The sequence below is a fragment of the Barbus barbus genome (genome assembly GCF_936440315.1).
Source record: "Barbus barbus genome assembly, chromosome: 3".
Taxonomy (NCBI): Eukaryota; Metazoa; Chordata; class Actinopteri; order Cypriniformes; family Cyprinidae; genus Barbus; species Barbus barbus.
The window spans coordinates 29,223,015-29,367,193 of NC_136731.1; the positions used below are offsets into that span (position 1 = coordinate 29,223,015).

Here is a 144,179-nt window from a genome sequence, read left to right on the forward strand (position 1 = left end):
TCGCACAATGTCTCCACATGTGTCCTTTATTGTTTTACTCTCATTAGAGGTGTTTGCTAAGGCAAGCGTAACTTTTACTGTCACTTATAATTAGTGTTTGGGATCTGAACAACTCCTGTGTTAAATTTCAGCACATAAATTTCATCCCTAGCGGTTTGCGTATAAAAAAAAAATAATGCAACTTGTACGTGTTTACTGTCACAAAATAAACAAATTAAAAAGATAACTGCAACTTTTAATCTCACAATTCTGACATTTGTCTCAGATTTGTGTAAGAGTTTATATTTTACAGTTGCAAGTTCTAAACTAAAAACTGTGAACTTACATCTTGCGGTTCTGACGTTTTGTCTCTCAGAATTCTGAGTTTACAGCTTGCAATTCTGGCTTTTTTCTCTCAAAATTTAGCATCTTGTGCTTCTGACATTTTTTAGAATTCTGAGGTCACATCTCATTTTTTCCCACCACAGAATAAAACAATAAAAAAAAATAACTGCAATTTTTTCTCTTAAAGTTCTGACTTTTCCTCAATATTTTTAGTTTAATTCTTACATTTGATTTTCTTCTTAGAACTGCGAGTTTATAACTTGCAATTCTGACTTTTTATTTTTTCAATTCTTAGTTTATATCTCACAATTCTGAAGGGAAAAAAAAGTCGTAATTGCAAGGAAAAAAGTTTCAGAAAATATTAACATAGAATATCAAGAAAAATATGTTATCCCATGGCAGAAGTAAGTTTCAATATTGCTGCTATTAGTTTCTTCAGTAAATTTTAAAATCTTACACTATAATTGTGTAAAAGTTAAAGCATCCATGTTTTTGGTTTGTCATTAAGGATATTTAAATGGACTACAATATATCTGGCTAAAGCCTTATAAAATGCAGAAGAGCATAGGGGTGTCAGTGGTGAGGAAGAGACAAGCTGTACGTGAACCTAATCTGTGCCACAGCGTAATGGGTTTACAGAGGAATACACAGCCTTACAGCTTAGAGGCATGTGAGGAGCAATCAGACGGAGAGTTGTCGGTAGGTGTGGACAGAAGTGATGAACGTCCATCTCAGATAAGACATTTAAAAAATGTGTCTGATGTTTTTAACATTCACTGTTTCCCACTTGAGTGCACAAATAAAGCTGCATACAAAGACCACGCCAACTTCGCCCAAACCGGATGACAAGCAGAGAGCATCAAAGCCCACAGTTATGTCTGATCTCTCTCCTCAGGAAATACCAAGGAAACATTGGTCTTGCCGTGGGAGGTGATTGTACTCTTTAGAGCTGCATTTAGATCCACGGGGTCCCAGTGCAGCATTCACTGCTCCCTGCACACCGAGCAGAAGACTTCACTCCAGCATTTGTTGTTTGCCTTGCATGTTATGAAACACCATATTGAAAAGTCATCCAGATAATGTGTTTTGACTGGGATGTATATAAATATAAATGTAATATGCACTACTATTCAAACGTTTTGGGTCAGTATGTTTTTTAAGAAGTTAATACTTTTATTCAGCACGGATGCATTAAATTGATCAGTAAAATACTGAAAAATAACCATTTCTGAAGGACTGGAGTAATGGCTGATAAAAAATGCAGCTTTGCCATCACATGAATAAGTTACATTTTAAAATATAGTGAAATAGAAAACAGTTAATTTATATTGTAATAATATTACTGTTTTACTGCATTTTTGCTCAAATAAATGCCTTGGTGAGCTTCATTAGAGTCTTCATTATAGAGTCTTACTGATCCCAAACTCTATTAAAGATATTCAATTCTATTTTACTTAAAAACTTGGGATTTTTATCTTGTTTTAAACTAAATGTAATGATATGTATGGCTAAAATAAGAAATTTAAGATACATTCTATGACATTGTATGCACTGTTGTTGTACATTTTCAGGCCCAACTAATGTCAAAAGATTTACACTAAGAACAGGCCAGACATATCCAAAGCCTTTCACACTCATTTACAGCAGATTTTCATAAGAGAAGGTTTTTCTTTTACTTTCTATTCAAAGAAATTTGAAATAAATATAAATATCAATAGTAAATAGTAAATGAATAGTTTACAGCAGCAAAAGCTTTCAACATTGATAATAATAATACATGTTTATGATCATCAAATCAGCATATTATAATGATTTCTGAAGGATCATGAGACACTGAAGACTGAAGTAAGGATGCTGAAAATGCAGCTTTATCATCACAGGAATAAACTATATTTAAGAATATATTTAAACAGAAAACAGTCATTTACATTAAAATAATACTTCACAATGTCGCTGTTCTTTTTTTGATCAAATAAATACAGCCTTTGTGAGCATTAAAGACTTTCAAAAACATAAAAAATCGACCCCACTCTTGAATGGTAGTATATCTAGGGACTAGAATATTATAGAGATCCTAGAAATCACCATAAACCAGGTTAGCAACTGCATATCAACCCACTTGGCAACCATCTACAACACTCTATAGCATCATGGGCAGCAAGTCATGAGAAAGAAACAGTTAAACTTTCATCAGAAAATGTATAAACCGAAAAAACAGGTTTGTTGTCCATTCAGATTCTGCAAACAGACCTTCATTTCTTACTTCCCTGACTCATGTAAAGATAAAGCTTTAGTCCATGCATTTAGCTATTCACACCCAGCATCTAAGATCAGATAAAAACATGTCCTTTTAAGGCAAAGTAAAATGTAGAAAACCTGTAAACATATGAGTCAGTTTCCAATAAATGAACTTATGCCCAATGACAAATTATTAGCAGAAGAAGGCAACTTCCAGTTAAAACCATGAAAAATGTGGGTCAGTTCATGGACATTAGAAAAACTAAACATTTTTTTCTTTTTTGCAAGTCTCTCGTAAGTAAACTTTAAAATATATAACCTTCTTATTCGACGCTTTTTAAAACAAAAAGGTCTTGTTAATCATCTTCCTCTCCACATAATGCCGTACTGTAATCATGAATGATTCTCATCTCTCATCCCATCATACATGCTGCAGGCCGTGTCCCACCAGCACATATTCATTGAGGATTAAAGATAAAATACTAATTCTTTAATACCTCACCGGCAGCTCGAATGAAACTACGTAGGGTCGTGTCTTTACTTACTTTGGATAAATGTGAATGCAGAAAAGGCGGCCAGGATTACCACCCATGTGATTTGCAAATCACTATTATAAAAATCCACATCAAAAAAGTATTGAACCAAATTCAGGTCGCATTAAAAGAGATTAGGCCAATAGTTCGGAGGAAACGTGGGGGGCATGTCTATAATATTTCTGGTGCACGAAGGTCTGAAATAGAAGGTACAGGCCTGTAAGTACTGCAAACAAATGTAGGCATGTCTCTACACCTCTATGTTTCTTAAGTGGAAAAGGATTACACAGCTATGCTTCATTCTTTATCTGTATTCCTAACATCGCAAATACTGCTGCTACTGTGATGGCAAACAGGGGAGGACCCAGAAGTCAACGTGGTTTTGAGAAAAGGATAAAGCGGTCACCATTAGCGGACACGGAAGCAGTTAACAGTGGTCATCGCATAACCACAACACTCAGCCCGCAGGGTAATCTCTTCCCAGAGGCTCCACAGAGCTGCTGACTCAAAGGATGGTCTATCTCCCAAGAGGGTTATCCATATGACTCAAAGAAAGCAATAACATGCACTGATCCTGTAGATTTCACCTTAATATGCAGTTTCATATCTTGTTATTTAGTTCTTTTAAATTTATATTCTTTTAAATTCTTAAATTTAAAACTGATGGGTTACAACTCTATATGAGGTAATTGTCAGTGTACAGTATTCATAAATATACTGATCCTTAAGTAAATGCAATAAGTTCATATTCTAAAAAATAAAGTAGTTGTGCTCCAAGAACAAAAGGGTAATTACAGGCTGTAATAAAACGTCTCTCTGACGCTCTGTGGGTCAGGATTTCAAAATGTGGGTCATAAACAGGGATGTACTTAGAGTGGGTTTCACGTCTCATAAGCTTTAAGCTTCTTTGCAAACTAGTCACATTATGAGAAAGACTTACTATGAAAAGTTCAGGAAAGCAGAACTGTAAAAGACTTCCCTCCAGTTCCCTTGAAAATGAGGTGAAACAGGAAACAGATCTACCATATAGGATAATGAACACACAAATTAATGACTAACGGTCTCAAATGCTGATTAAAGCATGCATTGGGGGCCTTTGCCAAAGACTAAAACTTGCATTTTTTGTTTGCATTTATCCTCATTTTGTCGGATGGGAGGCTCTGTTGTTGTATGTGGAACTATATTGTGTTTGTTATATTTAGTTGCCGTGCTTGTTTTGTGTATATCAATAGATTATTTGCAAAAACAGATAACTTTATAAAAAAAATAAAAATAAAAAACAAAATCATGTTTTTTTATTGTTATGTTTTTATTGTGTTGGTTAGCAATATTTTTTGTTATTTTTTAACCTAATCAAAATAACCCAGCTGCAGTTTGATTGAGATTAATTGGAATGCACAATAAAAAAAATAAAAATAAAAAAAACATTATTTTTGAAAATGGTTAAAAACAGAGTTATCCGTTTTTGCAAATGAACGTATTTTAGTGTTATAAGCTGTAAAGCGACTACAGCACTAGCCTATAAAGTAAAGTTGGGCTGCATCCAAATAAAGGCACTTCCAAACTTTATAGCAAGTGAATAACAGTGAAACGAGTATGTCGAATTCATATTATTCATAAAACAGCAAAAGATACCTACTTCCGGTAAGATTATGAGGTGCACATCTGATGGACACTTTACTATCCCATGAGGCCACCAGAGAGGATTGTGAATGGCAGAGAAGAGTCGCAAATGATGCTGACAGGTCACATGACCGTGACAACATGATGAAGTGATTGAATTTGCACACAAAACTAAAACTTTTCTAACAATCATAAAGCAAGTACTTATTCAAAACAAGTACCTACTCAGAAAGTATGCGATTTTGGATCCAGCCATCAGTAACAGATTTCACTAGAGCAATACTCCATGTAGAATAAAACCGTTTCTTTTGAGTCTATTTCGTACAAGTGCTTTTCAATTTCTATATTTCTATAGTTTGCAAAAAAACTACAGAATGCGCCTTTACAAATCAGCTAAGCCCATAGGCTAAGCAATATTCTGAATATTAGTGAAACTATACTAAATCATTTAATATCATATGCATCATATTGAAGTTTGTTTGCTAGCACATTATACGTCTCTTTTTTCTCATAAAGTTGTTTTCTTGAGGCTTTTCTACCAAACAAAAAAGCAACCTGAGTTTATTGTCTATGAAAGTCAATCAGCTGCAAGTAGGTTAGTTTCCTCATCCAGGCTACCGGTGTAAAATGGACTAAATAATGCTACGGGATCCATAATCCTCTGACCTGGAGACTCAAAGCTGCTTTTGTGTTTTTGAACGCGATAGTGAGTGAGTGTGCTGTTGCAAGTTGCTGTACGTCAGCCCTCCCTCCTCCACATTTGTCCAATGACTGACAATTTAAGTGAAATTACGAACGCTACTATGGCTGGGGCTAAGCTTATGAATATTAAGTAGGTCCCGCTCACGTGGCTTGGTAACCAAAGGCTTGGCTCATGCATATTAATTACCCTACGTCTGCCTAATGCATATTAATCAGGTACCCGCGCCTTTGCCGTGTTACCGTCCAATAGCGGACGTTTGCGTTATGAATATTAAAAGCTAAGGTTTACCGTAGTAGGATTCAAAATGTTGCAGTCGGGCCTCTTGAAGAGGGCTGTGGGGGAGGGTCACGTGACGTGTGTACACACTGTAGAGTTCAGCACCACTCAATTCGTAGTAAGATCATCAGCGTCCTCCCCATTCCAGAACAAGCTTTGACGGACCAGAGACGAATATACCATATGCAACTGTGTTTACGCCACATATCGGCGCCTTGATCGATCGCATATTTACTTAATTCATTTCACACGAGGTCCTGGTAGTCTACCTGCCGATTTGGGAGCTTTTGTCAAAGTATCCGAGGAGAAATGTCAATGGAAATACAGCAGAACCCGATGCCTCCGTAGAGCTGTCTCAGTGCCAAGAACTGGTCCTGTGGTGAGTAGGTTAGCCACCTCCCTATATTGAGTTTAAAGTTCTTTTTAAAGTGGTATTAACCCGCTGTGTTTCGTCAGGTGTGATGGGAGAGCTCGCAAAATCAGTCCGATTCATGTTTGACACTTTTTAACAGTTTACCGCTCGAAGTGTGGCGTATTTGTGCTTTATTTGTAAAACTGCAACATCAGACAGGTTAAACTCAAATGTGCGTGTAATGCCCGGGTGAAAAACAAACCAATGATATTCACTGCTCAGTCAAACGCATCTTTTTTAGTAGATTTTTCCTCCGTCGTTTGTTTACAAAATATATATTTTTTCCCTGCGATTACAGGACACACGGTGTGTAGTGTGTGTGTGTGCGATATATATATATATATATATATATATGTATGTATGTATGTATGTATGTGTGTTTATACATTTTGTGTAATTTTCAGTGTTATAAGAGTGCCTGAATGTGTTGTTAACATCCTGTAAGAGTGTGTGAAGAACACAGTGCATCTTTACTTTTAAACACTGTAGCTTGTCTGTTTTAACGTTTATATTTATATTAAAAATAAAAACAAACCAAGGTAGTGAGTCAGTTAAGTAATGAACTAACAAATGAAAAATGGTAAATTGATTTTAAATTTGAGAGAGCTGATATGAAAGTTGCATAGTTTTATTGACTTATTAATGACAATGACCTTTGAGAAGAAAACCACTGTATTGTAGTATAATATTTACTAAATTTATTCAAAAACGTCTTTATTTGCATTTTAACCTCATTTGTGTTGTATTTGTTTAGACAGAGCAGAATATTTTGAGGTTTTCAAAGAGTAATCTCATTCATTTTGTGTCAAGGACCAAAATAACACATGGAAAAGCATGACCATATTATTTTTATTTGTCTGAAGTTTAGTCTCATACTATGACACATTGGCTTATTTTGCAATATACTTATGCATAAATGATGTTGCTGGGAAGTGACATCCGACTTCCTTTTTATTGCCCAAACAACCAAAAACACCAGGGAAGCTACGTTACCGTTGGATCAGGTCCATGTAGGACTTGAGAGGATGGCAATGTGCCTGTGCTTTCTGTTGAAGATCGGAGACGTCATACGAGACAGCTGAGAAAAGCATGCCTCTTTGCCTAAAGACACTAGCGAGCGCTTTACTCTGGATTGCCCAGCTGGACATGAGAGGATTACATAACCTGTTATCCAATTTTCTCATACAGTTGTCAACTTTGATCTCTCATGTTCTCTTCAGTCCTGATATTTCATTCTACATATGTGTAATATTATCAGTTGGATGTAAAATCACTGGAGGTATTTTTATAAAAAAAAAAAATATATATATCGATCTGACCCCAATAACCCAATAGCACTATTCAGCATTATCAAGACTTGATGTACACCCCAGAATATAATGTTCACCAGCAAAGTGATGCATAACCAAATTCTGCTATGCAAACCATGCATGAATAATTTGTGTAACCAGGAGAATTTGTTTGTCTCTGTTCAAGACTGCCTAGTGATAATCTATGCACGTGGTACGCAAACACCCAGAGTGATCTCTCCTGCTGATGACTTTACAAAGAAGCTCTGAGAGAACATGCCGTCCCAGGGGTCAGGCCAGCTGAGGTGCTGTCAGGAAGACTAATACAGAGAGGCCTATGTGCCGGAGGTTTAATTGAGACATTGTTTGTTGGTGTTTCGCAACTTCAGGAAAGGATTGCAGGTCATCGTTTGCCCCGTTGTTTGTAGGTGGTGAAAAGCGGGTAAGAATAAATGCTGCTGCTGTGAGGGAATGAGAGACTGAATCGGGTCAAGGCAGTGTTGAATAAATTGCTTGTCGATATAGAGGTCCTTCTGCAACACCCACACTTTCAAGCCAGACAAACTTTAATTACGCACTCACACGGTTGAGTATCCATTTATTAATTTGAACTTTTCTGTGGAATAATAAATATTTTGATTTGAATATTTAATAAGGGACGCTTTGAACTTTGTACCAGGATGGCCATTACTATTTCTGTCTGTTGTAATTGGCAGAAAAAAGGCTGCTGAGTAAAAACATTGCACGTTGTTGGAAGGCACAAGCATTTACTCACCTTCATGTCATTTCACAGTGTAAAAAATATTCTGTTAAAATTTAACTGTTAAAATTACAGTAAAAAAAACTAGCAGTTGTTGCCAGAATTTTTTTTTGATGACATTCTGGTAACAATTAACACACAAAAAAATTAAGAAAAAGTATAAAACAAAACACCTAATGTACATACTGAAAAATTAAAACCTTGTATATTAATAATTATAATATTAATTATATTTCTAAACTAAAATTAAGTAAGCTATAAAATAAACTAAAGTAAAGGTAAATTAAATATAATTGTATGCGATGTTTAGCACAGGGACATAATATAAATTATATATTTATATTAATATAAATTATATATTTATATATCTATATATATATATATATATATATATATATATCTATATATATATCCCAAACTTTGACAGTATTTTACAGTAAATATAATGCAATGTTAAATCATTTACAGTTATTTGCTGTTTTAGTCTTTTTTTAATACATGCAGTGAATCATTTTCAACTTTTTAAATGTCTCACTGAAAAAAAAATCACTTGTATGTTTTTACATGCAGTACTAGATGATTTTAGATTTTAATTAATAATAGAATATTTCTGTTTTTATTATTGTCATTTTTATGCATCATTTCTCCTTAAAAATGCAGAACCTTACATTTTTGACTGTGAATACTTGTTCTTCCTCTAAGTCTGCTTTCTATTTTCTAAATCCCTGCAACTGAAATGCTGAAGTGAAAAATCTATTGTAGCACAACATGATTTGACTGCTGAGTGCTCACTCCTCATCTTCATTTACTACTCATTACCTAAACCCTCGCAGCACGCACACACACACACAAAGCTCAGAAAATGCAATCATGTGACATCACTCAGCCGATTCTGAGAATTTGCTGTACATTCCAGAGGGGATATGAAGGGTGTGGAGCAGCCCTCTTTTCATCTGGTGGGCGGTGAGTGGGTTGACTGCTCTGAAATTGTCAAGTGCATTTGGTTGTACTCCCACAACACTCTTCATCCAGATGCATGGTCAGCCAAGATGTCTTGTTGATTGTTTGTGTGAGGGAGGTAGAATTAATAACAGGGGTCACTGAGAGGTACACTGTGCGGTGGAGTGGATGGACACTTACCTTTACATGTGTGCTTGCTCATGTACAGTCAGGTCCATAAATATTGCGACATCGACACAATTCTAACATTTTTGGCTCTATACACCACCACAATGGATTTCAAATGAAACGAACAAGATGTGCTTTAACTGCAGACTGTCAGCTTTAATTTGAGGGTATTTACATCCAAATCAGGTGAACGGTGTAGGAAATACAACAGTTTGTATATGTGCCTCCCACTTGTTAAGGGACCAAAAGTAATGGGACAGAATAATAATCATATCAAACTTTCACTTTTTAATACTTGGTTGCAAATCCTTTGCAGTCAATTACAGCCTGAAGTCTGGAACGCATAGACATCACCAGACGCTGGGTTTCATCCCTGGTGATGCTCTGCCAGGCCTCTACTGCAACCGTCTTCAGTTCCTGCTTGTTCTTGGGGCATTTTCCCTTCAGTTTTGTCTTCAGCAAGTGAAATGCTCAATCGGATTCAGGTCAGGTGAATTACTTGGCCATTGCATAACAGTCCACTTCTTTCCCTTCAAAAACTCTTTGGTTGCTTTTGCAGTATGCTTTGGGTCATTGTCCATCTGCACTGTGAATCCCCGTCCAGTGAGTTCTGAAGCATTTGGCTGAATATGAGCAGATAATATTGCCCGAAACACTTCAGAATTCATGCTGCTGCTTTTGTCAGCAGTCACATCATCAATAAATACAAGAGAACCAGTTCCACTGGCAGCCATACATGCCCACGCCATGACACTACCACCACCATGCTTCACTGATGAGGTGGTAATGAGCAGTTCCTTTCCTTCTCCATAATCTTCTCTTCCCATCACTCTGGTACAAGTTGATCTTGGTCTCATCTGTCCATAGGATGTTGTTCCAGAACTGTGAAGGCTTTTTTAATGTCGTTTGGCAAACTCTAATCTGGCCTTCCTGTTTTTGAGGCTCACCAATGTTTACATCTTGTGGTGAACCCTCTGTATTCACTCTGGTGAAGTCTTCTTCTCCTGGAGAGTGTTCTTGATCTGGCCAACTGTTGTGAAGGGTGTTTTCTTCACCAGGGAAAGAATTCTTCGGTCATCCACCACAGTTGTTTTCCATGGCCTTCCGGGTCTTTTGGTGTTGCTGAGCTCACCGGTGCGTTCCTTCTTTTTAAGAACGTTCCAAACAGTTGTTTTGGCCATGCCTAATGTTTTTGCTATCTCTCTGATGGGTTTGTTTTGTTTTTTCAGTCTAATGATGGCTTGCTTCACTGATAGTGACAGCTATTTGGATCTCATCTTGACAGTTGACAGCAACAGATTCCAAATGCAAATAGCACACTTGAAATGAACTCTGGACCTTTTATCTGCTCATTGTAATTGGGATAATGAGGGAATAACACACACCTGGCCATGGAACAGCTGAGAAGCCAATTGTCCCATTACTTTTAGTCCCTTAACAAGTGGGAGGCACATATGCAAACTGTTGTATTTCCTACCCCGTTCACCTGATTTGGATGTAAATACCCTCAAATTAAAGCTGACAGTCTGCAGTTAAAGCACATCTTGTTCATTTAATTTGAAATGTGTAAAGGTGTATAGAGCCAAAAATGTTAGAATTGTGTCGATGTCCCAATATTTATGGACCTGACTGTATGTGAGCCGTGAGCTGCAGGTGTTAGAACGCCTCCCTAAATGACGTGCTTTAAAGCAAGCTGTGATGTCAGCTACCTTTTGCACCCCTTCAGGAATGCTTCGGTGTGCCAGCCTAGACAGTGTTTGGTCATGGTCTCTTGAATGAGACAAGATGCTGGATCTACAGTAAAGATGGGCAGGATAGTTGACTATATCAGCTAGCTAGATAATCACTATGATTTAGTTTACTATGATATATATATATATATATATATATATATATATATATATATGTATGTATGTATGTATATGTGACCCTGAACCACAAAATCAGTCATAAAAATTGAGAGCATATGAAAGCTGAATAAATAATCTTTCCATTAATGTATGGTTTGTTAGGACAGGACAATATTTGGCCGAGATACAACTATTTGAAAATCTGTAATCTGAGTGTAAAAAAATCTAAATATTGAGAAAATTGCATTTAAAGTTGTCCAAATGAAGTTCTTAGCAATCCAAATATCTTCATGGAACATGATCTTTACTTCATGTCCTAATGATTTTTGGCATAAAAGAAAAATCAATAAATTTGACCCATATAGTGTATTTTTGGCTATTGCTACAAATATACCCCAGTATACAAATATACCTACAATATACCAGACTTAAGACTGGTTTTGTGGTCCAGGGTCACATATATATATATATATATATATATATATATATATATATATATATATATATATATATATATATATATATATATATCTATCAAATGAGGGGACAGGGTTTGGAGTCGGTAACTTTTATTCAGCAAGAGAAAAAAAGAAAATAAATCCAGCAAAGATGCATTAAAGTGATCAAAGGTAAAAACAAACCATTTCTATTTCAAATAAATGTTGTTCTTTTAAACAGTCTATTCATCAAAGAATCCTGAAAAACTGTATTCTGGTTTCCAACATTGATGATAATAATAATACACGTTTCTTGAGCAGCAAATCAGCATATTAGAATGAACTGAAAGATTATATGCCACTGAAGACTGGCGTAGTGATGCTGAAAATTCAGTTTTGGATAACAGAAATAAATAATATTTTTAAATAATAAAACAGAAATCAGCTTTAAAAAATCTTAGACCACAAAATTTTGAATGGAGTAAATATACATTTTTTATATATATTTTATATATGTGTGTATATATAAGAGTCTAGAAAGATTTTCTTTTCTGTTTTGGATTTTTGTGTCAGATGAGTTTTTCAGCATCTCACACCATAAATACTTTTCTTTTGATTTTTCTGTCATCAAGTAGAACGGTTTCTACAAAAATGAAAATGATTCAGTGAAAGAGTAAATACAGAGGCTTTTAACAGTTTGCAGCTGAAACTCAGCTGTACTGCCCTTTAGTGTTGTCAAAAATATCGATATTTCGATAAATATCGATACTGAAATATCTGAACGGTACCAATATTAATTTCCCGAAGTATCGATACACCGATACTAGCCGAGCTGTCACTTTCACTTCTCTCCAAAGGCGCGTGGACAAGCACCACACGTGACCGCAGTCGTCTCCTTTGCTGTGGTTAAATGGCAAAAGTGAATAGAAAGATGACTGCTCTGGTTGTTAAAGAACACAGCAGGAGCGCTATCTGTAGGGATCTATGATCTACGCGATGCAGAGAACGCGCACGGAATCCAGTCATAAAAACCGGAATTTACAGTTTAACGCGGAATGTCACGAAATTTGTCAAAGTTTGGATGAATTAATCAAAAGTAGGTCATTACACTTAAATCAAATCGCGATATGGACTAGTATCTGTAAATATTAAGCTGCAAAAGTGGATTTAAATATGAATCCTGCATGTTCTGCGCGTCTCTGTGTGAATGTGCTGCACGTGCGGTTGTGTTTACTAATGTGGCGCTCACGGTGATTTCAGCGTCTACCGTCTCAATGAGGACATAAATACATCAACAATATCTCCAGAACTGATCTGAAAGGCACTTTACGAGCATTTTACCATTTAATTTGAGTAGAACTAGCGTCATATCATACACACACAGAAGTTTAAAAGTATTCACGGCAACCCGTCAAAATAAAAGTTCGGTTTAACTTAGCCTATTAAAGACCGTGTGCCAGAAATAGGCTATATTACTATTATTTAGTAGAATGTACATAATACTACTACTTACTACTACTGTTAATTTTTTAAAAAGAAATAATCACAAAATATTTTAATTTTAATAGTAAATCCCCTTCATTTGCCAAAAATGTAAATGTTTAATTTTCATTAATTCAAATATAAATTAATTCAAATAGTTTTATGCCTTCATCTGATATCCAGTAAAATTTAAATACACAACACAGAATTTCTGAGGGGGAAAACACATTTCATAAGGCTACTGTAAGAATAAATAAAAATTGTATGCATTCAAATAGCCTAATAGACATGCTAAAACACAGAATTTGGTAACAATAAAACAGGTGAGAAAAAAATAAAACATTTCATACGGCCCTAAACGTGTCCTTTTTGTTACACTTTTAATAAATTAAATGTTAAATTGTATAATTTTCATGATTTTAATGAATTAGACATGCTTTTAGATTAATAGCATTTAATTTGACCATTAAAAAAAAAAAAGAGTCCAGAAAAATTCAAACGGAAAAAAACGGAATCCAGAAAAATAAAAAATTGAATGTAGAAAAAAATAAAATGGAATTTGGGGAATAATAAAACTGATTTCATAGGGCCCTATATCTGGAAATATTTTGGTTATGAAGCAAATGAGAATATCAACAAATAGAACTTTGGATTTTAATTAGTACATGTATTAGTAAACGTTAGTTTCAATTAACATTTAACTAAGATTAATAAAAGATTAATAAATAAATCAACAAATGCAATACCTCAAGACATTTTTTTGTTCATGTAAAATATACCGCATGTTCTCGACTTGTTACATTTATCTTTAAATTAAAAAAATGCCCCCTTAATATTGTGGCAGTTTTTTTCACCGTGGTATCGAAAATGGTATCGAATATCGATATTTTTCAAGGTATCGTATCGAAGTTAGAAATTTCAGTATCGTGACAACACTACTGCCCTTATTTGCTCTCTTGATTGCTATGGTCACAGAAAGTGGAGGAAGGGAACAGGATGATTACTGTTTTTTAAGTTAGAGATAGGGACACAGCTAGTAGCTATTCTTGGCTGTTCTATTGTGGTATCTAGAGTAGCAGTGAAGTCCTTTTGCAAAATATTGTGTTTCTTTGAAAGTAATTCATGTGGAAAAGCCGACATGGCCTTGGAAGCATTATGGACTCAGACTTTTACACCTGCCCTTTAGAAACCATGTCATCACGTCTTGTTTTCCCACAGTAGTCCTTTTCTCTTGTTCTCAACCTGTGGCCAACAAAACTGCATCTCTTGCCAATGAGAAAAACACTTTAGCATTTACAAGTTTTACCTCAAGATGAGGTTTTAAGTGTACACCTGAGGATATATACTGGTAGTTATATGCCAGTTAGACCACAACATAAAGTGCAGCGTTTACATACAGAGCTGCAAAAACATGCTGGTTCATTATAGGTGTATGACTACAAGGTGAAAAGGGTAAATGTGTGTCTCCACCCTCTAGCGAGAGCCATAGAGAGGAGCAATCCGTGGCTGCGTGTCTCCAGGCCAAAACAGCCGTTCTGTGACTGTTACGTAAGCAGACAGAGAAACACTCACTCAACGATCATTATATCTGCTCAGATGTGCGCAGCATTGTCTGGGAAAACATCTCGGGTTACGTATGTAACCCTGGTTACCTGAAGGGAACGAGACGCTGCGTCGAAAGCGCTAGGGGAACGCCCTCAGCGTGACCGCGCTCTGAACCAGAGTGTAATCTGTCCAATGGAAGGGCGAGACGTCATAGGCGGGTGACGTCACTGACCGGAAAGCATAAAAGCACGTGCGGTGGAGCCGGCGATTGCTTCCAGGAATGAAGCAACCGCTCGCAGGGATACAGGAAGTATGGCCTCGAGATGCAGCGTCTCGTTCCCTTCAGGTAACCAGGGTTACATACGTAACCCGAGATGTTCCCTTCCAGGAACTCGAGCTGCGTCGAAAGCGCTAGGGAAACGAGATGCCAGCTTGTACAAGGGGCGCAAACGCAGACCTCCCTGGTGGTTGATGTAAGAGACCACCACTGTGCTGTCGGTGCGCACCAACACATGGTGATCTCTTAGGTCTGGGAGAAAGTGCTTGAGTGCACGAAACACGGCCAACATTTCCAAACAATTGATATGCCACGTTAGATGGCGACTGCTCCACAGACCGCGGGCAGTTTGGCCACTCATGACTGCTCCCCATCCGGTGAGGGATGCGTCCGTCGCTAGCATTACGCAGCGACAAGAAGCTCCCAGCACCGGGCCCTGAAACAAGAATCAAGCTTGGCTCCACATGTCTAAGGCACGTAGGCATCGCCGCGTGACTTTGATCATGCGAAGCGGGTTTCCCCTCGGGGAGAACCCCTTGGTCTTGAGCCACCACTGTAGGGGTCTCATGTACAGCAGGCCAAAAGTTATCACGTTGGACGCAGCTGCCATGAGCCCCAGCAGTTTCTGAAACTGCTTGACAGTGAGTGACTGGCCCTCTTTCACTCTCTTGACTGAGGTGAGGATCGACTCGATCCGAGCAGGAGACATACGTGCCTGCATCATGGTCGAATCCCACACCACGCAAAGATAAGTGGTTCTCTATACTGGAGAAAGCACACTTTCTTGGCGTTCAGTCTCAACCCCTTCATGTGCGCGAGAACGACATCTCGATGCCGAATCGCCATCTTCTCTGATCGAGCTAGAATCAACCAATCGTTGATGTAAAAGTGCGGGGTAAGAGTGCAAGGCCAATGGGAAGAACCCGATATTGGTAAGCTTTGCCCCCAAAAGCAAACCTCAGGGACTTCCCGTGAGAGGGAAGGATGGAGACGTGAAATATGCGTCCTTAGATCCATTGTGACAAACCACTCCTCGGACTTGGCCTGAGACACGACTGATGAGTGTAAGCACCCTGAACTTCAGTCACATGACTGAGCGGTTCAACTGACGCAGATCTACCATCCTTCTTTGGAACAATGAAGTACCGACTGTAGAACCCGGACTCTCTTCCGTGAGGAGGGACCACCTCGATGGCTTCCTTCCTCAAGAGAGTGTCTACTTCCTGTTCCATGATCAGAGCCTGCTGGGGGCCCACGCACGTGGGAACCACCCCATTGAAAGGCGGTGGCGGAGCGCCGAACTGAATACAAAAGGCCTTTCTCTACAGTACGCAGGACCCAATGAGATACATTTGGCAGTAGTTTCCACGCTGCCTAAATGGTCTACTAAGGGAACCAGTCTCTCGAGACTGGCCTCTGATGTACCCAGAGCTGCTGGCTCGGTGCCCTGAAGCGGAGGACCGGCAGGAGACGGCCGAACCAGGAGCTCTAGAGACCCCCGCAGGGGTGGCGAGCTTCTCAGTTCCACTACACTTTGGGGCGGAAGAAACTGAGAGCATCGCTCGCTGGAGCCAGCTGCGCCCTGGAACACTGGCAGGGTTGGCAGACTGCTCTCCCGAGGGCACTGGGGGAGACGGACACCCGATCTGCCCCAGAGGGGTCTGCCCTCGTAAGTCCTGGCCATAGCACCAGGACTACCTCAGCCGAAGCCTCCTATTGAACGACGGTCCTCAGACCCGCGTCATTCCTAGGAAGATCAGGCTGATAGAACCAGACCCTGCAAGGCAGGACCCAAAGAGACACATTGGCAGTAGTTTCCACGCTGCCAGATGGTCTCCTAAGGGAACCAGTCTCTCGAGACTGGCCTCTGGCGTACCTAGAGCTGCTGGCTCGGTGCCCTGAAGCGGAGGACCGGCAGGAGATGGCCGAACCAGGAGCTCTAGAGACCCCCGCAGGGGTGGCGAGCCTCTCAGCTCCGCTACGCTCTCTGGAGCCAGCTCCGCCCTGGAACACTGGCAGGGTTGGCAGACTGATCACCCGAGGGCACTGGGGGGAGACGGACACACGATCTGCCCCAGAGGGGTCTGCCCTCGTAAGCCCTGGGCCACGCCCGTAGGCTTCTTGTCCGAGAACCCCTTAGACTTAAGAACGGTCCGCAGAGCCGGCTTAGCCTTCGAGGTCCCTGATCCAGAGCGTTTGATGCCACGGCCCCACCTCGGTGGGGTGCGATTAGCCACACTCTGTTTTGTGCCTCTCTGAAGAGGGGCTGGCACGCGGCGAGGGCTGCTCCCACCCAGCAGCCCCCTGAGCTAGAGATAGGCGAGGGAGAAACTGCTGAAACGCCGCCGCTTGTCTACAAGCCTCCTGGTACCTGTTGACGACGTAATTGACGGAGTCGCCGAACAGGCCAGAAGGCGCAAGAGGAGCGTCCATGAGGAAGACCCTATCTTCTCCATGTCAGATAGGGTCAACCACAGATAGCGTTTCTAGGGAGCTCAGAGATCAGCTTATATTTCAATCAAATTGATCCCCTATACCTCATCCAGCTCTCTAAGCAGGTACGTCAGCTTGGGCGTCTGTAACACTTTTTTTCTTCAGTTTTTTTTTTTTTTTTCTTCCATTCTTCTCTTTTTTTTTTTTTGGTGTGCAGACACACACCAGCCTGACCTGCAGCCGCGAACCTTCAGAGACAACGCCACGCAAGGGAACAGATAGCTCGCGAGCGTCTGTTCCACTCGGGCATCGCTTCTGATATGAATGAGAAATGCACGCATCGCCTCGGCAATGTGCGCTGCAACAGTGAGCTCTCACTCAAAGGGGGAAGAACCGCACACGCAGGCTTCCCCGAGCGAGAGCGCTAGATCTGGGGAATGCAGGAGGAGATAGGGCGAACCCGTCTCCAACCCGTTCGCCAGATCCATGTTGCAATCCCCACAATCTCACTCGCCGCCGTGCCTCAGCAGCGGCGGGAATGCAAGATGTACAGCGGGGAGAAGCACAATCAGCCACTTCTTCTTTTTTTTTCTTTCTTTTTTTTTTGCACACACTGTTTCATAGACGCATCCACCTCCTCGGAGGAAGACAGGTCTTAGGGAAGGGAAGAAGATAGGGGCTCGCCCGTCTTCATTCCAACTAGAGAAAGCTCACTTCAGAGAGCAAGCACAAAACGGGCAGTCAGCTCCCTCAGGAGCTAAATCTGAGTGCTCTGCTCTCAAGCAGACCACACACAGACTGCGTGTATCCCCAGCAGTGATATAACGCGTGTAGGGAGGAACACACAGCCCGTAATGCGATCTGCTATCACCCAAGTGCTTGCACATATTGCTGGAGCCAAATTCAAGTGATTGTGCTAGGACAAACAACACTAAATAAGACTCGCAACACAAATTGACAGACAGAGTAGCGGTTGCTGAATGACAAAAAGCAATCGCCGGCTCCACAGCACGTGCTTTTATGCTTTCCGGTCAGTGACGTCACCCGCCTATGACGTCTCGCCCTTCCATTGGACAGATTACACTCTGGTTCAGAGCGCGGTCACGCTGAGGGCGTTCCCCTAGCGCTTTCGATGCAGCTCGAGTTCCTGTAAGGGAACTCCAGGTCCACTACAAAATACATGCTGACATGCACACGAAAGCCAGAGGCCTTGTCAGAAAGTCTGAGCTGCAAAACGTTCCGAAGACTGTTGTTCTAAAAAAAATATATATATTTATTTGTTTAATAGCTGTGTGATTTCCAGAGATTTTAACACACTCAAAAAGCATGTTTGTCTTTTTTTTTTTTGGCAGACAATTGTCATGCAAATATTTGCAATAAATAATTTAATTCAATTGTTGTTAAGGAATATATTCTGTAATAATTTTAGATTGAAGTAGGTGTGAATGGAATGTGTACCATGATTGGTAATAGCCCAAATAAACATAGTAAGGATAAATAATTTTGACTAGCACACATGCTTATCACATATAAAAAGAGCTGTTGCTCAAGGGAGCTGAGGTTCAAATTTGTCTCTTTCTTCAGCTTTCCTCTCTTTGCTGTCTTTTTAAATAAAGTTCATAAAGCCAGTTAAATTAAATAAAACCATAATGTAGCCTGTGTGTCATCATATGCCAATACAAAAGTGAGGCTAGTGTTCCCATTGTGTTCAGGGAGAGTGTTATGTCATTATGTTTTAATGAGTGGACTGCAGAGCAGCTCTCTGCGTGTGCCCGCGCTGTGACCTCACCCTGAACTCAAACCTCACACTGTGCATCCACTACACCCTTGACACGTCACATCTCATGGCATAAATCTGCACGCCTCACAGCGTCAGAGCTGAATTATGCCATCCTTTGGTCACAGTACATGTATCGTCACCGCCCAACGAACCAAGGTGCTGAGCTGTAGAGGTGGAACCTGTTGTTATGGAAATAAATGTCTGATGACATATAATGCTGCTCCTTTTTTTTTTGGTACAACGTGAACCTCAATGGCACGTGGTAACTGGGATAATTCCCTGGGTTTAAGTCCAGTGCTATCCAGTGCAGCATATTGTGCTGAGTTTTATTCAGTCTCTAAGATGCAATGAAGTGGAAATAATGGTGTTTCTTCAAATCTAATGGTCATGCAATGCCTGTGCTTTTTATGCATGGTTTCAGTTTTCTTCTCTGTGTGATGGTGTAAAACAGGGGTGGCCAACGTCAGTCCTGGAGAGCCACAGTTCTGCAGGCTTCAGATCCAACCCAATCAAACACACCTGAACAAGCTAATCAAGGTCTAAGTGTTACTAGAAAGGTACAGACAGATTACTTTTATTTTAATCAAAGTTGGTGCAAAACTCTGCAGGACTGTGGCTTTCCAGGACCAACGTTGGCCATATCGGAATAAAAAAACATCAAGGTTTTGGCAAAGCCACCAATCAATAAATGCCTATAAAGGATATAAAATGTTACTATTTAACATTACAGGGGTACTGTGTCATTATAGGAGTCTGTATATATCAACGGCTTATAAAGAGCTGTTACTCTGTATAAGGAATGGCCACCATGCTGAGATCTCGTGATTAGCTGTGTCTTTGAGAAATTTGAGAAAGTTAGCACAAACCTGTGAACGTTCCTTAAATTTTGCAGTATTCCAGAGTATATAAATTTGTTATGTTGCAAATTGCAACTCAGTCTGCTTTTAATAACTGCTGTGGTAGCTTCAGAGCTTGTGGGGGCAGTAGAGAGCCTAATGCTATCGCATCAGTTGCTTAGAAAGACAAGCCATGTAATTATTTAGTACACCTTTAAAATACAATTTTAGGGTTTATTCACAACTGTCTTGTTTGGTTCAATTGAATCGTACCCAAGTTCATTTCTCCCTTTGTTGCTGATCTTTTGGGCAGGTGGAAATACAGCAATCGCACGAGGGTGCGCACCAAATAACCGGTCCGGTTCCAAACAAATTCTGGTACGGTTGAATGGATGAACCAATGAATGGATGAGCTTAGCACATGTATTGTTTTGTTTACAATTTTTGGTTCACTTGCAAAACGAGCAGTGTGAATGCAAACCGCACCAAACAAACAAATAAAAAAATCAACATTGTATTTGGTCCGGACCAAAGCAAGTGAACCAGCTGACTTTCCTGGTGTAAATACAGTTGTCAACATTTGAAGTGGATCAAAACGTTTCATCAAATTTGACCTAAAACCAAAATGCTTTCTTGTTTTGGGACAACTTTGATTTTTTTTTTTTGATCCACTTCAAATGTTGATTACTGTACACCCATAATTAACAGTTCATCACAGGAGAGTATTGTTTGTGAACTATTCATCATCTTGGTGTCTAGGGGTGTCGCCAAAGGTATGCAGTCCTGCTCCTGGAGATACACCTTCCAGCAGAGTTTAGCTCTATGCCTAAGTATTCACACCTGAACCAGATAATCAAGCTCTTTAGAATCACTAGAAGCTCCCAGGCAAGTGAGTTGGAGCTAAACTCTGAAGGAAAGTGGCCCTTCTGGAGCAGAATTGTACACCCCTGGTCTTGTCGGTTAATACATGTCTTTTTTTTTTATTCAAAACTAAACCAATCCATTAATCCATTGCTCATATCCTTTCTTTTTTTTCTTTTTCTCTTTTTACAGCTGATTCAGAGAGAAGGATCGGACACCTTTGGAAATATAGAAATGTGGAGCTGCATGGTTTACAATGAGACGAATGACAGCGTGGACCTCCGGCTCTGCCAGGACTTTGGACTCATTCTGTCCGTCTTCTCTCTGGTGTACCTCATCATCTGCTTTCCAGTGGGGCTTTGCTACAATGCCCTGCTGGTGGTGGTCAACCTTTCCAACAAGGTAACCATGACCATGCCTGATGTCTACTTTGTGAACATAGCCATTGCTGGCCTGGTGCTGAACTTGGTGGCTCCAGTAGAGCTGCTGGGGCCCAGTTTTACACGCTGGCCCATGTGGGAGTACAACAACGAGCTTTACATTACCCTTCTCATTCTCTTCAACATCTCCTCTCTGGTCATCATGTACTCCACGACCTTGCTCAGTCTGGACTATTACATCGAGCGGGCTCTCCCACGCACCTACATGTCTAGCGTCTACAACACCAAGCACGTTTGTGGCTTCATCTGGGGCGGTGCCGTTCTCACCAGCTTCTCTTCTCTGCTCTTCTATGTATGCAACCACGTCTCCACTAAGATCATCGAATGCTCCAAGATGCAGAACAAAGAGGCAGCTGATGCCATCATGATGTTTATTGGGTACGTGGTGCCAGCGGTAGCTGTGCTTTACGCGTTCGTGCTGATCCTCCGCATCAGGAAGGAGTCCACCCCTTTGGACCAGGACTCTGGGAGGCTCGATCCATCCATCCACAGGTTGCTCCTGGCCTCTGTGTGCGTGCAGTTTCTTCTATGGACTCCATACTACATGACCTTACTGGTGCACACAGTGACTGGAGCTCCTGGGAGCCATTCCAACAAGCAGCACCTCACCACATACTTCTTCCTGAGATGTTTATCCGAGCTGCTAGCCTTCTGCAGTAGCTTCGCCATTCCCCTCATGTACAGGCAAATGAACAAGAACTTTTCCCATAAACTCCAGCGGCTTCTAAAGAGGCTGCATTGCAGGGACCAGTCGTGTCCTCACGAACGCTCGACAGTACAGCAGGTGGTCACATGAGGGATCGTGTCCAGTCAGACCTGCTTCTCCCTCACTGGCACTTACTACAAATCCACAGAAGTTGAGCCAGCACATGAACCTGGATATATATTGTGTGCTGAAAGGAAGTATTTTGCTCACCACAAGGAGTGGTATGTGTCTCTGTGAAATTGTGGAACCTCCATAACGCTTAACAACTTAACTTAATTGTCCATCTCTGTGGTGAATGGGCGACCAAGAAGAAACCACTAAGTGCTGTTTTTGTGTAAGCTATGTCTATTCTTTGGGTTCTTGGGCCTGGGGAAAATCTCAGCCCATCTGATGGTCCTTTCGGTGGAGGGGGTAAATGTTGAACGTTTGTAATCTGTTACAGCATATGTGGCATAGCCTTCTAATGTGATGCTTTTAGACCAACCTATTCCCTTTTTGCTCAATGCTACATTTCGCACCAGGCTCTCTGTGTTGTGATCCACAACAGCATAAGCTCTTCAGTCTGTATTGAGTTTTCTGGTTACACTTTCCATAAAATCCTCTCTGGTAGACGCTAGTAAACGCAATATAATTACCTCAATTTCACACACCAACGGGCATTACATTGGAACGGTCTAACCAACTTTTACAGAACTCAGAAATAACTCAATGAGACTGATATCAGGGAGCGGGAAAGATTGTGTGTATGTGGTTGCGTGCTGGTGGTTTTGAGTGTGTGTTCTCGAGTGCTTGCTGCTAAGGTGATGTGCATCATGACTGCACAGCTGCTCAGCCATATTAAATCCAATCAAATGTGTATAGCTTATCAAGATGAAGCTATAGAATAATCTACTAGACAATGGATCACAGTTTTAAGGTCAACTAGTTAGAGATTTAATCTTTATTCAATAGCTTTTCAATCATTAGTCTGTTACTACTGTAATTATTATCCATGCACCATGAGGATGTGGTTAACAATTCATGTTTTGAGATGTGAATCCAAGTCGCACAAGTCCTTTTGATGCAATCAAACAAATCGAAATAAAACAAATATGGTTTTATTTAACAGCTCTATGCAGTAGATTATTTGGTAAAACTGCTCAAATGTGTACTGGAGCATACAGTTGATTTCTGAAAGTATCGATCGGACTTCAGTGCTTCTAAGCAATGAACCACATTGGGATAACATTTCCTTTCTAATGTGCATATCCAAAAGAGATAGCTTTTATTGAGATTAGTTGCATGATTTTATTGTATGCATATATAGAGAGATATGCATCAATGCTCTCAGTCTGAGAGAAAATTGTAGACATTTCCAGAAAATAATACTCAGAGGCAGGATGAGAAATAGTACAGTTTAAGCTACTAAATGGTTTGTTGTTATCAAAAATGTCTTTTACTCTTGTTTTTCTCGAGTCAGTGGATGCAAAATTAGTATGTTTTGGAGAGAAAGCACTTATGTGAATGAAAAGCGAAGAAGTGTCTTTTGAATCCACTTATGTATGCAAGGGAAAGAATGTATTTAAAGTCATGAAGGGGATTAAAATCTGTTAACCCTCAATCATAAACAATGAAACGGCAACAAATTGCAATGTTATGGCTGTTGTTAGTGTGCTAATGCCAGTATGTATCATATTAAGACTGTGTGTATATTGTACTGCAGAGATTTACTGGAAAAAAAAAACAGACATGCCATTTTAGATTACAGTATTATTTTCTCAGAGATTTATTTAGATACTAAAGTGTCAGTCATCCTCTGTCCCATACCGAGTCAAAGACTTGTTCAATAAACTAACATGAATATAATCCTGCTTGGCTCTTCATTGATTCCCCACATCACAGCTTTCAAAATGACAAATGATGAAGTTGTTTTGGTTTGCATCAACAAAACAGGTATGGATGACTACTCACTCATTCATACCAAAGAAAATAAAACAAATATAGTTTATGCCACAGATGCCAAAACATTTTTTTTCTTGCTTGGTGTAGGCCTCAGAATAGTGCCAGGCCCCAGGAGCACAAACCACACTGAAATGTTCTTTGGCAGAAACAGCTTGTTTAGTTGCCCATCTGCAGAGCAGCAACAACCACATACATTAGTACTTTGAAAGAAATATTATGCTTGTTCTTCAACTGACAATTTCTGAAAAACACATTTTGTAGCATAATGAACTTTTTCAATAAGAGGGTGAGTATGGCTGAGTTTAAATAACTTGTTAAAGATAATGGAAAATGCATTGCAAAAATAATGACTGTTACCTTACAGGTTTCCCAAATATTCTTCAGCCGCCATTGGTTAAAAAAAAGCATACTTGCGCCATTTATTGAGTCAATGTTTCTGCTGTTGGGCTGGTCAGGATCTTAAACAAAAAGTGCATTTTTATATATATATATATATATATATATACATACATTATAAACGCCACACTTTTTTTTTTGACATCTTGTAGTTGACTGGGATAGAAGAAAGCATTTTAATATCATAAAAGGAAGGTACAAAAGTCAAACATTTTTGTTTGCAGTTTAAACAGGAATACACACTTCCAACCCACGTAAATGTTTGTAGAGTAAATTGTAAAGAGAATCTATCCAATGTTGACTATTTCAAATAACCTTTAGAGAACCAGCTTAGTTTAGCTGACTTAAGATGCTGCAGTTTTGACGCTCGCAGAATAAGAACTCACCTGGGATTTGTTAAATACTGACTCACAGTGGGGGCACCTCCAATCAACAGAATCAGTGGTATGTGCGTGATGGTGTGTGTGTGTACGTTTGGAGTCAAGCGAGCTCGGTCAGAGGGGGAGTAGACCGAGGGGCCCCGTTCAGGCCGCAGCACTGTGTGCAGTCTCTACAAAGTGCCTGTGGCGTCCCCAAACCAAGCCACAAAACCCCTGTGAAAAAAGAACATTCTAGACATTTTGAGAATTGTTTTGGCTTCTGAACACCCCCAGCACAACATATTCGCCTGTCACAACACAAGAGCAACATTGTCCGATATGGAACAATGGATCCAGGGTGAGTATCGGAATGTTAGACAAGGAACCAACCAGGAAACATTAACAATTCCATGTTGTTTTATTTTCTTTTAATTATATGAAAGTCACATACTTGGAAGGCTCATTGTGCTTGAAAATATTTTACCATTCCTTCATTATTTTATTTTATTTTATTTATTTTATTTTAATCCATGTCCCATTTATTTATTTATTATAAACTTCAGAATTTTAGACTTCACATATATATTTCATGCACAATTATATTTAACATAATAAAATATAATAAGTACTTTCACTAAATAAATGTTGAATGAGAATTACATTTAAAAACTATGGTAATCTAAACAAAGGGTGAAATAATTATTTAAATATTTATTTTGTGAATTGCATAATTTCCAATCAAGCTGTAGTTTTGTCAAGTAGTGCAAAAATAATGTTTAATGAGATTTAATTGTGTATTTAGGATACATGACATGCTATGTATACAATTTGATTTAGCAAGATGGAGTTCCCCATTTTATTAAAAAAATGTTTCAAATATAATTTCCACTACCATCATTTACAACAGTGCTGACACAATATATATCATTTGTAGACTAGTGAATCATCATTTTTGTTGAAATTGTCCACTGCTGGAGAAATTAAATAACTATGTCTGAAAGTCATAGTTGTCACTAATGTCACTAAGAGTCCACAGGGTCAAAATTTCCATAAGCTTTACAGACATATATTTTGTGTTTTTAGTCATTTTTATTTTCAATACATCCACCAGTCAAACTTTTTTTGACTGGCCACATTTGTAATTACTTTAGAGGGGATGAAATTTGATCTTAACCAAATGGAGGCACCATTGCATTAAAAGGACAACCCTTTAATCTACTTTGAAGAGGAACCTTCATAATCATGTTACCTCTTGTTTTTGTCAAAGCATGCAGAAATTGTTTTGTACACGCAATCTAAACAAAATACAGATTTGCTTGGTCTGCTAAATCCAGAACTGTCAAAGCATAGATCTGCTCAGCTATTCTTCGTTTTTACATCTGTGTAGAATAAACTACATATGGGCTGAATAAAGTAATGGATGCCACGGATGCCTTCCTCCATTAATAATTCAAGAAGGGCAAATCAGAACCGTTTACCTTACAAGCACAAGCCATAATCAATACGCTTTCTCTTTTTGCAGCAATGATGCCTACTTGGATATTTACCTCACCTCACACATCTCTCTGGAATACTTGATTCTGATTGCCAATCAGCAGTCAGATATTTCCTAATATTAACATCCATAGCAATAATACTTTCACTAAATTAACATCTCTCGTATCTTACCACTAACTCGCACTTTCATGTTTCGTACAAATGTAATCTTGTCTCATTTATTGATTGTAGTCATGATTTCAGTGCTTATATATTGCTGTAGCTAATATTGTTTCAGCAGTTGTCTTGTGTCTAGACCATTTGTTTTGTAAACTGTAATTGACAATTGAAATTGTATTTTTTTTCTTTGCTGAGGTTTTAATATATTTCACAGGTTAGAGTATAAAATCGTGTCAAATTAAATATTTAATTTATTTATTTTATGAGTAGCCATCAGAGCTGGGTAGATTACTTACAAATTGTAATACGTTACTGATTCCAGATTACATGACAAAAATTGTAGTCAGTAACGTAATCTGTTACATTACACAATTTAGGTAATATTATCAGATTACTTTTGGATTACTTTTAGATTACTTTTGATTTAACACGTTTATCACATTGATTTAAATAGCATTATCTTGTACCGTAATGATGTAAAAAATGCAAAGAGTAAGAAAACTTGTTCCATTCATTGTAATTTACAACATGAAGTGCATGAAACATTATATTACATATACAAGGGTTGGTAAAGTAACTGCAGGGGGGTTGAGAGTTTAATGAAAAGCTGATAATTAATTAAATCATGAAAAAATTTAAATGAAAATAAATCATTTTAAAACAAACTCCCTTTCGTGGAAAGTGTCTTCACTTGGTGGCCATATTTGTAACACCTCCGGGCAGCTCGTACAAGACCTGTCTTACTGAATGGGGGAATCCTGAAATCTCAAAAACTGCTCGCTGAACTCACAATTAAATTACATATGTCTAATCAGCAACAAAAATCTGATATTAATTGCCCAATGAATGTTGTTTCTTATGTTCAAATAGTGTTTAAAAAGCTTATTTTCAGGCTAGACCAGCCAATGCGCATGCGGAGTCATAACATGCTTATACAGCGCATATGCATTGGTTAGTCTAGTCAGGTTTCTATGGGAAATTTGGCTCTTTCATTTAGAAGGTGGGACTATTCCTCCATATTGCGCGCTGCAGTTTCTCCCATTCATAAGTATAGGAGTGAACCGTCTTTGTATTTCTATAGTCTTTGTTTTAAATAAAACACTTACTAAAAAAGATTAAATATTTTTATTTACCTGCATGCCATGTGATCATTAATCAACATCAAAGAAACCGTGAACATGCAAATGTGATACTTAATTATTGAAATATTTATTTTAAAATCTCAGGGGTACTTAAAGCAAATATATTTGGTGAATAAGGTTTAGATGACAAAAAGTTTTGGAATGCATGCATTACATGTAACTAAGAAATAACGTGAATATGTGCATTTTAATTATAATTAATAATACATGGTTAAAAAAACCTACAGAGTATTAATTCAAATAAAAATGAATTTGTTCATCAGTAGTTGATGCAACGTTGAAACTCTTCTTAAACCAGAAATTATTTTTGGTCAAATCCTGTCGCCACCTGACTAATGACTGATCTTTGTGTGTATTTGGGTGTACGTATATAATATGTATATAATCGGTAGTCTATTTTAGAAAGGAACATTTAAAAGATGAGAAAAGAGAAATTGAAAAGAGAAATTCATGAGAATCAATGAATTATGAATAATGTATTGCTATTACAATATGTGAATAATATGTAATCATGTAATCCATAAAAAAGTAACTGTAGTCTGATTATGAGTATGTTAAAATGTAACTTCCTCTAATTACAAGTACTTAATTTTTGGAAACTGATTATGTAATCCAGATTACATGTAATTAGTTACTACCCAGCTCTGGTAGCCATGTTATAAAGACAATTGCAGTTTCTTTCTCAACTTTAATTCCTGGCTAACTGTTCATTATTTTGTATATATTTTGTATGCTTTATCTAATAAAGTTAAAAACTCTTTCTAATTACTCAACAGGATGTGCCTTCTAGAAACAGGTGGATGAGGCGACCTCCCCCACTAATTTACTGAAACTTTACCCAGAAATCCACACCTGCATTAACGTTCATGCCCAAAGAGACGGCAAGCAACCACGACAGCTTTGCTTTTTTCTGTGATGCTGAAACACCCCGTGTTTATTCTCTTGATGGAACCTCTCATCATTCCAATGGCCTCAAAAAAACTTGACTTGACAGTTTCCTTAATCTGAAAGACTTTAAATAATTAGCTCGAAATCCATCGGCAAAGAGGCAAGAGGTTTGCACAACAGGTTTTAAATCCCCCGTATTGGATAACACATCCCGAATAATGTTCTAACTCCGGACATGAGCTCAATTTACCCCTAAGAAGCCAGGGTCTCTAATGTTCTCTGGTCTTCTTTCAAAGTAAACTTGGGTTGAGCTTAAAAAGTAATTGTTTTGCAGACCCCAGCTTAAATCGGGCCACACTAGACCACCAAGGTTGCACATTTGGTTTGTCTTTTAAAGTTTTTGTTGTTTGACTTGGCTTTCGGCCAGATCTCTTACAAAAATTAGGACAATTCCTTTTAGAAGTTCAGGGTCACACCAGGCAATCCAACTCATTTAGTTGATCCACAATAAAAACATTAGAGTAAAAGAACATATATATATATATATATATATATATATATATATATATATATACACAATCACAGCCTGACTTGAACTGAAGGTTTATGGATTGACCTGATTTAAAACCGTCAAAAGGCTGAAGTTTGACCCCTTTTCTATCTGTGTGTCATTATAAAAATGAGTCAGGAGCTTTGTATTTACATGTCTGGTTTACCCAACCCACCTCTTTTCTAACCCCGATAAGCGTGGGGAAATGGGATGGGGCAATTCAGCCATGGGACCCAGATTTACCACTCTTTAAATAATATAATCTTTCCACCAGAAATATCTATGATTGGCACATCGAATGCCTTAGGCGATTACACGCTCCCTTCCTCCTTTTGCACCACCGCAATGAACTGGCATGAACTGAATGCTTTGATAAATCAGACCCAATGTGGAAAGACAGTCCAGCCTTGCTGGAGAGGCCCAGACTACAGCAGATGGCTGAAACCCAATCCTCTACGCTTCTGCCAGACCGGCTCGGTATTTTTCCTCTTTGCAAATGTACCAGAGATTTGGAAATACAACAACAATGAAATCCTGGTGTCAGCAGAACATCTGAGAATTGGACCATGGGAACCACACAGAGGAGAGTGCCCAGGTTGGCCGTGTTTGACGCTGCGGTTGTGTGGGTTGGAAGGCAGGGAGAGCGTGTCTTTTTAAGTGAGAATGTCCCTTGTGACTTTCTTCTCACTGAGACAAGTGTGTCTCCACCAGACCACAGGCATGGAGCTCTACAAGACATCACCTTGACACGCTTTCTTTCTGTTAAGCGTTGTCCCAAAAACACTTATTAATACACTACACATATTAAAGATATTTAATGATTGCTCTCGCAGCTCAATTTATGGGTCAATAAATCTTGACCTAAATGTTTACATGTTTCAAAATAATTTTCCAGTCATCAAACCATAAAACTAGCCTCACAGTCATTTGACATGCATCTCTAGTAATGCTCTCGTATTAGGTGAACTACTTTCTCCTTTATGAGCATCAATGAAATATCCAGTGCGGTCCAATTCAAAATCTAATTTAAACCTTAACAAATAAATAAATAAATACATATAAATGCAATTTTGTACAGATGGCCATATGCTCTTCTTCCACCACAACTCAGGAAGCTGTTTGGATCATCTCAAATCATGATGGACAACATGATCATTGGGTTTTATACAAATGTGTGGAGTTCAAGCAGCTTGAGTGCTTGCTATGAAAGCAAAAAGTGCTAAATCAAATACTAGGACATTCTGACATTCATATTCATTTTTAAGCTTTCACTGAAATTGTTAGAATAGAATAGAATACTTTATTATAAACTTCAGAATTGTAAGCCTTATATATTTTATACACAGTTTAATAAAATAAAATACAACATATACATATAATAAGATCTTTCACTAGTGGTCAGAATTTTAGATGCCACTACACTTAAAAAAAAAAAAAAAGTTGAGCCAACTTAACCCTCTCAGGCAGTCTCTAGCGGTTGAGGTTGCGAATTTGCAACCAACGGCTCAGTCCCCCGCTCACCCCTCCCTTTAAGCCGGGCTCACACTACAAGAGTTTTAAACTCCTAACCGATTATGAAATCTGGCTGCAGCACACACATAAGGAGATTTTCTTCCCTCAAATCTTAAATATACACACACTACAACATTTGAATATCGTGGCGCATCACACACTACAAGATATTATTTACATATGTTAGTTAGCTTGCTAGCAGCTTTCTGCACTCACCCGGTACATTCAAAAACAAGGCAATTTCTAAATTTCTAAAGATTATTTTACCAGATTTTCCTGTGGTGTGAGTTGTGTTAAGAGAGACTGAATCTGCTCGGAAGAACATCGGAGACGCCCCGATTTACGATCAGAAATCCTGAGGACAAACCGCCTATGATCTGCAGATTATCACATGACACGAAACAATTTCCTATCAGAAAGCGAGCTGACAGAAGACTGAAGCATAACAAACACAGTCCAAAATCCAAAAGGATTTGGACCTGGTCACTATGTATAAAAGTGGGATTGTAAACACTGGAAATTTCTTTCAACATGGAGCAGGATAGACAGCAAGGACACTATCATCGCGGGAGGGTGGGATTTTGGTTTCTTTCTTTTTTTTTTTTTTTTTCTCTTCTCAAATTTAATTTATTGTAATGTATATATTTCCTCTGGCTTAATGTTTTGTTTTTTGGTTATTTTTCAGGATCTTTGTATATTGTTTATAAGCTATATCTAGTTTTGTTGTAATCTGTTTTGAGCTGTAACTGTTTATTTTTTGTTAAAAAAAAAAAAAGACACTATCATCGCAATTTCTTCCTGGCATTACCAAAGACTGGGACTTTGTCATTACTTTAAAGTCTTAAAACTATTATTTGAATAATAAATATAATTTTCTTATTGATTTTCCTTTTTTTTTTTTTCCTTTTTATTGTGTTTTTGTTTGTTTGTTCATTACTGTATTTAATGTCATTTATATGTTATTGCCCTTGTATGATCTTTGTTCTAAAATTGTAATTAAAAAAAAAATTAAAATCTTGTTTATTCTCAAGTCTCCAGATATTTTGTGAGATTTGTCGTGTTCACAGTCAGGACTCTGGTTGAAAATCTGTTGGTGTGTGGTGTGCTATCTTTGTCACATCGCGGCACACCACACAGGAGCAAAATGGTTTTTCTCTCACATTTTGAAGATTTTAAAACTTTTAGTGTGTACCCAGCATAAATATCAAACATGTTCAATATGATTGGGGTGGCCCCGATTTGTGTGCGAGCAGATCGGGAGGTGCAAGGTTTGATCTTTGAAAGCCTCACATTACCAGATACATCGGGACCGATCGACGTACTCGAAAAGATTTTTCCTCTGATTCTTGGGAGGGAGCAATCGGGGCTAAATCGGGCTAAAAATACTGTAGTGTGAGCCAGGCTTTAGAGAAGCTACGGTGGCCGATACAGGGCTAAGATGCCATCGTCTGAAACTGCAGAGAGCAATGAGGTTTCTTTACAAAGGTAAATTAAGGAATTATATTTACTTAATTATTCAATAAACCGATGTCATTGTGAATATTACTGTTACTTCCTTGTGTCAGTGTTTTTTCGCAAGAACAACAAAACGAAACACGAGTGGCGAAACGCGCTCTGTAGAGCAGTTTGTCCATTTAGGGCTACTGTAGAAACATGGTGGCGACTTCCATGTAAGGAACCCGCGGTATATGTAGATAGAAATTGCTCAATCTAAGGTAATAAAAACATAATGATTCATTAAGTATGGTCTTTATACTCCTCTGAAAACATAGTTATGTATATCGCATTTCTGTCTATAGATCATCCTAACTATTACACAGTGCACCTTTAAAAGTTTAAGGCAACCAGCTTCATCAGATTTCTGAGTTTTCTCAACTTATTTTTTAGGAAATTTCTCAACTTTTTGTTGTATAAACTTAAAACAAGAAGTTGATAAAACTCAAAAATTTGCTGAAGCTGGTTGCCTTAAAATTTTAAGGTGGCTCAACTTTTTTTTTTACAGTGTATATATATATATATATAGAGAGAGAGAGAGAGAGAGAGAGAGAGAGAGAGAGAGAGAGAGAGAGAGAGAGAGAGAGAGGGAGAGAGAGAGAGAGAGAGAGAGAGAGAGAGAGAGAGAGAGAGAGTTTGTATACAGCTTTTGACCCGTTTTATCACTTATTCCATATGGAATATCTACAACCTGTGTGTATTAGTGAAACATGTAAACATCATATCACTCATTCCACTGTCCATTTTGTTGGACAGTGAGTCACTAATTTTTACAATAAAGATTTCAAAATGAAAGGCTGATGGTATTATGTTCCCAAAAGTAAAAGGCCCAAATTAAAATAAAGAAGAAGAAATGTGTCAGCATAAAACACAGCTTTCAAATGAACAAAGTGGAAGAGGTCACAAAAGAGGTGTTTACTTGTCACCCATATCCCAGGGGCGTTGCGGTCGGGTGAGGCAGCAGGGTGTCAGGCAGAGTGTTTTGCTGCTTGTTATTGAGGAGACAGCTGGAGCATAATGCTGTTCTCACCCCTCGGCTCGGTTCCCACAGGTGCAGGAATCTGTCACAACAGTCTCTACACTGACTCGCTCAAGGCCACTGACCTCTAACATGCCTGCCTTTGACAAAGCTGCTTGGTCTTGACCACTGAAAACAGCATCTGACCAAACCATTCAACAAAGCATTTGAACACCTGAGGGTATAATGTTACATATCTCTGCATTTCCAGGGAATTTCATTCAATTCACCTACATAAAGAATTTGCTATTATTTAAAAAAGAGGAAGAAAAGGCTGTTTTTAGATCAATTATTTCCATAATTTACACTTTGACTCCACCCTGTGTTCAAAACAAATAGTGCAGCAGGATGAACTTTCTGTTAAATAGACATTCAAAAATGCTTCTTTTTATCCACAGCAGAATCACAAATATGGAAGGGACACATTGAGCATTAAATCTCTGAGCACTTCCCATGTGCCAACATTTTTAAAAGGATTACAAAAGACATATGCTTATTCTGGATCTAGTCAATGTCATCCTGTAGCTGAAGCTGCCTTATACTAGACAGAGCTTTGTAGGCTTTATGTTAGCCATTTCCTGTGTTGTGAATTCATTTAGTTCCAGGGCTGGATACCATCACACTGTCCATGCTGCACTCAAAATCTATCGTGTCAGTGTATGCTGCTTGTACGAATGTTAGGAAGATTACATAAAAAAATATTCCATGATCTTTTATTTTCTAGATTTGAGCTAACAGAATGACACGTTTCTAGATTATAGTCTGAAGTCTAATGAAGAGCTATAGGCTCGAAAATTCACCTGTGGTGATAACATAAATAAATATTTTCTACTTTTGGAGCTGTGGTGTGCAAACTTTGTTTTTGTTTTTGTTTTTTTCTTGTTTGAAATAGTTTTTGTGGTTGAGCACCCACACTGAGCTTTTTGCCTAATTGATGTGCGCACTTTGATTGCAATCTTTCTAGATTTAATTAATCACAATTTCATGAATAAACTGGTCATTAGTTTTGATGCATTATTAGAGACATTTTATTTAGTGACTCCTTCTGTGAGTTACATTTTAGACCAGTAGGTGGCAACAAGTGTCTTCATGAGTAAGTCATTAAATGATTTACAGTTTGGTTCTCAGAGGATTCAATCAGGAAACATATCAACTATTTGTTCACTCAGAGACAGTGGTTAATTTTGCTTTGACTTTGTTTGGAGCTCTCATTATTTATATAGGCTACTTAGTCAATGTTGTGTAAAATTATTCAATATTTATTCTAAAATTATTTGATATTAATTTCTTGTTTTGGATAAAAGTAAAATCACCCCACTGTAAAAAATCCAACTTTTAAAAAGTTCTACTAACAAATGTAAAAAAGTAGCCTAAACAAAGAATTTTAACTCAGTTCGATTTTTTGTGTGAACCGAATTGTGCGAAAAGTTGTTGTTTTTGTGCCTTATACTCAAGTATTTGTTCACAACATATCGAAATTCTCCCAGCTTTTCAAATTGAGTCATCTGAACAAACTATTTTACATACAATATTGCACAAGTTCCCAGCATGCATTGCAACTTGAAAACATTTTGTCACTGTCAACTTGAAAACTGCTGTTGTCACTGTCAGTTAGCTGTCATGTGGATCAGAGTTCATATTTTTACTGATTTAGCATTTGTTGATCCTCACCATGGTTGAGAATCACGTGCTGTTGTATATGTGCATCTCATTGCAAATTCTAGATTTAATTCATTTGTCTATCTGCATAAAAGTCTGCCTTTAGTTTTAAGTCAACTACTACCCATGTTATACAGTGGGTTTGAACACAAACATGAATCTAAAAGAAAGAGGATTGTTAAAAGAGGGTTGTTTACCATTGCTAAATGCTGAAAAATATGAGGTTTATCTGACAGATCTTTTAAACAGACTTTTATTCATTAGATGAACTAAATATTTTAAGTCGTCTTATTAAAAGTGTGTTATCATTTACCTGCAAGAACATTGCATTTTTTTTAAGGTGCTCTCATTGTAGGAAATACAGAATTGGCTTGTTTAGTCTGTGTAGATTGTGTCTGTCTGCCTGCCTGCCTGCCTGCATAGCCTACTCTACCTATCTAGCATCCATCTATTTTAATCAACCCAGGCTCTTACCATATCATTTTAATGTATTGTCTTAATTATGAACGCACTGGTTTGTAGTGCAAACTGTTTTACTATTTACTGCACTTCTATTCCTCTCCCAGATAGCACACTTACATCTGCAAGATGTCTGTTAAAGATTGCTTCATCTGGAAAGCCTGTGTACAAACATCTGTAAGATGTCATTTTTACATACATTCTAAATCATAAACATCTTAAAGACATTTTCTAAACATCTATTAGATATCTGTTGGGAAACGTCCAATAGACATATTGAAGATGATCAAACACACTAAAAAATATGGTTGGTTATGTAAATGTGAAGATGTAATAATGTACAAATCATGCACTATGGCAAAATTATTTTGAGGTTGTATTCCGAAAGGATCTGTCTGAAAATACGTTTTAACTGATAATCTCCCCATGTAATCATCACTTTGTGTGAACACGGATAAAGGCTATGTTTTTCTGCCACTGGCATTCATTTCAGCTGGGAACTGAAGTGAATTGTATGTATAGGTACATTTTTGGAGTTGTATGCAGAGGTACGTTTGAGCTTGGGTTGGTTTCAGCTCTCCAATCGAAATGTGAAAAATGCCATGCACACAGTAAAATAGCTCTTATTTTTTTCCAGTCTTGAATCCATTGTCCCTTAACTTACCTTTGCTGTGTTGCTATGGTGATTCTTATAATTAAGACAGATCGTTTCAGTCCTAGAATTGTAGTGCTCTTCTGGTTTGTCAGTCAGTGGCTCACTTCTGTGAGAAAACAACCCTTGTGAATAGATGTGCAGTAATAGGGTCCTTTCAATTATCAAAGTTCATTGTGTTAGATCAAACATCTCCTTTCAGTCAATTGTGAGCCGTACAGAGCTATTGTTCAGTGACTCAGAACAAGTGAACCAAATGACAAGATTCATTTATTTAGTGCTCTGTCTCTAAAATGTGGAGTGTATCAACTAATTTTATGGATCTTCAGAGCTCACAGTAGGACAGTGTTTTTAGAGTGAGCACAGTTCCTAGAAAAACACTCCACACCATTAACATGTAACTGTGTGAGGGAAGATCGTGACACTCAGTTTGCATTTAACACTAATACACACAGGTTGTATAGAACAAAGCTTCCACCACATGTTGCCACCCAACAAATGTAATTACCTCCCTGCAGAGGGACACGGTCAGGCATGTAAAGTGAGAAAAGCAGTCTCATACTGTCTGTAACTCATCAGTTGTTCCCGGCATCATAATTAATCAGTTCCCTCCAGATTGTTCTATGAGTCCCTGTGAAAATTGCATTGATAGAGAGTTTAATAGAGGGAGACAAACAACAGGCTCCCCATTTAAGAGCAACTCCTCTGGGAAAATGTTACTTGAAAGCAGGTGGAGACTGTGGGACTGTAAAGTACACACATAACAAAAATGTTTGATTCTTCAGGACTGCATCCCTTATTCTATGAGGACTATTAAATCTGTTAAAATTTTATTTGACCTAAAATTAGCAACATAAAAGTAGCAAATTTGAAACTCATCAAATATCTGTAAATATCACTCTTGTTCTTGATTTTTTTAAAATGGCAATTAAAATAGATGAAAAACCTAAACATAAATGAAAATTAAATATGTTGCCTTGGAAAACAACTAAAACAATAGTTTAATTTCAAGTACTTAGATTATTAAAACTGAAATGAAAATAAATTTAATTAAATCTATATACTATCAAAAAAGAAAACTAATAAAAATTATAAATGCACATAACAACATTGCCAAAGCTTAAACTAAAATTATATATATATATATATACATATATATATATATATATATATAAAATGCTAATCCAAAATATGAATAAATACTGTAATGATAATAATAATCATAATAATAATAATAATAATAATAAAAACACTGGTAACACTGGTAACTGGATTTCTACTTTTTATGATCTGTTTATGTAATTAATTTAATTTTAAGAAAAAAATGATTTTTATTTAACGTATTTTAATGACCAGAAATCCAGTATTTTGCATGCAAGTTGACACAAACCTATTATGTTTAAAAAAAAATGTGACTCCAAAGAAGTAACATCATTTTGACAAAAAGCACGTAAGTAATTCTCAAATTTTACACAAATTATAGTGTATTTATTAAGCCAAATCATTTAACCCATTGCCAAAGTTATTTAAAAACAAATAAATAAACAAACAAACAAATAAACAGACATACAATTCACACGTACAGGTGCATTTAGCTGACCTTTTGTGAAAACATGCCTTAATAGAGGGGCATGTTGTCACATTATCAATGGATCATGTTTACAGCTAATTTTAACTGTAAAACAAATAATTTTGAAGCAAAGTCATTCATGAAACAGCAAAATTATATATATATATATATATATATATATATATATATGTGTGTCGGGTAACTTGAAGCTGTTATTTTTTTTCACAACAATATATGCTATTAATTATTATGTGCCAGCTAAATATCAGGTAACGTTATAAAAATGGCTGTTTAAACTCAGTGTTTTGTTGTTTAGAAATACAGTTAGAGCCCAGAGGCCAGTTGTGCTTTAACCTCACAGCTTTGCCCTCATGCTGGCTTTAAGCAATGGGTTTGTTTTACTGGTTTTCTCAGGAAGCTCTGCAGGTGGAATGCAGCACTTAAAAGGGTTACAACATTATACATGTTCCCTTAAGCATAAATGATGACTTTCACAAAGATAATGCAGTCTAATATAATGCAAGGTGATCACATTTGTTTCTCCTCTGCATGGCAGCGATGTAATACTGACAGCAGCTAACAGTAGCAGATAACATCAATATGCTAAAAAAATCAACAACAACTTCACAGACAGTAAAGACACTCAGACCCTGTGGCAAGCCATTCAGACCAGACTGACTACAAGCCCCCGCCACAGGCCAGTGACGATGACACATCCTTACCAGATGCACTCAACCACTTCTACTCCCGATTTGAGATACAGAACGACACGCCTGCACAGAAACTACTCACATCTCCAAATGACCAGGTACTCTGTCTCTCTCCAGCCGACGTAAGGAAGACCCTGTCCCGGGTTAACTCACGAAACCCTGCGGGCCCTGACAACATACCTGGACGTGTACTGAGAGACTGTGCTGCACAGCTGACGGATGTCCTAACAGACATCTTCAACAACTCACTGAGCCAGGCAGTCGTCCCCACGTGTCTCAAATCCAACTCCATAATTCCAGTACCAAAGAAGTCACCCGTGTCCTGTCTGAATGACTATCGTCCCATAGCACTGACCCCAATCATGATGAAGTGCTTTGAGAGGTTAGTCATGCATCACATCAAGTCCAGTCTCCCAAACACACTGGACCCATTCCAGTTTGCATACCGACCAAACCGTTCCACAGACGATACAATATCCACCACTCTCCACCTAGCTCTTACTCACCTGGAACAGAAAGACCCCTCTGTAAGAATGCTGTTCATTGACTTCAGCTCAGCATTCAACACTATAATCCCACAACAGCTCATCCACAAAGTAAACTTCCTGGGCTTTAACACCTCCCTCTGTAATTGGATCCTGGACTTTTTAACTGCAAGACCTCAGTCAGTCCGTGTCGGCTGCAACTCCTCCAGCACTACCACACTGAGCACAGGTGCCCCACAAGGCTATGTGCTCAGCCCGCTGCTCTTCATGCTGCTGACTCACGACTGCACTGCCAAGTCCAGCTCCAACCACATCATCAAGTTTGCTGATGACACAACTGTGGTAGGCCTCATCAGCAACAACGATGAAACGCTCTACAGAGAGGAAGTGGCACAGCTGGCGAAATGGTGTGGTGCTAAAAACCTGTCCCTCAATGTGAGTAAGACAAAAGAGGTTGTGATGGACTTCAGGAGAAACTCTGTTGACCATCGACGGCTCACCCGTGGAGAGAGTTGGCAGCACTAAAATCCTGGGGGTGCACATCACAGAGGATCTCACCTGGACCACCACCGTCACGTCACTCAACAAGAAGGGACAACAGTGCCTCCACTTTCTCCGCCGGCTGAAAAGGGCAAGTCTCCCGCCACCCATCCTCACCACTTTCTACAGGGGCACCATTGAGAGTGTGCTGACCACCTGCATCACTGTCTGGTATGGGAACTGCAGTGCTGCTGACCGCAAGACCCTACAACGGACAGTGAACACTGCCGCAAAGATAATCGGTGCCCCTCTCCCCTCAATCCTGGACATTTCCTTGCACGATGCTCCAGCAAGGCCTCCAGCATTGTGAAAGACCCCACACACCCCTCCCACAACCTCTTCCAGCTCCTACCATCAGGTAGAAGATACCGGAGTATCAAAGCTCGCTCTGTCAGATTGCTCAACAGCTTTTTTCCCCAGGCTGTGAGAGCTCTTAACTCCAATCTCCCTGTCCCCCTCTGACCCCCCCAAACTCATTAATACTGTTGATAACTTTTCCTAAGTGCAATTCTGAGTGTGCTACACACAGGTGAGTGGGCTATACAAACCACCTGTAGTAACGCACTCATCCCACTATATGCACACTAGACACTTTCTATAAACACTCCCTGCTACAAAGACTCAATAAGAAAATGTTTACTTGAGCATTGCACTACAAATCTTTTTTCACTATGCGCTGCTTCCCACAAAATCTCTCTTTAATCTGCACAACAATTTAATGTACAAAATATATATATTTTGTTCTCACAATATCATGTACAGTCTCAGTTTGTGTATGTCTAGGCAACTAGGTATAGTAGTTATAGTATTTATAGTATATGTATAGTCAGATGGTCTATTTTTGTCTATAGTCAGATGCTCTATTGCTTTTTGATTTTTTTATTTTTTTTTTATTTTTATACTTGCACTGTTGTATTATCTTATGTTTAACTAGTATGTAGCACCGTGGTCCTGCGAGACACTACATTTCGTTCCACTATATGTCCACACATGTAGCAGAATGACAATAAAGCTCAACTTGACTTGAACTTCTTTCATCCTTCCAGCCCATGGGACCAGTTCACCAGAGGGTTTCTCTAAAACTACTACAAATGTGAAATTGAGCCAGATAGATAGGTATTTGGGCATCATCTTATTTGGGCACCTCACAATAGTTTTATAAGTTTCTATAGTTCTATATTTGTTGATGTTCTAGTCTGAAATGTTCTTTCTGTGATAACACAGGGGATTCATTACAAACAGCCTGACAGGGATTCTCACCATTGACTTCAAGATGTCCTACACAAACCTCTTTGAAGACGTAGTTGACGGCACATAAAAGAGCCCTCAAGCTTTCTGTAAACCTATCTTGACACAGAGAGGCTGATAAGGTGAACAGAATCCATCCCTGTTCAGAAAATCGAATTACAAGCATAATAGTTTGTGACTCAGTAATCTCACGGCCGACAAAAGCTTTGCTGCCCCTCATTCTCCAAACAAAGGGTCGTATCGATTCACCATCTAACACTGTACTGCACAACCAAATGATTAACTTATAGAAAGTAAAAAGTAAAGAGTGTAAAGACCATCAACTCTACCGTGCGACTCCATCGGGCAAGGGATAGAAGTATCGCTTTTTATTTTAGTTTTTTCATTTATATGTTTATTATTGAAATGTTATATGCATCTGTCAATTTTATTTAATTTCTTTATTTTCTTAAATATGTGGGTATATAGTATTTATAGAGTTGTAACTTTTAGTTTTAGTTACTTTTTCTTATTTGTAAGTCGCTTTGGACAAAAGCGTCTGCTAAATGACAAAAGTAAGTAAAGTAAAGTAACTTCTCACATACAATCTTATTATGCCTATTTTCCATTCCCTAATTGATGTTTTAACAGAAATGACACAGCTGTGAAACCATCTCTTAAGATTTGGCACTAAACAGTACAGATTACTCCTTCTGTATTCAGAAAACAGGACTTTCACGACAGGAGCGTATGTTTATTTAGCATGACAGTTATTTGAACACTCCATAAAGTTAGTACTATTTATTTGCATCTTCCTCGAATACGAGCACGTTACGTCATCTTTAATAGTTCAAACCTGACCAGGTGTATTAAATGCACTCAATTATTCATCATCAGAGCCGTTGCATCAGGGACGTCTCATCCCAGGTTTGGAGCATTTAAAACAGCCTGCCCTTGTGAAATCTTCGTCATTCTTTGAACTGCAATTAGACTAATGAGCACGAGTGTCATGGATGTCTCAGCGGTTGAAACAGAGATGAAATGAGTCGCGACAGCAGCCATATGTCCTGTGCTAAGTAACTGTCGTTGGTGGGTCTCCTGCTATTGATGCTGGCCACATGCGTGTGGCCGTGCTGAGGAAAGTCAGAGCAGAGAGGAGAGAGAGAGAGAGAGAGAGGAGGAGGAGGTAGAGGGGTGGCTAGTGAACTAGTGGCCACAAAGAAAGGAAGCTGTAGTGATATTCTTGTCTGGACCTTCTCCCTGACAGCAGTGAGTTGTCTTATAACAGTAGGTGGTGCAGAAAGTGGATCTTGTCCTGGTAAAGAATTGCAAATCTGCGGCAACTCTACACTGACTGCATCACAAGCCCTTGTGAATAAAGTGAGTGACTTTTGACTTATTTTCTATTCGTGGATTTTATTCATTAATAATACTTTGGAGAAAAGTAAATGAGTTGCATAATAGCTTAGTTAGAGATTAAGTTAACCACAACAATTAGAATATTTTGTGTCGATATATACTTGCTCACAATGCTCTATGTGAAAAACTTAAAATAGTAATTTTACAATGTTGCTGTTTCCTTCAGAAAAAGACAATAAAACAAATCAAAGTAAAATTGTAGGAATTTACTGCTCATGTGTGTTAGGGTTGTTATTGTTATCTAAAACTATTTGAATTAAAAAAAGTAAAATATACTCATTATGTGAGAAAAATTAAATAAAAAAACCCATCAAATTAAAATTAGAAATGTTGCTTGTTGAAATGTTGTTGAAGTTGAATAACTAAAATGTATAGAACTGAAATAAAATAAAGCTAAATATAAATATTAAAAATAGTGAGAATGACAAAAGCACATAACAAAATTACTAGGTATATCTAAAAAAAAATTAAGTAAAAGAAAACTGAAAATATGACAATAATACATAAACAAAAATAATACATATGTAAACAACATAAATAATACTAAAATAATATTGCTGCCATAGCATATCATGTGACAAGTCATTGCATTTGTTGTTTTTTTTGTTTTTTATTGTAGTTGCCAATAAAAACTCATGAAATATCAACCTGAGACTTGAATGCTAAGCATGTTTTTGAGCTATTGAAATATGGCCATGCAGTCTCTCAGAACCCAAAGAGAATATGACAGTTAACTGCCTTAATCAATAAGACTATTTTAGTCAACTAGCTTCGCTAGAAAGACTGCTGGTTGAGCAGCTTCACCTGCGCAAGACCAGCACCAAAGCACCATGAACCAGAATAAACCAGCCTGGAACATCATGCAAATTCATGCTAGTGTAAGATGGTCTTTCAACAGTGGGAGGGGGAAAAAAATCTAAAGTCTTCTACGCCACCATAATTTTACACATGCACTGCAGAGATTTCAAATAGTTGAGAACGCTTGACAAAGTAGGAGTGATTCTCCTGGATGAGACACATCATAATGTGCAGTCTCTCTCTCTCTCTTGCTTTCCAAATTATCTGTGTGTGTGTGTGTGTGTGTGTGTGTGTGTGTGTGTGTGTGTGTGTGCTTGTCTTCTGTTGATGTGACTACTCCATCACTAATATACTGATAAATTGCTCGTGTCATCTTGCGTCTGTGAGTAAATGTGCAGATTCCCTTTTGGGAAAGAATTATATTGTCCTACTGGGTCTTTTGAAGGAGATGTAATTTTAGGCAGTAACAAATGTTCCTTTATCTATTATGCAGTGATGAAATCTGAATGGGTCTGCAGTTGAGAATGAATTACAGCTACAGGATCAAACTCTCACAGTTCTGTTTATGGTATTTCTAAAGCAAACGAAGCCTTACATAATGCTGTTAGTTTATAGTTGTTTAGTTTAATGGCCACTTGATATGCCAAACAAATATTATGTTCATATATAACATTTTTAACAGAAACTTTAAAGTGACATTTTTATAGATATTGTTCCTACATTTTAATTGAGAGATAAATATTGTAAACTGTCAATCAAAGTGAAGATTGTATTTGATTTGCATGATTGTCAAAATTATTTACAGTGTCCAAATATCCCAACCTTTATGCTCCTAATAAGCCATCTGCAAAACGCTGAAAATAAGTGGTCTAATTTTGGAAAGCTGGCTGCAGTTCTTAGAATTTTCTGCTGCATGCCGACCAGTTTCACTGGGAATTTAATTCAGGCTGATTCTTTTAAAGGTTAAAGTATTTTGAGTCCAGTAAGGTCACATAGTCCCCATTAAAATCACTGAGTTTCTTTCTCATTACAAAATTGATATAGTGTTCATTGTGAATAAAATTTGGCACATTTAAATTTGGCTCTGGTGAATTCTATTTGAGAAAGGCGTAGTTCATCTATCTAGGAAGTGAAAAGTCAGATATGCCCTGATCGCTCACGGACCGATACATTATTTTCTGCCATACTTAATTTTAATACTCATTAAGATAATTCTTGCATTTGTTTACCAAATTAATTTGGATTAATACAAATCCTATATCTAAATATTACATATGTGACCCTGGAGCACAAAACCAGTCTTAAGTCACTGGGGTATATTTGTAGCAATAGCCAAAAATACATTGTATGGGTCAAAATTATTGATTTTTCTTTTATGCCAAAAATCATTAGGTTATTAAGTAAAGATCATGTTCCATGAAGATATTTTGTAAATTTCCTACTGTATATTTATCAAAACTTAATTTTTATTAGTAATATGCATTGCTAAGAACTTAATTTGGACAACTTTAAAGGGCGATTTTCTCAATATTTAGATTTTTTAGAATAGTTGCATCTTAGCCAAATATTGTCAGATCCTAACAAACCATAAATAAATGGAAAGCTTATTTATTCAGCTTTCAGATGATGTATAAATCTCAATTTAAGAAAATTGACACTTATGACTGGTTTTGTAGTCCAGGGTCACATATTCTTTCCAAATGGTAATTGTTGCATAATGAGTGTTTTAATTAACATGGAGGCAGTAGATTTAATTCATTACGCATCATTATTCATGATATACATGATACTGTGGCATATTAATCTGAAATTAGTAATATAATGAGATTCTATTTTCTTTTGACATCCATTAACTCTGTGTAAGTGAAAAATCATTACAGTGCACTATATATCTCTCCAAAATCAAAACACATTAGTGCAGTGAAAATCAGTTAAGAACATAAATGTTATGTAAAGTTATCCTATGTTCCTGTGAGGAAAATCAAATATCGTATCTATCCCTATGAAGCAGTTCTACAGTGCGTCTTTTTACTGTTTAATAGTTGTGAGTTTAGCACATGGGTCTGACAGCTCAGGGTGCTTCAATGCATCTGTTTAAGACTTTGCTTTGCATTTTAATAAGCTTGTAGATACTCTGTCCTTAAGGTGAATCAATTAAAAACTATTATGACTGCTGCCATCAAGTGCAAATGCAGATATTCAACATAATATATTAAAGTGATGTTTCACCTCAAAATTCAAATTCTGTCAGCATTTACTCATCCTCATGTAATTCCAAACCTGTATGACTTTCTTTCTGTTATTTTGAAAAATGTCTCAGTGCTTTTTTGTCCATTCAGTGAAAGTAGATTGGGTCTGTTTGCAGTTCCGGACCCCACTGACTTTCATTACATGGGCAAAAACATATATATAGTCATCATCAGTGGCAAGTTACTTTTAAAATAATGCATTACAATATTGCATTACTCCCTTAAAAAGTAACTAATTGCATTACTTTTTATAAAAAGTAATGTTTTATGTTAACATTTACATTTAGTCTTTTAGCAAACGCTTTTATCCAAAGCGACTTGAGGAAAATACAAGCAATAAAAACCAACAATAATATCCAAGTGCTTTGACAAGTCTCGGTTAGCCTAAACAAGTAGATAAAATTGAAAAAAAGAGAGAAAGCTAGTGTTAGAAGCCCCTTTTTTTTAAAGAAAATAATCATTTAGAAAATGAATAGAGACTTGCAAGTGTTAGAGGATCAAGTGTTTTTTTTTTTTTATTTAAATAAAAAAAGGAAACAAATAGATAAAATAGAATAAGAATAGAGAGTGCTAGCGTTAGAGGGTCAAATGAAGATGGAAGAGAAGTGCTTTTAGCCATTTCTTGAAAATGGCTAGGGACTCAGCTGCTCGGATTGAGTTGGGCAGAGCATTTCACCAGGAGGTTTTTCACTCTTTTTATTAATTTTGTGGAATAGATGAGTAAATGCATGTTCACAATTTTTTGGTCTAAAACTACAGTAGCCATCATGTTTACACAGCACATACAATGCCTCTGCAGTTACTTTTGATTTCTCTCAACATGGGGACAGGAGAGCTGCCAGTCAATAAATGGGAAAACAAAATAACAGGAAATAAAATGTAACTCAAATATTTTCTTGTAAATTAGAAAGTAATGTGTTACTGTACTAGTAAAAAAAAAAAGTAATCTGATTAGTTAACTAACATTAATTTTAATATGTTACCCCCAACACTGGTAGTCATACAGGTTTGGAATGACATGAGGTTGAAAAAATTATGATTATGACGTTTTTTTGCGGTGAACTATCACCTTAAATAATAATGTCAAACAAACAAGTGATGGCAAAAAAATAAACATTTGTTCTTCGCATGTTATTTTCCTAATTTTTCACTTTCTTGTTCAGGTGTCACAGTGGTGGTGTCATTGGTGGACTAAAAAAAAAAATCATGCTCATGGACTGGAGGAGACCAGACTGCACTGGATTGAACGCGTGTGAAGAGCAAAGTGTGCAAAAGAAAAAAAGGAAGCTCAATCCCTAAGGAGAGACTCTTGGTGTTGGTGCCATGGATCACACAAGCCCAGGCAGCCTCCGTAGCTGAGAGACTGCCCTGAAAATGGAGGTCTTCTACCTTGGCTGCATCTCCACAGGCGAATCTGTCTGGGTGGAATCTATCAAACATTGAGCGTCCGCTGGTAAACAACCGGTTGCCTTCAGAATGCGAATGGAGGCTTAACAAAGAATGCTCTCTACAAGGCGAACTGGGCCCTGACACAAATGAAGTATGTAGCACCATTCACAACATCTGAAACAGAGACTTGGCCAGTATGGAAGAGCAGACTACCACTGTGATTCAGATTTATGTAAATGGCACTGAGCAGTTCAATGCTTCGTATGACTTCAACCTAACCGATGTGAAAGAAAGCATAGACACCTATGAGTTTTACATCATCGGCCTGTTTCTCTCCTGCCTGTACACCATATTCCTGTTCCCCATTGGCTTCATTGGGAACATCCTCATTTTGGTGGTCAACCTCAACCACAGGGACAAGATGACCATCCCTGATCTGTACTTCGTCAACCTGGCTGTGGCGGACCTTATTCTAGTGGCGGACTCGCTCATCGAGGTCTTCAATCTCAACGAGAAGTACTACGACTATGCCGTCCTCTGTACCTTCATGTCGCTGTTCCTCCAGGTGAACATGTACAGTAGCATCTTCTTCCTAACATGGATGAGTTTCGACCGATACATTGCTCTGGCTAACTCTATGAGCAGCAGTCCACTACGAACCATGCAGCATGCCAAACTCAGCTGCAGCCTCATCTGGATGGCCTCCATCCTGGCGACTCTGCTTCCTTTCACCATCGTGCAGACCCAACACACCGGCGAGGTGCACTTCTGCTTTGCCAACGTTTTTGAGATCCAGTGGCTCGAGGTGACGATCGGATTTCTGGTGCCCTTCTCCATCATCGGCCTGTGCTACTCCCTGATTGTTCGCATCCTCATGCGTGCCCAGAAGCACAGAGGACTGTGGCCACGCCGGCAGAAGGCCCTGCGCATGATCGTGGTGGTGGTGCTGGTGTTCTTTATTTGCTGGCTGCCCGAGAATGTTTTCATTAGCATCCAGCTGCTCCAAGGCACGGCCGACCCATCGAAACGCAGTGACACCACGTTGTGGCACGACTACCCCTTGACCGGACACATCGTCAACCTGGCTGCGTTCTCCAACAGCTGCCTAAACCCGATTATTTACAGCTTCCTCGGGGAGACTTTCAGAGACAAGCTGCGGCTCTTCATCAAGCGGAAAGCCAGCTGGTCCGTGGTCTACCGCTTCTGTAATCACACCCTGGATTTACACATCCCTGTCAGGAGCGAGTCAGAAGTGTAGCGCAGATGCGGTAACCTGCAGTTCCTGAAGTTGTCAGTTGTCTTGCCTCGCTTCCAGAACTTGATCATGAATTGACAGAGAGAGAGATCCTTGGGTTAGCTTGATGCCGTGAACACTACCTAATTCTTATTGTTGGCTGAGCGAAACCAGGATACGTCAGGGTGAATCACCTGTTGATGAAGTGGATTATAAAACACGGATGCAGAGCTTAGCCTAAAGCTGCCTTTTACAGATAATTGAAATAATAGACTTTTATAGGATGATATTCTCTGAGTCCAATTTAAGGGAACAAATAAAGTCATGGAAGCACCTGCGACCCATTTCCAATCTGAGTCATTTCTATATATTCTCCAGTGTATATATTAATGTTATTGGAACTTGATCTGTTCTGTTCAAGACTGAATAAATGCATATTTTGTAGGATTTTTTATTGCGAACATCTTCACTGAGAGGGGATGCTAAAACCGTGAGAATCCCCAGTAAAAAAACAAACAAAAAAAAAAACAAGATGCTGGCTAGGAATGTTTTGAAGTGTGGCAGCTGGTTTGAACTGATTTAAACTGGTCCTGAGCTGGTCCTGAGCAGGAGCTAGTTGCTTAGGTCTAGCATAGGACCAGCACATGACCTGCTGATACCAGCTCATAACCTGTTGCCATGCTTCAAAACATTCCTAACCAGCATATGATGGTTTTTTTTTTCTTTCTTTCTTTTTTCAACAGAGTCTTTTTCAAGAGTGTAAGGCTGATAATATACTGGGCAACATTTTGAGCAATGCTGCTCAAATTGCTCAAAACGTTGCCTTGTGTCATCAGTCTAAGATTCACTCCCAGACAATTTTAGGGATTTTGTAAGCAGTACTAATGTCCGAGAATGTAAACTGCATGTGCAATCTCTCTGGTTTACACAAAAACATAGTTAGGGAAACATTAAAGTAAATCCAGTTCAATGCAAACATATTTGGTGGATTAGTGCTCATTTGGACAAGTGTTAGTGACACTAAACCCAGGTGTTGGCTCTTGTTTCCTTGAAGTTGGAGTCAGTGTGCAGACAGTATAGCAAGATATAAACACATTATTCAAGACTTCAGAAGTTCGGCATCCAGCGCTGCTGTTTACTTGATCCTAATACTCTTGAACTCTTTATTCGTTGCATTCCCATTCCTCTCGCTTTCTCATGAGCGCACCCTACCAGCAAAAACAAGGACTCCAAGGAATTCCAAAAAGGTCTAATTTGTTTAGAAACTGTATGGATATTATATAATATGGATACACAATAAGACTTGAAATTATTGTTTCGCTGTCCAAAATGTGTCTGGATGATTTAAGTATCATTTGAGCGTACACTATACAGATATTACAAATTATTACAAAATGATAAGAGCATCTTGATAACAGGAAGCTGATAATCTCCCCTAGAGAGGGACCTTTCATGCCCAGGGTCTAAAACAAAATATGACTCAAATTATTCATAAACACAGTGGCAGTCTGAAGGCTTTTTCCCAAGTAAAACAGAACAAAGATAAACAAATAAAAAGAAAATGAGGAATTCCAAAAAATAATCTCAAAGTTAATCTATTGGGAATTATATATATATATATTTCTTGTTGGGTAGTAGTACATCATAGAAAAATTATCAATATAAGGATTTGGGTTAAGCAAGACGTAATGCATTTGAGCCTGAAAAAAGCAATGAATGAATAAATAGCCTCATTTTCACAATAAAATATAAAATGGTTGTCAATTTTGTAATAAAACCACTAGGTGTTCACTGTCATTTTGATGAACGCTGTCCGCTACACTAGAAAGGTGAGGGGATATTGTTGCATAATGGATTTCTTCTCTTCTTAGATGGAAAATAAGATGTACAGTACAGTATAATAAAATAATGGTTTACATCACTTATCATTTATTATCTATGACAAATGGCACAGGAAATTGACTGGCCTGCACAAACAGCTAATCCAGACTGTGCTTTAATATAGGGCACATTTTAGAGGCCATCATATAATGAAAAGGTAAACATCTTTATAATCAGATACATTTTAACCAATAAAAATGCATATTGGATATGTTCCTGTTGGCCATGATAAAGTCTCCAGTCTCAAGTGATTTTTTTTTAATTACTGTATTGCAGCAATGAGAATCATGAGTCCAATGTGAATTATAAAACACTAAAATGTAAAAAGTCTGAATTTGTTTGTTTTTTTAAAGTACTTAAAAAAAATAAAATAAAAAATTGGGGTGAAATTTAGAAATCGCTTCTTAGTGTGTCCCGAGGATGGCCAAGCTGCTGTCTTTGCCCTGGTTCTGGTCACAGACCTTTCTGAGTCAATCATCATGAGTCATAAACTCACTCTGGAGCAGTGCTGTTAATATTAACTAAAACTAAAACAATTTTTGTTAATAGAAATTAAATGTAAGATAAATATTAGATTAATTTTAACCTTAAAAAACTTCAAAAAATAAGTTTAAGTCGAAATAGTAAATGACTAAAATTGAAATAAAATCAAATTAAAAATATCAAAATTAAAGTTAATTAAAAATAAATACTATAATGTATTATATAAATAATACTAAAATAACACTGCTCTATAAACACATGATGAGACTCATAACAACACTGAGATCAATGGTGAATATTCTTTTTCAACTAAAACCCATTTGTTGGTTTCTGACATGCAGTTGATAAAAATGTATTTGGTACCAAGTATCATTAAAGTAATGCAACTATTATTGATAATAACAAGGATATATCAGTATGGAGTGCTAGGTGCTGATAGAAAGAGTTAGTTTAATATAGACCAGTGCAATAGAACATGCAATTCTGACAAAGTCTGCAAGAAAATAATAAAAATAAGACAGCTTGGCAAAACCAAGAAATGTTTTTTCCAGCTGTAATGGCCCAGCCTGGGAAAAATATGTAAGCATTGTTTGAATAACTTAATTTGTATGGACTTGATCAGGAAAAATAAGAAATGTACATATATATATATATAAATCCACACATCAAGAGATAAACAAAAGAGTGACTTGGGAAACTTGTGCCTCACAAGTAAGGTTGTGTGCCTCCAACAGAGATTTGAGAATCCATGATGAGAACAGCCTTGGGATGTGAGCATCACAGAAACATAGACATGTGAAATAATGACAGATAACAGAGCTGAAATCTGGACCCCCACAGTCAATCCCCTGGGAAAGAGTCGACAATGTTAATTTTGTATCTGTATACATACAAATAAATAGACACAGGACAACTCTGTGAAAGACAAAGAGCAAGAGGTGAGGGAGAGATGGTGAGACAGAGACTGTGAGAAGAGTGCGTGTCTGCAGCTGGGACTGGAGCAGGGCTCAGGGTTGAGGGTCTGACGTCATTGCGTCCTAGCGCATATATTTATCTGTGAGATTTCTCTTTTGATGCGGTTTAATGAATCGGAACTCATGCTGTCTTATGGTTTCCAGTGTTTACATGATGCCTGTCTTTATTCAGACACAAACAATACAAACCTCAAATATACTTCATAATAAATTTGAGCACAAAACAAGTTCCTCCGATCTGATTCTGTCCAAATAATACATATTTTACAAAAATCCCATAGAAATATTGTGGCTTGGAAAATAAGCTGAAAGCTTATAAAACACAATAAGACTTGCAGCACCCAAAACCAAAGGGTGGCTACCTTTTGTCAAAGGTAATTAAAGGTAGTGAGAATTAATGCATATGCTTAGGGAATGACTTTGAATAAAAGATCTGATCCACAATTACATTTACATATTAAAATCTTCTCTAGGAGAGAAAACAAAAAAAGAACCGAGGCACCTTAGGTAACATCAAGAGGGTCAAATAGAGCTTTGCACAGGACTGTTTCAGTCCAAGAGTGTTGCGAATACAATACTAATTTTATTTACTTAACCAGGAAGGTCCCATTGAGATACAATATCTCTTCTACAGGGAGTCCTGATCAAGATAGGCAGCGAAGGACAAAGTTACAAAGAAATACATAGCACCACACAATAAAAATAAATACACCAAAATAACATGGTATAGACCAGGGCTGTCCAAACTCGGTCCTGGAGGGCCAGTGTCCTGCAGAGTTTAGCTCCAACCCTAATTAAACACCTGAAGCAGCTAATCAAGCTCTTACTAAGCATACTAGAAGCTTCCATGCAGGTGTGCTGAGGCAAGTTGGAGCTAAACTCTGCAGGACACTGGCCCTCCAGGACCGAGTTTGGACAGCCCTAGTATAGACCAAACCAAAACCTTTAGATATTAGATTTAAAAAAAAAAAAAAAAAAAAAAAAAAAAAAAAAAAAGTGCAAACTGACCACAAGAGGACGCCAACAACGAACACATCCCTGAAGATATACAAGTAAATACATACAGTCGACGGCAACTGAGATTAATCAGAAACGTTTACACTGGTGAAGAGTAATGGCATTTTCTAATCTATGAAACAATGTAAATCAATCACACAACGATGTTTTGGACGAGTTAAGTGGTGAAATGTTCAGCATTGTCAAACTTTTGTATTGTCGAGTAACAACATTAAGCAGCTTCCTTAAATGGAGGCTAGTGTGGTGATCCCAAAGCAATGTTAAATTAGTCTATTCCGAATAAAAAGGGTGAATACTGAAAATTATACTTGCAATGCAACGGTTTGGATTAGCATGCTACACCGTTGTCACGACGTCGTTACAGGTTTAATTTGGCAGCCAGCACTCAGTTACTGCATTTTTGCCTTCTAATCCCATTTTGTAGGAATGCAATTTGCTAGTGTTATCAAATGAGTTGTATTCTGCTTCTGTATAAACAGTAACCGTGACACGGTAGCATGACACCTCTAACAGAAAACATCACAACTAGATGTAATTTGATGACAGCTTGTGGTTAACACTGAAAATCGCGCCAAGTGACACGATTCTGCCCTCTTGTGGTGAAAACACAAGTCTACATGCTACAAATCGAGCAGAGAGCCACCTTTATGAAAAAGGTAACTTTAGTCACAAGAGGTTTACATGGCAGTCATTCAAGTATTACATGGGTCTTTCAATTAAAAACCAGAGCCAAAGCATATTCAAGGTGACAGACGGAACCAGCACAAGGTTGAGGTAGAGTAATTTATTTAGAACCCAATGATCAATGTAAAAGATAAGTGATAAATACTTTAAAGCATGCAACTAAAGCCGCTTTACAAGGAGCTCTACAATGGTTAATCTAGACACTCACTTTAAAAACCTGAGTCTGTAAGGAATGCTTTACAAAATGACTCCAATGTACAAATCCATTGCTTTTACTTCGAGTGTTTCTCATTAATAAAAGGGGGGAAAAAAGAAAGAAGATTAGGCCCTCTCTCCTCTGATTCGCCTCGCAAGCTGAATATCCTTGGGCATGATTGTGACTCTCTTGGCATGAATGGCGCACAAGTTAGTGTCCTCAAACAAACCGACAAGGTAGGCTTCACTTGCTTCCTGTTAATATAAAAACGACAAGGAAGAGTTTATTAAAACTTGAAGCAACTTTTGAGTAGGTTGTATATCACACTGCAATGGAATAATTTTAAATCTAGTAGTTACACACCTGAAGTGCACCAATGGCTGCACTCTGGAACCTCAGATCAGTTTTGAAGTCCTGTGCGATCTCCCTAACCAGACGCTGAAATGGCAACTTGCGGATGAGCAACTCTGTTGACTTTTGATAGCGACGAATCTCTCTCAGAGCAACAGTTCCAGGCCTAAAGTGGGGTGGGGGAGAAAGGGAAAAAAGTATGGTTTACCCGTTGTCATCATTATCCATCCTGTATGTGCGATTGTGCATCTCATTACAGCAGCATCTCAGACTCACCTGTATCTGTGGGGCTTCTTGACGCCACCAGTAGAGGGCGCGCTCTTCCTAGCGGCTTTAGTCGCCAGCTGTTTTCTTGGCGCCTTTCCTCCAGTTGATTTACGCGCGGTCTGCTTAGTACGAGCCATTGTTTCTCAGTCTCTGGAATAAAAACAACAAAATAAAACCTTAAATATGGAATTCGTCCCATGTTAAATGGGAAACTCAAACGGTGACTTAAAATGGCGGCATCATCCGGGTCTTGCGGTTTGCGTTCACCACTTCCGCTGCAAAGCCGCATATACTCAAATTACCATTTATAAAGCTGTACAATATAAAAGTGCCTACGACGCGTTTTAAATTCTAAACTATATAAAACGGCTTAGACACGTGCGTAATTGTCCTTGAACACACCCAAACAAGCATCCCATGCGTATATTTGCATCAGACGCTATTCTGTGCCTCCAGCATCAGCCTCCATCTGCAGCAGAGACGGTCCCCTCATATCAAACTGCATATTACACACCATCCCACCACGAAACTCACTTTCAGACAGAAATACTGCAGTTGCATAGTTTCGAAACGGCGGGAAAGTGTGCAGAGGCACAAGGGAAAGTTATTTGAATGCAGTATTCGGCAACACACCAGCAGCTAGACCTCTTCAAGTACAAGAGGAACAAACCATTGTCCAAAATGGCGGCAAAAACCTAACGTTACTCGACAAATCAGCAGGGAATTATCAGATGCCACATATAGCTTCAAAGCCCGCCTAAAAAAGACATTTAACGCGTCTAAAAACGCCACATGATGTTTAAACGAACTTCGTTCAAGGCCAAGAGTGTTTGAAACAATCCAAGCTAAAAAAAATATATAACTTATATCCAGCAAATGATTCATCAGGAAGCAGAAGAAAGCGAAAAAACGATCAACTTTGAAAATGGCGAATTGTTTTGTTTTAAATTAGCTCTAGTTGACCTATTACGACGGCTCACTAATGTCGAAATATCTACTAAAAGATCTTAAAGTTGACTTACACAAACCCCGTTGAACCACGATCCGTCTCACACAGGACCTCGTATTTGAAAGTAAGAGGGCTGGGCTTCTATTTATATATTTCTGCGGGTCGTCGCTTAGACACGCCCATTTTCTACGTATTCGTATCTCATTGGTTAACGTACCACGGCCTCCTCCTCCTCTACGCTCTTTCGCTTTATTTACCTTTTACAATATTTATTTTGTCCTGCAAGTGAAAAAGTAATAATATATTTTTATTTTAAATGTAAAAAGTTCATTAGATCAAACGGGTGCTGGTGTAATATACTTGGAGTACTTTATTTAGACATTGTCTTCAATCTCACATTTAGCGATTTGTTTACGTTTATTTTTTCACTTAAATTAGAAAACATAAAGAATATTTGTAATAATAGATAAAACGGGTGGTGCAGAAATATATGCTTGAAGTAGACTATTTTTGACGGTGGCTTCAATCTCACTTAATTTGTGTGCATTTATATATATATATTCTTTTACTAAACATCAGAAGCAAATATGGCAAAAGAAAATATGACGTTTTAATGTCAAGGATGCGTATTGGACATTGTTTGTTAAATCAGTGCCTACATAGAATGGGGAAACATGAAAATGGAAAGTGTGATAAATGTGGTCAGGCTGAATCAATAGAACACGTTCTTATAGTGTGTGATGCATATGAAAGAGAAAGATTTATACTAATTCAAGTGTTAAGATCCTTGGGAATAAATCATTTGTCACCTCAGGCTATGTTAGGAAATGGCCCAAATCAAGAATCAAGAATATTAAATGCAATCAAGAATCAAGCAATCAAGAATCATGCAATCAAGAATATTAAATGAATCAATTATTTTCTTAAAAGAAGCAAGATTGATAAATAGAATTTAAGAGATTGTAGTATTATTTAGTAATTTTTATTGCTCTCTTCTTCCTAAACATTATTATAATGGTTGCTGGATTACGAGTCCAACACTCTAACCATTAGGCCACGACTTCCCCTTGTTTGTTTGTTGTTGTTTTACATAACTTCAAAAACATCCTGGATAGCAAACTGACATTGAATCGACATCTGTTTGCTATCTGGGATACATAATTGCAACTTAAACCACATAAAAAAATGTCTTAAACCCGGAAACATTTAAACTCACTACTATAAGTGCGCTGCAATCTCGGAATTTAAACATATTAATAAAAGTCTATTTAAGCATCGTTTTATGTTTTTATTACATTTTTTTATATTTCTGAATAATGTTAACTAACATGTTGCAGTCTAAATAGTCACTTGTGTTGTGTGAGGGATTGTTGCATATTATAGCAGTGCTGCTATGCAGCATGGCCATCGTATCCTGTTTGTTTGTCCCGCCAGTTGCTCATATTGGCCGTGCAGCGGCGCGCGAGAGCACGAGTAGACGAGACGGTCCCGCGCACGCGCTGTTATTGTTTTGACAGAAAATGCCGTCGGTTTCGAAAACGGCGGCGAGCGCTTCTGCTCAAACCGAGAAACCAACCCACTATACGTAAGTAAAGTAAACCTTAAACGGACGAAAATATGTTTCAGCGGAACGCGAGGACTGTTGGATACTCGACTGTCGGATGTGTATTTGTTACGCGTGCTGCTTCCTCTCCCTCTGTGCGTTTTAAAATGGTGCTTTTCCTTTTGTAAATTCTTCCGAATGCACGCGGCTCTCACATATCAATGTTAATGAAATCAATAATCTCGTCTGCTCTAAACACTGCATCGTTTTCGGCACAAAAGCTTTAGTTGCGCCGCGTGCCTTTAAAACTTAAGAAAGTGCTCTTCGCTCATTTGCTCAAAGGCTGCTCGTGTAAAAGCCTGAAGACATATACACAGCACAGCAACATGACGAGCGAGTCCAGACGCTCGCTAGATGTAGCTAGCAGGCTGGTTTGTTAGCTGCATCCGCCTCCTTCCTCGGCCCGTGTTTCTTACTCTACGCTCTTTTCCCGCCGTACGCACCGTTGGTTTGAATGGGACGTACGTCGAAGATTGTACGTAACTCTGTACGCTGATCGCGGAGGACTTGGCGTAAGCTTATACTGTTGTAGTGGAGAGCCTTGATAAAGAGCTCGCAGTGAATTTCTAAAACAATTAAACACATTCCGTTCCCATTTAGATGTTTATAAACACAGAGAGTGAGCGTTATATGTTTACAGTCGCTGAAAAGGGTGTTTATCAGGTAAACTATTTATCTAGGGCTAGTTTTGTTGTGGAATGGTAGCGTTTAAGAAACTACGCAGTGAACAGCCACAGCAGCTCCAAACTTTGAACGCAGTTTGACATTACTGCATCTGAATCTGTTCATACATCACTCAAGTGTAGTTTTTTGGTTGTTGTTGTTGCTGCGGAGATGATTGATTATAAAGCTTTTGACCCATTCTAGGTATTTGAAGGAGTTCAGGACCGAGCAGTGCCCGCTGTTTTTGCAGCACAAATGCACACAGCATAGACCCTTTACGTGTTTCCACTGGCATTTCCTAAACCAGCGAAGACGGAGACCCATACGAAGAAGAGATGGGACTTTTAATTACAGCCCAGATGTATATTGCACGAAGTATGATGAAACAACAGGAATATGTCCCGATGGAGACGAGTAAGTAACTTTTTTTTGTTTTATTTACACTGCAGTTGATAAGTCATTTGTCATGTTTTCGCGCCAGTGCACGTGGCATGTTTATTTTGCATAGGCAACGTGTTGCTTGAAACGAAGCTTGTCTTAATTATTATGTGTAAAATGCATGCGTTATTATAATATGTAATGCATGCGTTTTGTGAATCAGATTTTGCCTTTTTTTGTAGTCATGAGCATGCTGTAGTGTTTTTTACTCGTCTCATTGTTCTGTGGAGCACACGCCCTCTTCATATAGTATGCAGTTTAGCAGACTGATGCCTTGTGAATTCACTATAGTGTTTACTTTATGTTAATGTTTTACTATCCTGTTAGATATATAGCTTTCTCCTGTAATATTTTGCCGTTCACGGTGTTGTGTTTCGCTCGGTGTGTATTTCTCGAGTTTCACTTCCACTTTTGCCTGATGACTCGTCTCTCAGTTCCCAGTTTGCCCTGTGTGTGTAGCATAAATGTGTATCTTCGGTGTGGAAATGAAGGTCAGAAGGCTGATGGTGGGGAGTCGTGTTTGTTGCCTGCTTTGTGTGTTGCGCTTAGTGAGCCTAAAGACACGCCCCCTGTTCTCTGCCTTCTGATTGGCTCTCCCTAGCACGTACACATTTCTGATTGGCTCACTGCTCTTACAATGTTTACGAGCCCTCGCTTCATAAAAACTCGTGTGTTTACAAAGCACGTTATAGTTCAGAGGATATTCAAACTTTACTCAGTCATGTCTAATCATGTCCCAGTTTAGTCCAGTTGTATATTTGGTTCTCTGCTGATTAGCTTGACAATCAGTGAAAACACTGTGCTCAAGATAGAAGTTTTAATGCTTTATTGATCCCAATACTTGTATGAATATTAACAAATGTTGTTTAAATATATGCTATTTGTTTATGTTTTAGCTTATGTTAGTTTCTTATTCATTAAATCGTATTTAAAGAGCTAGTTTTGCTGGAATTGTGCAACAGTACAGTTCAAAGGCTCTATAAATGGATCATAATTACTGTAGTGTCCACGTGACATAACTGTTAGTCAGGTGTCATCTGTGGGTTCTTTCCAAGTTTTCCCCATAAGATTGTTTTGGCGCTCCAACTAGCCTATAAATAGTGGCATGGCAACTTTGTTTTGAATTTGAGAATGCTGTAGTATGATGTCAGGTGATATTTCTGGGGCCAGTTTCATAAAACAAGTTTACTAAGTAAGCCAGGTTTATTTCAGTTAGTCTGACTTTTTGCCAATTGATCTGGGGGCTGTTCCATAAAAGACGCTAAGAAAAGCGGGGATTAAAGTCCAAAACCTGACTTGAAATAACCTAACAAATCAATCGAGACTAAAGCGGTTCCATAAACGACAATTCAAGTTCACGCAATCTGACTAATGCTATCCAGGTTCAGTGAGTCAGGATAATGTGATGTACACGCTTATTCTGAAGCAGCCCTTAATGTCGATCATGGATCAAATCGATCCACCGTAGCAAACAGCGAATATTTGTGCTGTTTAACGCATTTGAAACATTGTGTTTTCCTCAGTGCATAACTGATACGTCACAGGTATATTTTTTACATCTGTAAATGTCAGAAAGCCATGCAAATATATCCATTTAGCTGTCAGCAGTGGGCGGGGCTTACGCTAGTGACCGATCACTGCGGAGCGCATGCGCGCTACACAGACAGAGCAGAATAGAATACTAGCGCAAGAATTCTGAATAAAATATACATTCTGCTAAAATATTTGTTGTTGGACATTAAATGTGACACAGAATTTTAATTTCCTACATATAAGTGTATTTTTATGATAGCAGCAGCTGTTAATCACTAGCTCAAATGAGTTAAATGTGTGTTCCTCTTATCAGTTAAAATGTACTCTGATTTCTATTATAAATTTACATTTTTAATTCAGTGATTTTAACTTTTGATTGTGTTTTTATGCTTTAATGCTTTAAAGAGACATTTTAGATTGTACTGTTTTAATGTTCTAATAACCATAAAAGGTACAGCTGTCATAAATTCAGAGAGAAAGGCTGCATGGCTAGAAACTTCTGATCAACTGCATGCACAAGTAGCCACTATGTTAAAATGTCATTCGCCTACATTTTGGGCACAATACATTAAATACAGTTGGTTGTAGCCTATTTTTTATTTATTTGATTATTTAAGGTGTATTTTCTGTATACTTTTATTTCTGGACCCATAATAAATTCAACTGACTGTATGTGAGAGAGTCAGTGGTAATATGGATGCGTTCCTATTGGTCAGAGTTACAGGAGCTCAGCTTAGCCTGACAGTTAGCCTGCTCCGGACCAGGTTAGTTTGCCAGCATAAGTTGCCACAGTGACTGAGCTTGAGCTATGGTAATTTTGCTTTCAGAAACCAAATCAAGTGAAAATAAGTCAGAATTACTGAAATAAGCCTGGCTTATTTGGTAAACTTGTTTTATGGAACAGGCCCTTGGTTCAAAATAAGTCAGACTAACTGTACCAAGCCTGGCTTATTTGGTAAACTTATTGAAACAGGCCCCAGATCTCACTGAGACACATCTTGTCAACATTTTGATTCTATATAGATTATATCTGCGATTTATTTTTAAACATTGTTTTCACTAATGATTGTACAACACTAGTTATTGTATAATTTGTTTTTATTGTTGATTCACAATATATTGGTAGACTAGATAATGTAGATTATCTGCCAATATGAGGAATTAAAAATAAATAAATAATGGCATTGTTCAATGTTTAATTGCGGATGCTCGTTTCAGCGTATTATGTTTTATATAATTTTTACACCTATTCATAAAGATATTATGATTTTTCTCATCTCATTCATATATCCATATATTTCCTACCTTACATTACAGTGCAATGTTTACAACTTTTGCATTATAACATTTATATGACATTTAAATAAGTTTATTTTAGTTAGACATAATGTATTTATTTATTTTCTCCACCTACGCCTGAACCGAAGGATACTGGATTATCATTATTATTATTATTATTGTTGTTGTTGTTGTTTCTATTATAATATAACTCTTAATGATTTGTCCTGCGTCTCTGCCGAGTCTCCTCGAGGATGTATGTCACATAGTTTCAGTATAGGCACAGATCACACGTTCATTCATCCAGTAGCAGCCATCCTGCAATGACATCATTGCTGTTGCCATAGTTACTGTTGCTACCTGAACAAGATGCAGTTTCTATATTTGAGAAGATTATTGGGTATGTAGCATTTTCAGTATAAACCTGCTCTCTTCCAGGGAGCTGTTCGGATTGTCACAGCCCCGTTTTCTGTGCCTTAAATCTTTTCTTAAAAAGCAAACATGTATTTCTTCTCATAAATGTCTGTTTCTCTTAATCTCATATGTGCATTATGTTATCATGTATCAGCATGCATGATCCATATTGCACTCAGTTATTATTTAGACTCTTGTGCTGTTTACAACACCAAGCATGCACTAATAATATTTCATAATTTCATTACACTACGTATGTATACTGCCTGCCAATATATCTTGCAAAATAACTTCCAGCCGCGAAGTATTTCACAAGTGTTTGAGTGTTTTAAAGTTGTGAAAGCTCAGCATTTGCCATGACATTGATGCTTGTTGCACTTGATGGCTTTTTATATCTTTTTTTATTTCACATGCTATGTTTAACAGTATATTTAAGTGGCCAGAACTGTACTAGTATATTTGTTGATGTATTTGTAGCATATGTTTGAAGGGTTACTTCGTTTGCTCAATTTTTGTGGAAATAATACATGAAGTACTACTTCTAGTTTATTATGCTAGGAATGAAATGACTTCTTGGACAGCAATGTTGATGATCTGTTTTAGCATAAAGAAATCAAAAAGTTTATTGTCTGCTTGTATATCACACTGTCACTGAGCCATATTGTGTTATATAACAAATAGTTGTCAGGTTAAGTGCAGCTCTAACTTCCAATACGATTGGTATTTTATGTCAAACTTTTTTCTATTTTCTGTGGCTTCAGGCAGTTCAAGTTTATTTGTATAGCGCTTTTTGCAATACAAATCAGTGCAGTAAACAGTCAGTGACACAAGCCTCATGCCTCAGTATTTTGAAATGAAGCATTCCAAAGAGAGCACTTATTGGGAAGGATTTTGTTGTTGTTGTTTTACATAGATTTTTAGTTCTTTGCATTACTTTCACTTTCTTGTTCACAGAGAAGTGCACTAACCTTTACATGTTCGTGAAATATTTAGTCTTTTTTTTTTTTTTTAAATGAATGCCTCAAAATGTATTCCTTTCATTGAGCATGTTTACTGATGAGCAACACTGGTGCTTTTCTCTTCGCAGTTGCCCTTATTTACACCGGACCACCGGTGACACAGAGCGCAAGTACCATTTACGCTACTACAAGACCGGCACCTGCATCCATGAGACAGATGCTCGTGGGCATTGTGTGAAGAACGGCCTCCACTGCGCCTTCGCTCATGGACCACACGACCTACGGCCACCAGTTTATGACATCAGGTAGCGTTTTTTTTCTCTCTCTGTGTCTTTAGCAGAGGGACATAGCTGTCCCTTGTCATGTATACATGTTGAATTAGTGTAATTAATATAAAATAGTCACATTTACAGACTATTAACTATGAATTTTGCCTTAATAAACTACTAATTTGCGGCTTATTAATAGTTAGCAAGGTAGTTGTTAAGTTTAGGCATTGGGTAGGATTAAGGATATAGAATAGTATGCAGAATATGTGCTTTATGAGTACTAATAAAAAGCTAATATGTTAATAATAGGTATGCCAATAAGCAACTAGTTAATAGTGAGAATTGGTCCATATACTAAAGTGTTACCTAAAAATATATGCAAACAATCATGCCCCTGACCCATGCATTAATGAGGAATATTCTTACAGTCAAAGCAAGTCTTCTATCAGTGCAGCTATTTTAGGAAAGACACTACATTTGATTTACTGAGAGCAGGCAACCTAAAAAAAAAAAAAGTGGTTAATCATTACCATAATGTACACTACCACTCAAAAGATTGGGGTCAGTATGATTTTTAAGAGATTAGTGCTTTTATTTATCAAGGATGCATTGAATTCATCAAAAGTTGAAGTAAAGAGATTTATAATGTTACAATGCTTAGATTTATATGAACATTTATAATGTTACTGCTTCAAATATTAAGCAATTACAACATTTACAATAATCAGAAATGTTTCTTGAGCAGCAAATTAGCATATTAGAGTGATTTCTGTATGATTTTCTGTAATGATACTGAAAATTCAGCTTTGCCATCACAGAAAATTGCGTTTTAAAATTGATTACAATAGAAAACAGCTATTTTAAATTGTGATAATATATCACAATATGACTTTTTTTGTACTGTTTTTTTTTTTTTTTTTTTTTTTTCGTCAAATAAATTCTAGGTGACCTTAAGAGACGACTTAAAAAAATTAAAAACCTTCTTATGAAGTGGATATTGAATGGTAGTGTAGTTACAGTTTTTAATCATTTGATGTACATAGTTGAGAGCACACATTAGTATTTGCATTTTGTATTTGAGTACAAGGGAAACGTGCACTAAAGGGCATTAGTCGGAAAAGGAAGTTCTTTGGCTTGTGGCACTCAAATTCCTGTTTTTCAACGACGGGGGAAATTCTTCCAGGATTCCCAACCCCCAACTAGTGTAAAAACAGTGAATCCCAAAATAACAGCCGTTTGCGCTAGACATTGTTTTGTTATGTCAGTTGCTTTCGGTTGCAAAACGCTTTTGTGGCTACACAAGTTATCAGCTGATTAGCACCATAGGTATTTACATATGTATTCAGTTCACAAGAGAGTGGTCAGAGTGCTTATTAGAGGTACAGCTGCAAATATATACCATATTTGTTGTTTTACTAGCGACATCAATTACACCTGCATTGACGAGCAGTCTGCACAACACAGCCGTGAACGGTATGATTCTGGCCTGAAAATGTGACTTACCAGAGATTAAATAACAAGAAATATGCCATCTCAGCAGTTGCCTAGCAACATGTATGTGAAAATAGCTGTTGCATCAAGAGCGGTCTTGTTTTTTTTTTTCTTTACATCTACCGTTTGGAGTTGGTGTTGGTCCTGTTGAATGGGTGTACTGACTTGCATAATTATGTTCACAGAGAGATCCAGGCACAGGAAGCTCTGCAGAACGGCCAGTTAGCATCTGGGGAGGGAATTCCTGACCTGCAGCCGGGTGTGCTGGCCAGCCAGGCCATGATTGAGAAGACTCTGAATGAGGACCCACGCTGGCAAGGTTACACAAACCCTTCCCACACTAATGCAAGACCAGTATACAAGAAATAAAAAGAGGTTGATCAAGACTTCAGTAGTAATGGTTACAAAAATGACAGTCAGGTCAACTTATACTCAGTTTCTATACCCTTTGTCTGCAGATACCAATTTTGTTTTGGCCAACTATAAAACCGAGCAGTGCACCAAGCCTCCACGTCTATGCAGGCAGGGCTATGCCTGTCCCCACTATCACAACAGCAGAGATAGGAGAAGAAATCCCAGAAAGTTCAAATACAGGTGAGATGGAAACACTTCAGATTGCAAATATTCCCAAATAAAGAAGTCGACACACTGTGACACCTTACACACATTTGGGAGTGGAATCCAATTTATGTGGGAATATTTATTATTTGAAGACTTCAGATGCAAAACCTGCAAAAGGTCTGTCTGATATTTGTTTTCTTTTAAATGAGCATTTTAGCAGTCTCCTTTGTTTAGGTTCAGTAATTTTACTTTAATGGCAAAGAAAAGGTCCAATGATATTTTCATAGGAGCCTGATAAAAGTGCTCTTGTAAAATAAAATTCTCAGACAGACTTTTTGCATCTGAAGTCTTCATTTCAGCTCAATCCCTGTTGGATGTCTTGGCAGGTCGACGCCCTGCCCGAGTGTAAAGCATGGCGATGAATGGGGCGAACCCTCCAAGTGTGAGAGTGGAGACAGCTGTCAGTACTGCCACTCTCGCACCGAACAACAGTTCCACCCAGAGGTGAGACCGACACACTTTTACAACACTGAACTTGAGTGACTGACTTATAATTTATTTGATTTCCATTATTTTCATCATCTCACCAACTTCCGTCTTTGTTTCAAGATTTACAAATCAACGAAATGCAACGACATGAGACAAACTGGATACTGTCCAAGGGGTCCATTCTGTGCTTTTGCACATGTGGAAAGTAAGCATGTTTATTGATTGCAATGTGTTAAAGTTAAATACCTGCAGTGCAGTGATTTCATTGAGTTCATGTATGACTATAAGAAGACTCAAAAAGAAACCCTAATCACGATATGGCAATTTATCAAAACGCAAAGGCTGTGATTTAATTAAATAAATATATGCACTGCATGTTTCAGAGTGAACAACAGCACTTGTTCTTTTTCACACGAACAGCTCATAAACCGGTGTTTTACTTGTCTGGCGGCGGCTTGATTCACAATAAATGCTGCTCAACACAAACTCATCTCTGCATCTGCTCTTAGTTTGCTTTGCTTGTAATGAGCCAACCATTATCCTAAACTTAAACTGTAATGAGAAGCTCTTATAAACTGGATGTTGTCAACCAAAGAGAAGCTCCTTGTGGTTTTCTGCAAAAATAAAACCTTGGTGGTTTAACTTTTGAAAATGAAAAAATGAAGACAACCATAAATATTTTAATGGTAAAGAAATTTAGCAGTTTTCCAATTGTACTGTAAAATAAATTTATTATTATTAGAAATTAGGGATGCACCGATATGAAAATTTTGGCCGATAACGATAATTCTTCATATTTTTTTAGCCGATGATTCGACATATTGGCCGATAAATGTAAATCCAGAGTTTTACATAATTTATGAGAGGCTTATCACAAAAAGTCTCACCATTAAAAGCCATGTCCTTAAACATAAATCAAACATATACCCTGACCCTAAGTTTTAAAATTAATTTTACACTCCTTTGACCAACTTTCTTTATAAAAAAAAAATAAATAAAATGTTTTCTAATAATAATAATAAAAATTGTTTAAATAATGAAAACGAGTCATTGGACGACATGTTTGAACCAAAATGCATGTGTCATGAATAAATAAAACGGCATAGCCTCTGCATGGATAATAATGAAATTATTTAATTAAACCATATTGTATAATAATAATAATAAGAAGAATAATGATAGACATTGATTTACATTTATGCATTTAGCAGACGCTTTTATCCAAAGCGACTTACATTGCATTCAAGTTGCAGTTTTTACATTTTTATTAGCTCTTGCTTTCCCTGGGAATCGAACCCATGATCTTGGCGTTGCTAGCGCCATGCTCTACTATTTGAGCTACAGGAAAGCTCCATAGTTACAAAAGCAAACCTGGAGCTTCTGGAAAAATCTCCTTTAAATCTCAAATCGCAGTTTGATTCTCCTCATCAAATCGTGCAGCCCAAAGTTCATGACACTAATGGCTATTTGTGTGTATGTGTGTGTGTGTGTTTGTGTATGAAGGAATTCCTTCCACAGAGGAGACCATGAGCACGTTTCTCACAGCAATGCAGTCGGGTTCTCAGTCCAAGCTGGGCTCTCCGCAGTATCCAGAGTGTCCAGTCAGCGAGTGGAGCGGCAACACGAATTCCATCACCAGCAGCGGCAGTAACAACGGCCAGGCAGGAAACGTATGTTTTCATTCACCTTCTCACACCTGTCTTTCATTTGTCTTACATCTGTGGTAGAGAAATGTCTTTAATTTAGGAAGCAGTTGATTGTTCTGTTCTTAGAGCTACTGTTTTTTTTCTCTTCATTTCTGCAGTGTTTCATTTTATTGACTTTGGTTGGCTTTGCATTCTTTTCTGCTTATTGCGGTCTGTGTTGAAAACTAACTCAAATTCAAATCAGGCCTTTACGCTCAAATCCTTCTTGATTGAAATTAGACCAAAAATTAGGCTTGATTGAGCCATTTTTTTCTGTTATTGTGCACTAAATCCTCACACGTTTGGATCTACCTAATCAACAAAGAAAAATCACCAATTTGGCTCCAAAATCACTTTTTTTTTTTTTTTTTAAGCTGATTTGTGCTTTTCTTCTTCAGGTATCATGCACTAATAGTCCAACTGTAACTCCAGGCTCAGGGAGCAACAGTTCTTTGTCCCCAATTGGACCCATCAGCAGGCCAAAATGCTTTACTTATGGTAGCTTTTGTTCAGAGTCCACCACGTCGAGTGTTTCCTCTCCGATGTCTAACTATCCCAAAGCTCCAGGTTTTGAACGGGAGGATCAGGTATACATGGTCGTTTTCTCTAGCCCTTACTAAAGGGACCTCCTGCAGGACTGCAGGCATGACACACACTGCAAGCTTTCACTTTGACCTCTTTGCCTTTGGGTCATTTCATTTGTCCTCACCACTTTTGGCGGTTTTTTTTTTAGTGGTTTGTTGCCAGATGAAAGCTACTTGTCTTTAGTTGTCAATACTCTGTTGTTGTTGAAAAGCTTCACTTCAGTCTTTGAGATTGAGGGTGTGGCAACATTGTCTTTGAAATGCATTACACGTGAACTTTTTTATGTATCATTCATGTGCTAAGTTCTGAAATAGTTTTAATGTTGTAGTGATCAGAACAACACCCTGAGGCCACATGACTACTTGCGTTGTGGTCATCATAAAATATCAAAACGAAGCACGCTGTAATGTTAAACTGTCACAAACAACTTTAAAGGACGTCATACTTTTTTTTCCCCTTTCTGAGCAGGTAGCAATTCCCAGTATAATAACAGCCCTGCTTGCTTTGACAACATCAGGTCACATGATTGGATGCATTATCTGATTTCAGGCAAAGAACCAGAAGAGCCTGTCTGGGGAAAATAATCAAAAGTTAATGGACCAAGACAAACAGGTAAAGCAACTTAATCCTCACATTCACACATTTTACAATCTTTCAAATAAGGATTGTATAAGATATAAAGTGATTGGAGCATTGGATCATGTTACATTCCATGTTTTCATCCTCATTTCCAAGAAATCATATAACGTTACAGATTATTATTTTTTTTTATGCATAGTGCCATAAAATATGTATGTATTTGCAGATGGTTTTTTGAAGTAACATTGTTCAAAATAGTATTGTTATTGTAAACTAAAATACTTTTTTTTCATTCATTGAAATGTTAAAATAAAATTATAAAAATTAGATGAAAACTTTTAAAGAATATTTAAAGAGTTTAAAAGAAATATTGCTTTGACAGCTCAGTAAACTAAATGAGTTTAAGAACTGTATTCTGGAAAACTAGTCACACCTGACTATAAGGCGCACTGGGTCAAAACTGCATTCTTGAGATAAAAAGTTTTTATTTTATATTTTTTTATTATTACATTCATAAATAATGTAAAATGCCAGTAAATAAAACTAAACATTTACAAATATTATACATGCTATAAACATTTTATTTATTTTATTATTTTATTTTAATTACCCTCAGTCTAAAACACATCTTTCAAATGGGACTGTATTCAGAACAGAACAGGAATGAAAAATATAAGTATAAAGCAAAAATGCCGTATAGTGGCATTCATTATAAACAACATGTTTTATACACATCAAGCCTGAAAAAATTATTTGAAGCAAAATTTAAACTACTGGCGTGTGGGAAATGTGCTATACTACAAGTACTACTATATTTAAATGATACTAAAATAACAGTGGTCTTAAACACATTCAAATTAATTAAATTATTATTATTTTTTTATTTCTGATTTTAAATTCTTTTAGATATTTTTGGGCAGTGTAGAGGCAGAAATGTTGACAGTTGTTAATACAATTGTCCTGAAATCATAATCAAGAAAAAAGTTTTATGTTATTAACTACTTCAGCAGTTTTCTATTGTCATTTCTTAAAAGAATAAATAACAAAACTGCTACACAGTGCTCACTTGTTAATATTTGAAAAAGTTTTTCATTTATACCTAAAGTTTTTCAAAAGCAACAAATATGAACAGTTCATTTCTAAGATGTTGTCACTTGAGTTTTAAACTAGATTTTTAAAAGTTTCCTCCTCTTCCTTATTGTGGACCTTATATTTGACATTGACCCATGTCCTATTGCTTCTTTTCACAGGCTCATGGCAATGTGTTCTCCGTAGTGAACCCACTCGCGTCCAGCATAACATCAAGCATCACGTCCAGCTTGGCCTCCAGTATCGGATCTGACAGTTCGTCACCCACCACTTTATCAACCATGAATGCAAAAGCCACGCCTTTCTATCCAGGCAGCAATACTGTGGAGTCAGTAATAGGTAAGTCCTGCAGCACTTTCATCTTAGAGCCGTCCAGCCGAATGCTACATCCAAGGGTAAAAGTACATGAGACAGACTCAGCCCCGATAAGGCAGTGCAGTTAAATGCAGAGCGTTTAGTGAAGTGGAAGCTGTATTTGTGGCAATGCATTAGCCATAAGTCAGTGAGTCCACTAAAACTCACCAGTAGCTGCAGCAGCAGTGACTCAGCAGCCACACAGCTAAATGGATGGTAAGTGCTTTTGCCTTCATGACTGCCTTCACGGTAATTTAACTTAAATATATGACTATTTCCCAAAAGCAGCCTTTGATGTATGGTTATTATAGACTGAGTGGATATGAATTGCATGCTGCAGGATGAATAACTGAATTATCAAGCCTTTTAATCACTGCAAGTTTTTCTATTGAAGTTTAACAAAACGTCAAGTCAGAAAGAGCTTTATTGCCAAGTATGTTTATACACACAAGGAATCTGACTTGATTACAGGAGCTTCCAGTGCAGAAGAAAGTACAGACATAGTGCAACATACAAAGTGCAGGCAGACAAAGGAATAACACAATAGAGATGGACTATAACACTAATATAAGAGAAACAGAAAATTAAAAAATGCACTAAAAGTATAGATTTTTTTTTTATTGTTTAAATTAATGAATGAGTCAATTAAGAGCTTTTTGTAATATTGTCTCTTTAAGTAGCTTGTGTTTTATATCCACTTTGCAAAGATACTAAATTGTACATGACTTTTCTCGCTCTTAGGATCTGCACTTGACCTGAATTTTAGTGACATCAATGTTGCCTCCCTTGACAAAGAGCTAGAGGACCAAGACAACAATGGCCTTGGTTTAACAAGTAAGACTTAATTGTAGCTGTTGATTTTGGAGTCTGTTGTCTTATATAAGGTATAGGATGCACTGCAGTTAATGTTCAAACTGTTTCTTCCTGTAGGTCAGAGGTTATTAGGAGGCTCTGCTCCTGTCAATATTCCTGGCTCTCTGGCTCGGTCTTCCTCTCTGCATTCCTCATCGTCTCTCTCTGCCTCCCCGCTCAGCTCTCTGTCTCAATCCCTGTCCCAGTCTCTCCTCACTGGAATGGCCTCCCAGCAGAGTCAGCCACAGGCACCACCTGTTAAAACCGAGCACGGCCTTCTAGGAACACCCACATCTACGCAGAACTCCTTAGGTGGGAATTATTTTCCCAAACTTCATATCCCGATCGCAGTCTTGTGAATATTTGAGATGATGTAATGATGTTTTTTCTTAGGTCTGAATGGCGGAGCAGGGGGAATATGGGACTTTATGAGTGGCAGCTTCTCTCCCAGCCCATCTCCAGTGTTCAGTAGCCTTACTTCCAGCACGATCGGCTCCAGCAGTGCAGACATCGGCAGGCTCCTCCGAGAACTGGATGAAGCCAAGCGCAAGATTAAGCAATGGGAGGAGGCCTGGCACCAAGTCAAGCAGGTCAGATGTGCTTGCTTGCTTTTATGGGCCTTATGAGATGAGTGATGCTTAGAAGCCATTTAGTTTGTCCTGTAGGTCATCTCTGAGAGATTCATGCCTAGTTTTCTTGTAGAAAACAGGCTGACACTGCTTCACTTTGCTTATTGAAGCTGTTATCTTGCAGTGACGCTTCAAGCTATAGAGTGCTGTGGTGATTGTGTTTTTGTAGGAATCACCCTAGTTCCTTCAACAAAAAACAATAGGATTTTTCCATTGGCTGTCGGATTATCGTGGAAATTAAGATTTGTGGCCATCTGAAGTTTATGATTCTTACATGAATTCATCATGATAATCTTCACAAATGAACACAACTTCTATTAATTTTGGAGCCTAAATACAATCGCCAGAAGTAAAAGGCTAAATGTTGACTTTTCAATGAACTACGCTACAGTTGCACGACTTCAACATTACTACCACTTTGCCAAGTTTCTGAGTCATTTTCTCTGAAAGTTTGAGTTAGAATAGGTTGCAAGAATGAGGCTGTGAAAGTGCACTAGTGAGTAGATGAGTTTACCTATTTGGTGTGATAACATTTAATGTCCCAGATAACCTCTGTTGTCCCATTTAGCCACCTGTTAGCAACTTAATTTTTAAAGGATTAGTTTACCCCAGAGTTAAAATTTGCTGAAAATTTACTCACCCCTATGTTATCCAAGATGTTTGTGTCTTTCTTTCTTAATTTCTTTAGTCGAAAAGAAATTGAGGTTTTTGTATATAGTGGACTTGGGATCAATGGGTCCAAATTGCAGTTTCAATGCAGCTTCAAAGAGCTCTACATGTTCCAAGCCAAGGAATGAGGGTCTTATCTAGCGAAACGATTGGTAATTATATTAAAATTATATACTTTTTAACCACAATGCTCGTCTTGCACTAGCTCTTCTTAAAGACAAAGAACTTAACAGCGCGTGACCTTTCCAACATGATAAAAAAAAAAAAAAAGTAAAAAAAAAAAGTAAAGTCGTGACGTATTGTCAAGTATGGTGACATACTCGAAATTGGTGCTCTGCGTTTAACCCATCCAAGTGCACACACACAGCAGTGAGTAGTGAACAAATGCACACACACACACACACACACACACCGTGAACACACACCCGGAGCAGTGGGCAGCCATGCTGCAGCGCCCGGGGAGCAGTTGGGGGTTCGGTGCCTTGCTCAAGGGCACCTCAGTCGTGGTATTGAGGGTGGAGAGAGCGCTGGACATTCCCTCCCCCCACCTACAATTCCTGCCGGCCGGGGGCTCGAACTCGCAACCTTTCGATTACAAGTCAGACTCTCTAACCATTAGGCCACGACTTCCCCCATGATTATGTAATGCGTGAAGTTGTGGAAGCAGAGCTAGTGCAAGATGAGCATTTGTGGTTAAAAAGTATATACATTTTTATTTTCTTTTTTAGAAAATGACAGATCGTTTCGCTAGATAAGACCCGTAAGCCCTAAACACACTGCACAATTTTTGTCTGTCCCAGACGAAAGATCGGCATCGTGAAATAAACGTGGCGATTTCTGTTTGTGGCTCCTAATCAGTGGTCCTGTGTCGTAAAGTGAGAGAGGTTCAAAGACGGCTGTTTTCACGATCTTGCGACCAAAGATAGCCTACGATACAGCATGATCATCGCACAGTGTGTTTGCTGGTACGATTCACGTTTACTGACCAACCAATAAAAATGTTTCACATGAAAAAAAGAAGGTACGCACATCCAAGAGTATCTCGATCAGGTGCAAGATCAAAAAGTGATCAGAAAAAGTAGAAACAATATCTGCACACTGTTAATCCCTTTATTTTAAATGTTTAAAAAGCGACGTTTCGGTCAGAAGACCTTTATCAAGCAAACACATACAAACAGAAGCAAGACTCAATAAATACTAAGATTTAAGGCAGAGTTCCAATTGATAACACCTGTTGGTAATCAAGGTAAATCATGTGAGCGGCTATATCACAATTAAAAAGAGGATGACCACATCATAACAGAACATCCATAAATACAAACACAACATCAGAAAAGACTAAACAAGGCAAAACAATCCAAACACTTCCCCATCCTCTTTGCGGTCCACAACCGCTTTATCCCAAAAGTGATACAATTGCACAACCACATAACACACATATGGATTCCACTGAAGCTATATCAATAACAAACACCTTTCAATACAAAGAGTATACATATATATACACATACATACACGTATATATCAACTAGAAACATGAGTTGAAATCAAGTTCTGAATTCAAACCCTTAGGGGAGAGAGTATTGAGTGTGTAAATATAGTACGCTTCTCTTTTTAATAAAATCTAGTTGATATCACCACCTCTCCTGGGTGCCTTAACCTGTTCAATTCCAATATATCTCAATGTAGAAAGGTTGTGTCTTTTTAAGCTGAAATGTACCGCTACAGGGTTTTTTTGATCATTAGTGCGAATATTGCTTGGATGTTCTGCAATCCTTGTTTTTAAAGCACGTTGTGTCTTTCCTATATAAGCTAACCCACATGGACATTTTATCATATAAATGAGATTTTTGGTCGTACATGTGATGACACCTTTAATTTTAAACTGCCTTCCTAAATGAGGATGATAAAAAACACTAGTTTTTGTAGTGAAGTTACATTGGGCACAACGACCACAGCTATAGTTGCTCGAAGGGATAGATAGAAAGTGAGAGGGTCGTTCTACAGATGAGCTAACATCAGCTCTTACAAGGAGATCACGTATATTGGAAGAACGTCTATAGACAAATCTTGGTGTTTTCTCAAAGATGTCACTGAGAAGAGGATCCGATTTTACCAATGTTTGTCTATAATCTTTTTTATATCTGGACAGATGGGAGAATATTGAAAAGCACATACAATGGTTTTATTTTCTGAATTTAACCGTTTTTTATATAGAGTTGTCTCTTGATTTTCATTTTCAAATCTCCCAGCTGCAGACTGTATCCAATCTTCCTTGTAACCCCTCACCCTAAATCTATTAATCAAATCTGTACTTTGTTGTACATGACTGTTCAGAGCTACAAATTCGACGAATCCGATTAAATTGACCAATAGGCAGGCTATGTTTCAACGTGGTAGGATGGTAACTCTGTCCTTGCAAAAGTGTGTTTCGATCAGTAGGTTTTCTAAAAAGATCTGTGATGATTTTCTTACATCCCTAATAATGCAAATGTCCAAAAAACTAACACATAACTCATCATAATTAATAGTAAAGCGTAAATGTTCATTACTGGTATTGAGGAAACTATAAAATTGTAGCAACTGATTTTTAGTGCCTGACCATAACATAAAACATTCACTCCCACAACCAATTATGATGAATTCAACACCTATGTGGACCTCCAAAAGTTTTTTTCAAAACTGTTAAAGAATTTTTTGGTAATACACCTATTGTGGAGACTTTGAATACCTCTTGCAGTGTTGAAGATGCTTCTCTCCCCGTTCAATCTACCCCTTCTGAAATGACGAAAATTCCTACAAAGTTCCGAGGTAAACCATCCTTTGTCCCCTTTAAGAACAGAAATGCCTCATTAGAAACGTTCTGTCGTCTTGTAGACTGGGATGTACGGGAGGCCTTTTCTAACAAACATGAGTATAAAGTTTTTAATACCTTAACTCAAGTTGAACAAAGTGCTTTATCGGATTTGAGAAAAGATAAAACTGTCATAGTTAAACCAGCAGATAAGGGTGGCTCTATTGTAATTATGAACTTTGTTAGCTATGATCTAGAATTAGTAAGACAACTAAGTGATAATGCTTTTTATACAAAAATGAGTACTGACCCTACCAATGTTTTTAAGGGAGAAATTCAGGAAATCCTTCAGGAGTTTGTAAAAGCTGGTGAGATTACTAAACAGGAGTTTGATGTTATGAATGTTGATTACCCAGTTACACCAGTTATCTATATACTTCCTAAAATACATAAAGACCTTATTAATCCTCCAGGAAGACCGATTATATCTGGTATTGGGTCTCTTTCTGAAAACATTTCAACATTTGTGGATTTTTTTCTAAAACCAGTTGTATTTACATTATGCTCCTTTGTAAAAGACTCTATCGATATGATAAAAACTTTAAAAACTATTGATTTACCTGATGAAACATTGTTTGTAACATTCGATGTTGAGTCTTTATACACTAATATTCCACATGTAGGAGGGATTGAGGCAATGGAATTCTTCCTTAATGACAAAAAACTTCTTCAGATATAGAGACGATTTCTTTATCGGATTTGTCGAATTTGTAGCTCTGAACAGTCATGTACAACAAAGTACAGATTTGATTAATAGATTTAGGGTGAGAGGTTACAAGGAAGATTGGATACAGTCTGCAGCTGGGAGATTTGAAAATGAAAATCAAGAGACAACTCTATATAAAAAACGGTTAAATTCAGAAAATAAAACCATTGTATGTGCTTTTCAATATTCTCCCATCTGTCCAGATATAAAAAAGATTATAGACAAACATTGGTAAAATCGGATCCTCTTCTCAGTGACATCTTTGAGAAAACACCAAGATTTGTCTATAGACGTTCTTCCAATATACGTGATCTCCTTGTAAGAGCTGATGTTAGCTCATCTGTAGAACGACCCTCTCACTTTCTATCTATCCCTTCGGGCAACTATAGCTGTGGTCGTTGTGCCCAATGTAACTTCACTACAAAAACTAGTGTTTTTTATCATCCTCATTTAGGAAGGCAGTTTAAAATTAAAGGTGTCATCACATGTACGACCAAAAATCTCATTTATATGATAAAATGTCCATGTGGGTTAGCTTATATAGGAAAGACACAACGTGCTTTAAAAACAAGGATTGCAGAACATCCAAGCAATATTCGCACTAATGATCAAAAAAACCCTGTAGCGGTACATTTCAACTTAAAAAGACACAACCTTTCTACATTGAGATATATTGGAATTTAACAGGTTAAGGCACCCAGGAGAGGTGGTGATATCAACTAGATTTTATTAAAAAGAGAAGCGTACTATATTTACGCACTCAATAATCTCTCCCCTAAGGGTTTGAATTCAGAACTTGATTTCAACTCATGTTTCTAGTTGATATATACGTGTATGTATGTGTATATATATGTATACTCTTTGTATTGAAAGGTGTTTGTTATTGATATAGCTTCAGTGGAATCCATATGTGTGTTATGTGGTTGTGCAATTGTATCACTTTTGGGATAAAGCGGTTGTGGACCGCAAAGAGGATGGGGAAGTGTTTGGATTGTTTTGCCTTGTTTAGTCTTTTCTGATGTTGTGTTTGTATTTATGGATGTTCTGTTATGATGTGGTCATCCTCTTTTTAATTGTGATATAGCCGCTCACATGATTTACCTTGATTACCAACAGGTGTTATCAATTGGAACTCTGCCTTAAATCTTAGTATTTATTGAGTCTTGCTTCTGTTTGCATGTGTTTGCTTGATAAAGGTCTTCTGACCGAAACGTCGCTTTTTAAACATTTAAAATAAAGGGATTAACAGTGTGCAGATCTTTTTTCTACTTTTTCCAACCAATAAAAATGTGACATGAAATCAACAAGACGTGGCGCTAAAACATAAAACTGCTTACCTCAAGCTCTTATGCCTTCCTCTTTCGCTGCTTCCACTTTTTTTCAGCACACATAAAAAATACAACTGCTAAAGTGTGATTTATCATGCTCTTTGTTTACCACAAGCGCATACGGATGATGTTTTATTCTTCTGTAGGAACGTGCGTCGTAGCGTACAAGTCAATAGGTGTCATCGTACAGTCTACACACACGTCGTAGTCAAGTTTATTAGATCCATGTCACACAGTGTGACATACAATGATCTTGTAGGATTGCTAAAATCGTGCAGTGTGTTTTGGACTTTATTCCTCGGCTGGGATCATGTGAAGCCCTTTTAAGCTGCATTGAAAATGCAATTTGGACCTTCAACCCACTGGCTCCCGTTGAAGTCCACTATATGGAGAAAAATCCTGGAATGTTTTCCTCAAAAACCTTAATTTCTTTTCGACTGAAGAAAGAAAGATATGTACATCTTGGATTACATGGAGGTGAGTAAATGATCAGGAAATTTTAATTCAGGAGTGAACTAATCCTTTAAAGACAAGCAAAAGCTTAAAAAAATCATAAAGGGGTATTAGTGATGTATTTTATTTTGTGCAACAAAACGTGAAAATATTGCACATTTAACCACACACCTTGTTTTAGGCATTTAATTAAAAACAAAAAACCCTCGACTTTAGGACGATGGAACTGGAAGTGCAAACTCATTTCCAGCCTTTGACCTACAAAGATACATCATCCCTGCAGCACTCTATTGTTCTTTAGCTTTGAAACCTGAAAAAATGTCCAGAAGGTGTCAGTTTAGTTATTATCATCAGCTGGAACGTTATTAAAATGCATCTCTCACAGGCCTGCGAAGCGTGGCAGAAAGACGCTCACGAAGCGAAGGAGCAAGCTAAATCGGCAGAGGCGGAGCGACAGCTGGCAGAGCAGAAGCGGGAGGACACCGAGCGCAAGCTGAAGGAACTGCAGGGAGACTTTAACATTTTGTGTCGCTCCCCCAACACGCCCCTCCTGCGCAGCTATGGCGAGCTGGACCAGCTCCCCCTGCCAAAGCTCCGCTCCATCCAGAGCCAGCTGCGTTCTGACCTAGACCTCATTGACGGGGTAAGGAGGACCAGGTCCCAACACACATACGTCACCATGTCACATTTACACACACTCTAAGTAGACGGTCACACTCTTCTCGTCAAGTAAGGGGAAGAGTGGGCAACGAGGTTTAACATCCACACGAGTCAGTCAGTCATGCATGACGCACTGCATTGAATCTGTCAAAGTGTGTCTGATGTTAACTCTTTTTTTTCTCAACACAGGTAATATATCAGCTTCAGTCAAAGAAATGTATAGTTTGCCAAAAGCATGATCGTTCCATTGTCCTGCACCCTTGCCAACATTATGTACTTTGTCAGAATTGTGCGTCTGGTAAAACGGAATGCCCTTACTGTAAGACGAAAATATTGAAGTGGTGATGTACAGCTATCCAAGGTACTATTTAATGATTTAGCCCTTTGAAGAACTACTAATACATATTATTATAATTATTATTATTATTATTATGCTTATAGTTTCTAAATAGCATTTTTTGTGTTTCAGTATTCCATATAGTGATTCAATTGATTAGTTTTATTAGAATCTAATAAGTGGTGTTTGACTGATACAAATCAAGTACTTAAATGCAATACCTGTTTTGTACAAACTAGATTATCCATTCATAAAGCATTAAAAACTTTTCCCTTGGTTATTGCTTTTGGCATTTATAGTCGGATGGCCCTGATTTGACTGTTAACAACAAAATCATCGACCCGACGCCATTATTGCTACTAGCTGTGTGAAGAGGATTCGTTTCTTGTTAAAAGCACTTTGTTGACTTGGATTTTTTTTCTTTTAGAAAATTAGCTTTAAGCTGCTTTGTATTTTATTTTATTTTTCTTCTTAGATTTATATTTTTTTCCCCAAATACGCTAAAGTATGAAGCTTTTGTGTGTACTGTGAAAAACATAATAGAATATTTCATTTTTCTTACTGTTAAATCATGGTAGAGTGTATATATCTTGTTAGTTTTCATATAAAATAGTACTAAATTGTAGTTATTACTTTCATTGTTACTTAAATTTTTCAATCAAATAAGTGCAAACTTTGAATGCATTTTAGGCATAACCAGCAGCTATAATATCAGTAAGGCACATACTGTATGCTAAGGCATTTGGTAAATGGATTTTTCCGTCTTATAGTGACTATTTAGATATACATTATGTAGTTGTTAGATGAGCACATGTGTTCTGAATTCTTCAGCGACACAGTATTTTTTTGGTTTGTTTAGTTTTTTTGGACTTTAGCCTTTCAGATATGTTAGAACATATATCTGATTCCTGGCCACTCCCTCTTAAGTGCCTTGCCTTAAAAACATTTGAAGCATCTGTGAAGAGTTTAGGATTGTAGAAGAAAACCCATAGCAAAGTATGTATTTTTTCAGTAGTACCGTATTATCGGAGCATTTAGCAGCCCAATTCAGTACTAAAGTATTTCTGAGAGACTTCACCCTGGTCGGTGCCTGAGCTCTGAGGTTCAGCTGAAGAATCGATCCTTTTCCTTCATTAACGATGGTGCTTTTTGGGTGCAGCTTCATTATCCTTAGAAATGTTGAATCATCCTTAATTTAAATGTGTAGGGATATTCAAATCAGGAAATACGTGTGTTTCTTTGATTGCAAAAACTAAACTGGCTTAGTACATTTCTGTTTATTGAAATGTGTAGAATTGTAGTGCTCTGTAGTGTTTACAGACAGAAATCATTGGTGTTTTTCGTATCCAAATTCGACAGTGTAATGTGCTTAGGTAATCTAATTGAAATGACCTGCTACTGTGTTATCTGAAACTTTTATTTTCTTGTTCCTTTCATATTTACAGCAATGAGTTTGTCTGGTAAATTGTCAGGTACACAAAGGTGCAAGTTCTTTTTTTTCTTTCGAAATCGGGATAACCAGTTTACTTCAAAAGGGATGTTATTTAGGATCTAATTGTCCAGACCCTCGTATTTTCTTTCAGCTTCACGAAGCGAATACGGTGTGTGTGTGTATGTATATATATATATGCACACATATACATATATGATTTCTCTCTGCTTTCTTTCTTGCGTTCGTATCTTAATCCACAAGGTCTGTATGTAGCTGATGTTCTTGACTGATTTGTCACTGCATGTGTCAGTGTGTAACTTTTGTTAACCAGCTCAAGCTCTAAATCACACTGCCAAATGTGTTTGTGTTGAGTAGACATATCCAGTTGTTGGTCTGGCATCACAGTCGAGTATTCGCAAATATTTTTACGCAATGCTTCAAACGCATTGACTTTGTGCTTATCTTTTCTAGTCCGATTAGCAAAGACGTGTTCTTTTCCGTACGATGAGTGACACCGATAGGTTGAAATGAATCCAAGCAGCTCGGGATATTGTGACGTTTCCAGCACTCAAGTGTTCAAGACTTTGTTGAGGGATTGTTTGGTTATTGGACCATAACGTAGGGTTTTGTTGAACTATTAAAATGTGGTTGAAATGATGTTTGAGATTTCACACATTTATTTCTCAAATGAAGAGTGCGGTCAAATCAAATGTGGACTTTACTCAAATGAACCAAAGTGGTATTGTAGTTTATACTTGTTTCAAAGTTCAACTGAAGTGGTGTACAATTACTATATCAGTTTTTCAATGTTTAATTTGACAGGACAACTATGCCAACTGCTTTTGCTGACAATATTAACGGACTGAATGCCCATTTTTGTAGTTTCTACCAAAGACCTTTACAATTCTTTGTTCTCTCTTCGATTTTATAACTGCATTTTCATTTTAACATTCTGAGGAAATAGTTAGGAATATGACCAAATCTAGTACCTTATTTACATAATGTGTGCATTCAAAAAAACAAACAAATCCTAAGGAATCACAATTCTTTATAAACTGAATATAAAGATTGCTTGTTTGTTTTTTCTTCAATTTCTCAGTGAAAATGATAACATTAGTATTGAATTGGCTGTAATCTACAGTGAAGGAATGTCATAGTAATGAATGAATGAATATTTGTGTTAATATTCCTAAATGGCCATATGGATTAGTACTTATTTGAAGAATATATTATTTCTTTTTATACTAGTAGTACTTATTCGTAGAATTCTGAAACATTAGTTGTTGTGCACTACTTGTATGCTGTCAGGAATTTAAAAGAGGGCCCGTAAGGTGCTTTCTTTAGTTTCCATTTGACTAGTGTTTGTTTTTCTGTCTGTTTAGTTGGGATCTGAAGAATTTAGATATGAAAGAATTTTTTTTTTTTTTCTGAACCTATTGAAGTCTATTGTATTGTCAAATGTTGTCTACCTTGGCTGTGTAGAGCATATTTGATTGTGATGTAAAATGGGTCCATTGTTCATGCTAGTTGAAATGGCTGAGACAGACAGTGGGTTACATTTATGAAAACTGTTCAAGTATTTACATTTCCTAGCCTTAAAACTCACTTTTTGGCCTAGTTACACTTGCCTGTTATAGTAATAAATAAGAAAGAAAAAAAAAATGTACAAAAGAATAATAAAAAAATAAAAAAAACATGGGCCTGCACTTAAATGTCTGATTTCCAATCAGTCATTCTGCTTGATAATATTGTTAAGTCTTGTAAGGATCAAGTCTCTTTGGAACAAATTTGTGCCTTTGATAAAAACACATTGAAAGTATTTTTGATTGAACAAATGGATAATTCCACTTTAGGAAATGAGCCGAGTTTTAGTGCCTTGAGATATTTTAATCTGTATTTCTCAATGCACGAGAGGCCCCTCACACACTTTTTACAGACCAGTGTATTAAAATAATTCAAACAAACTACTCTGCCATGCCTTTGACCATTTCAGTTTGAGTAATAAGTGATAATTATTCTGATAAAGAACCATTTATTGATGTTGGAAAGTCAGCATGATGCTGCATGTGCACAGTGTCTACTGTTGGAGTAACAGTTAAGGTGTTTTGCAATTGTATTCTTTACCCAAGGCTGTGTTAAAAGTAGCAGCTCATCTGAACCGTTCATGAAGTATGACAGAATTAAAGTGGAATTGTTATAAAACCTAGTCATTTTGAGTTTGGACTACCAACTGAATTTCTGTGTTAAGTGATTTTCTGTACAAAATGGCAGATAGTAATCATTTAGTCACATAAATCTAAACCACAGCATGACCTTACACACAAAAAGCCCCCCGTCTGCATCAGCCATTTTAATACCAACTGTAATCTTTAACAAAAAGGACAATTTAATGTTGATGTAAGACCAGGCATCTGTAATTAAAGAAACACCAAGGACTCTTTTGTTTAGAAATGTGTAAATTAATGTATTGGAAATTTTACCATAATGCTCTGCAGTGGAAATAATACTTTTTTTCTTTTTGCATTCTTGTGAATGTTTCTTTTATTCGTTTGTTTGTTTGTTTTTCTAATTTTGTTCTCTATCAGTAGTGTGATTTATTGAACCTAAGGATTTATGCAATCTTGTATATACATATTACATATAAAACTGGTTAAATTTAGCAAACTAACCAGGGGGAAAATACCTATTACAATAGTACAGTTTTTTTAAGAGACTAAAATAATAATAAAACAAAACAAAAACAGACTAAAAAAAAAGAAAACCCCAGAATTTTTGGAACCACTGTTCCCTATAATTAATGTTACGGTTAATCGGACATTAAATCCCTGAATATTGAATGTACCATTCAAATTAGATATAAGATGGAGAACAGTTAATCTATAATGATGTAGCACTAGTTTTGTGAATTGCGATACATTACGAATAAATTTATAAGTTACACACAATTGCAGTTTTCAAGTCTGTGTATTTATCCATGTAACAATTTGATGGAAATATGAGATGTATTTTTCTCAGGGTTTTAGAATAGAGAGAGAGGTCCAATTTTCAAAGGAAACTGCAACTCACAGATTTAGTAGCTCAAAAGTCAAAATGAGGAAATCATTTATATTGCAAGGAAGAAAAATATCCCTTATTTTGGTACAGTATGCATCAATATATAGAACAGGTTATATTCTAATTAGTGTTGAAATACTATACGATTTGCTGTCAGTATAATACTTTGTGTATGTGTTGTCAACACAAGACCTTAAACCATTTTACTGGGAGTTCTATGTTTAAGTTATGGAGGCTTCTTTATGGAATAGTTGTACGTTTTGATGGCCAGAGAGGTTTTTCATCACTAGAATTACTTAAGATGGTATTATTTATAATGCATAATCTTTCTCTTGTAGTGTATCATTTAAAATTGTTAACACTTGTCTACACTACAGCAGTTATGCAATGGTTTACAGAATTCATGGAATTATTTTTGTCATCTTGGGAATTAAATCATTTTTGATCTTTAACCTGCCTCGAGTGTTTTGTCTTCTTCTTTCCCTCCCTTCCCTACTAATATGAACCAACAGTTACAGAGTAGACGAAGAACAGTGTCTTTTTGGGTAAGTTAGAATCAATTTAAGGAATACAGTATGACTGTTCTTGAGTTAATATTCTACTTAAAGTGTCTATGGGCACTAGTAATATTAAGACAGTGTAAAAACATGCCAGTAATGTCTGTAATCACATTCACATGGAAATATAAAAAGCTAAATATTTAGCACTAGGTCCCTATAATGGAATATCTCCTGGTTATGGTGGTGATGACGGTCAAGACAGAGATCGTCAAAAAGGTAACACAGCAATTTCACTGCCTGCAGATACAGAAAAGTAAAGTACATAAAGGTTCTTTATTGGCATTGATGGTTCATGGAAGCTTTTCATTGCACAAAAATGAAAGGTTCTTTAGATCATTAAAATGTTCTTCACACTATACATTAAAAGGCAACACTGGTATATTTTCTGAGATCTGGGATCCCTTCATTACTTTTTTTTCTCTAAGCATTAAGATGTTTTTATGATCATGGCTTGAATCTGGTTAGGAGTATGTGATTATATGTGTGGATACTTACATATATGTATATACTTTCTAGCTGTAAGGTTCTGCTTGTGGAAGTATAAGCATACATTTGATAAATGGTTGAAATGTCTAAACTTTAATGCTCCAACACATGCTATACTCGAGACATTATGCGTGACATTCTTTATTATTACAATATGTATTGTGTTTTTTCTATTTTATTTTTGTTTTATTTAGTTTGATTTGTTTTTTTTCTCCTCTAGGGGGTGGGGGGGGTGGGGGTGAAAAATATTTTTTCACGATTCTCCTGTATCTGTATCTTGTTATTATTATGAAAGTTCAATAAACAGATAAAAAAAATGTTCTTCACACTAAGAACTGCAACCATTATTTTTTTAAGAATGTAAGATAAATGCTATTGTAGACTCCCCTTACTTTCAGATTTTGGGTAAAGAAGTTTCATTGTAACTCTCTTCAGGTCCGGTCTCTCGTTGCAAATGCTGCAGAAGACGACAAACACAGTTACATATGCTTTTTACTACAGAGCGCTGTAAGCTTTTACTTCCATTTCAGCTCGGCTTGTACCTCTCGAGAATGAAATTGAAACACGTGACGGCATTGTCTGCCTGCAAAGCAATGATAAGGCAGGGGCCCTCACGTAGAAGTGCTTCACCAGCAGAGGGCCTCAGTATCTCGAATATGTGCGCCTTTGTTTCTCATCCGGTGTGCAGAGCCTGCCAGCCACCAGATGGCAGCCTGTCCTAAGCAGCCGCTGCAGTAGCTCTGAGTACAGAGGAGGCTGATTCTGCTGCAGGAGCTTGGAAGGTATCAGCAGGCAGGTGGTCTGACAAAGAGCACTGCTGACCAAAGGCCCTACTGGCACCAAAACACAAATAAATAACAACGGTTCCCATCCTCATTACAAAGGTCGCCCGCAGCTAGTAAAACATCAACAAATTTTGGTTTATGTTTGTGTCATTGGCTCAGTTTTCTGATCTGTTGATAGAGGGGTGAGGAAGTGGGAGAATCATGCCTTGCCTTGACCGAATCCTGGAGAAAACTTGTCTTTGTCAGCGGTTCTAAGGGTGTGCAGCTGTTCACGGTCCAAACTAGCTTCAGGATCGGAATGCAAGCAGGATATCTGAAATAAGACAGATGTTTAAGCGTAACATCAATGTAACAACATACAATTAGGGGAAGGAACACAAGTTATAATATATAATACCTTCTCATGTCTCATAACTGAAGTTTCACTGCAGCACACACCCTCTGGAAATACCAATTTTATGTCTTCTACAGCCTTTTGATAAGATGGAGATCCTGTACGAGAACGTACACAATGTCAGTAAGCAGTTTTTTAAAGATTTGATTATTTTTGTCAGAGTGCTGACCATAGATGCCATTATGCAGCCTGTCAGAGCCGTACTGGGCCCTCCATAGTGTCTGAGCTATAGTACGGGCTTCAACAGGAGCCTCAGGGCCCATCAGCTCCAACAGCCTCTTTACTGCATTCACTCTCAGTAAACCCAAAGCCAGCGAGGGGCCCGAGCTCAAGTACTTCAACTCTAGCTCCTCAATGGGATCCTGGATATTAAATAAGCATAAGGCAAATGGTTTCTTACACACTCAAGCTGAGGTATATTTTTAGTAAATGTTCTCTAGATATATTCCCTTTGAAAAAAAAAAAAAAAAGTGTAATTGTGTAGAAGTGCCTTGTCTGTCCACCTTGCCATAATTTTTTTTTTACTTTAATATACATTTTAAATATTTAATAATATTTTGTCATGCTTTAAAACGTACATTTATTTTGATGTCAACTTAGTTTACAAAAATTACATTAGTGTATTTTTACAGTATTTTTTTTTCTGTAAAGCTGCTTTGCATTTACATTTATTCATTTAGCTGACGCTTTTATCCAAAGCGACTTACAATTGCTATATATGTCAGAGGTCGCACGCCTCTGGAGCAACTAGGGGTTAAGTGTCTTGCTCAGGGACACATTGGTGTCTCACAGTGGATTCGAACCCGAAAGGCATGTGTCTTATCCACTGCGCCATCACCACCCCTTTAAATTCCACCACCCCTATAAACTTTCACATTCGGCAGTACAATTATTTCAAGGCAAATATATGTTATTATGATATGATGATGATAATAATTCCATATACAAAGTCCTACTCAAGTGGATCAAAAATCAGTCTAAAATCAAGCTAATTTGTCTTGTTTGTACTGTAACACATTTTATATTTAAAAGCAATTAACATGGAATTAAGTGTCTGAAATCATTACATACAGTTTGCACTTAAGTATTATTTCCATAAGTACTCTTTTTAAAAGTATACTAAAATGTCCTTTTTTTTTTACACAAGACTCTAGAATGTGATTATTTATTATTTTTTGGATACTTAAAAAGAGGAGGACAGAGTGACCTGTTGCTCTGGTGGATGTATCAGCGCATTTGCCACGTTCGAGTCCAGCAGCAGCACACGTAAGCCCGCTAGAGTATATCCGTTCTGTTTGATTACGGTGAAAATTTTACCAAAGCGGAGTCTCCAGGCTCCAGGCTTGAACAGAGCTAGAGTCAAAAGTGGCTCTGGGCCTGTAGAGTACAGAGGGAGGAAGTTGAGAGAAACGGCCATGAAAGAGCTCAGAGAAGAACATGTTCTGAGAAGATATCACTTACCCACTGTCATGTAACTCATGTGATTTCTGAGACCTGAGGGTTTTCGGAGATTGACAGTCAGTTCCCAGAGCGCATGGGGGGTGGGTGGGGGGGGTGATATACTTTGGCTTGGATCTGTACATACCAGGAGTGTCAATGTGATGAGGCGGTAAGAATTTCAATAATGGACGACTAGTGTGATCTGCAGACGAAGGGATTTTAGATCAAGCAAACCACTTAAGGATCATCCTTACAAAACTGGTATTATTATCTACTTGAATCCTCACCAGGGACCAATTCTGCCTCAGAGAAGAAGAGGCAGGTCTGTCTGAAAGCTGTCTCAGGTGTGGGGGACATCAGTGCATGCAGGTTTCCTGGGTAATTTTGTGGTAAAAGTCTTCATAGGGTGATGAATGTCCTCACCCTGCTCAGAGCCATGACCAGGGCAGGAGTGGATGTCAAGCTCTGCACACTGTTCTGCCACTCTTTTTCTCCGATCTCAAACGGACTCAACTCTTGTGCCTGCTGCTGAGACAGCGTGGGCTCCCACTTTAGTGCCAGCAGCTCAAATCCTTCTTGTCTTGTTTGTACAAGACAAGGTAGATTTGGTTGTGTAACTTACAGTGGTTTACTTAACCAAGAATAAGGTACATTTGTAAAGGTATAGTTTTAGGTCAGGAATGAAAGTGACGTGACATACAACCAAGTATGGTGACACATACTCGGAATTTGTGCTCTGCATTTACCCATTCAAAGTGCATAAAACAACAGTGAACACACACATTGTGGGTGGAGAGAGCGCTGTACATTCACTCCTCCAACCCACAATTCCTGCCAGCCCGAGACTCGAACTCACAACCTTTCAATTACAAGTCCGACTCTCTAACCATTAGGCCAGAACTGCCAGTTGAAATGCTCCAATCCTGTTCCTGGAGGGCCACTTTCATGAAGAGTTCAACTCTAATACACCTGCCTGGTTGTTTCTATTAATCCTGAAGACCTTGATTAGTTAATTCAGAGCTAAACGCTGCTGGAAGTTGGCACTCCGGGAGCAGGATTATAAACCTCTGTTTTAGGTACCTGCTGCATCTCCCTTGAGAACCTTATGAAGAAAATTAATTTCTTTCTCGACCATGTTCTGACCAGTCAGTGTGAGAACCACCACCTGCTCTGCATCTGGACAAGAGGGGTATGTGTGTTTGGACAAGACGATGTGGCTACACTTCGGCACTGTCCACATGAGCCCACCTGTAGGACATATATAAATGTCAAAAATGCTCAGATGGTAAGTGGACAAATCATGAAAACGCAATGTAATGTATTTACCCAGAACACTGTGGTGGTTTTTAGAGTAGGGAACAGTGTGAAAGCAAACATGTGGGCCCAGAACATCTGTGAATCTTGAACGGATCGATCCAATAAGGCCTTGTGCAGCAAGCTCATTCATCAGACCTTCATCAGGCAAAGACATAGGACACTTAATGCTTGGAGCACCTCAGTACAGCTTCACATACAGTAAGTGGCTGGCACGATGTATGCTATCCAGATATCGGAAGTCTGGAGCAGTGTTTAACTGCACTTTCTCTCCTCACGAGCAGCACCAGGCAATGAGAGGACAGCTCAACCTGTTCTCCAGCCAGAAACACTGTAGGAGCATGACAGAATGCTGCTACCTAACGGAGACAGACAGCATTTCCAGACAAATGTAATCAGCATAAATGTCATGGTAGTGTCCCACTTTCAGTTTCAATATGTCTCTGTACATGTACAGGCTCACTATTGGGTTTTTTCACCTGCTTTGCGGTGAGTCCCAGAGATTGAGCTTGTTTCCTGGAGATCTGCACTCTTTGAAGTCCCAACAGACCGAAGCCTGTTTTTGCACATGCAGATAGTATATAGCTGTAACAGCGTGGTCCAACCACAGGAGACACAAGGATAAATATATCCGCTGTATGGGGGGAAAGGAGTAGAAAGTTTCACTTATAAGATGTTAGAGACTTTTATAACACAGCTTTTTTTCCATAGATGTCACCTTTCACTGTGGCACATAAACTTGCTGGAGAAGAAGTCAGAAGATGGGAACAACTGACTCGTCTGTCACCAGAGTCCTGGATCCTCTTAACAGAGTCAGCAGGTAGCTCAAAGGAATAGTTCACCAAAAAACGGAAAATTAGTCATCATTTATTCATGTTGTTCCAAACTTGTATGACTTTTATTCTTTTATTTTACTTTTAAAATAAAAGAATACTGGGAGACCGGTTTCTCTGACCGGGAGACCTCAAGCAGTACGGGTTGGCAGTAACACATCCAGCACCATCACACTGAACACTGGGGCCCCCCAAGGATGTGTGCTGAGCCCCCTCCTCTTTACTCTGCTGACCCACGACTGCACGCCGTCACACAACTCCAACCTGTTCATTAAGTTTGCGGATGACACAACTGTGGTGGGTCTCATTAGCAACAGAGATGAGACAAACTACAGGAGCGAGGTGAGCCGCCTGGCCGGGTAGTGCAGTGACAACAATCTCTCTCTGAATGTGGAGAAGACGAAGGAGATTGTTGTTGACTTCAGGAGAGTACACACTCAGCATGCCCCTCTGACCATCAACGGTGCGACTGTGGAGAGAGTGAGCAGCACCAAGTTCCTGGGTGTGCACATCACAGAGGACCTCTCCTGGACTAACAACACTGTAGCACTGGCCAAGAAAGCAAAGCAGCGTCTCTACTTCCTCCACAAACTGAGAAGAGCCAGAGCCCCGGCCCCCATCATGTGCACCTTCTACAGAGGCACCATCGAGAGCATCCTAACCAGCTGCATCACTGTGTGGTATGGCGCTTGCAACGCATCCTGCCGCAAGTCACTTCAGCGCATAGTGAGAGCAGCTGAGAAGATCGTTGGTGTCTCTCTCCCCTCCCTCCAGGACATTTACAGCACCCGTCTCACCCGCAAAGCCCTCTGCATTGCAGGTGATCCCACCCACCCGACACACAGCTTCTTCAGTCTGCTGCCATCAGGGAGGAGACTGCGGAGTCTCCAGGCAAGGACCAGCAGACTGAAGGACAGCTTCATACATCAGGCTGTCAGGAAGCTGAACTCCCTCCCGTCCTTGCCCCCCTCCCACCAGCACCTGTCACTTGTGCAGCATTGGACTGATCACTACCTCATCCAGCATTGACTGCAAACTACCTCTTCGGATAGTCTGATAGAAGGACCGTTCTCCCTACTGACAAGCTCTTCTTGCACTACACATATATCTGCACAGTTTTGTTTTATTTAACTGGTTTGCACTCTATCTATTCTGCCATGCGCCTTATGCCACTTTATCTATTTCTTTATTTTTCTACAATGTCCTCATTTGTATAGCTGTATAGTTGTATGTACATATGTTTAAACTGTATTGTCTGTATTTGAACGTGTTTAATGTTAACTGTATACACCAAGGGTCTGAGAGTAATGCAATTTCAATTCTCTGTATGTATGTACATGTGGAAGAATTGACAATAAAGCAGACTTGACTTGACTTTTATTTTATGGATTAATTTCATGCTTGTTTGGCTCTCATTGACTTTCATAATGTGAACAAAAGCAGCTGAAAGATTCTTTGGATATCTTCTTTGTATTTCGTATTTGAAGACAATCGTACAAGTACGAGGGTGAGTAAACAATGACCCAATTTGGGAAATATTACAATACATTTGAATACTAACGTTGACAGGCTGTTTTTTGCTATTCTTCCACCAAACCACAAGCAGAGCCCCAGATGCACAAGACTGGCAAGACGGGGTGAGCAGAGCAGGGGTTGATCTTGACCGTGATTGTATAAGGCATTGATGGATGCTGGATCTGTTCGCCTTGCCAGCTGGGGGTCTGATGGCCCTGTGATCTCCTGCCACACTGAGTTAGCGTGAGGACCCCGGAAAGCCATGATAAGCACTGGTTGATGAGAATGTTCCCCTTCATGCATAACTGACTTGCTGACTAGAAGACAGGATATGTATTAACCCATGCAATTTGTATACATGTTGTGTAATTATGGTGGGAGATGATATGTACCTGCAAAGTTTGTCAGCAGCTCTTGGATAGAGGAAGCGGATACCACATACATCTGATCTCCACATAAGCTCAAGTGTGTGATGCATTGCCAGTGGGTTAAGAAACAGTGCCTTACCTATCAGAACAAGTGCTGTCTGAAAAAATAAATAAATAAGACAAGAAACTGTTCACTGAAAGATATAATGCCATTTTCGACTTTTTTACCTCAGTATGACACTCTTGAGAAATTGTGGCTTCTGCGCTTTGACATTTTTGGTCTTCTGTTTCCAGAGTTTGCCAGTAAAATCCTGGGATAATACTAAAGACCTTTTCAACAGACTGAAAACAAAGTGCTTTAAAGATTTGGATCAAAACGTCTCGATCACAGTAAACATAATTGATACACAAGTCATATAAAACCTCTCGATTTGGGTTGACAAAGATGAAGCAGGCCAGGCAGGATGAGGACAAGTGGACACAGGTAGGGTAAGCCTGTTCCTCCAGCAAATTATTAAGATGTGGTACCCAGAATGCAACGGTCTTCAATGGCATCTGTGCAAAGATCTTGCAAACTCGTCTGTAAAACATGCTCCCTCGCTATCCACCTTCCTCATCTATGAGCGAAAATATTCCAATATAAACCTGAATATTAGTCTATTAAGACTATTTTATTTAAATAATGGTTGTTCTTTTTTCAAAATGTTCTGTGCGTTTTAGTGGGAAATCTGCAAAAGCCACTTTCACTAGTAGCTGAAAGCATTAAATAAATGAGCTAAATATTTAATAAATGCCAATGAATATGTGTAGAACCCACCCTGGGATTTCTACAGCCAGTCTGACCATCCTCAAGAGGCATAGCACAGATGCACAAGGCCAAACCATCTTCCTTATAAAACTACTGCAGTCCAGCCACACAGAAAGGGGCATCTAGCTTGTTGCCTTTTCTCCCACAGGTTTTGGGATCAGTCTATCACAGAGTAGGTAACAAAAAGATGAAATGTAGTATAAAATGTCAAATTTTTTCCACTGCCAAAGATTACTGTATTTCTGTGCAAACAGACACACCAAAGACATGAACCATGCTATGAGTGCATTGTAAATATGTGATTTGATCAAGACTGAATCCACTGTCTGTGTTTTTCTCTGTTTTCTTCCAGCCACCACCCCAGGACTCGATAAAGGCACAGTCAGCAACAAACACTCCTTCATCTGTAGATCTGAAGGTAGAGTGTTCACCGAAGGAAGGTAGGGTGCTTCCTAAGGGAAGTGAGTAGAGCAGTGTAACTCTAAATATGATAATAGTGTTCAATTTATTAATCTTATTTTACAGATAAACAGTCAATTACTCACAGGGTCATAAAGAATATCAGTCCTCTCAGCAGGTTCCTCAGAGTTATTAGCAGAATATTTAGGTCTGAATGCTTGCAAGAACTTCAGATCCTTCTGCCATCTGATTTTATGACTGTGTTGCTCTCTGTATGCATACAATTATTACATTAGGTTATGCATGTTGCTGTGAGTGAAGAAAATGTAAGTACACTTTGCACCTTTGCTTGTTTTGAGCAGCTGGAATGTGAGAAGATTGAGTACTCTGTTTGTGTTGGTCATATTTCACAGTAGAGCAGCAGACATTGACCTGCTGAATACCAGGTTCACTGCAGCTAGTTTCAGAACCATGAAGCTGGTTTTCCTTCATACTTTTCCCTGAAGAGGTTTTCTGCTTATCCTCAGCAAATCTTGTGGATGTCTCCAGCTCATCTCTAGCATACTTTTTTTGACCGTTTTATGTTTTGGAGTAATGAACTCTTCCCAGAAAAGTCTCTAGAAATGATAAATAAACGCATTATAACTGAGGTTATAAGTTGTGATGGCTTTTAAAGGAGAGTACATTTTATCAGCCATTCATTGGAATATAAATGACTATGCCACATTTGGAATATAAATGTATTTTTTCCCAGAGTATTGAGTGTAATGTATTAATTATTATTAATTATTCTCAGCATATATTTAAAACTTGTGAATTTTTAATTCTTTTTTTTTTTATGTTAGGATAGATGTTTTATGTGATATTACAGATTTATGTTATATGTTACCTTTTCTGTCCATTTGCTCTTGCATTTGTCTTAGACGTCTTGTTAGTGCAGTTGCTCTTTTTTTTGTCCAGGTTTAAAGGACTAATTGACACTGTTACTCTGGCTAATGACCGATTGTTTTGTTTGAAATGCATTGCTGCACAAATCAATATATATGGTAGGAGAGTCTTGATTGTGTTGTAATTGTGCAGAGGTCCCTTTAAAGTCTCATTCATCTGTCTCCCAGTACATCTGGGAAAAATCGCAAACACATTTAACCTGCAGTACAGGAATCTGTAAACATGACAATATACACTACTTTCCAAAAGTTTGGGTTTTGTATGATTTTGTTTTATGGTTTTGAAATAATGCTCCAGAGGGATGCATTTATTTGATCAAAAATACATCAAAAACTGTAATATTGTAAAATGTTATTACAATTTGAACTAACTGTTATATTTGAATGGTTTAAAATGCAATTTATTCCTGTGATGCGAATCTGAATTTTCAGCAGTCATTACTCCAGTCTTTAGTGTCACATGACCCTTCAGAAATCATTCTAATATCCTGATTTGCTGCTCATGAAACACTGCTTATAACACTGCTAAATACTTTTGTGGAATACGTGACACATTTTTTCATATATGAATAAAAAGTGCAAAAGAACAGTATTTATTTTGTAACATTGTAAATGTCTGTTCTGGCACTTTTGATCAGTTTAATGCGTCCTTGCTGAACAAAAGTATTAATTTCATTCGAAAGAAAGAAAGAAAAATACTGAACCCATAAACTTTTGAATGTCATCTTAATGTAATTTGTCATAATAGTAATATAGTCTAACATGACTGTACCTGAGGGGTGATTCTTGTATATTATGGGTTTTTGTAGATTAAACATTTGTCTTTATTTCCATCTCATTTACTTTCTTTTCACCAGCTGCTTCATTAAATCATTTTCATGCATTTCACTGTCATTGCCTGCAAAAAAAAAAAAAAAAAAAAGGTTTTTCTCTTATGTTCATCTGAAATATATGCAGCCTGAATGAGTAAAACAGTGTCTACAATCCAACCTTCATGTATGACATTGAACTGGCTTGACAGGAGGTTTTTGTTGCTGTAGAGTCTGAAGGACTTGGTCAAGATCCCAGGCATCAAGAGGCTGTTGAGAATTCATTACATGGCTTTACTGAATAGCTCTAAAAAATCTGATTAAATACAACCTAACTTACTGTCAATGATAAGACAGGACAGAACTGGGTCTCTATCCAATCATTCTGTTTTATGCAGCAATTTTTCATTCAGTGATTCTTCTGTTTTGTGACCCACAGGAAGCTGAGAATTAGAGTCACTTTTTTGATTATCATCAGTCCAGGAAGTGGATGGCTGTGATACAGATTTGAGATGCTACGGTATTGTGATCTGAGAAGTTATTAGAGATGGCAACTCTCTTTCTCTCTCTCTCTCTCTCTCACACACACCTCAAATTTTGGACACTCCAGGATCATGCTGCTTCCTTTTGGTAAGTGAATCACTGGTGGTCGCTGAAGGACAAATACCTCTCTTTCATTGTCTGACTGTGGAGTGAAATGTGAAACAGCTGTGTTTATTTCAGTTAGCGTTAGTCCACCAGCAGTAGCTGCAAAGCTTGTGAGATTTAAGATTATAACTCACCTGGACCTCAATGACTTGCTCAAATAATCATTACAACTATAAACACTGTTAATAGAACGATACAAAGACATCTGTGAAGGAGTATCATCAGAAAACACAGTAGTTTGAACTTACTGATGACAAGTCGATGGATGGTATCTTGGAAATAATGTCGTCTAGATGCAAATTCTTCGGCATTTCTGAATATATTTGGCAGGCGCGAATTTTTCCTCTGAAAATACTGTAGTAAACAGCAGCTGCATGTTGACTCTAAATGCGGTCTGACTTTCAGCCGCCAACTAGCAAAATTGTAGTTGTCATGGTGATCACATAGATGTTTTGGCGCGAAACTTGCTAATCGATTTCTTACTGTTGATTTATTATTTAAAACAATATATATATATTTTTATTATTTTTCATTATATATATGAAAATCCATCATATGATTTAGTGAAATAAACATAATTGTTTGGGGGAAAGTTTTACTCACACAATTGTTCCTCTTGATTATTGTCACCGATATCTATACTGCCCCTTTTGATAAACTTTTGATAAAGTTTACAAATAAGGAAACAACGCTGTCTGGGAAGAGCGAAATATGTGGTGAAGTGTGACAAAATGAATAAATTTAATTTGTGATATGTCCAATCAAGCTCTGCAATTTGAAATGACTGTAATTTTTATTTAAACAAATAATTGATCATTTTAGATCATTGTTGTTCTGAAGAAGTCGTCTACAAATATGGAATTAACTACTGATTGTAACCTGAAGATGTTGCTCAGCAGGTCTTTGGACTTTGGTCTTTGGACTCAGCAAGGGTCAATATTATGCACATATATCCATATTTGGGTTTGGTTTATCAGACTGAGCATTTGCACAATGTCCTTCTTCATGTTTATATAGTGACCATAAACAAACAAATTGTGTTTGATTTTGAAGGAAACTGGACGTACTAAAAAAAATCAAGGCATAATACTTTATAAAGTAACTTTTGATACTTGTTTGTACAACTGATTCGTTATTTTTTATTTTTTTCAAATATGTAAAGAAGATTCTCTGCAAATTCTTTATGTCATAGAGTAGATTTTTTGCAAAATATTTTTATTTAAATATTACTTTTTTACTACCTAACAATTTTGTAGCCTTTATTTAAATTTATTTCCAAAATATGTATTTACCTGAATATATCAGGACAACTGATCATGAAATATCATTGTTACTTTTACATGGCTTGGATTAAGAATGGCAGCCTATAATTGATCTTTTTAAGATCTTTTCACACACAAAAAAAATATATTTCTTGAGATAAATAAAAGTCATGAATTGAAGATCTGACACACTGATTTGAATTATAATGGCAGAATAGAAAAAGAGAGTAAGTAGCAGAATTAATATTTTTTATATTTAACAGTCCCGAAAATGTTCACTGCCGATGTTCCGCAGATCAAGTCCCAAAACACTGAGTGGGTTGGCACATGTGATGTTATTGTATATTGTGACAAGTGTATGGGGCTCCTCACCTTCCCCAAGCATTTCAACCTGCAGCGGAACCACATGTGGCTTTTGCAGAATGAAATCTCGAAAGGGTTTAGCACTACAGTCACATTTCCAGTTGTTACCTGAGAGCCAGAGCTGATCCAAAGTATCAGGTATAGAAGCTGGGAGGCTGACCAGTACATTGTCTTTCAGGTTTAAGTAACGCAAACGTGGCAGCATGTATATGGTCGCATTAAGTATAAACTCCATCCTGTTTCCAGAAATATCAAGCCAAGACAGGTGTTGCAGAGGCAGTAAAGCCTCAGTTGGAAGACTGCGAAGTAAGTTGCCTGACAGCAGCAAGTAATCAAGGTTCTTCAGGCCATAAAACGTCTGGGAGCTGATGGATGTTAGCCGGTTGAACCTTAGATCAAGCTGTTGCAGCCCTTGCAGTTCCACAAAACTCTGACGCTCAAGCACAGAGATGTTGTTGTGTTGTAGGAAGAGTCGACGAAGACCTGTTAGACCGCCGAAACTTTGGGCTGAGACTTTTGTCAGACAGCTTCTATCAAGATGAATACTGTGGAGCTTTGACAGACCCTTGAAGACTTGATCCGGTAGGCTGTGAAAACAGCTGCCAGTAAGTTTTATCACAGCAAGGTGATTCAGGCCCATGAATGTGTCCATGCGTGCATCTTGTAGCCGGTTGTTCTCCAAGTTCAACACCTCTAGATGACCCAGCCCTTCAAAAACTTTCACTCCCAAGGCTCGAATCTGGTTGTGGCAAAGGCAGAGTTCCTCAAGATACTGCAGGTCATGGAAAGTCCCGGATCTTAGGCTACCAATTGAGTTATTTGACAGGCGAAGCACATGTAGGCTGTGCAGACCGAGGAAAGTTTCATCGTGGAGTACAGATAGACGATTTCTGCTGAGGTCCAACCATCTCAAAGATTTCATGCCTACAAATGCCCTAGGTGCCACAGTCACTATCTGGTTTTGGGCCAGATAAAGCTTTTGCAGCTTTGGTAGTTTCAGAAACACATTTGCCTTGATAACTTTCAGATAGTTTCCAGTTAGGTCCAATTCTTTGAGCTCAGAGAGACCCTGAAATAGCTGTGGTTGGAGATACACCAGGCGATTCCCAGCGAGAACCAACTCTCGTAATCCGTGTAGGTCCTGGAACCCTGTCTCAGGCAGGACAGACAGTGAATTCCATCCGAGGTTCAACAACCACATGTGGCTGAGTCCTGCGAACAACTTGTCATCTATTCGAGACAGCTGGTTATTGTTGAGACTGAGAGACGCAAGGTTGGGTGTACCCTGAAAGACTATTCCAGGTAAAGAACGGATATTGTTCCTCTCAAGGTGCAGGTGAGCAAGGGAATTCAGACCTCTAAAGACATGGCCATCAAGGGATACCAGCAAGCTGCTCTGTAGGTTCAGGAACTCCAGATTGGACAGCTTTTCGAAAGCAGCAGCTGGTAAGTTAGTAAACAGGTTTCCATCCAGCCACAGGGAGCGTGTGGATAGAGGGATGTTGGAGGGAACCTGGGTGAAGTTACGTGTGCTGCAGTAGACGTTGAGCTCTAAGCTGTAGTCATCTTGGATACAGGAGCATCCCTTTGAGCAAGGCTCACTTTTTTGGCCATTGGGTTCCTCTGAGGGCTTTGGATCTACCGAGAGTCTCGGCTGCTCTGAAGGTCTGGATTCCTCTTTGTTGGGATCTGCCAGCACTGCTGATGTCCCCAGTGTGTACAACAATATCAGTACAAAGTGGTTCATTCCAACTAAGAGACAATGATCAAAATGTCAACATTAAACACTAGCAAAGCAACAAAGCACTACCTATTCATATACTTTTCTTAGCAGCTGTGAAATTTGTGACATTCAGACTATCATGTCGAAATTATCAATTTGGAATTCCATAAGAATTCTCTGAACATCTCTGGAAAAACAGACACCGATTTTAAAGACGATAGATTTGATTGTTTTCAAATGAGAAATTTTGGATTTGACTCTACCGTTTTATTGTGGCAGCAGTCCAGCAGGCATTCACTAGACGAGTGGCATGTGTGTGACAGATCTGGACCACCTCTGCCCCTATATAGCACCTAGGAAAAGACACACAGTGTTCTGTGCAGAATTAACCTCTTCATTTCTGCTGTTTTCATTCAGTTTGCTGCTGTTTGCAGTTTTAACATTTGAACATCAAATTCATTCTAGAAAAAGCTTGTTATAATTACTATATTATTATTTTTTTTACCTTTAATAAATGTTTATTGAGCGACATGATATGAATATGTATGAAAATGTATATATTTGTAGAAATATTATCCTAGTAGGCATGTTAAACATTTTATTGTACTAATTGAACTCTATTTAACATATCTTGTTTGAAATTAGAACTCTAAGTTGTGCTACTGATTGTCAATGCATTTTCATGGAATTTTCTATCTAATACTCCCACACATTTTAGACGAAAATCCTTTGACTTTCTCTGAATAGTGTTCCAAAGTTCATGTAAATCTGCCGAGCCATCAGTGACATTTAACAGACGGTACTTACTCCAGTTGTGGTTATCTGTTGGAACTTGGAAGACATCCAACTCTAAAAAGTTATTGAGAGTTAAACAAGCTAAACAAAGTCATATGGTCTGTTTTGTTTTTTTGTTTTTTGTTTTACTTCAGACTGAAACGTAAGTTACAAAGAGAAGGATATTAATAACACTGATTAAAACATATTTATTTTAAGAACACGTGTGTCAATAACTATGCAGTGGTATTCAAAGAATGTTAGGTAGTGGCAACTATTGTAAAGGCAAACAGAGATAGGACCCTGCTCTGGCAAACACTGCAGTCCTCTACTCTCATACAGAAATCAATACAGACATCTCATTCACATACAGTAATTTTTAAATGCAGAGATTCTTTTCTGTCACATGGTTAATGACCACTGGTAGAACTTTTTGACCCAGAGACATGCTCAGCTAGATATAATCAAGCAGAGACCAGGACTAGCTGTTACAATGGCTCACAAAAGATGAATGATTGTTCAATCTCCTTTTTTTCGATAAATCTGAAAATGTTCAACAGAGTTTCTGCAGTCAAGATTTTGAATATGTCAGAAATTGACTTTCAAAAATAAACTCACCTTGAGAAATATTCACAGAAGCAACACACGTGACAAAATATATGTTTTAGGCTTAATGTTGCAGCGGTGAGAAAAAAGAACCTACTGCTGTCTACAGCAGATTACTTTTTGAGTAGCTGCATAAACAAGGTGGAAGCAAAGTTGTGTAAGACATATTACCATAAAATCACCAGTAGAGGGAAGTACAGTCTTTTGCTCACAAGATTTCATCAAGTCAAGTACCAAGACGGTCCACAAATTTTCTGCTGTATTTTCTATTATTATAAAATGTGTCAATCTTGAATGCCACTGAAAAGCCATTTTAAAACAACACATTTCTTTTTAATTTTTAAAGTAAAATATCAATGACTACTTTGTCTAAGCAGGGCAACTGATTATTGATGAAGCTCACCTTACCTCAGGTCTGTTTTCCACCACTTATAACTGGCTGTTGTAATGTTCTTTCTCTATAAGTACCTGACAGTTAAAAAAAAAAGTTTCTAACTTCTCAAAAACAGAAAGTGCTTACATATTCATGAAGAATATGCAAAGGAACAGCTCAAGTATGGAAAGCAGTCAGTACTAGAGGGTAATCTGCCACACTGTGGCTTTTAATGATTGCTTCTCCCCTGACAAACAGCTCTAATTGGCTCAGTCTCCTACAGTCAATGATATACAAAGGTTTGGAGCTTTGTCATTTGGCTGTGGCTCACCATGAGCACAAGAGGTGTCAGGATGAATGACAGTGCCCAGCTGCTCAGCCACACACTTTGTCTGAATGGTTGCTGCTCAGTACTGCTGGCACGCTTCACAAACAGCCTGTGCCGTCAACCAGCTGAGCTAACTAGTGCTGGACATTGTAGCGCTTGTGCAATGTAGAGGTGAGGAGGTGAACGGGCCTAAAGGGCATGATGTCAGATTGAGTTTGAGGGCATGATGTCAGATTGAGTTTGAGGGGAAATACGTGTGATGCTAGACGTTTATGAGATCTCTTTGGTCTTCTCTCCATCTGTCATCAGGGAATTCACATATCTGCCGAGACTCTCTCCTCTGGAAGTTTCTTTTCATTGCCTTTCGAGACAGAATTAGTGATGGGATTTATGGCTCTTTGAGGGGATCCGGATCTTGGCGATCCGTTCCTTTCAAAGAGCCGGCTCTTTTGGCTCTTTTTAAATATTTAGTCAGTTTTAAGAAGCCAGCTTGGGGGCATCTCAGTTTATCCTGGAAATAATCACTGGGAGGAATGATGAGGTGAGATTTGTAGTCAAATAATTAAAACTCCGATATCACACACCAATATCTGAGTTTGAATTATTCTGAAATATTGATTATTACCTCATGTGACGGCAGCGTGCACAAGTCATGGCTCCGCTCCTACCCAATGACAGAGGCACGCAGGGTTTTTTTCCACTGGAGTACTCACGTGAAGGATGCGTGCACAACTATCATCATGCTGTTAGGCAGTAGCACCCCTGCTCTGGGTGCGCCCCTCCCCCTATAACTGTTCTGTCTCGCGGAGGAGCTAATTTGTGTGCATCTGTGTGAAACACGCATAGGAAAAAAAGAACGACAAAAAGAACGGCTCCCCCCCAGCCGCGACTCGGCTCCCATCGTTCATGTTTATGAGCCGTTCAAAAGAATCGGTTCGTTCGCGAACGTCACAACTCTAGACAGAATTGAGAAAGTGTTGCATAAATATTGAAATACAAGGACGCAAGCTTTGAGCAAGAGCAAAATCCTCTTCACAAACATTGAAAAGATACTTTAGAAAATGTACATGGCTGTAACAGGATTACACAATGTTTAAGAATTTTCTAATTGCTTGATGAAAAAGTGCAGAGGAAGATGGAAGACAGTTTAAAAGAGTCCTTAACTTTTAGAGGACACCAACTAAAGATCATGTACTCAGACCTTGATTTAAAGTACAATGTGAATAGTAAAGTCTCCAATTTTGTACTCAATTACAATTCTATATAAATTGATCAGTAGTAGCAATGAAGACATTTCAATCATGACAACCCTCAGAAGATTTTAGCATGGTAATGGTTATGACAATGTTAATGTATTTGGTCTTGGCGGAATAGATCTGCTACGCTGCTGCTGCTGTTGGTTATTGCTGTAGTTGTACTTGTATTGCTGCTGCTGCAAGCAAGTATGATAACTTGCTACTGCCAATGCATATAAAGTGCTGTGAGTATTTAAAACATACCGCTGCTGCACAAATAGCATATAAAATAAGCCATAGCAGATCTATACAGGTGGAACTAGGGAAGGTGGTGGGTTTCAGAGGAACTCTGAGAGTGCACTGCAAATGCTCAAGTGCATGCTAACCAGCCATTTAAATGTAAAGTAGAAAGCTCATTGGCTGCGTATGCAACATGAACCAATCAGCTTGTGCCAAGTCATTTAACGCTGTGAATAGCATCATTACATTAATACCCATCAGCCTGCGCCATCTGGAGTTTCATGACTGAAGTAATAAATTTTTAATGTTGCAAATAAATGCTGTTCTTATAAGCTTCATATTTATCAAAGAATCCTGAAAAACAAAAATATTAAACAGCACAACTGTATTCAACATTGATAATATTCAGAATTTCTGGAGCAGCAATTCAGCATATTGATTTCTGAAGGATTATGTAACACTGAAGACTGGAGTAATGATGCTGAAAATTCAGCTTGCATCACAGGAATAAACTGCATTCTAAAATAGAATATATTAACTGATGTACATATAACTAAGTAGATTTCATTGTATGCTTAAACATTTCACACTGAGGAACAAATTGGAACAGCAGTTTGTTTCTCAGCACACAACAGCAGAAGCTTTGTTGCTATGCACAACAGTTACGCACCTACCCGGTGATACATTCGAATTGTTCCCTTCATTATCTCTATGAATAGTGTTTAGAAATAACAATTTGTATCTGTTCTGACCTGTTGCCACCTCTTAAACCTTCACAAGGGGACAAAGTAATTATTTCAGTCAATGCTATTTACATGAATAGCAGTTTTCTCTGCGAGTCTAGTGTCCCTTCGGGAGTGTAACACAGTATGTCGATGATGGGTAAGGATGGTAAGCTGTTGCCAAATGATTTCAACATTATTTTCAGACCTTTAACAGCCTCGTGAGCCAGACAAACCTCAATAATGGGATGAGAAAGCCCATTATCACCGTTATTCAGCTCTACTAACTACTGAACAAATGACCTCACCTGCAATTATCACACACCCCTGACAATTTCAGCTTTCTTTCTGCCTTTAAACATTACGTCTCTGTATAGCCAAAAAAAAAAAAAAAAAAATGGTGGTCATTTTGCATTATAGTCAGTCAGCCTTGGAAGAACATTTCCTCTGATTGTTTTCAGTTTGGATAAATTACATGGCCAGTGAACCGATGGACCTGTTTTCTGGTTAAAATGTGTTGAATTTCAGGCAGAGCTTTCTTTATACTGTGAAGCCTCACATGATCTCCCAGTAATAACGTTCATAAAACTGTGCCTATTTGAAACCAGTGTGGCAGCCCATACGGAAATCTAATATATGACATACATGTCCCTATATCAGTAGCGATGTTGTCATATATGTTACATATAAGGCAATATATTATCATCACATATATCCATCTTCTGGATATATGTATGTGTATGTTTATAACATGAAATTCCCATAGTAAAATTTGTATATAGACATATATTTAAAGTATGTATATGGTTCATTTTTATATGGTATTACATGTTATGACCATATATGTTAACAATATATATTAAAATGGTATATTGTATTATATGATATGACCATATATGTTAACAATATATATAAAAATGTATATGGTACTATATATATGTTTTTACCATTTGTTAACAATATATATTGAATTTATATATGCAAGTTTATTAGTCATATATGCCTAAACGATACAGCTCATTGTAAATTATAACAAAATTACTTTTTGCTTAACTTTATTCTTTGTTTCAGTTCAGTTTTCTGGGGAAAAAGTAGAGGGGGATGGGTTCGATGGGGGCACTTCATTTAACTGTTCATATGAGCTCTCATCGTTGCAATTATGGTGATTGTATTAAACGCAATTCATTAAAAAAGTTGAGCCAACTTAAAATAAGAATAATAAATTGAGAGAACTCAGTTTAAAGTCTGAAAAAAGCTGGTTGCCTTAAAATTTTAAGTTGGCTCAACAATTTTAATTTAATTTTTTTGTACGTGTGCGAATCAGCGCGATTGTGCGTGAACCTCACAATACCGTTTCTGCGCATGCGCCAAAATTCAAACACACACGCGCTAACGGCAGAGTCTGAGCAATGGCTGCAGCTAAACACAGTTGTCTACGTTAAGATGTTTTTCTTAGCAAGTGGTAGGAAAACAAATGTGCCAGCACCTTCACATAAAGTTTATACGACAATGATTTTATTGACGGGACCAACATCGCTGAGTGGAGCACTGGATGAGCTGCAGCGGTGCAGGTAATTTAGCTAGCTGCTACACTGATTTACTCCACGCTTTATTAAAATTCCTATGCTAATATTACATAGGAACTAAGTGTTGTATGATTGTTTTGGACTGCAAGAGCCTCTGTCCCTATACAGATCAGTTTCAAATATTCCCTGTCAGTGTTTTAAATATGATGTTATGCTAACGTTGCAGCTGCATTGATGTGTTTTGCCATTTGCTCGCGTTAAAGTTAATTTTAACTATATACATGTGCATATTACATAAAGGTACAGTACAATAAAAGATGTGACTTTGAGTTTTTGAAAATATGGTTAACCTACGGTAGTCAATTTTGTTCATATCTTTGCTGATAATTGTGCTTTTCCTGTTTGTGTCCCTTGAAAAGGTAATCAGTCCAGAAATTCTCAGAAAATAGAAGTGGAGGCTGAACCTGCAGATTGTGGATGGCAGTGATGTGAATGATGGAGCATCTACCCAGAAAAGGTTACATATTTTACTGAAACCAAAACTAACATCTGCAATATACTGTACATGTAAACAAATCAACTACCCTTTTTAATTTATTTTCTCCAGGCCAAAACGATGCCCTCATTAGTTATTATAAAACGTCTACTGTTTATTTCATTGATGCTAAATAGCAAACGAAATTGTAACCTTAGTTGTGAACTCTGTCATTGAAAACTTGGGTTAATATAGTATAATTCTTCATGTCTCTAGAGGCATTTTATTTGCATGGGCATGTAGGCTGTGCTTTGTTGCTGTTCTGTCTTGTCCTTAAGAAGGTGGAGCTCAGATCAAGTGGTATCTGGGAATATTTTACAACTACAACTTATAATTATTACATAATTAGTATTATACAGTCTTTTAAATAATCTTTTAAATAAAAACTTTTAGAATCTTTTAAATTTTGTTTTAATACTCAATATACACTACTCACACAAAGTTATTTATGGAAAATGTAAAATGTTCACGCTACAGTGAAATTATATCATGAAAGTAGGGCATTTAAGTAGAAGCATGCAGTGGTAATTTCTTCATCTCAAACAAATGGTGGTGGCTATACCACAACAAACATATCAATGTCTCAATAACTTGTCATGTGTCCTTGAGCATCAATTACAGTTTGACAACGATGTCTCATGCTGTTCACAAGTTGACTTATTGTATGCTGAGGCATGGCATCCCACTCTTCTTGAAGAGCTGCCCTCAGGTGACTGAGGTTCTGGGGTGCAGGGTCTGCACGACGACTCAGCTGATCCCACAGGTTTTTTATGGGATTCAGGTCTGGAGAAAGTGCAGTCCACTTGAGGTACCCCAGCCTCCAGCAGCCGTTCCCTGATGATGTGACCTCAATGAGCTGGGGCTTTGTCATACAGAATACAGAACTGCCCTACACCTTGTGAATGGTAGTGTGACAAGCCAATACTACCTAAATAACATCTTTAATCCAGTCATTGTGCCTCTGCATGAGCAACACAGGCCTGATTTCAACTTCATGGACGACAATGCCCCAGCTCATCGAGGTTGCATCATCAGGGAACGGCTGCTGGAGGCTGAGGTACCTCAAATGGAGTGGCCTGCACGTTTTCTACACCTGAAACCCATAGAAAACCTCGTAGAAAAAGTCGTTGTGCAGAGGGTCGTAACCCTGCACCCCAGAACCTCAGTGACCTGACGGTAGCCCTTCAAAAAGAGTGGGATGCCATGCCTCATGCCACATTTTTTTGTTGTGGTATACCCACCACTGTTTTTAGCTTTTGTTTCAATAAATACTTTGAGATGAAAAAAATTACCACTCCATGCTTCTTCTTAAATGCCCTACTTTTATATAATATCACTGTAGCATGAACTTTTTACATTTTTCATAAATTTCAGTTGAAAGTCAAATATCCCTAACTTTTTGTGAGTAGTGTATTTCTCATATGTAGTTAACACTTTAAGACATAGGCACAGTTCTAATTTAAAAGCAAAATTAAACTGGTACAGTGTTGGATTGCAAGATTTAAACAGATTAAATGTATATATTTTAACACCATATTGACTAAAATCATGTTTAGTTTACTGTACGACCCAACACTACCAATGTTAAAATTTGTTTTTAAATGTTGAGCACTTCCTGAAATACATAGTGTTCAGATAATTAGATTTTTAATATTATACATTTAAGTGTAAATGTAATTCTGGGCCTAGTAAATCAATTTATTGTTATTATATTATAAAAACCTAACTTTTACTAATTTCTTCCAGATGCAGTGATCCAGAAATGTCTTCACCGGGGGCCTCTTCGGGATGGCAATAAACCAAAAATTACCCAAGCTGTGGGAATAAAAATCTGTAGACCTTTAGCTGAACCACTACAATTGGTTGATGTTCTGTTTCTTATGCCTGTTCAGTGTTTTGATTATATATATAAATGTTTATATATGTAAATGTTTATATGTAAATGTTTCTTTTTTCTTTTCTTTTTTTTGATTGTGCAGCTCAATAAGATTGTTTAATTTGTTAAAGATTGTTCTAATTAAATAAAGACTTGAAATAGATGTTACTTTTTGTATCTTATTGCACCATTTAACATTTTAGGCTTAAGGCATGAAATGTGCAATGCACTGCAACTTTGTAGATGCATACAACCTGTATTAAAATATAATTTTAAAGATCAAAGATCACATATTAAAAGATCAAATATATGAAACCATATATTTCATAATTAAAAGATTGTCATATATAAGTGACACGTCACATATGTAAATCATTTGCATATATGTCCAATTTGTATATAACGCATAATTACAAAAGACATATATCTCACATATATTAATCATTCTATACATTCCATATATGGCAATACATTTATTATACATACATAAACATATATTTTTGTATGGGGTAGACTTATATGTCAATATATGAAATTGTCCCATTTTCTAATATGATTCATATATGAATAGGGCATATATAAAACATGTATTGCTTATAAGGGAATTTCGTATATGCACATATATTACATTTCCGTATGGGAGAGTTGCTAATAAAAGCAGAGTGATTTATTCTGCAGTGTGAATAGCGACCAATTTTGCCCTCACACCACAGCACATACAGACCTAATAGTCAGGAGGTTTAGACTGAACAATGCACGGGTGATGATTTGTAATATCACATCTTATTTTTAGGCACAATGAGCTGGTCTTTCTTTGGATCTCAATTGTCATGGTTTAGCCTTTTCCCATCCTGTTTTAAGTTACACAACATGTCAAGCCTGCACTGTAAAAATGACTGTGATTTTAACGGTAAAAACTGTGACAATGCTACAACAAAAACCTGTTAAATGGTTAACGGTAAGTACCTGTAAAATTTACAGGGAAAACCCATAAACTGATGTTCCCAGAATTCCCTGCGTTGCATTTAAAATTTTGTTTGAATTTGATGTTTTTTCTTTGAAATAACTGTTTCTTCATAGTTTTATCTTATCAGTTATGTTTATTAGGGTTGTATGTTACAGCTAATGTTGTTAAATTAATGTTTATTGCATATTTCAGTTTCAGTTTAGAGTCTCACCATGATGGTGTTTAGTGTTTGTGTGAATGACACTGTGCACCTTCTATATATGTTATTATTTAAAAGCTGCTTGTGATGGGTTTTGGTTTATCATGTGTCTTTCTCATCGCCACCTGCATTTGGTGGTTATCAGTGTATTTCAAAGGTACAAAACAGATTTCAGTACTTCAATAGGTTGGTATATTAACATTATATCATTTAATAAATCACGGTATTTAACTGTAAATTTAAGTTAAAACCGTAAAACATAAAATGTTGTTACTGTATTTTGTATGGTAGAAATCCGGCAACCACAGCTGCCAGTTTTTTACCGTAAATTTTACGGATTTTTTTTACAGTGTGTGTGTGAGGATTCAGAGGCTTTGCTCTGATTGACTAGTCTGTCTGTACACCTTGGCGAAAAAAAAAAAAAAAACTTCCTTGTTTACCTACTTGCTGATAGTAGATGTCTGTGTGAAACTTGAGAGAGTGGAGGTGAAATAGATTTTAATAAGCATGCACTGATTAAAATGTTCATTAGTGAGCAGGGAGTGAAGCAGATCGGATCTGTAAGTCGCATGGCTGGGTTTTTCTAGGCTTCCAAGTCAGGAGGCAAAATTGCCCTGTACTGTCCCTCTTTTGCACACTAATAATAACTGATACATTTTAATTAAGCAGACAAGGACTGTTGTTCTTGGAGAAAGTCAAACTACTGCATATTGGCTTCAAGTTTTACATTCTAAAATCCAGGAATATGTGCTGAATACCTAAACATTGTGAAATAATGACAACATTCTTAACAAGGGCTTTTGTAATTAAAAATGACAAAAATTACTTTGAATTTTGGTTCATTTTAATTCTACTATTTTCAATTCCACAGGCAACATATACAGAGAAAGAAGGAAAACAAGGCATGTCCGAATCCGATGACAGACTGTGTCATCCTGTCTGCTGAGATACCGTTTTTGAAGGCAGCACAGATGTATCCTTCTCTACCTGTGATTTTCCACTATCCTGTGCATGCGTTTGCGTGACATTTGAGCTAAAAGGGAAAAAAAAATGCATCTGAAAGCTGCAGCCAAAATAGGCTTCATGCCGAACGTTGCATGAACACAATGCCTGAGAAAGTGTTAACAGCAGTATGAACTGACTGCGATATCTATGGGCTTTTAAAGTAATTAGCTAACCCAGTTCTTTTTATTGTTGCCACTTTACTCAACTTTAATATATGTATGTTAGTCAGAAGAAAACATTAGACTTTTAGATGGACATATGTTTTTGTTTGGTAGCTCCTTTGAAGGCACTGTAAAAACGCGGTAGCTATATTTATAACAAAGCATACAAAAGACATACCAGAAGTGCTGCAGCCTGAGGTTTATGGAAGTTTGCTGTACATTACCCACATTGGTGTTTCTGTGTTTAGATATTTGCTTGGTTTTATTTTACCAAATCTCTGTCTTTTTTGTAGCACATCATGTATGTATATCATCAGACCAGAAGCCTACTGAAATCAGTTGGAATTGATGGTGTTATCCACAAATAAGACAATTAGTGAGATGCACAGTCACCACTACATGTAAGTTTGCTGCAGGGCAACTTCCTGTGTCGTAAACTGCTTTGGATAAAAACTGTCCACTAAATGTCATATAATGGAATGTTCTCCTGCTGTAAACATAATGATATTCCATGTGTCCAGTGTCTGTTCTCAAGCTCAATCATGTTGTCAGCAATGACATGCGCCGTTTCTCTTGACTGCTAATAAGGCTATATTCCCTAATGCAAGACCATATCTTATTACCGAATCTGTTTTATAGCCTGTTTTACATGCAAAGATAAACAGTACACTGGTGTTGGGGGAGCTGAAGAAACACAGCTAGATAAGTTCATGAAACAAAATCATTGAATAGCATGGACTATTCAGCCAGTGGCAATCCTACTCTATCCTCAAGCAAATGTTTGTTTGCTGTTGGTTGCACCAGCAAAAATGAACTTAAATAGATACTGAAGTTAAACCAGCTTTGGCAAATCTGGGAAAGAAATCCCCTCAGTAAAACTTTTTGATAAACTCTGAGACACTTGGAGGTTGTCCTTAGGTCCTTTCAATTTTAATGTTAATGGAGTAGCAGCAGCTGCAGCCCCTTCTGGTTTCCACATTTTGCATTTCATCTTTGGACAATTCTTACGTTTTTAGAACTGTATGTGCATTGGAAAATAGCTTTGTTCATAAGAAAGGCCCAAGTCTCATTTTCGTTGTACGCTCAGTTCTCAAGGTAATTCTTTCTACAAATGGAAAGAGAAACACAATTCTGTGGAAAACACTGCCAATATTGTCCATTTCCGGCAGTAAAACTTTACTTGGGGAGTTCTATAGCTGCCTGCTCCATTCCACAGGGAGGTCTAGAAAGATGATATGTTGATGATCAGCTCAGTCCTTCTGACAGTCCTACAGCATAGCCCAAGTCCTATTAATAAACCCCATCATCTTCTTCCCTCTGGATACTTCTCAGATGATTCTGTTCAGATACTTTAGAAAGGTGCTGTCTATAGAGAACTTTTCAAGGAGCTTTCATTTAGATGAAAATAGAAACAGTGCTAAAATAACACTTAATCCAAAGGAAAACTGCTTCAAGTACGATCAGTTATATTGCTCACAAATGAGGAAAGTTTAGAGTGGTTCATTATCGCTATTATCGCCTTGTACTTGTTAGAACAATGCCCTCATGTTTCCAATTATAAGAGTTGACTTTTATCCGCACTCCATATTTGATGTGAATTTATTTTTGAATGTGTTTTGCTGACTGAAGAAAAGTGCTGACCATTTAACTCAAGTGCAAGCTGTTGTCTTGTAAATAAGACTGTTTGTCTGTTGTTTCTAAAGGGAAAAGGTCAAAATACTTTGTAATCACAAATTTTAAATCACAGTTGTCAAAGAAGGAAACAAGCCTCTGATGTTGTTTTTGGAAGAGGGCTTTGATTCTACACACACACACACAATATATATATATATATATATATATATATATATATATATATATATATATAAAGTGTTGGCCCCCTTCCTGATTTTTTTTTTTTGCATGTTTGTCACACTTTAATGTTTCAGATCATCAAACTAATTTAAATATTAATCAAAGATAACACAAGTAAACACAACATGCAGTTTTTGAATTAAGTTTTTTATTATGAAGGGAAAACAAAATCCAAACCCACATGGCTCTGTGTGAAAAAGTGCTTGCCCCCTAAACCTAATAACTGCTTGGGCCACCCTTAGCAGCAACAACTGCAATCAAGCGTTTGTGATAACTTGCAATGAGTCTGTTACAGCGCTGTGGAGGAATTTTGGCCCACTCATCTCAGCAGAATTGTTGCAATTCAGCCACATTGGAGGGTTTTCGAGCATGAACCGCCTTTTTAAGGTCATGCCACAGCATCTCAATAGGATTCAGGTCAGGACTTTGACTAGGCCACTCCAAAGTCTTCATTTTGTTTTTCTTCAGCCATTCAGAGGTGGATTTGCTGGTGTGTTTTGGATCATTGTCCTGCTGCAGAACCCAAGTTCGCTTCAGCTTGAGGTCACGAACAGATGGCCGGACGTTGTCCTTCAGGATTTTTTGGTAGACAGCTGAATTCATGGTTCCATTTATCACAGCAAGTCTTCCAGGTCCTGAAGCAGCAAAACAGCCCCAGACCATCACACTACCACCATATTTTACTGTTGGTATGATGTTCTTTTTCTGAAATGCTGTGTTACTTTTACGCCAGATGTAATGGGACACATGGATTTTTCACAGGGGGGACATTGGATTTTGGGTCATGTGGGTTTGGATTTTGTTTACCCTTCATAAAAAACCCTTCATTTAAAACCTGCATGTTGTTACTTGTGTTATCTTTGATTAATATTTACATTTGTTTGATGATCTGAAACATTAAAGTGTGACAAACATGCAAAAAAAAAAAAAAATCAGGAAGGGGGCCAACACTTTTTCACACCACTGTATATATAATAGTTATGTTTTTTTTGGCATGAAATACAAGAATATTCACACAGATGTTTTCCATACAAGGACAGTTCATATGTCAAGTTTCAAAAATGACCCCCCCCCCACACACACACACACACACACATACACACACGTTAGGTTTCTGTGAATTGTGGGAACTTTCCATAGACTTCTATTACTTTTATACTGACCAAACGATATTTTCTATCCCCTAACCCTAATCCTACGCCTTAAAGAAAACCTGTTTGCATTATTACACTTTCAGATAAACATCATTTACTACTTTTAATATTTATTTTTTTTCCTTGTGAAATCTCAAAAATCTCAGGTTTTACTATCCTTGTGAGGACATGTGGTCCCCACAATGTATAATGAACTTGAACACACACACACACACACACACACACATGTTGGTTTTTGTGGTTTATGGGGACTCTCCATGGGCGTAATGGTTTTTATACTGAACAAACTGTGTGTGCTATTGCCCTACACCAACCCTACACCTAAACGTAGCCCTCACAGGAGACTTTGTACATTTTTAGATTTTCAAAAAAACACCATTTAGTATGTTTTTTAAGCCTTTTGAATCACAGGGACATAGGCAGTGTCCTCATAAATCAACTTCATATTGTAATACCTCTGTCATACCCATGTCATTATACAAATTTGTGTCCTCATAAACCACATAAACATGCACACACACACACACACACACACACACACGTGCGCGCAGTGAGAGTAAATACACAGTAAACACATAAATACAGTAAATACTATACACAAATATAGTAAATACTTAATCCTCAAAGTCATTTGTCACTGAAAATATGGAGCGTTTTGCAGTGTCTCATCAGATTTAAGATATTCATGACATCATTGTTTCTTGTGTGTTGTTCTGCTTCAATATAGTTGTTGCATGTGTGATTTGGCAATTTTGCAATTGCTCTGACAGGAAGTAATTTAATTCAGACCCAGGTAAAAAAAAGGAAGTGAATTCAATCTTAATCTGTATGGGCTCATTCTGATCTGCTGCTGGTTTTATCTGACCTGTATTCTCTGTTCTTGTTCTTTTATGTAGAGCTTGCATATGTTTTGGAGCACTGATGATGATTTAATTTAGTTCAACACTCTGTTTCCATTAGCAGTGTGCAGGCACATTCTGTTTGAGTCAATTTAGCGATTCCAGTTTTACTACTATGCAATCAGTGCCTACATATTAGTGGGTGTAGAATTTAAGGCCCTGAAAAATCATTTGTGCTTTGCTTTGACAAATGGATATATTTTAGGTTCATTTATGTTGTAAATTAGAAGTATTAATATTTGTAACTGCTTATTCATTATTATGCACAGTTTCACTCCTGAATGTATTTTGCTGTCTTATTTGCATTTCTGCTTTTGGCAGTCACTTTTTTTAAAACAACATACATTTAATTGAAGGCAAACCTTTTGCATTCTGTGGGAATCATACTTATAGTATGAATCCTGACGTATCTGTAATTCATGGATGGAGTGTGACTGGCTGTTCAGTTGTACTTCAAAGTACTTGGAATTTAACATAGAAATCATATGACATTTTTATGAAGTGCTTCTTTATTCTTTTTTTCCACTTTTTATCTTGGGGTAAGGAAAACTGCTGCATGATTTTTTTTTTAACTATCCTTTGGTGTTAACAGGATAGTGGTGTAAGAAAATAATGAGAGCATATTCGTTTTTAAAATAGCTATTTCTTTAAAAATAGCATCAGACGAGCTTAGGCTATTTAAATATCATTAAACCAAAACAATATGAAATTGGAAGACCAGTCAAGTTATATTTAGTAATAATATCACAATAAGCACCACAGATTTGTCTGTACAGATCTTTCCATCCTGTTTTTGGTCAGAAATGGAATAATAGAAACAGAAATGTGTCCTTGGAAAAGAAGAGGCTGTAAAGTCTGCTGGGTGATTTTAAAGAGAAGAAGAGAAGCAGGTAGAAGCCTGGAGCTGAACAGCAATATGGGCCATGAAGTCTTGTGGGAACTCGCATAACATCCTCGCTTTGATCTCTTTCCTTATTAGCATCCTTTCGCACCGCAAGTCCAACAATGTGTAGTCCTGCAGTACCAGTGTTTACAGTGGGCTGCATTAAAGTTTGGCTGTTGAGACACTCATATTTGATTAAAACATGCATTCACAAACATGTTCAAATGACTCATAACATTGGCAGCAATCCAAATAGACTCTGTTTTTTTAAATCCCTACCCACGGACCTTTAAGTGGTAGTACCATTTGAAAAGAAAGAAAGTGAAAGTGAAGTGATGTGATGTGACGTATGGCCAAGTATGGTGACCCATACTCGGAATTTGTGCTCTGCATTTAACCCATCCAAGTGCACACTCACAGCAATGAACACACACACACCATGAACACACACCCAGAGCAGTGGGCAACCAATGCTGCGGCGCCCGGGGAGCAGTTGGGGGTTCGGTGCCTTGCTCAAGGGTCTCACCTCAGTCGTGGTATTGAGGGTGGAGAGAGTGCTGGACGCTGGATTCACTCCCCCCACCTACAACCCCTGGCGGACCTGAAGCTCGAACCCACGATCTTTGGGTTACAAGTCCGACTCTCTATCCATTAGGCCACGACTGCAAAGAGGTATTTATAGAGGTGTTTTACACAGAAGGGTTTAGAAACCAAAAGGCTATCAAAATGATGATAACACCAGTCATGAAACAAAGAATACCATGTTTTTTTTCCTATCGTAACTTAAAAGAAAATCAAGCAATGACAGATCTATCATCATTTATTCTAAACAACATATGACTTCTTCTGTAGATCAAAAAAGGAGATATCTAGCAGAATGTCCAAGCTGCTCTTTGCATTGACAGTGAATAGGGACCAATTTGGTCTTTTATTTTTATTTTTTCATCATTATTCTTTCTACCTTGTGTTTAGGTGAAGCCGAGTTCCAAGACTCTCCAAATTTCCTCAATCAGGGACCAGATTCTGCTGAACTACTCCTGCAGGAAGTGTCAAAGTGTGTGAAGTAGAGGAATTAAGTCAGGAATGAGTGGAGGTAAGATGTTGTCACAGTTGACTCCTCCACCAGAGCAATGGCAGCAGTTGAAATTGTTAGGGGTGATCTAATTGTGTGGGAGTAATGGGGCGGAAGGAATCCTGGCAGCTGCCCGTTCGGCCCCCTAGAGAGAGTCTTTCTGCCACCATGACGCCATCAGGCCTGATGATGCCCGGTGTTGTTGGCAGAAACTCACACTGTACACTGAATATTTAGGCCTTGAATGCTTTATATGGATGGGCTTTCACCGGAATAAGAAGGGCTATAATTACTGCCATAAAAGCCTGGGAATTATTTGATTATTTGCTTATCAATTTCCATTCTCCCTTTCATTCAAATCCTTGTAGCCCACTGTAATGAATTCACTGTTTTTATTGTCAATTTTTGTTTGTCTTACAGTGATTTTTGGTTTGCCTCAGCTTGATACCAGTGTTATTTTAGTGCTATTTATAAACTATTGCAGTATTTATTAATTATTTTATTTTCTTTTAATAGTCCACTCAAATATTTTGTCATGATTTACTCACCCTCATGTTCTTCCAAACCTGTATGCATTTCTTTTTTTCTGTGGAACATAAAATAAGATATTTTGACAAATGTTCCAAACCGACCAAACACAAAACCAAACCGACATGAGGGTAAATTATTACAGAATTTTTATTTCTGGATGGACTATCCTTTCAATTTTAAAAATCAAATTCAAATTCAAATTTTATTTGTCACATACATATACATACATAGTACGACGTGTAGTGAAATGTATTGTACGACTGTCCGACAAATTGTCCAACAAAATTAAGAAAACCTCAAGTTTACAAAAATACAAATAGAAAATAAGTACAGTAAACATATATATGGAAATAAACTAGCAATAAAATAAAATAGAATAAAATAAAATAAAAATAGATATGAGATAAAAATAGAATATGAAGAATAAACATAGAATATGATTCTATATAGATTCTATAAAAGTAAAGTGTATGTCAGTGATAAAGTGTCCGTGTGCTGTCCAGTGCAGTAAAGTGTATAGTGAGTAAAAGGAATACTAAAGACAAATGGTATGTAAATCCCACTCAATTATCCTCACGTAACCTTCTACAACTGAGACTGACATTAGTGCAGATTGTAGTTGAAATTGTGCAAGTGAAAGTGTGGGGTGATGTGATTAGAGTGGAGACTGGTTAAGACTCCGAATGGCCTGCGGGAAGAAGCTCCTCCTCATTCTCTCTGTGTTCGCCTTCATGGAGCGGAAGCGCCTCCCTGAACGCAGCAGAGAAAAGAGTCCATTGTTGGGATGGCTGAGGTCCTTCACTATCTTCCTGGCCCTGGTCAGGCACCGCTTGCTGTAGATCTCCTGCAGGTCAGGGAGCTCGGTGTGGATGGTACGTTCCGCTGAACGCACCACCCTTCCGCTGAACGCACCACCCTTCCGCTGAACGCACCACTCTTTTAGCTTAAGTTTTAGTATATATTTTCTTACAATTTAAGTTTTTCTTTCTTTCTTTTTAATATTTCTAATTAGATTTAATTTATTTTTATTTCAGTTTTATAATTGTTAATGCTTAAACTTAGATATAGATATATAAAATAACTTTTTTTTTTTTACTTTCCAATATTTTTAGTTAACCATTATAACATCCATGCATGATAGGCCTACTCCCCTACAATTATGGCCTGTTCATTACTTAATCTTGATAAATAAATTAGGAATATGTATTTTAGTATCACAAACAGGGTGTTTGTGTTATGTTTTCTGAGTTCATTATTTCGTATTAATGATGAGCATTACTGGCATTTATTGTTGGTTTGTTTGTGTAGCCTAAGCCTGGATGCCAGAAAATTGACATCTTTTAAATGGCTCCATCATGTACTGCTGGTTAATTGTGTCTATATATAATAGCGCATGCAAAATTCACTACAATTTCAGAAACTAAGTGCTGCCTTTTTTTCACTCAAAACGCTCCATTTACTCCATTCAGGTCCAAATACATTGTTCATTATGAAAGTAAACTCGCAGCAACTCAACGTCTCAATAGAAATTGTTAGACAAGGTCAGACTTGACATTATTGACACCTACATGCTAGATGTGTTCTGAAAAAGCACCATTTGTTATTGCAGAAAAAAAATAGTCAGTGATCTTTAAAATAATACAGAATAACTGGAAAAAGCTGTTCTATCAGGTAAACATGTCACAATGCATGGACCCATTATCTACTTTCAAATAATCATAACACTTTGAAATCCTGCTAGAAAAACCAGGTCGTAACAGATTAACTGCCATCAGAAGCTGGTAATTTTCCAGCAGGAAACCCTGTAGTTTTTTGAGAGCTGTTGAAGTGATTGCCGAATATCTCTTAGGCTGATTAAAACATATCTGTTTGATATTACAGATATGTTGGAAAAATAAGTTGTTCTGAGTTAATTCTCGCTCTCACCGTACTTCATTCTGAATGGATAGGAGAAGTGCTGTGCTAATTATGCTAATGTTATTACCTTGCCAGGGATTTCGCCAAGACGCACGGATAAACAAGATGTCGGTAATCAGCATGTTTTGGAGTGATAATGATTCTGTTGACCCATCAGAGGCCCAATTAGGAGTGAGCACACAGGACTCCCCTCAGTACCATCTTGTTTCGTTTGCTCTATCAGTGCCTGCTGTGTGGTATTCTGGCTTTCAATTAGGAGCTCCACTTTGAGACCAGCAGTGTCTCGCTCAGTCCCGTCCGTGTCAAGCCTTGCTAATCCAGCCGTGCTCAGTCAGCCCTGCCTCCCCTAATTTAATTTCAGGCCTTTCTCACACTCGTTTAAATTGATCATAACAAAAACAAATCCCATATCGACTTATGTCCACCAAGCATTTTTGCACTTATGTTCACCAAGCACAACACTAAAAGTACTGTACTTTTGCAGAATAAAAGAAGATAATACAGAACAATGTTCATGTCAACATTTACAAAACTGTTTTTTGAGACTTTGGGATTTATAAAACCCTCTCTGCACCTGAGCTGTGTCTTCTATAACTGAGATTTTTAATAAACGATGAAGGTTTGCAGGGGGATTCTGTGGAACTGAACCACAGACACTTTAACTGTTTACTGCTGCACGCTGAGTTTTGTGAAAGACATGGAGGGAAAGTGCTATTGGTGGTAGACATATCAGAATTCCTTTACGTTGGGCGGGTGTTTCACCATCATTGTGTGGGATAAGACATGTGAGGTTGACAATAATTATCAGCTTCTTTCTTCCTGGGCTAATTTTAGATGAAATCCACCCATAGTGTATCTCTCATTTGTCATCTCAATGTATGTGTGTGTTTGAATGTTTTGTCTTTTGACAATACTGGTAGTTACAGTTGACTGGTGCACCTATTTAGTTTTTTTATGACAATTTTGTGAAAATCATTCTTTCACAGTTCTCCTCAACCTGCCTTTTTTTTTTTACAAGACTACCCATGTAAATGAAAACATGAAAACATATTCCACAAACCTATCCAGTTATTTTGAATAATATTACAATTTATATGTACGTTTACATTTAGTCATTTGGCAGTCTCTTCCGAAGCGACTTACAAAGTAGAAGCAAACAGACCAATGAGAGAGCAACAATATACAAGTGCTGTGACTCAGTTAGTCTAGCACAGTGCACATAGCAAATATTTTTTTAAATAAATTAGACAGAATAGAATAGAATAGAATAATTGCACATATTCTATAGCAGTTATTAATACAAAAAATGTAGTTTATTTAGCTTATTTAGTGTGACCTTTTGTCATGCCATTCAGAATTTTGCTTCTGGTCAATGATGCGTCTATAGGGCCATCACTGATTTCCAGGTTCTGTCAATATGGTTTACATTTAACATTTAGATTTCAGTTTAAATATTTTTATTATAGGCTACGTTCACACTGTCAGTTTTTGGGATTGACAACCGCATTTTCTTTATAGGTGTGAGTCTCGAAATCTCTCGTTCACACAGCAGCTTACAGTTGTGTTTAGAATATTGTCTGTAGCTGTGTCTCATTTAGAAGGATGCGTCCTCTGGAGGTCGAATCCTCTGTAGGTTGCATCCTCTGTAGGATGCGTAACGAAGTGTCCTCAACCTAGAATTAAAAAGGAAACAGGAAGCATCACGTTGATTTGCCAACACATTTAGAGCATTGTTGCACTCTCACACTATTTAAATGTAGGAAAATTATTTCTAAATATGGAAAGTAATAAAAAAAAAAAAATTGCTTTTACTTGTTTTATTTTGCTCAATGTTTGAGGAGCTGCAGCGTACATACAACAGCCATCTTTTAGAGAAAAAAAGGAGGAGGATATTAAGAACAAAGTTTATCCATTTTTACTGGAGGTACTTTAAATTAAGTTGAAAATACCACCGCGCTTGTGTGTAGGCTACATCTGCCGGTGCTGGCATTTTTCAAAATAACGACAGTTGTTTACGGCGATGCAAATAATTGTGGGTTATCTGTAGCAGCGAAGGATACACCTGATGCATCCTCTGAATTCCTGTGAAAGAAAGTCGCATTCGGACTGTCCTACTTGCTTTTCTGAAATGAGACAGCCTCAATGACGTATGCACCCTTCGAATGAGACCTCCGGAGGATGCAGCCTTCTATAAATGAGACACAGCTTGTATGAACGTGCAACGGGAGTCAAGCCCGTATTCCTTACCATTAACCATAGCAACAGTGACCAAAGTAAAATCAAAGATGGTGACGTCCATAAAACTGAAGACTTTATGGGTTATCACTTTCTGACACGACAAAAGTCCAATCGAGCTGCGAGTTCTTCGTCAAATCTTCATTAACTGACAGCAGCTTTTATATTTGGGTGGAGAGTGGAGCATTTGCCCTAGCAATCACTCCAGGTAGCCTAGCAGCACCCTAGCAACCACTTTGGGTACCCTAGCAACCGTGTAGCAACACCTTAGCAACCAACCCAGGTAGCCTAACAACCACCTAGCTTCAACTTAGCAACAACCCCAGCTACCCTAGCAATCACATAGCAACAACCTAGCAACCACCAAGAATACCCTAGCAACTGCATAACAACTTCTTAGCAACTACCCAAAATACCCTAGCAACCACATAGCAATAACCTAACAACCAGACTGAACACCCTAGCAACCGCATAGCAGCACCCTAGCAACCAACCCAGGTAACTTAGCAACTGCAGAGCAACAGTCTAGCACCCACCCCAAGTACCTTAGAAACTACATAGCTTAGCAACTACCCCATGTAACCTAGAAATACCCTAGAAACCACATTGAGTAGCCTAGCAACCACCCACCCAAGAAGCCACCCCAGATACCCTAGCAATCTGTTTATCTATGTCTCGTCTTCTGAAGAGACCTTTCAAAACCTTCAAACTTCAAGCTTTTAAAACTTTTACAAACTTTCTGGCTAGGCTTTTTCAAGCCAACTTAAAGTTTGTCTACAAACTTTACTATCTAATTTAAAGTTCAAATTACTCAATTTGCCTCTATAATTCCTAGGTATTCGTTTTATGGGTGAAATGTATGGGTGAAATAGATTTGGTTAAGATGTTGTGGTTTACTTTGTATTGTCATTCAGGGTGTCTGTCTGGACCAATTTGAGCTCTTTTTGCTCTCCAGCATATGAAAGCCGATCTTGGAATCTGTTCTGAGAAGTTCTTGAGTATATGGATTCGCTCTTATTTCTCCTTACATCATAAACTATACCTGCTGAGAACAGAAAACGACTATGTTGGCATGAATATTCATGTTTGGTATTTGCAAGTGGGTGTTGGAATTTGATGTGAACAGGTAGCATTTGACTGCTTATGAATATTCATAAGCACCTGCCTTAATGTGGGACTCTTGGTCATTGGGATAACGTGACTCCAATTCCAGGTCAAAAGTGAACATTTAGCTGTAGTGATGCACTGGTCTGCACTGCCTTCGGTGGATCCCAGGCAGTTTCCCCCTCTCATTTCCATATTGCTTAACGTGTAAATAGTAAGTCCTCAGGCCGCAGAAACACATGTAATAGTCTCCATTTTCATTGGCAGTGCTATAAAAATGATCCGTTCTCTTTGATCTCAGAAGCCAGCTGTTCAAAACGTCTCAAGGTTAGTTTTGTTCTTTTCCCCCACAGCTTTATTTTCAGAAATAAATGAGGTTGTTCGGTCCTTCATATTTTATTAGCTGCTTTTCCTCAGCTCTAAATATTTCTCTCTCACCTATATTATCCAGTGAAACGGAATGCTGTTTGAGTGACAAATTAAATGGATTGTTTAAAGCATGACAGGCAATTTTCTGACAGAAACCTCATTTAACTAGCTGCTCTTTTGACAAGATTTTGACATGGACTTGTTCTACCAATGTAATCATGACTCACTGCATATTATCTGAGTTTAGAGACCAAAATGTGATTACTATGCCTCAGCCATCAGAAAGTATGGATTTTTTAACACAAAACATGAAACAAATTCTGGTCAAACAGACTTTTGTTTAAACTGTCTGCCACGTCAGCTTTGTTCATAAGGAATTGCATGTTAAGGTCCCTTTGGGACGTGCTGGCTGTATTTTGCCTATTGGCAGAACAGCTCTATTGCTTCAGCATATGTATCAGCCATTGTGAGCTCTTCAATACATTGAACATGGCAGAGATTTCGTATGTCATCTGGCGAGCAGATGTCTACTGCAGATGTCCACAATGCATTCAAATACAGCAACCAAAGTCAAAGAATTCCAAGCTGTACCGAATCAGCCATAATGACCGTGTTAGGCTTCGTGATCCTCTCATTATACAAGTATTTTACAATGAGCGTGAATCACTGCAAAGCCTGCCTGAGGCGACGCTATTGCAAATCTATAAAAATCTGTCTTGAGTCAACCGTGACATCTGTGTACAGCAGCAACTAGAGATAAAGTCTATAATTATTGTGACTCTTGGTTTGATTTAATTTAGCTTCTTTGTTAAAGAGACAGATTAAAAGAACAGGTGGGGAAATGACTTAACAGAGTTGTAATTAACAGAGTTGTAATTAACAGAGCGAGTACATATTTACAGGGAGTAAATATTTTCTGCTGTTGTATACTCTCTGCTAATCAGTTGCCTTGCAGTTGTCATGTTAGGGCAGATTAGGGAGAAAACAGACCTGCTAGAGGAGGAACCGCAAATGTGTACTGTGGAATTCTGGGATTAGGTGTCACCATAACCCAAAAATGTCAATTCTGTTTCAATGAAAGTGAATGATGATCACGGCTGTCCTTGGTCCCTATTCATTTTCATTGTATGAACAAGAGCAGCTTGGCCATTCTGTTAAATATCTCCTTTTGTTTTCTGTGGCAGAAAGAGAGTCATATGAGTTTGAAACAGTATGAGGGTGAGTAAAATCTTTGGGTGGATTATCTCTTTAGCACATTTTAGGATTATTTAAAATAAATACTGAAATAACAAATTGTTTAAAATAATATGTGACCATGGACCACAAAACCAGTCATAAGGGTCAATTTTTCAAAACTGAGATGTATACAAGTCACTGGAAAGCTGGATAAATAATCTTTCCATTGATGTATGGTTTGTTAGGATCGGACAATATTTGGCCGAGATACAACTGTTTGAAAATCTGGAATCTGAGGGTGCAAAAAAAAAATCAAAATATTGAGAAAATCTGCTTTAAAGTTGTCCAAATGAAGTTCTTAACAATGCATATTATTGATCAAAAGAATTTACAGTTGGAAATTTACAAAATATCTTCACGGAACATGATTTTTACGTAATGTCCTAATGATTTTTGGCATAAAAGAAAAATCAATAATTTTGACCCATACAATGTATTTTTGGCTATTGCTACAAATATACCCCAGTGACTTAAGACTGGTTTTGTGCTCCAGGGTCATATATACTTGTGCAAACATAATATTTAATTTGCATTTTTTACAATTAAATGAAAATGTAATATAGTTTAAATAATTGCTGAAAGTAAGCATTTATAGTAACCTAAAATATACTTCAATGCATCTTTTTACTGAAAATCGTATGTGATGTATTTAAATACATTTACAATTGCTTGTTTGTAATAATGAATTTAGTATTTTAAAATACTTTAAATGTAATATCAAAAGACACTGCTAAAATTATTATTACCTAAGTACTTTACATGCAACTTATGTTTGGGGCTGTTTGAGGCTGTGTGTTGTTTCTTTTCTGTTTTATATAGAAAGTCACACAGGTTTGGAGCAAAACAAGGGTGAATAAATATTGATTTTTGGGTGAATTATAACTTTAACATTGAATGATTACATTTCTGTTTTATTACTTTTGCTAATCTTATAAGAACTGACTGTAAACACAAGAAGCGTCCTTCAACAAATTGTCCTTCATTTGGAGCCTCAGCGGCCCCACATATAAAACATGAATAAATGCAATGCATTTTCACATGCTTAAATATTCTGACTGGTACGCCTAAACATATTGTAGAGATTCCCCTTACAGTCTATTTTGTTTTGTTTTAATGTCTTTTTCTGCAGCGTGTTATTTTGGAGTCAAATTAAATCCAGACAGAAACAGTGGCTGTGTCCAAATTCAGGGTCTGCATCCTTCGGAGTACTCATTTGAAGGATGTTACGTCACAGCGCCGCGACGAAGGCTGTCCAAATTCGTAGGATCCTTCAAATGCAGCCCACAAATACGTCCTCCTTTTCCCCGAATTGGAAGGATGGGTGTGGTGGATCCTTTCCCGTCCTACCTATCCCATAATTCTTTTCGGCAGAGCGTAATGGCGGACGAAGCGAGCGGTAGCGGAGTGGGAGAGGAGTTTCTCTGACAAAACAAGCTAAAGTTTATGCTTCGGCTCAATGAATTTGTAGGAGAAATTAGTAGAATACTTAAAAACAAATAAAAATAGGCTATAATGGCTTACCTGGATGTGACTGTCTTGTAGTCTGATATAAAAAACTCTCCGACAACGAGCAAAGAAAGTATTTAATTTATTTAATTGCTTTATTTCTTCCAAAATAATTAAAATGAGGAGAATAACTCTTTGTTTGTCCATTTTCCCGCTTCTTGCTTGGCGCTGTCACGGTTGCTAGGCGACAGGATACGAGCAACGGGTAAGGGAGGGAACTGAAAGAAGGGTAGGCTGTCCAAATTCACAAACACCGACTTCCGGGTTTTGCGGACGTCGGAGGATCCCTCCTCCTTCAACCGGGTAGGAAGGATCCTAAGGAGGATGCAGACCCTGAATTTGGACACAGCCAGTGTTGTCACAGAATGGCCTGTCTCCAGCATCATCACAATCACTTTCACCTGCACCTGATTACTGATCACCCGCACCTGCACCTCATCACCACCATCATCAAGTCCAACCACATAAGAGCACTCACCTCAGTTCACCCAGTGATCCGATCTCGTTCCAGCAACGTGGACTCTCTCCCATCGGATTCCATTCATTGAGTATTACCTCTGAATTCCTTACCTGTTGATACTTACCTCCTGTTCTGGAGGTAAGTATCAACCTCCAGATACTTACTGTATCTGTCTTCCCCGTCTCCAGACCGTCCTGTGCTGTGGTGGATATGCCTGCTGTCCTGTGCTCCACATCATCTCCACGTCAAGCATCTGAAAATACGAAAGCCACAATTAGAAGCACAACTCTTCACCAGCAAGAGATCTGAAGTTCACTACTCACCTCATTATCACTGGTTCCACTGATCCTGTAAATAAACTCACTGTGCTTTTACACCTACCTCCGTGTCCGGCAGTTAATATAACAGAAGATCGGACCTACACTGAATATGGATGAACGCACTCAATTCATCCTGTTAGCCAACTCCACCAGGGACCCTCTGGAATATGTACAAGCATATGTTCCGCTCGCCCTCGCCAGCTCCCTGGAAGGAGAAATCCTCAAGTTACTGTTCCTGCTTTGGATCAACAGTCATCAGCGGCTAGAGCTCCCCGACACCACCGGCCTCAACTGGAGAGAGACAGTAATCCGGTGTCTGGAGAATCTCCGATCCCAGGTCGGAACCCAGTCCGAGGCGATGATGGTTCCGCCCGCGGCGAAGACAGTTCCGCCGACACTAAACGCGGGGCTATTGGATGAGGCTCTGCCCCCGGAGTTCTCGCCTCCCATACTCTCTCCAGTGCCTGCTCCTCGCCAGTACCCTCTAGTGCCTGCTCCTCGCAAGTGCCCTCCAGTGCCTGCGCCTCGCAAGTGCCCTCTAGTGCCTGCTCCTCACAAGTACCCTCCTTCATCTCCGCTGGTTCCGCCCAGCTCTCCTGTGTCTTCGCTGGTCCCACCCAGCTCTCCTGCGTCCCCGCTGGTCCCGTACGGATCCGCGCTCCCAGAGTACCCCCGAGAAGTCGCACTTCTAGAGCACCCCCGAGAGTCCGCGCTGCAAGAGCGCCCCCAAGTGTCCGCGCTGCAAGAGTGCCCTCCTGCTATTCCGCTGGTCCCGTCCAGCTCTCCTTCGTCTCCGCTGGTTCTATCCAGCTTCGTGCCTCCCGTGCGCCCTCAAATATCCACGCTGCAAGAGCGCCCTCAAGTGTCCGCGCTGCAAGATCGCCCTCCTGCGTCTCCGCTGGTCCCGTCCAGCTCTCCTTCGTCTCCGCTGGTTCTGTCCAGCTCCGCGCCTCCCGTGCGCCCTCACCTGTCCGTGCTGCAACAGCGCCCTCCAGTGTCTGCTCCTCCAGAACGACCCTCTAGTGTCCGCTCCTCCAGAGCGCCCTCCAGTGTCCGCTTCTTCAGTTTGGCCCCCTAAAGGGAACATTCCAAAAAAAAAATTGGGGGGGGGGGGGGGGGGGGGGGGCTATATACCCCTGGCCTATCACTGGTTCCACTGATCCTGTAAATAAACTCACTGTGCTTTTACACCTACCTCCGTGTCCGGCAGTTAATGTAACAAGTGTCACTAGAAGGGATAACATTTCCATTAAAAAAAATAAAAAATGAATAGGCCTATACTTTTTAATACAGCACTGAATCAGCTAACAAGGAAAAGAACAGGATGATTTGAAAATGTCTGTAGTTATTTTTACAAAGACATCATTTGTGTGACCCTAAACATAAAAATAATAAAGTCCATCTTGACAGAACAGGGTTAAATGATCCGTGCTTGATAATGGAAATAGAGAGAAGTTTCTGGGGGAGCTGTGAGTCATTAATCAATCTACATTTGAGGCTGGAAACTGTCACATCCCTGCTGGAAGCGGGAGCACAGACATCTGTGGAGTAACAGTGTCTATGTATAGCACCAATGTCCATGGCTGTGGTTAATCAGGGGACAATATATCCTACTATTAGTGAGGCTTATACATTAGAGATATCCTTAGTCCAATACAAGCATGAATCAGTGAATATGTTTCTTAGGGTCAGACATTTGCACTTAAAAATTGCATAGCACCTTAAATCATCCAAAAGGTTAGTTCACCTTTTGCGTAATAGACCTTAAAGTGTACACTTGCTAGAATCTTAATTATGCCTATATTTTTGTTTTCCATTTAATTTTTCATTGCACTTTAAGTATTTCTAACTTTACCCAAACAGACCAAGGATCAGAAGGTTACATACACTTTTCATTTAAAAATGGTTAAATGTCATTTTACTAGATAGACGTCACAATAACAGAGGGGATTTTATTGTTTGTGCTACCTTAAAAGGTTTGCCTATAACCAAATGATGTGATTTGCTCATACTCTTGTTTTGGCAATAGTATGATAGTCATACAGTAGAACAGACCAGCCTGCTTTTTGGTTGGTGGGAGACCATGGCAGCCTGTGGTGTGAGGTGTATGTGCCAGCAGGGCGGCAGGTGTCATGATTTAGTGCTGGAGCCAAAACTCTGCCTGCTTTCTTCAGTAACCATCTGTTTGGGGATGAGTGCAGAGAAACCGGGCTAAAAACACTGATGACTAAATGGGTCACAATGCACACTCTGAGGTCTGAGTGGGAAATAGACAGAAACACTGAACATTTTATTTTACCTCCAACGCTCTTTCCATAATGTTTTAGGGTTCTGGGTGTTTGTGTTCACTTAGGCTCTCCTCTTTCAGTGTCCAGTTCTAAGGATTCTCCAATTTAATATACTTTTTTTTCTTAGGAATGTGTTTGTTTGTTTTTCCATGGAATTTTTTCAGACCTTTCACATTTGTTCTTCCTCTGAGCAATTGAGTTGAGTTGCTATTTGCTTTACCGTTGCTTTTGGCTCCAACATATGGATGTAATTTATATATATGGCGGTAGGATATTTAAGCCTCAAATCTGTAAAAACAACTGTGCTTAAATGTATTTCTCTGACAGAAGTGACATTTTCAAAAAACCTCTCATCTTCACTAAGAGTTGGTTCACTTCTGACAAAAACATTTTTAATAACAATTATTGAAATGTATGTATTTGAAACGCAAACTGCATACATATTTGGACTTGTTTCCACAGAATGTTTTGAATTAAGTTTATTATTCTAACCACCACTGATAAAAGTTTTCATGTTTTAAAGCAGGGGTTGGGGAACGTTGATCCTGGAGGGCCGCTCTCCTGCAGAGTTTAGCTCCAATTTTCAGCAAATGATATTTCGTTTCTTGCTCAACTCTTTCACAGTAAAATGTCTAGTAAGTGGCGCTAAAAGCATGTGCAGTTTTGTCTGAAACAGATGAATCTGGGAGGTTTTATTGTGTTAGTTGTTGTACTAACACAATAAAACCGGTAGTTCAGAAATGTCCAGTGAATGGCGTGTTAAAATGCTCACTTAAAAATGTTCATACCTCCAATACTAAACCTACCTAAATCTAATCAAGAGCAAACATGCCATTTTATCTTGTTTCTACAAATCCTTAATATGTATGTACAGTATGTAGGTATGTATTTATCATGCCTCCGGTTTCAAGCGACTCTATACCAGACCACTCCGCAACACAATTACATTGCTGTACCAGGTGAGCTACCGAGCAATTTTCCAATATCCCAAAAGCCATACATTTGGAGCTATAGTGATGGAAATATAAAAATGTATTAGTTTACGAACAATGAACTAAGGTAATTTATATCATTTTAATTGATATTCTGCCCCTTTAATCATTGTGTGAAAAATGAACGAAAGTTGTTGGTGTTTTACTGCCATGTGTTTCAGCTGGATACTGTAATGAATTGCATGAACCTGTATGGAATTCTGCATATTGGATTTTTTTTCAAAAATTTTGATATAAAGGCACGTTTTTCCAAAAAGTCTATAATGATGTACAAATGTAAAAATAAATGGGGTATGGGATAATTTATACTATCTGTTTATACTATTTCAAGCACAAGGACAAAAAGATTTGTTGTGGTATAAGCCTCATATTCAGTGATTTATTACTATTAAAGCATTCAAATGATTTATGAGAATCATTTCACATTAGTTTTATCTATGGCTAAACTAAAGATACTGAAAACAGCATTACAGTCAGCTTATATGATGTTTCCTATCCGATCTCACATAGTGAATATTAACAAAATGTCCCATTTTCACAGTACAATAATGTCCCTGATAACTGCAGTGCTACACATGTATAGCACCTGCCTTCCAGTTGGCTTCATGAAAAAGAAGCCAATCCAAGTCAAGTTATCAGTCACAAATACAGTTGCATGTAGCAGCTGCCAGATAATGGGACAGCAGCTAGAATGTACCACTGCTCTGACCAACTCATTCGTCACACTACAGTGAGATTACAAATATATCAGTCTGACATTTGAGTATCATTAGGTAGCCGGAATAGGGAGAGTAAGGCTTGAAATGTAGTTGTTTTGAGATTTTTAATGACCATGGGGGTGATTTGACATTGCCAATGGCCTGGAGGCTGAAACATTCAACGCTACGGTAATAAATAGCCGTACATTTGCAGGAAGTCTTTTGTTTATAGGAAAAGTAATGCTAATTTAATGAGCAGTCTGTACTTCAAATTTGTGTGACCCATTTGAGTAACAAGCACCATTTACAGGTCCACATCATTCCAGATAACTGAGAATGGCAAATGCTATTGGCTAGAGGGATGAATGCCACACAATAACCTTTCAAACACCTCTTTTAGCTGCAGCTAGGACTGTCTCAGAAGATCTACCATTTAATTACCTACCAAACTCAGTCTTGCATAGTTTCAGATCTGTTTCAGGAAAGCTGTACAATGGTGAATTGGTCTTTGGTTTTAAAATGAACATGAAAAGAAGAGCTCTCTCTTCCTTGTAGCACCCGCATTTATCGAACTACATCACGAACACATGTTCCCGAGTGAGATGGATCACAGGTCAGACCTATTTCACGTTTTCACTATGGGGATTATTCATAGTTCCCTCCTCATTATCAATGAATAAGACTTTAATCTGCTCTCAGATGGTTACCGTTCTCCAGGGACCCCACGTCCACCCCCTCTACCCTTTTCATCTGTAGCTTTGATCAGAATCCTGAAACTTGTTTGTTTCTGACTTTCAAAAACTGGAAAATTACTAGACATTGTAGTTTTTGCTGCACCTTTGGCTATGTGAAATAAATGCGATGCGAGATGTCATCCCTCTCACTTAAAAGTGCATTCTTAAAAGCAACTCTATGCTGTCCTGCTTCAGGCTGCCTATACTCAGGATTTAACTTCTTCATTCTCAGAGTTTCAAGGCTGTATGAAGCCACCCCAAATTAACATTTCTTTAAACTTTCTAGAGCACTACTGTGGCTCCTGGTCTGTTAATTTATTCAATAAATATATATTACAAATGCATTTCATAGATATAATTACTTGAATAGGTCTTCTTCTGTTACTAGCATTTTTTTTTTTTCCGGAATTAACATTTTGATATTTTTGTGTGGGGGACATACCGACAAAAATATGATGAAACAGCTATGGTGAAATAATATTGAGAGGCATTAAAAAGACATTCTTGAAAAGAAAATCTTTAGTAAGTTATAGTTCAGCATAATTATTAATGTTTAAAAAACAGGTCTTTCAATCATTAAATTTATTCCTTGATCATTTAAATCCATCATGAATACTGCACAAATAGTGCATTTCTAGGAACTTTGCAAAGATTTTCCCATTTTATTATTGTGGACACTCTTATGTTGTAACTTCAGCATGAATAGGCCACTCAGTATTTCTGACCCACCCCACAGGTGTCCTAGTTCATTGATTGGTAAAGTGCAGGAAGCTTGTGTTTGATTGACATCAGTGCACTCCAGCGCACAGCTGCTGGTCATTCAGCTGAACTCTCGGTTGTACTCATACATTTTTGAAAAGAGAGCATTAAAAAGAAACATTTCGCTTTGGTAGATTAGCAGTACAAGACTAAATCTACTTTTGCCTGATTTAAGATTACATAGTGCACCCTTATATTTTCATATGTGATGAAAGGGGCTTAAAAGGAGCTTTTCTAAAGCTTAAAACTTGTCTGGAAGTGTTTGATGAATAATTGCCCCCCAAAGACAGTTTGAAGTATCAGTGCAATCTTTCTACTTGTAAACATATATTAATCTTCTTGGACAGAACAACAAACTCTCTTTGAGCATTACAATTTATTTTCACAGCTCCATGCATTGACCATGATATATTTTTACAGATGCTGTCAGCAACGTCCTTGTGTCACGGTGCACACACGAGGAGGATACAGGAACACGCAGACGAGGAGTAAACTCAAGATAACAGTCTTTAATAAATCCAAACAAGGCAGGGCAGGGCAAGGCAAGGCTGACACAGACAGGAACAGCAGGGAGTAATGAGTAGACCAGACGAAAACTAACTGAATAGACAGGACTATTATACACAGGATAATCCTAGATAATGAGACAAACACAGCTGGACAAGAATTAACTAATAATCACACTAGACGAGGACAGGAAACAAACCAAATGAAGGAAACATGAGGCTGGAACACATGACACACACGACAGAGGAATGACACCTTGCTCTACATTTATGTCACACTTTTAATAACTGTCTTTGCACTGTGAATTTCCCATTGTTTCTTTGACAGAATTGCATCTGGTTTTATTAACAACAATCGATTTCCCAGAGTTGAAATTTGGATCTCTTCTGTGTGTTTCAGCCAGCCAACGAAAGATATTATAAATAGCCCTGTGGCAGACACTGGATTTTTTGGAGGGGATTTTCTCAGAGTCTCACTAAGATACACTGCGCATCGGTGGGGGAATAGAATAGAATAGAATGACATGCAGTACAGTATCTGTTTAGACTGTATTATTTCCAAAGTTCTCATAACCTTCAGAATAGATATTAAAGTCTCTATAGGTTTATTTTTTATTTTTAACATTGATACAAATTAAGAAAAAAATTGTTACTTTATCTAAATAGGTCATTGTTATTATGATGGCAGATTGACAACTTGACATTTTAAGGTTATTCAAGACATTTACTATAAGTAGATTAATTATATGATGAAACTTTAAACAAGCCATCCTGTTGCCTTACTTTTTCTATATTTGAAGACAAAATTAAATGCATTGTAACCAGATAAATGTCAGGGTGACTTTGACATGCAAATATCTGAACTACAAAGTACCTGAAGAATGTCCTTGAAGGACCTTGTCTAAAATGTGGTTTAAAGGGAGCTGTATTTAGTTATTTAATTGTTACATTGACCAAATGAATAAATAAAAAATAAACTCTCATAGTTTGCCTAGTTTTATGCCTCTTTTTAAAATATATAACAGATTCTCCGATTACTCTAGATGAATAGTTTCATGTGATGAACACAGCTGTAATGATTTAGAATAATAGAGATCACTCCCTGTTGTGGGTTATTACATTACTTACATTTGTCATTTTCCATCAGCATCAGATTGGGTCTCAGCTGTGCCTTGGGGCTGATGGGACGACATTGATTCTTGCCTGCTGTAACCTCATTGGCATGCCATAGGTGTGACAATTAGCCACTGAGGACCTCTGCCAGGATTGTTTGAAAAGTGTGGCTGCTGATCTCGAATGTGGATTAAATATTTATCATGTGCTCAAGCATTTAATCAGCCTGGAGATGAAGAGCCACCTGGGCAGAAGGTACAGTCCCTTAAATGATGGAAAAGGCAGAGTGAAACCAGAAACACAGCTAGAAGAAGCCAGATTATGTTGTATCTGTGTGGCCTAGCTCTCGGTAGATGCCATTAATTATGTGGCAAAAAGCAAAATGTGACAAAAATGTTCCAAATGTTCCTCCAGGAGTCTGCGAGTCTAACACACATAAAATTATAATAAATAATAATAATAAAAAATAACCTCATCATTTTTTTTTTTTTTAAAGACAACATGATCCATTCAACCCGTTGGTGTCCATTTGATGCCTTAATGGGTGTTAGGAGATCACAGATTTGCTCAGAAGAGGTGAAAAAAGTACTTGAACTAAAATAGTTCACAGCTAATGGTGACACAAGACAGCCTATTTGGGTCACATATGCTGCAAAACCCAAAGCTTGGTCTGTATTACACTGCAAGAATTTGTTGAATCATCTGTGTTAATAATAAGAATACTGAAATACTAAACAAATGTTATTTTTTCATACATAACAGTGGTAGATCTTTAGATGCATAGCTGACATGTAATTAATTTTTTTGCTAAAGTACATCTAAGCACACATTACCTCGTGCTTCCATTATAGCATATTTCATAAGAATTCTCACCTAAATGTGCCTTTAAGAACCCTAAATCGAAATGTTCTTTCAGTCAAGATGTCTTTGACATTTCTGCTACAACTCACATCACTTTTAACAACCAGAACATTTCCTTACAAGATCACACCCATTTAAAATGTCAGATTATAGCCCTTAAAAGATCTGAAAGGAGAATCATACTTGCTAACATGTATTAATGGAAAAATGGATACATAGAAACCAATTTTGTTGTACTTAATGTAAATGTATTTTTTTCTGTATATAAGGTTTGTCAATCTAGAATTCTGATAATCAATAGCTGTGTTTCCATCCACCTATTTTTATGCGCATTTTAGAATATGCATTAAAAAAAAAACCGCTGGATGGAAACGGCAAGATGTGCATAAATTCTAAAAATGCGCATAAAAAACGTATGCGCACATTTGAGTAGGATAAACTTTTTATCCGGTAAGAAAAAATGTGCATAAACTACGATGGAAACACATTTACCGAATAAATTCCTCCATGCGCATCAAAAAAGTCATGTGACTTTGCGCTATGAGATGGGATAACTTGACTAACCAGCGGACCGATCTCACCATCTATAAGTTGTTATGGTCATTCTGAAAAGCCTGAGGAAAGTATGTCATCAAAGTATTTCTGTATAATTGTCTTACACGACTGTGTTCTCAAACAGCTGGCATCCACTTCCAAACACAGTGACAGCATTTATCCTGCTCTCTCTGAGGCGCAAGTAATTTATATCATATATGAAAATTATTATATTCAGCGGCTTCTCCTATACTCTTAGTGATATTTAGTGCCACAGTTTACCAGGAAGTGACGATTTTGATCTCTTTGACTCGTTGGATGGAAACGGTGCTTTACTCGCATATGTTTTATGCAATATTCCAGTTTTGCGCACAAGTTAAATTCGAATCTTTGGATGGAAGCTACTTTCATCAGGTCTTGTTTTGTTGACTTTTATGTCTTGTTCGACTAAGTCTTTGTAAAGCTGGATGTCTGGAAGCACAGTATGTCACAGGGTGTAATTGTATCTGGTTCAGTACATGCCACAGACCACATGCAGTCTGGACACCATTACATCGCATTACGCTGATAACAGTTTTAGGTCACCTATGTTCCTGCACTTTACACTGAATTGTATAGATGTAATGAAAGGAACAGGTCTTCGTGATATTTGGAAATGGGTCTATATTTGAGAAGAAGCTGGATAAGTTTTCAAAATATTTGTACCTTTTGCATTTACCATCAAAATTTGTATGCACAAAGCAGCACTAACAGGCAATTTATTTAGAAAATAATGAAAATGCATTAAATAATATTCCTCAAATCTGACTGAGCAGCATTCATGTACTTTTTGCCTATTGTTTTATGAGTACTGTGAATTTAGATTTTTTCTACTTTTTAACATAAAGCCACAGACTTTATGAGTGAGTATTTGAATCAGTCATTTAACCAGTTTGTTCAATACATAAACCCTGGTGTTTTATTACGTTGATACAGGTACATATTGCTGTGTTTTTATTATGTTGCATACGTATTGCAGTGGTTCAGAATTCAAATATCCAGCTCTATCGTGTTGGAAATATGCCCTACAACAAACCCAACCCTAAACCTACTCGATAGTGTTGACAAATGCAAAACTTATAAACACATTTGTTGATGCAACCATGCTATTTGAACTTCCTTATATGCAGATTCGAACTGTTTTGTCGAACCGTAGTTACTTATCCAGCTTCTTCTCAAATATAGACCCATTTCCAAATATCACGAAGACCTGTTCCTTTCATTACATCTATACAATTCAGTGTAAAGTGCAGGAACATAGGTGACCTAAAACTGTTATCAGCGTAATGCGATGTAATGGTGTCCAGACTGCATGTGGTCTGTGGCATGTACTCAACCAGATACAATTACACCCTGTGACATACTGTGCTTCCAGACATCCAGCTTTACAAAGACTTAAGCCCGGCTCACACTGTGCGATTTTGGCCACGATTTGTTCGTCTGAGACAAATTTTGAAAATCCTAACATCCTAAAAGATTCCTATAATCCTAGGCTAAAATCGGTTGTCTAGATCGCTGGTTTGACATGTTCACCGACAGCCGATTAATGGCTGTTGCGATCAATTTTTTCCTCCGATTAAATTCTGGCAGTGTCAGAAGATTTCAGACACTTTCCTCAAGTTTCCTGCAGTGTGACATCTCCTACGACGACCGTCAAACCAAGAACCAATAGGAGCACTGAACTTGATGACGCAATTAGCGCGACAACTTCAAACCATTCATTATTTGTAAAAAACAATATATGTACAACGTAAAGTTTACTTAAAGTTTATTTATTAAGGGGCAGGATGTTTAAACTCGAATAACAAAATTACCTCAAGTTCGCTCTGTAGAACCGGAAGTCCATAAAGTCCTCTTTTGCCCAGCCATGACTTGCTCCACACACGTCGTCTTTTTCGTTTTTTTTTTTTTTTTTTAACATCAAGGCATGTAATTAATAAAACTATACGCAAAACTGGGGAAGTCGTGGCCTAATGGTTAGAGAATTGGACTCGTAATCGAAAGGTTGCGGGTTCGAGTCCCCGGCCGGCAGGAATTGTAGGTGGGGGGAGTGAATGTCCAGCGCTCTCTCCACCCTCAATACCACGACTGAGGTGCCCTTGAGCAAGGCACCGAACCCCCAACTGCTCCCCGGGCGCTGCAGCATAAATGGCTGCCCACTGCTCCGGGTGTGTGTTCACGGTGTGTGTGTGTGTGTGTGTGTGCATTTGTTCACTGTGTGTGTGCACTTGGATGGGTTAAACGCAGAGCACCAATTTCGAGTATGGGTCACCATACTTGACAATACGTCACGACTTTAAGACTTTTAAGACTTTACATGGGATTCAAACTGGAGCTCTCAAGTATGTCTCTGTACTTCGTGGACTATTGAACAAACCTACTGTCTGTGAAAACCCATAGATATGAAGCTGGATATATGCGATGCTAACGTTCAGAAGCATCAGTTTTCAAATCTCCCAGCATATTAATATTGTTTTGAAGTCATAACATGATATTCTTCAAGCAATTGTGTGAAAATTACGCTTTATTAATCAAAACTCTGTAAATTTGTGTGAAAAGGAATAAAGGCGTCAGAATTTTACTGCCTCTAGTGTTCATTTCTTTTGGAAACTGCAGTCATGTTGGCGTGTATTTCGCGTCTCGCTAAAAAGTGCGCCCAGGTACGTTTATGCCATGAGACCAGGTAGTATTTGACAGAAATAGTGAGAGTATTATTCTGATATGCTGTTCTAAACTGTCTTTATTTGTGAGTCAGTTAACCATGCACTCATTTCATTCAATAACACTGATTCATTCAGGACTGAAACAAGTAGTGAGTGAGTCATAGAATCATTCACGTAAACCAATTTGTTCAAAAGTACTGATTTATTCATAAATGAAACAAGTGACTGTCTTAGTGAGTAAGTGAATCATGTACTAATCTGATTTATTCAGTAACACTGATTGCAGATTGCGGTTGATTCTGCTTTGGTATTATTCAGAACGTCTTCCAATGGCAGAGTAAAAATAGATGAATAAATGATAATATTGTGTTTAAGTTTCTCAATATTAACTTCTTGTTTAATGAAATGTTATATATCACTCTCGTTGTAAAGCACAGTTGTGATTACCTGCTTTGCTAACTCTGTTACAAAAGTTATCTTGTTTTGGTTTTTAAAAAATCTTAATATATATACAGAAACTGTAATATTTAGGCTATTTGTTCCTCAGCAAATTCTCAGTGCAAACAAACAAAACATTTAACACTGAGCAGCCAAATTGGTAGGAGTACATAGGCCTACTTCACAGTTGTGTGCAGGAGAAAGTGCATTATAGAGATTTCAGTCACTCTGCTGAGGAACCTTCCCTATATGAATTAATTTCAATAATTGCCATAATTCATTTCCCTGACCTAAAAACAAAGTTGAAAACAACCCCACTCCCCAGCCACATCCACCTACACACAATATAGGGATGAAAGGAATAAATCAAAAGGTTTAAGTGCATTTTAGCTGAGAATAAACAGATAAACGGCAGTGGGAAAGGAAATGATGAAAGTAGTTGCTCTATGACCATGTAGCCCTGGGCTAATGCAGGAGGCTGGGCTTACACAGAGGAACAGAGACAGGATAAATGTGACGAGAAGTTAATAACAAAGCAAAATGGTGCCTCGGAATGAGTCAGGTACTTTGTTAATTTTCTTTTATTTATATATATTCTCTTTGGTCCTGGACCCATACACTTGCCAGTATCTTACATTTTGTTAGTGACTCTTTTATTTTTGTCTGAAATTGTGTGTCATTTTTTCTCAGTGCATGTGATGTTGTGTTTTGTTCTCAGTAAAGTCTAAGTAAGGCTTAATAGGTGTGGAAGTCAACAATTAAAGGTTTTATCATTATGCCATCTACTAAGATACTTTCTTTTGTCAAAAATGTATTATGATGAGCTCATTGGGAAAAAATCAATCTAAGAGAATGGTTGATTAAAAAGGTAATTAATCCAATCTTGACAAGTTTAAAAACTTAATATCAAATCAGCATTTCTGTGTGCTGTCTATTTTTATGAATGCAGTATTTAGAGGGATGACATCTCGAATCAAGTATTGCATTGTTAGCTTGGCAGCATTCTAACAACACAAAGTTAAGAATAGTTACCTTTGTGTAAAAAAATACTTTAGCATAATAGCATATTTTAAAAGAGTACTTATTAGACAAATAATATACTTCAAAAGAACATACTCAAGTGTGATGTGAATATAATGAGTTTGAACACTTAATGTTAACTGCAATCAAATGAAAATGCATTATTGTCTTTATTTAAATTAAATGTAATTAACTGATTTTTTTTTTTTTTTTTTTGGCTGGAAAACACTTTTAAAATCTGAACAAATTTTAAAACACCAGGCATCACCGACTTTGTAAATAGTTAAAATAATCATAAAAATAATCACAACAACAAAATCAAAGAATTAAAATTTAAAATTAATTTATTTAATTAATTAATTAATTTAATTTAATTAATTAAAAACTATATACTTATCTCATTAATATCTTATTATCTGCAAGTTTTCTTAAAAACATGTAGTTTTAAGATTTGACACTAAAATGCACAATTAAGACATTAAATGCACATTCAGTGCATTTAAACACACTTCTTGTGGTCTCAACGGTATACTGTTAGTATGATGCAGAGTATAAGGCAGCTCACCATGTTTTGGAACAGGGTCTTGGTGTGCGTCACTGATCTGTCAGAGCTTGTGTGAAATAAATTGCGTAAATGTGCAAAGATTGTACACTACGCACAGACTGCTCAAACACAGATTTTATATCTGTTCCTGTGTTGGTATTAAATTAGCAATTGGAAATCATGCAAATTACGTCTAGAACCTGTAGATTTATATTTTAGTGTTTTTGGCAGTAAGGTGACTTAGCTGATCACAACACATGCTTAGTCATGCATGGGCTGCTGTCAAGAATATTTTGGATAAAGCAGATCTGACAGATCACAAGCTGTTACAGGTGTGATATCATCTGTTTACAGATAATTCACTGAAGCAATTTATTCACTGTCAGTAAACACAGGCTATAACTACCATAGTATTTACAAGGTACATCAACATACAAAAGAACATGGCTTTAAAAATTTCTTTCTTTCTTTCTTTCTTTCTTTCTTTCTTTCTTTCTTTCTTTCTTTCTTTCTTTCTTTCTTTCTTTCTTTCTTTCTCAGTGTGGAGCGCGGGGAATTAGATTGGTACCTTATGCTAGAGGAGGTTAATAAGTTTGGCGCTAACAGAAGCTGGGCTGTGAAATAGACTTGTTAGCAGCAATGAGGAGGGCAGTGGAAGGTAATTCAATCTCACACTGAGTTTAAAGGAAACCCAACTGCATCAGGCATGTCTGCTGGCACTGGGTAAATGACTTCTATTCATGCTTGGTCCAACAACAGGAAATGTTGGGAAATTCAAATGCTGCACTGCACAGTCACATTTTTAACATTCAGATGAGACCACTGCTGTTGCGCGGCTCCTTTGTCTGTTTATTACAGATGTGTAAGTGTAAGCAACAGTTTCACAGTACAGTAGAAGCACAGTACATGTTGAATAATACATGGGGTTACATATGCTTACTGCTGCAGAGATGGCACTTGTTTTTCGCTATTGAATCTCAAGATCAGTTTCAAAACATTTTTATGGGCTGTTATCATAAATGCAGCTTAAGGCTAGTTCACACTACAGGATTTTAAGCCGATTTAATCAAAATTGCGATTTAGCAAATTAACTAGCTTGCCGACAGGTCGGGCTGTAATCGGGGGAAAATCTGCGGGTGATCGGCGCTCCGCAATCTTTATATGTGAACTACACAACGATGCATCAAAAACGCTCGCTAACGCGTCGCCGACACCTAGCTGACGCCAAACAAATATCTAGCATGCCAAATATCTGGACCGGTCGGCCAACTCGACATCACGTGGTGTCAGGTGTGGTGATGAGCTACAGCCAATGAAAGAGCAAGGCATGGGTTGAGGTCACCGGAAGAAAAACAATAGCAACAACTTCGCTGAAAGAAAATGCTTATATTTTTGCACATAAGCTTCTTTCACAGGCTTTTGGCTGCTATATTTTTTATTAACCACCAATAGTTACTGTTGCCATGACTGACAAACACTCACACTACACATCATGTTCTCACGCAGTGAAAAACACATCTCAGAGCAGAGAGGAAACTCACCACTCACCGACAGAGAGGACCGAGCAGGTTACTGCCCAGGTTACTACTTTAGTAATTTCTATGAGTACAAATATTAATGTTTAAGCATATAATGATATTCTAGGGAATTGTGTGCTTCTAATATTTATAGCAACAGTTTGGACAGGACCCTTTTCTACTCTAACATGACAGTGCCTCTGTGTATAAGGCACGGTTCAAAAAGACATGATTGATTCAGTCAGTGTGGAAGAACTTGACTGTTCTGCAGAAAGCCAAGTCCTGATCCCAGCTGAACTCCTCTGGTGTGACTTTAAATGCAGACCTTGAGCCAAAAACTCATCACCAAACACCAATGACTTGTACTCATAATTACTAAAGTAGTCAAACCTGTTCATTAGAAGGGGATGACCCAATACTTTTGGCAATATAGTGAATCTAAAATAAGTCCTCCTCATAGATATAGGTCTACTAGACCCAATCTATGTTGCCTTTGATGGAGTTCCTTTTGCTGAAATCATCATATTTGGTATTGCAATTGTTTTTTGGACTTTATCTTTGCCAAATACTTTGCTTCCAAGCCAAGTCTTCAAATTTTCATCCAAAAATAATGTTTGGTTTAGCTCTTAAACTACAGACGTGACAAAAAAGAAAAAGAAAAATGGCGCCTCCAAAAATGTTTTAAATGCTTGGCCTATTGGTTTCTTTGACTTTTTCCAATGCTCAGTTGGTAAAGATGTTCAGATATTTGTACTGTCCTGGTTTTGCCATTTCTTTTTTAACAGTGGGCTCACATTGACAATACTTTTGTCATTTTTGAAACTGAACAGTGAAACTCTGTAATCACTTTGACAAAAAATTAATAAACAAACAAATCAGTCAATCAATTTAGGCAAAAAAAAAAGAGATAATTACATTTTTTTAAATTGTATGGTTAAAATATTAACATCCATAAATAAAAATAAAAACATAAAATATATTTTTCTAGTTTTAGAAAACTAAATAAAATAACTTAAAAGATTTTAAAGTATAATTTAATTTGTTTTTATTATTATTATTTGACTTGCAACAGCATAACAAACTAAAGATCTTTAGTATTTGAATATGTTCTTGAAGAACAGAATGCTCCATGACCATATTTTATTTACTGATATTGCAACTAAACAGTTGTCATGACCTTTTGCAGGGGTGAACACACTGTGCGTAGTCCAGATAGCTTATTGATCTGCAGTGTTTTGTTGCAAGTTCATTCATTAATGTGTGAATTCATGATTAATAGAGAAACCACACAAGATCACTGAATCATTACCTAGTGTTGCATTGTTATAGACAACAGTCCATTACAACTGCTGGAACAGTGTTTAAAACATCTCGCATTGTTCTGCATAATGGAGACTCACAAGTGGACAGTTTAAATGATCATTATTATGGTATTAGAAGTGTTTGCTGAAATCATTATGGCTACTGCCAAATCAGTGTACTGCTCCCTGTTTCCAAAATCCATTATGTTGTTGTCTTTGCCTGGTTAATGTTCCTAAACAATGTTTATCTTGTACTACTGGAACCCACAGCTGTTCCTCTTATTCTCACTTGTCCCACAAGCTGCTGACAGCTAGAGAATGAGCTCTGAGAAACTGCATAATCCCATGGTAACATGTGGGAGAGGATTTGTTTAGTGCAAGACAGACAAGGGGGTTTAGTACACATTATTAATAAAACTTAACTCCACTCTTGGGAAATACTGTAGGCATGAGTGAATATTAAAGGGGTACTGTAGTATGCAGATTTTCAGTGCACATATATTAAAATATATCTAATATATGTCCTAATCTAAAACCTGAATTTAGAAATTGCATTTTATGATAAAAAACAACTTTTAGGACCATAAGGTACGCTCACATATCAACGTCCTTGAACACTCGAGGTGTACACACTGTATGCTCTGGTTTTGTTTGACTCACGCAATGTTTCACATAAACTGAGGCCCAGCAGAACAGTGTGATATAATCTGAAAAGGCATTGAAAGAAGAGTTTAGTTGGACTCTCAGGACGCAAAATGGCCTTTTAAAACTAGAGGGATCTGGACCTTTTCAAATATTCATCACCTTGACTTTAATAATTAAACTCTATTCTCACAGGAATAGAACATGTTACTCTTAAGAAATTAATCTCACTTTTCAGAACACGTACAGTTCATAATAAAGGGCACAGAGGGCCTAAAAGTACACTTGCTTTAACCTTACAACAAGTGTTTTCTGTGTGTGTGTGTTCTATATAAACCACTATTTACATAGAACTTCGTCATTTGTTCCCATAGCAGATATTATAGCAATGCAGATTTTATTAAGCAACAGAACTGTTTCTAACATTAATAATAACAAGAAATGTTTTTTTTTTTTTTTTTTTAGCAGCAAATCAGCATATTAGAATGATTTCTGAAGGATCATGTGACACTGAAGACTGGAGTAATTAAAATAATATTTCTCAATGTTTCTGTAATTTGTTTTGCTCAAATAAATGCTGCATTGGTAAGCATAAGAGACTTCTTTCAACAATAAAATAAACTCAAACACTATAAAAAAAAAACACATTTGAATTGTAACGTGTATATAATATTAAATATAAATACAATATTTAATAAATAAATTAGCAATATCACAGGAGTAGAAGTGCGATATGGCTGTATAGGTAATCACAGCCGTGGCAATATACAACCATATCGCACGTCTACCAGTGTGATATTGCATTTATGCAACAGTTTGACGGCATGAGTGTGTAAATAAATTAGAAACAACAACGAAGTGTCTACTGTGTCTTTAAAAGTTCTTTTTTGTGCAGAACTACTTCCTTCCGCCACAGATTGTAATCTAAAGTTGGCAGTTTAACAGCTGAGCCCAAGCCTCCGTTACTAATTCCACAACATCACTTTAGAAATAGTAACGAAGGAACTTTGAGTTGCTTCATTGAAAACTTATTGTATTACTGTAGTAAAAGCTTGTATTATGTAGAGTGAAGTATTATGAGAGAGAGATGGACTGAGTGACTGTGATTACCTGCATCTGATACAGCATCTCCTACAGACAATGAAACATAAGTCTGAATTTCCACTGAGGAAAGCGTTATCTTTGTCTTATGGTCAATATCCTTTCTTCCGTTAAGCGTGATTTGTGATGACAGCACTGCTCATTTGTTAGCTGCGTCTTTGTTGAAAGTAAAAATAACTTGTTCACAAAAGCATTTATTTTTCAAAGCGTTAAACTTTTAACTACATGACTCATAAAAACAGTCTCTTGTAGCCATCTAATGGTGGAACAATGTAAGTAAAATCACCATGATCACGCACCATACCTCGGTACTTAACACTATTATTAAATACTATTATTTATATAAAATATTAAATTTAATAATTATATTTACTGTAATACACAACAGCCATCATAAAAGTTGCTAGGCAATTCAGCCAACCGTACAAAGGCGGCGCGATATACAGCATTTACATGATCATATTTAGCAAAAACTATTTGCTAATAATTTAACGAGACCAAAGACTGGCCGTTAGATTTACCCAACACAAATTATATCTCGTGTTTAACCACTATAGAGACATCAGAGCCAGCGGTAAATCCCAGAAGATCTGGCCGTGGTCAGGCACTCTCTGCGGGTGTAATGAGCGCTGAATGGCCGCTGAACCTATGGATCTCCCGTCTCCGAAAACATTGAAGCAAATTTTGAAATATACCTTATCTTTATTAACAAACCGCATATTTAAAAAATTCTTAAAACTGCATTCCGTGACACAAAACAGTATTATTTTAAAAAATTATAGTGGATTTGGCCGTCCGCCGTGACACTCGCTGTGAGAATTATGGCAACTTCGGCAAGCGGAGTGATACAAACAGTGAAGAGGACGAGGAGCACTGTTGGACTCCAATATTGCATACCTATCAGCCAATCAGATTCGAGAACCAGAAAAAAACTGTAGTATAAATATAGATATTATGATATACATAATATTCATGTTACTATATTTGTGTATATTTTTTTTCTACATCTTTATATTTAGTAAAAATGTAAATGGCAATCTGTTATCTAGCAGATGATTTTATGTGATTTTAGTGTTCTTATAGTGACAGTCCCACTGGAGCAACATTAGGTTTGGCACATATACACACATACCACCTAATTTACCACAACACAATGTTTTCAAGAAAATGTACAGTTATAAAAAATATGCTTGCAGCTGAGTTCATACATATCTTAGCTACTACAGCATTCAAACGCATACATTCTGAAATAAAAGTAAATTAAATGCAAGTGTTTCACTGATATATGAATATGAAATTGTTTGGTTTTGGACTTGAGAAACCCTGATAGAACTGTTCCAGAGATCTCCTGTGCATGAGAGCCCAGTGTGGTGTGAATAATGGCCTTGTTCATGTATCAGAGGGAATACGAGTCCCTTGGGCTGAAGCAACTGTGATTGTGCACACAGAGAGATCTCTTATTAAAACTAAGTGTAGCGGGTCTTAACTCATTTACTATTGGAACAGACAATATTATCAGAAGACTACAAAGTACGCAAAAAGAGGTGGCAGTGGTGCTGAGTAATAGACAGAGACAGAAGGTAGGTTTAACCTTAAACGTTTCTTTACTTTAAACCTTTAGTAGTTTTTCTTATTTTGTTACATAACCATAACAACAATGACCAGAGAAAATACAATAACTATATATTTAAATATACCCTGGGTGCACCCTCTAAATCTTCATTCATTTAGTTGTAATTACAATCACAATCACTGTAATCAAATGAGCAAAAAAAAACATTTAAATCAGTAACGTATGTTACCCACACTGAAGTCACTTTTCAAATTCAAAAATCCTTTTCAATGAGAAATGGGTCAGTCTTAACTTCTTTGGTTGTGTTCCTGAAGAATCAGTCTTTGTGAACGAACTCTCTTACTTGTCTGAAGAGAAATTATAAAGTGAGAAGGAGTGTCCTTTACTCCAGGTCCGTTATTCTTTCCGCATCAAGGTGGGAGGCTCGCCATCAATTAAAAGGTATCCAATTCATAACACAGAAAAAAACCTGGCCTGCCCACAGACCAGAATATATTTTCAATATAATGTAACAATAAATGATTTACTACAAGATATACAACACACGGAACAAATAAAACACATACATGTACATCATTGCCATAACAAGTGATATTCTGTTCAATTACCTGTCTATTCAAGTCCTTTCCTCTCTCTTTCTTTTTTTCAGACACGTACAACCAAAATGGCGTCAGCAACTACGAATATGCAATACACCATGCGGTCCGGCATAACCAACGTGTAATAAACAAACCATCCCATACAAGGTCACAATATTGCATCATTTTTTCTCTTACACATACAACAAATAAAATACTAATAATCCGATATTTTGTCATTCATTTTTAGGGATGGTTATATCAGTGGTAAACTCACAGAGGCAACAGTTTTGGATTGCCGATGAACACCTGATGATCCAATATCTCGAAGTAATAATCTGATTCATTCAATTTATTTGCATTTTGAACAGTTTATGGGTTATTTTTTCTCATTTTAACACTCTCACACAAGAACATGTTTCTGCGTCTGTCTCCTAACTGCGTGATGCTATCCGTAAGCAAGAGGGGGCGGAGCTAAAAATGCACTGCTCCGATTGGTTGTTGCTCATTTCTTAAACTAATTTCAGACATACATATTTATTTATTTACGAAGAATTTACGACATATAGATGGGTATTAATATTCTAGTCAAGCAATCTTATGAACAATATGAACAATTATTTAACCAGGGTTACACTTTCCCCCCCCTAGAATCATGCAAGCCCCTTTGCATGCGCTGCGTGGCTGATTAGTCACTACATTTGGTGAGGCATCGGGTAAATTGGAAAGGACACCTGAATTTTCAACACCATTGAGGGAATTGACAAAGGCAGTACTTAACCCCTGGAACAAAGACTGAACAACATAAGACAAGGGGTTTCCCCGCTGGAAGTAGGTAAGTCTTTCAGGTTCACCTCTCTGCCTACTAGAACGTCTGAGCGGAATATTCAAATTCTGCTCTTCCTCAATTTCTGGCTGTTGCTCTCTCCCTTTGACAGGAACGTCCTGGATTTCAGCTACGTTTGTCACTTCATCTCTTTGAACGGTTAAGTTCTTTTCTGATTCGGCATGGTCTTTGTTGGGTATTTTACTTGTTCCAGGGACTCCTGTAGCATCCACAGGTGAGTTGTCCGCTGGAGTGTCAACAGGCAAGTATGTATCTGGAGCATCGACAAGTGAGTCTTCAACTGGAGCGTCAACAGGTGAGTCGTCAGCTGAATTTGCTTGCACAGTATTACCATCTGAAAGTTTTGGATTAGTTGAGTCTGTATTCAAAGAACCATGCAATGCACCCTTTGATCTACAGATGTCATGAACTGTAGAGAACCGTACTGTTTCGATGACGGGAAAGACATCATACCGACCATCAGGATATTCATCCTCTGGATCAGAGAAAGAGCTGTCAGCATCAGATGGTTCAATACCAGGACTCCTCCGTGTTCTAGGTTTAGGAGTAGGTTTGGTCAAGGTAGGACTTGAGACTTCCGATGCTGGCAAGAATCCACAAGGAAGCAAAAGGTCCCTGTGAAGTGTACGAAGGGGACCATCCCTTGTTTCAGGACGAACCGTGTAAACAGGTAAGTCGCCAGCTCGCTTTATTACTACATACACCTTGGACTCCCACTTGTCTGCTAACTTGTGCTTACCACGCAGCCGAACATTTCTCACCAACACACGATCATTGACTTCCAAGGAGGAGTTTGTCACAAGCTTGTCAAACCTATGGGAGGCAAGCGAATAGCTTTCTTTTAGATGAGACTTTAGATGTTTGACATATTCGGAAGGGGATATCTGCGGAGTGTCCTGATATGGCAACCCAAAGGCAAGGCCGACAGGCAGCCGAGGCTGGCGCCCGTACATTAATTCATAGGGAGTGAATCCTGTGACTTCATGCTTTGTACAGTTATATGCATGAACTAACGGCTTGACGAAATCTCTCCACCGACTTTTGTCTTTCTCTTCTAATGTGCCAAGCATGTCCAACAGAGTCCTGTTGAAGCGTTCAACAGGATTACCCCTCGGATGATAAGGCATTGTTCGGATCTTCTGAATGCCTGATATTTCACAAAGCTCTTTGATGGTGCATGACTCGAAGTCAGGGCCCTGGTCACTATGAAGGCGTTCAGGAAACCCATAGTGCACAATGAACTTCTCCCAAAGACACTTTGCTACTGTTCTTGCCTTCTGATTGGGTGTAGGGACTGCCACAGCATACTTAGTGAAAAAATCTGTGATCACTAATATGTCTCTTGTATTACTTCTGTCTGGTTCCAAGCAGAGAAAATCCATGCAGACTAATTGTAATGGTCTGGTGGCCTGGATGTTGACCAAGGGTGCTGCTTTTTGAGGTGGGGACTTCCTTCGCACACAACGACCACATGTCCTGATCTTCTGTTCCACGTCAGCAGCCATCTTTGGCCAATAGAATCAGGCTCAGACCAGATCCAAGGGATCATGTGACCCATACCATCATGTAAACTGCTCATCACAGAGGATCTTAGGTCTTCCGGGAGCACTAGCTGGTAAGTAATGGAACCTTTATCTTTCCGTC

General features: G+C 37.9%; 6 protein-coding genes and 2 long non-coding RNA genes across 12 annotated transcripts; 4 read left to right on the forward strand and 4 right to left on the reverse strand.

Moving 5' to 3' along the window:
* Nucleotides 1–5,730: 5,730 nt before the first annotated feature.
* On the forward strand, nucleotides 5,731–23,777 carry LOC306845731 (putative G-protein coupled receptor 146). Of its 2 annotated transcripts, XM_079378698.1 has the most exons (3): nucleotides 5,731–6,076; nucleotides 20,240–20,304; nucleotides 20,980–23,777. In XM_079378698.1, exon 3 carries the CDS (start codon nucleotides 21,022–21,024, stop codon nucleotides 22,021–22,023), a length of 1,002 nt encoding a protein of 333 aa, XP_079234824.1. In that variant the 5' UTR covers nucleotides 5,731–6,076; nucleotides 20,240–20,304; nucleotides 20,980–21,021; the 3' UTR covers nucleotides 22,024–23,777. The 2 variants fall into 2 exon arrangements, with proteins under 2 accessions (XP_079234824.1, XP_079234825.1); XM_079378699.1 differs by lacking the exon at nucleotides 20,240–20,304 and having other exon boundaries at nucleotides 5,765–6,076; nucleotides 20,980–23,776.
* A 22,465-nt stretch (nucleotides 23,778–46,242) lies between these two features.
* Nucleotides 46,243–47,304, forward strand: LOC306848790 (G-protein coupled estrogen receptor 1; the record flags this gene model as incomplete). The annotated part of the gene is made up of 1 exon (XM_079383558.1): nucleotides 46,243–47,304. The coding sequence occupies one exon, from the start codon at nucleotides 46,243–46,245 to the stop codon at nucleotides 47,302–47,304; it is 1,062 nt and encodes a 353-aa protein (XP_079239684.1).
* Nucleotides 47,305–52,404: 5,100 nt separating this feature from the next.
* LOC306856916 (histone H3.3A) lies at nucleotides 52,405–54,262 on the reverse strand. Its single transcript, XM_079396468.1, has 4 exons — nucleotides 54,156–54,262; nucleotides 53,143–53,283; nucleotides 52,879–53,032; nucleotides 52,405–52,769 (listed from the first exon to the last, which is right to left on the reverse strand). Exons 2-4 carry the CDS (start codon nucleotides 53,268–53,270, stop codon nucleotides 52,641–52,643), a joined length of 411 nt encoding a protein of 136 aa, XP_079252594.1. The 5' UTR covers nucleotides 53,271–53,283; nucleotides 54,156–54,262; the 3' UTR covers nucleotides 52,405–52,640.
* A 1,271-nt stretch (nucleotides 54,263–55,533) lies between these two features.
* LOC306856817 (putative E3 ubiquitin-protein ligase UNKL) lies at nucleotides 55,534–81,497 on the forward strand. 4 transcript variants are annotated; one of them, XM_079396298.1, is made up of 16 exons: nucleotides 55,534–55,667; nucleotides 56,553–56,762; nucleotides 61,099–61,275; nucleotides 62,916–63,049; nucleotides 63,189–63,324; nucleotides 63,678–63,795; nucleotides 63,901–63,985; nucleotides 65,284–65,450; nucleotides 66,600–66,662; nucleotides 67,880–68,057; nucleotides 68,814–68,906; nucleotides 69,003–69,236; nucleotides 69,318–69,514; nucleotides 75,949–76,206; nucleotides 76,413–76,584; nucleotides 76,860–81,497. In XM_079396298.1, exons 1-15 carry the CDS (start codon nucleotides 55,603–55,605, stop codon nucleotides 76,566–76,568), a joined length of 2,271 nt encoding a protein of 756 aa, XP_079252424.1. In that variant the 5' UTR covers nucleotides 55,534–55,602; the 3' UTR covers nucleotides 76,569–76,584; nucleotides 76,860–81,497. The 4 variants fall into 4 exon arrangements, with proteins under 4 accessions (XP_079252424.1, XP_079252427.1, XP_079252426.1 ...); XM_079396301.1 differs by adding an exon at nucleotides 65,864–66,052 and having other exon boundaries at nucleotides 55,562–55,667; nucleotides 76,413–81,497; XM_079396300.1 differs by having other exon boundaries at nucleotides 55,562–55,667; nucleotides 79,375–81,497.
* Nucleotides 81,498–81,895: 398 nt separating this feature from the next.
* On the reverse strand, nucleotides 81,896–83,643 carry LOC306856909 (dynein axonemal assembly factor 8-like). Its single transcript, XM_079396456.1, has 4 exons — nucleotides 83,441–83,643; nucleotides 83,275–83,369; nucleotides 83,088–83,190; nucleotides 81,896–82,922 (listed from the first exon to the last, which is right to left on the reverse strand). Exons 1-4 carry the CDS (start codon nucleotides 83,532–83,534, stop codon nucleotides 82,735–82,737), a joined length of 480 nt encoding a protein of 159 aa, XP_079252582.1. The 5' UTR covers nucleotides 83,535–83,643; the 3' UTR covers nucleotides 81,896–82,734.
* Nucleotides 83,644–85,142: 1,499 nt separating this feature from the next.
* Nucleotides 85,143–87,616, reverse strand: LOC306856923. Its single transcript, XR_013783047.1, has 4 exons — nucleotides 86,744–87,616; nucleotides 86,505–86,659; nucleotides 86,038–86,384; nucleotides 85,143–85,959 (listed from the first exon to the last, which is right to left on the reverse strand). It is a non-coding gene; the product is annotated as an uncharacterized lncRNA (long non-coding RNA).
* A 6,233-nt stretch (nucleotides 87,617–93,849) lies between these two features.
* On the reverse strand, nucleotides 93,850–96,062 carry LOC306856845 (uncharacterized protein). Its single transcript, XM_079396334.1, has 2 exons — nucleotides 95,964–96,062; nucleotides 93,850–95,729 (listed from the first exon to the last, which is right to left on the reverse strand). Exon 2 carries the CDS (start codon nucleotides 95,722–95,724, stop codon nucleotides 93,871–93,873), a length of 1,854 nt encoding a protein of 617 aa, XP_079252460.1. The 5' UTR covers nucleotides 95,725–95,729; nucleotides 95,964–96,062; the 3' UTR covers nucleotides 93,850–93,870.
* A 5,278-nt stretch (nucleotides 96,063–101,340) lies between these two features.
* On the forward strand, nucleotides 101,341–104,082 carry LOC306856929. The gene is made up of 3 exons (XR_013783050.1): nucleotides 101,341–101,549; nucleotides 101,924–102,021; nucleotides 103,786–104,082. It is a non-coding gene; the product is annotated as an uncharacterized lncRNA (long non-coding RNA).
* Nucleotides 104,083–144,179: the final 40,097 nt, after the last annotated feature.

Excerpts from the sequence above, each read along its gene's own strand:
- LOC306856916 (XM_079396468.1), bottom strand. The coding sequence starts at position 53,270 with ATGGCTCGTACTAAGCAGACCGCGCGTAAATCAACTGGAGGAAAGGCG. Across the intron at positions 53,033-53,142 it reads AAGAAGCCCCACAGATACAG|GCCTGGAACTGTTGCTCTGA; the intron begins GTGAGTCTGAGA and ends ACCCCACTTTAG. Across the intron at positions 52,770-52,878 it reads CAGCCATTGGTGCACTTCAG|GAAGCAAGTGAAGCCTACCT; the intron begins GTGTGTAACTAC and ends TTATATTAACAG.
- LOC306856909 (XM_079396456.1), bottom strand. The coding sequence starts at position 83,534 with ATGGGCCCTGAGGCTCCTGTTGAAGCCCGTACTATAGCTCAGACACTA. Across the intron at positions 83,370-83,440 it reads GCTGCATAATGGCATCTATG|GATCTCCATCTTATCAAAAG; the intron begins GTCAGCACTCTG and ends GTTCTCGTACAG. Across the intron at positions 82,923-83,087 it reads TTCTCCAGGATTCGGTCAAG|GGCCTTTGGTCAGCAGTGCT; the intron begins GCAAGGCATGAT and ends TGGTGCCAGTAG.
- LOC306845731 (XM_079378698.1), top strand. The coding sequence starts at position 21,022 with ATGTGGAGCTGCATGGTTTACAATGAGACGAATGACAGCGTGGACCTC.
- LOC306856817 (XM_079396301.1), top strand. The coding sequence starts at position 55,603 with ATGCCGTCGGTTTCGAAAACGGCGGCGAGCGCTTCTGCTCAAACCGAG. Across the intron at positions 68,058-68,813 it reads TACTGTGGAGTCAGTAATAG|GATCTGCACTTGACCTGAAT; the intron begins GTAAGTCCTGCA and ends TCTCGCTCTTAG. Across the intron at positions 69,515-75,948 it reads CCTGGCACCAAGTCAAGCAG|GCCTGCGAAGCGTGGCAGAA; the intron begins GTCAGATGTGCT and ends CATCTCTCACAG.
- LOC306856845 (XM_079396334.1), bottom strand. The coding sequence starts at position 95,724 with ATGAACCACTTTGTACTGATATTGTTGTACACACTGGGGACATCAGCA.